Source organism: Melanerpes formicivorus, unplaced genomic scaffold, assembly GCF_026170545.1.
Source record: "Melanerpes formicivorus ecotype bairdi unplaced genomic scaffold, bMelFor1.0.p_v2 SCAF_9, whole genome shotgun sequence".
NCBI classification, from domain to species: domain Eukaryota; kingdom Metazoa; phylum Chordata; class Aves; order Piciformes; family Picidae; genus Melanerpes; species Melanerpes formicivorus.
The window spans coordinates 23,124,714-23,268,892 of record NW_027142361.1 but is presented as its reverse complement, the minus strand read 5'-3'; the positions used below and the strand labels follow the sequence as shown (position 1 = coordinate 23,268,892).

The 144,179-nt window shown below is 44.9% G+C and overlaps 1 protein-coding gene across 2 annotated transcripts; it reads left to right on the top strand.

Annotated features, from left to right (window-relative positions):
• Positions 1 to 53,613: 53,613 nt before the first annotated feature.
• On the top strand, positions 53,614 to 131,124 carry TFAP2D (transcription factor AP-2 delta). 2 transcript variants are annotated; one of them, XM_068142893.1, is made up of 8 exons: positions 53,614 to 53,653; positions 54,559 to 55,056; positions 58,653 to 58,713; positions 82,703 to 82,868; positions 88,591 to 88,709; positions 101,043 to 101,184; positions 110,096 to 110,209; positions 130,781 to 131,124. In XM_068142893.1, exons 1-8 carry the CDS (start codon positions 53,615 to 53,617, stop codon positions 130,998 to 131,000), a joined length of 1,359 nt encoding a protein of 452 aa, XP_067998994.1. In that variant the 5' UTR covers position 53,614; the 3' UTR covers positions 131,001 to 131,124. The 2 variants fall into 2 exon arrangements, with proteins under 2 accessions (XP_067998994.1, XP_067998993.1); XM_068142892.1 differs by lacking the exon at positions 53,614 to 53,653 and having other exon boundaries at positions 54,511 to 55,056.
• The last annotated feature ends 13,055 nt before the right edge of the window (positions 131,125 to 144,179 follow it).

Genomic DNA, 144,179 nt, shown 5'->3' with positions numbered 1-144,179 from the left:
AGACATCCTTGGAGTCAGCAGAGCAGTGATTCTGTAGAAAGGATTATTCACGTGGTTAAAACAAAGCAGAAGTGCGTGCTGAAGTGTGGTCATGATTTTTTGTTTTTCAGACTGGGAACTGTACTCCAAGTTTACTTGAGTTTTATTCGAGTCACAAAATTCCTGCTGAGTTCTGAGGGACTAGAACTTGGCTCACTGAAGTTGCTGTACCATTTCCTCATGGATACAAAGAGAATAGTAAATATCAGCCTGGGCTATGCAAATGCTGATGGCAAGAGTGACTCAAGCTATTATGAAACAACCATTACTCTATATTTTAAGTGTTTAAAACCTCTATGTCTGATTGGGTCTACTCATCTTCTAAAAACTATGGAGAGAGAGATTTTTCTCAAAAGAATATTTTATCACAACAGTTTTAGAATCACCTCCTTAAAACATCTCATGTTCCACAGACTGCAAAGACAACTTAAATGGCAAACCAAAATGGAAACTTGTTTTATAGGTGATTGAAGTTAGGTTGAGAGACTGAGAGACCTGGGGCTGTTTAGAATAGAATAAAATAGAATTAAGCAGGTTGGAAAAGACCTCAGAGATCATCAAGTCCAACCTATCAGCCAACACTATGTAATAAACTAAACCATGGCACCAAGCACCCCGTCAAGTCTCTTCCTAAACACCTCCAGGGATGGTGACTCCACCACCTCCCTGGGCAGCACATTCCAATGGCCAATCTCTCTTCCTATGGAGAACTTCTTCCTAACATCCAGCCTAAACCTCCCCTGGCCCAGCTTGGGGCTGTGTCCTCTTGTTCTGGTGCTGGTGGCCTGGGAGAAGAGACCAACCCCCACCTGTCTACAACCTCCCTTCAGGTAGTTGTAGACAGCAAGAAGGTCTCCCTTGAGCCTCCTCTTCTCCAGGCTAAGCAATCCCAGCTCCCTCAGCCTCTCCTCATAGGGCTTGTGTTCCAAACCCCTCACCAATTTTGTTGCCCTTCTCTGGACACCTTCTAGCAACTCAACATCTTTCCTAAACTGAGAGGCCCAGAACTGGACACAGGACTTAAGGTGTGGCCAAACCAGTGGTGAGTACAGGGGCAGAATGACCTCCCTGCTCCTGCTGGCCACACTGTTCCTGATCCAGGCCAGGATGCCATTGGCCTTCTTGGCCACCTGGGCACACTGCTGGCTCAAAGTCTTGAGAAGAAAAGGCTGAGACGGGACCTCATCAGCATCTATACATATGTGAGGGGTGAGTGTCGAGGGGTGGGTGTCAAGTGGAGTGTGCCAAGCTCTTTTCAGTGGTGCACAGTAATAAGACAAGGAACAATGGATACAAACTTGAACATAGGAGATTTCACCTCAACATGAGGAGAAACTTCTTTACAATGAGGGTGACAGAGCACTGGAACAGGCTGCCCAGAGAAGTTGTGTAGTCTCCTCTGGAGCCTTTCAAAACCCACATGGATGCATTCCTGTGCAGACTACCATAGGTGATCCTGAATTGGCAGGGGGGTTGGACTTGATGATCTCTGGAGGACTCTTCCAACCATGAATGTGATTCTGTCATATAAATGCCGCCCACTGAATATAAGTTATGTCATGTTTCTTATTGTTAATTAAAAAATAAAAATACAAAAGCTTGCTATAATTAACAAGAAAGCATTCGCCAATAAAGTTGAATTCGATACATGTCAAGGGTGAGTTCTGGGCCAACCACTAGAAGAGTGAGAGAGGCTCTTTATTAACCCCTCTCCATTCATACAAGGGAAAGAGAAATTGACTAAAGGATAGAGAGCTATAGTCGGGGAAAGAAAACTAAAACTACTTTGTGGTCATTTGAGGCTGTGCCTTTAAGAAAGGGACAGTGCTGGGACACTCTGGCTGAATGTTTTGGTGAAGACAATGAAAACATCAATATTCTAAATTAATTTCATTGGTAGATTGGTAGAATGCAGTTTTAAGTTTTAGCGCAGCTGGAATTTTTTCTCAGTTTGCTCCTTTCCTTCTCCCTTCCAGCTTGCCTGCTTCTGGGCTCCTTGCCAGAGCAACCTTGAACAGATAAGCAACTAATTCGCATGAGGCCTACTAAGATTTTGCTTTCTTAATATCTGCCTTTTTCTCTCTTTCTAACCCTCTTTGGGAAAAAGGGTGGTAGGGGGAGAGAAGGGGGTACGGGGGGGAATCCTCCTCTGTCCGGAGGAGGGAATTTTGTTCCTGTATTCTTGGTTTTTACTTTGCTGTATATTTTCTGTATATATATTGTAAATACTGTATATTGTGTACATATCTTGCATTTTCATAGTTTCATAGTTTCATAGTTTCATTCAGGGTTGGAAGGGACCACAAGGATCATCTAGTTCCAACCCCCCTGCCATGGGCAGGGACACCCCACACTAGATCAGGCTGGACAGAGCCTCATCCAGCCTGGTCTTAAACACCCCCAGGGACGGGGCCTCGACCACCTCCCTGGACAACCCATTCCAGGGTTTCACCACTCTCATGGTGAAGAACCTCCTCCTCACATCCAGCCTGAATCTCCCCACCTCCAGCTTCATTCCATTCCCCCTAGTCCTATCACTACCTGATATCCTGAGAAGTCCTTCCCCAGCCTTCCTGTAGGCCCCTTTCAGATACTGGAAGGCCACAATTAGGTCACCTCGGAGCCTTCTCTTCTGCAGACTGAACAGCCCCAACTCCTTCAGTCTGTCCTCATAGGAGAGGTGCTCCAGCCCTCTGATCATCCTTGTGGCCCTTCTCTGGACACGTTCCAGCACCTCCACATCCCTCTTGTAATAGGGGCTCCAGAACTGGACACAGTACTCCAGGTGGGGTCTCACCAGGGCTGAGTAGAGGGGGAGGATCACCTCCCTTGACCTGCTGGCCACACTTCTCCTGATGCAGCCCAGGATCTGATTGGCTTTGCGGGCTGCAAGTGCACACTGAGAGCTCATGTTGAGCTTTTTGTCCACCAGCACCCCCAAGTCTCTCTCCTCAGGGCTACTCTCCAGCCAGTCCCTGCCCAGCCTGTATTTGTGCCTGGGATTGCCTCGACCCAGATGCAGGACCCTGCACTTGCTCTTATTGAACTTCATGAGGTTGGCCTGTGCCCACCTCTCCAGCCTGTCAAGGTCCCTCTGGATGGCCTCCCTTCCCTCCAGCGTGTCTGCTGCACCACACAGCTTGGTGTCATCAGCAAACTTGCTGAGGGTGCACTCAATGCCACTGTCCATGTCCCCCACAAAGATGTTGAATAAGACAGGTCCCAGGACTGATCCCTGAGGGACTCCGCTTGTCACTGGCCTCCACTGGGACATGGACCCATTGACAGCCACTCTTTGGGCGCGGCCATCAAGCCAGTTCCTTATCCATCTAGTGGTCCACCCATCAAACCCATGTGTCACCAGTTTGGAGACCAGGATGTGGTGTGGGACAGTGTCGAAGGCTTTGCTCAGGTCCAGGTAAACGACATCAGTTGCTCGCCCCTCATCTATTAATTTTGTCACCTGCTCATAGAAGGCCACCAGGTTGGTCAGGCAGGATTTGCCCTTGGCAAAGCCATGCTGACTGTTCCCAATCACCTCTTCACTATTCTTTTGAGCGAGTAGTGACTCCAGGAGGATCTGTTCCATGATCTTTCCAGGCACAGAGGTGAGACTGACTGGCCTGTAGTTCCCTGGTTCCTCCTTCTTGCCCTTTTTGAAGATGGGGGCAATGTTTCCCCTTTTCCAGTCTGTGGGGACTTCACCAGACTGCCAGGACTTTTGAAATATAATAGAGAGGGGTTTAGCAACCTCATCTGCCAGTTCTCTCAGTACCCGTGGGTGTAACCCGTCGGGTCCCATGGACTTGAACACTTTCAGGTTCTTCAGATGATCACGAACCTGATCTGCACTTACAATGGGCAGTTCTTCCTCCCCGTCCCTGGCTTTGACTTCCATAACATCAGGAGTGTGGCTAGAGGCCCTTGCAGTGAAGACTGAGGTAAAGAAGTTATTAAGTACCTCAGCCTTTTCCTCATCACATGTGACCATGTCACCATTTTCCTTTCTGAGGGGGCCCACACCTTCCCTAGTCTTCCTCTTCCCATTAATATACCTGCAGAAGTTCTTAGTATTCCCTTTAATCTCCCTGGCTAGATTCAATTCAAACTCTGCTTTGGCTTTCCTAACCAGGACTCTTGCTGCTCAGGCAGCTTCCTTGTATTCCCCCTGTTCTACCTGTCCTTCCCTCCACTTCCTGTAGAGTTTCCTTTTAAGTAATAGTGTGTCCAGTAGCTCCTTGCCCATCCAGGCAGGCCTCCTAGCATTCTTACCTGCTTTTCTCTTTGTTGGTACACAGAGCTCCTGGACACAGAGGAGGTGGTCCTTGAATACTGACCAGCTGTCCTGGGTCCCTCTTCCCTCCAGGGCTTTGTCCCACGACACTTTGGCTAGCAGATCCCTGAAGCGATCAAAATCTGCATGCCTAAAGTCTAGGGTCGTGAGCTTGGAATACTTCCTCCTGATTGCCCTGAGGATGTTAAATTCAACTGCTTCATGGTCACTGCAGCCAAGGCCGTCTATGAGCCTCACATTGCTTACCAGCCCTTCCCTGTTGGTGAGAACAAGGTCCAGCATAGCACCATTTCTTGTTGGTTCCTCCACCATTTGGAGGAGAAGTTGTCTTCTATGCAGTCCAGGAACATCCTGGATTGCTGGTGCCTTGCTGTGTTGTCCCTCCAGCAGATATCCGGGTGGTTGAAATCACCCATGAGGACCAGGGCTTGTGACCCAGATAAGAAACCTCACAGGGTCATCGTCATAGGAGACTCCCTACTGAGGGGAACAGAGGGCCCAATATGCAGACCAGACCAATTTCATAGAGCGGTCAGCTGCCTCCCTGGTGCCCAAGTAAAAGACGTTGTAGATAGAATTCCCAACCTCGTGAGTCCTTCGGACTACTACCCACTTCTGGTCTTTCAGGTGGGCAGTGACGATGTAACAATGAGAGGCTCACAATCTATTAAAAAAGACTTCAGAACCTTAGGGCAAATGCTAAAGGGATCAGGAGCTCAAGTCGTGTTCTCTGCCATCCCTCTAACGTCAGCAATGGATGAGGACACACTGAGGAAGGGCCAACAGATCAATTCATGGCTCAGGGGCTGGTGCCATCGACAGGGCTTTGGGTTCCACAATCATGGACTGGTTTTCAAGGCACCTGAGCTGAAAACAACTCATGGGACACACTTGTCCCAGAGGGGGATAAGAATCCTGGGGCAGGAATTGGCAGGGCTCATTGATAGGGCTTTAAACTAGATTTGAAGGGGGAAGGGGTTAATAGTCTCCTGCTGGCTGCTGACAAACAGAGGGGCAGCTCACCAGCAGTAGAGAGAAGGAGAGCTGGTAAGGGCTCTCAACTTGCTACCCTGAGGCAAGCCACGAATGATCCACCAGGACATTCTGTGGAAACCGAGGGGATTTGGCACAAGAGGAGGACAGGGCCAGCCCAGCTGAAGTGCTTCTATGCGAATGCACGCAGCTTGGGCAACAAACAGGATGAGTTAAGGGCCACTGTGCTGCTGGGATGCCACGACATAGTGGCTGTTACTGAAACTTGGTGGGATGAATCCCATGACTGGGATGTAGGGATAGATGGGTATAAACTCTTTAGGAAGGATAGGCAGGGAAGGAGAGGAGGAGGTGTTGCCCTCTATGTCAATAGCCAGTTGGAATCAGTGGAGCTCCAACTGGGGAGGGATGATAAGCTAGTTGAGAGTGTATGGGTCAAAATTAAAGGCAGGACAGGGGAAGAAGATATTACTGTGGGGGTCTCCTACAGGCCACCTGACCAGCAGATCCAAGCAGATGAGGCCCTCCATAGGCAAATAGAAGCAGCTTCCAGGTCACAAGCCCTGGTCCTCATGGGTGATTTCAACCACCCGGATACCTGCTGGAGGGACAACACAGCAAGGCACCAGCAATCCAGGATGTTCCTGGACTGCATAGAAGACAACTTCCTCCTCCAAATGGTGGAGGAACCAACAAGAAATGGTGCTATGCTGGACCTTGTTCTCACCAACAGGGAAGGGCTGGTAAGCAATGTGAGGCTCATAGATGGCCTTGGCTGCAGTGACCATGAAGCAGTTGAATTTAACATCCTCAGGGCAATCAGGAGGAAGTATTCCAAGCTTACAACCCTAGACTTTAGGCGTGCAGATTTTGATCGCTTCAGGGATCTGCTAGCCAAAGTGTCGTGGGACAAAGCCCTGGAGGGAAGAGGGACCCAGGACAGCTGGTCAGTATTCAAGGACCACCTCCTCTGTGTCCAGGAGCTCTGTGTACCAACAAAGAGAAAAGCAGGTAAGAATGCTAGGAGGCCTGCCTGGATGGGCAAGGAGCTACTGGACACACTATTACTTAAAAGGAAACTCTACAGGAAGTGGAGGGAAGGACAGGTAGAACAGGGGGAATACAAGGAAGCTGCCCGAGCAGCAAGAGTCCTGGTTAGGAAAGCCAAAGCAGAGTTTGAATTGAATCTAGCCAGGGAGATTAAAGGGAATACTAAGAACTTCTACAGGTATATTAATGGGAAGAAGAAGACTAGGGAAGGTGTGGGCCCCCTCAGAAAGGAAAATGGTGACATGGTCACATGTGATGAGGAAAAGGCTGAGGTACTTAATAACTTCTTTACCTCAGTCTTCACTGCAAGGGCCTCTAGCCACACTCCTGATGTTATGGAAGTCAAAGCCAGGGACGGGGAGGAAGAACTGCCCATTGTAAGTGCAGATCAGGTTCGTGATCATCTGAAGAACCTGAAAGTGTTCAAGTCCATGGGACCCGACGGATTACATCCACGGGTACTGAGAGAACTGGCAGATGAGGTTGCTAAACCCCTCTCTATTATATTTCAAAAGTCCTGGCAGTCTGGTGAAGTCCCCACAGACTGGAAAAGGGGAAACATTGCCCCCATCTTCAAAAAGGGCAAGAAGGAGGAACCAGGGAACTACAGGCCAGTCAGTCTCACCTCTGTGCCTGGAAAGATCATGGAACAGATCCTCCTGGAGTCACTACTCGCTCAAAAGAATAGTGAAGAGGTGATTGGGAACAGTCAGCATGGCTTTGCCAAGGGCAAATCCTGCCTGACCAACCTGGTGGCCTTCTATGAGCAGGTGACAAAATTAATAGATGAGGGGCGAGCAACTGATGTCGTTTACCTGGACCTGAGCAAAGCCTTCGACACTGTCCCGCACCACATCCTGGTCTCCAAACTGGTGACACATGGGTTTGATGGGTGGACCACTAGATGGATAAGGAATTGGCTTGATGGCCGCACCTAAAGAGTGGCTGTCAATGGCTCCATGTCCCAGTGGAGGCCAGTGACAAGCGGAGTCCCTCAGGGATCAGTCCTGGGACCTGTCTTATTCAACATCTTTGTGGGGGACATGGACAGTGGCATTGAGTGCACCCTCAGCAAGTTTGCTGATGACACCAAGCTGTGTGGTGCAGCAGACATGCTGGAGGGAAGGGAGGCCATCCAGAGGGACCTTGACAGGCTGGAGAGGTGGGCACAGGCCAACCTCATGAAGTTCAATAAGAGCAAGTGCAGGGTCCTGCATCTGGGTCGAGGCAATCCCAGGCACAAATACAGGCTGGGCAGGGACTGGCTGGAGAGTAGCCCTGAGGAGAGAGACTTGGGGGTGCTGGTGGACAAAAAGCTCAACATGAGCTCTCAGTGTGCACTTGCAGCCCGCAAAGCCAATCAGATCCTGGGCTGCATCAGGAGAAGTGTGGCTAGCAGGTCGAGGGAGGTGATCCTCCCCCTCTACTCAGCCCTGGTGAGACCCCACCTGGAGTACTGTGTCCAGTTCTGGAGCCCCTATTACAAGAGGGATGTGGAGGTGCTGGAACGTGTCCAGAGAAGGGCCACAAGGATGATCAGAGGGCTGGAGCACCTCTCCTATGAGGACAGACTGAAGGAGTTGGGGCTGTTCAGTCTGCAGAAGAGAAGGCTCCGAGGTGACCTAATTGTGGCCTTCCAGTATCTGAAAGGGGCCTACAGGAAGGCTGGGGAAGGACTTCTCAGGATATCAGGTAGTGATAGGACTAGGGGGAATGGAATGAAGCTGGAGGTGGGGAGATTCAGGCTAGATGTGAGGAGGAGGTTCTTCACCATGAGAGTGGTGAAACCCTGGAATGGGTTGTCCAGGGAGGTGGTCGAGGCCCCGTCCCTGGGGGTGTTTAAGACCAGGCTGGATGAGGCTCTGGCCAGCCTGATCTAGTGTGGGGTGTCCCTGCCCATGGCAGGGGGGTTGGAACTAGATGATCCTTGTGGTCCCTTCCAACCCTGAATGAAACTATGAAACTATGAAACTATGACCTGGAAGCTGCTTCTATTTGCCTATGGAGGGCCTCATCTGCTTGGATCTGCTGGTCAGGTGGCCTGTAGGAGACCCCCACAGTAATATCTTCTTCCCCTTTTTTCCACATTGCTTGTAAAATATAGCATTCCTTCCGCTTCTCCAGCTGAGTTAGCTGTGGGGTTTTTTTTCCCTTTGTGGGGGAGAGAAAGCTGGGCCTTCTCTCTCAACCCACCACATACTTTAATGACAATAATAATAGTAAAATAAAATATATATAAATATATCCCAAACCAATATTGAACCAAACCACCCTGAAGGAATTCACATCACTGTCATCACCGATGCTGTGGGCGGGCACTGGGGAAGTCACAGACTGCACTCAGAGGCAGAAGGAAACTAGATTCAGGCTCCATTTTGCCTCTTTTTCTACAACAATAAACAACTACAACAAAAAGTAGGAACTATATAAACAATTTTTCAGCATCTGGGAAGCACTGTTTCCCTTCCTGGGAACACAGCTCCCTGATGTTCTCCTCCAGCATAGACCGTCAGGGAAGATCTCTGTGATGGTAATAGCATAAACTATGATGGATCTAGCTCAACTCATGTTTCTTTTGTTTATCTAACAGAAATAAGAGCAGAAACTATTTTTCTTAGACATAAAAGTGTTTTGATTATTTTGTATTGAAAGCATTGCTTTATTTATTATTACATCAATACGACACTGAAAATTATTCTCCTTCCAAAGAGGATGGTTTAGAGAAGATGATGAGGGTATTTTGGTATTGAATGACATAGTTGCTTTGATAAGACATTTCTAAATCAAGGCTGTTTGAGCAGCAAATGTTTTAATATTATTTTTGAGTCATCTGCCTCCATTAGGGTTGCTAATTAAGAAGTGATACTGATGTGAGATATGCAAATAACAAAATAACCCCAAATATAGTGCGTTTTATAAAAGGAATGTTTGGCAAACAAAAATAACAAATAACGCCAGACTCTATTTAATCTCAGTCTTGTCTGATTGTCAACACATTGTCTGCTGTAAACAGTATTTGTGAAGAATTTTGAACCCTCTGCAGATCATCTACCCTGAATCTGAAGATGCTGCTGGTTGTGTGAAAGCATTTGTTGCATAGCTTGAATTAACTAATTTATTTTCATTGCCCATTGTCAATCTTCCAGTAACTGCTTTTAGCTATTCACTGTTGCAGTTTGTCATTAATAATGGAAATCTGCTGCCACTTACTCTAATATCATGTGAAAGTGTTCTAATGAATTGAACAAGACTAAAATTAGGTAATTAAATATTGTTAGGATTCTAAAAGAAATTACATTTCTCAGTAGACAAAAGTATTCTCTTGGCTTAAAGGATAAAAAAAATCTTGTTGCTCTGTGTAGCTCAGGTATAATTTTCTATTAAATTCTATGTAGTTTCTGAAAACTTACAAAATCATTATCAATATTTACCACAAAGGACAGTGTTATCATGAAATTAATAATTCAGGCAAGATCCATTACAGTCCCATGCAGTGCTACAGGCTGGGGTCAGAGTGGTTGGAGAGCAGCCAGGCAGAGAGGGACCTGGGGGTGCTGGTTGATGGTAGGCTGAACATGAGCCTGCAGTGTGCCCAGGCGGCCAAGAGGGCCAATGGCATCCTGGCCTGCATCAGGAACAGTGTGGCCAGCAGGAGCAGGGAGGTCATTCTGCCACTGTACACTGCACTGGTTAGGCCACACCTTGAGTCCTGTGTCCAGTTCTTGGCCCCTCAGTTTAGGAAAGATGTTGACTTGCTGGAACATGTCCAGAGAAGGTCAACAAAATTGGTGAGGGGTTTGGAACACAAGCCCTATGAGGAGAGGCTGAGGGAGCTGGGATTGCTTAGCCTGGAGAAGAGGAGGCTCAGGGGAGACCTTCTTGCTGTCTACAACTACCTGAAGGGAGGTTGTAGCCAGGTGGGGGTTGGTCTCTTCTCCCAGGCCACCAGCACCAGAACAAGAGGACACAGTCCCAAGCTGGGCCAGGGGAGGTTTAGGCTGGATGTTAGGAAGAAATTCTTCACAGAGAAAGTGATTTGCCATTGGAATGGGCTGCCCAGGGTGGTGGTGGAGTCACCATCCCTGGAGGTGTTTAGGAAGAGACTTGACGGGGTGCTTGGTGCCATGGTTTAGTTGATTAGGTGGTGTTGGATGATGGGTTGGACGCAATGATCTTGAAGGTCTCTTCCAACCTGGTTTACTCTGTTCTCTTCTTCTATTCTATTCCTATGCTGACCACAGATACATGAAAGTACAAGCAAAGCGAATCACCAAGGAACAGAGGATGGAACAAAGCTTTCCAAATCAGTCTGCATATGATACATTGTGGTGAAGGATGAAGGTTCAGCTCACTTTTGGTTTTAGGCTTTGCTCATGGCTCTGAAATGTGGTACTTGGGCTGTGACTGACAGGTCTGGTGTCTGTAAGATGCAGCAAGAGCCTTGGAAATTATGAGGGATGGAGAAGATAAATGAGGATTCAGATGGGTGAAAGAGGACAGAAAGGAGGAGGCAAGTGACAGGTTTTGTAGAAAAGGCTCTAGAACTGATTGTTAGCAGGAGAAAAAAAGAGGGGGAAAGAGACAAGAAGGGAAGATCTTAGAAGCAATTGTAATCTGGTGGATCACAATAATCTGAATTTGTTTGTTTGGTTGGGTTTTTTTTAGCCTTTATAAGGTCTTCTCTAATTTGTTTTCTTCCTTTTTTTCTTTTAAATGTGCTTTCTTCCCTCTTTATCATGACTTGGCTCCACTGCAGTATTTCTTATGAGTGAATCCAGTGCAAGAAAACAAATCAATGGGTTTTGCTTTGTGGTCCTCAGTCTTTTTGCAATCAATCTCTGCAAAAATCTAGCTGGCTTTCTTTCTGTCCCTTCCCTGTCTTATACACAACTTAGTTTTATATTTCTCTAATATATTATCCTTTAGAAAAGTTGCTTTATTGCCATGCTCTGCAGTAGTGTTAACTTGACCCAGACACAGTGACTCACCTTCCATTTACTCACTTTGTTACTTCTGCTTCAGAAAATCCTCACAAATTTCTTCACAGGTCAGGTCTACTTGTTTATCATTCTTTAACTTTCCATCTTTTACTGATCTTTAAAAATCCAACTGTGATGCGGGTGCTTGGGTTAACAACTGTGAATCAATGCCAGAGTTTTAAGGAGAAAATGGAACAAAAGGCATGGGCATTTTCACATTTGCTATTTTGGCAAATGAAATTACAGAAACAGAATCAAAATACTGGTTAAGAACAGGTAAAACATATTGCATCACATCAACAATTTTCCTCTGCACCAAAATCAGAGCAGAACAAGAGACCCTTTACAATGCTTAAACACAATTTAGAGACTAACAAAAAAACACCTGAGTCCATTTTTGTCCCAAAACAGATAAAGGAATGTCTGTAAGGCTGTAGTTCAAAACACCTGGTTCAGGTGCCTAGCATCAGCTAAGGTGTCTGGAACAATCAGGTAAAAGTTATCATAGGTTACTGAAGAGCACAGGTTTCTGCTATCACCAACATTTGTACACTTCAGGTTGGATAGCAAACTGCCTTTCTACACCAACTATCTTCCAGAGATCACTTTGTTCTGTTTCAAATGAAACTAGCAGAAGGCAGGAACAAAGCACACAAAAGAAAGTTCATTATACAGCCTGCAGTTAGACTGAGAGCCTCCTTACCAAAGGGTGCTACACATGGTTAAGTCTTTAACATTGGTTTGCAGGAAAATGGGACACATTCATAGATTGCTGAACACATCAAAAACATGTCTGGCTTCAGAGTTCTGAAGCTACAGATGGTTAGAGGCTGGGAAAGAAGCTGGAGGAAATATGTTTGCCCTGTTTTTATGGCTCTTCCCTGGGCATCTGCTTTTCGACAGCTGTCAGAGAGAGCATGCTGAGATAGATGGTGAGATTAAGTCAAATCTCTCTTATGTTCTTATGATCTTAGTGGAACTCAGACAAAATCATCTGACTGTGAATTAGCTGAGCACTGCCTGCACTACTGAAGGATGGAATAGCACTCATGGGGGTACTTTAGTCTTCTCTGATATAGACATCTGCATCTGCCCTCAAAGGAAAGAGACATATTCAGGCTTGATTCATTTGACCTACTTGAACACTCTAGTTTTGGTGAGATCATTTACAGCTTTGTGGTACCTCCACTGACCACAAAAAGAGGAGCCCAAGGTGAGTAGCTTAGAGGTAGACCTTTATATTTCAGACATCAGTATTACATTAGATTTGTTCTGTCTGGATTGTCTTCCCAATGATTTTGAGGTATTTGAGTCATATCTTGAGAGAAAGAAAAATAACTGCCAGACAAATGAATCACTGATACCCCCATTTCAAAAAGCCATGATTCAACCCACAGATGAGACATGCAATAAAATGAGACAACACTTGCATTTAACAGGTATATAGACAGATTTAAATGCGCATCAATGTTATGGTGTAAGGACTTCTTCCATGATGATCAACATTATGATGGAAAAAGCAAGTAGAAGCAGTGTTAGATTAACATGTTCTACATTGGTCTAACTCCAAGAGTGACAATGGTCATGGTTTCAGACATTGTTTCATAGTTTCATAGTTTCATAGTTTCATTCAGGGTTGGAAGGGACCACAAGGATCATCTAGTTCCAACCCCCCTGCCATGAGCAGGGACACCCCACACTAGATCAGGCTGGACAGAGCCTCATCCAGCCTGGTCTTAAACACCCCCAGGGACGGGGCCTCGACCACCTCCCTGGACAACACATTCCAGGGTTTCACCACTCTCATGGTGAAGAACCGCCTCCTCACATCTAGCCTGAATCTCCCCACCTCCAGCTTCATTCCATTCCCCCTAGTCCTATCACTACCTGATATCCTGAGAAGTCCTTCCCCAGCCTTCCTGTAGGCCCCTTTCAGATACTGGAAGGCCACAATTAGGTCACCTCGGAGCCTTCTCTTCTGCAGACTGAACAGCCCCAACTCCTTCAGTCTGTCCTCATAGGAGAGGTGCTCCAGCCCTCTGATCATCCTTGTGGCCCTTCTCTGGACACGTTCCAGCACCTCCACATCCCTCTTGTAATAGGGGCTCCAGAACTGGACACAGTACTCCAGGTGGGGTCTCACCAGGGCTGAGTAGAGGGGGAGGATCACCTCCCTTGACCTGCTGGCCACACTTCTCCTGATGCAGCCCAGGATCTGATTGGCTTTGCGGGCTGCAAGTGCACACTGAGAGCTCACGTTGAGCTTTTTGTCCACCAGCACCCCCAAGTCTCTCTCCTCAGGGCTACTCTCCAGCCAGTCCCTGCCCAGCCTGTATTTGTGCCTGGGATTGCCTCGACCCAGATGCAGGACCCTGCACTTGCTCTTATTGAACTTCATGAGGTTGGCCTGTGCCCACCTCTCCAGCCTGTCAAGGTCTCTCTGGATGGCCTCCCTTCCCTCCAGCGTGTCTGCTGCACCACACAGCTTGGTGTCATCAGCAAACTTGCTGAGGGTGCACTCAATGCCACTGTCCATGTCCCCCACAAAGATGTTGAATAAGACAGGTCCCAGGACTGATCCCTGAGGGACTCCGCTTGTCACTGGCCTCCACTGGGACATGGACCCATTGACAGCCACTCTTTGGGCGCGGCCATCAAGCCAGTTCCTTATCCATCTAGTGGTCCACCCATCAAACCCATGTGTCACCAGTTTGGAGACCAGGATGTGGTGTGGGACAGTGTCGAAGGCTTTGCTCAGGTCCAGGTAAACGACATCAGTTGCTCGCCCCTCATCTATTAATTTTGTCACCTGCTCATAGAAGGCCACCAGGTTGGTCAGGCAGGATTTGCCCTTGGCAAAGCCATGCTGACTGTTCCCAATCACCTCTTCACTATTCTTTTGAGCGAGTAGTGACTCCAGGAGGATCTGTTCCATGATCTTTCCAGGCACAGAGGTGAGACTGACTGGCCTGTAGTTCCCTGGTTCCTCCTTCTTGCCCTTTTTGAAGATGGGGGCAATGTTTCCCCTTTTCCAGTCTGTGGGGACTTCACCAGACTGCCAGGACTTTTGAAATATAATAGAGAGGGGTTTAGCAACCTCATCTGCCAGTTCTCTCAGTACCCGTGGGTGTATCCCGTCGGGTCCCATGGACTTGAACACTTTCAGGTTCTTTAGATGATCACGAACCTGATCTGCACTTACAATGGGCAGTTCTTCCTCCCCGTCCCTGGCTTTGACTTCCATAACATCAGGAGTGTGGCTAGAGGCCCTTGCAGTGAAGACTGAGGTAAAGAAGTTATTAAGTACCTCAGCCTTTTCCTCATCACATGTGACCATGTCACCATTTTCCTTTCTGAGGGGGCCCACACCTTCCCTAGTCTTCTTCTTCCCATTAATATACCTGTAAAAGTTCTTAGTATTCCCTTTAATCTCCCTGGCTAGATTCAACTCAAACTCTGCTTTGGCTTTCCTAACCAGGACTCTTGCTGCTCGGGCAGCTTCCTTGTATTCCCCCTGTTCTACCTGTCCTTCCCTCCACTTCCTGTAGAGTTTCCTTTTAAGTAATAGTGTGTCCAGTAGCTCCTTGCCCATCCAGGCAGGCCTCCTAGCATTCTTACCTGCTTTTCTCTTTGTTGGTACACAGAGCTCCTGGACACAGAGGAGGTGGTCCTTGAATACTGACCAGCTGTCCTGGGTCCCTCTTCCCTCCAGGGCTTTGTCCCACGACACTTTGGCTAGCAGATCCCTGAAGCGATCAAAATCTGCATGCCTAAAGTCTAGGGTCGTGAGCTTGGAATACTTCCTCCTGATTGCCCTGAGGATGTTAAATTCAACTGCTTCATGGTCACTGCAGCCAAGGCCGTCTATGAGCCTCACATTGCTTACCAGCCCTTCCCTGTTGGTGAGAACAAGGTCCAGCATAGCACCATTTCTTGTTGGTTCCTCCACCATTTGGAGGAGGAAGTTGTCTTCTATGCAGTCCAGGAACATCCTGGATTGCTGGTGCCTTGCTGTGTTGTCCCTCCAGCAGATATCCGGGTGGTTGAAATCACCCATGAGGACCAGGGCTTGTGACCTGGAAGCTGCTTCTATTTGCCTATGGAGGGCCTCATCTGCTTGGATCTGCTGGTCAGGTGGCCTGTAGGAGACCCCCACAGTAATATCTTCTTCCCCTGTCCTGCCTTTAATTTTGACCCATACACTCTCAACTAGCTCATCATCCCTCCCCAGTTGGAGCTCCACTGATTCCAACTGGCTATTGACATAGAGGGCAACACCTCCTCCTCTCCTTCCCTGTCTATCCTTCCTAAAGAGTTTATACCCATCTATCCCTACATCCCAGTCATGGGATTCATCCCACCAAGTTTCAGTAACAGCCACTATGTCGTGGCATCCCAGCAGCACAGTGGCCCTTAACTCATCCTGTTTGTTGCCCAAGCTGCGCGCATTCGCATAGAAGCACTTCAGCTGGGCTGGCCCTGTCCTCCTCTTGTGCCAAATCCCCTCGGTTTCCACAGAATGTCCTGGTGGATCATTCGTGGCTTGCCTCAGGGTAGCAAGTTGAGAGCCCTTACCAGCTCTCCTTCTCTCTACTGCTGGTGAGCTGCCCCTCTGTTTGTCAGCAGCCAGCAGGAGACTATTAACCCCTTCCCCCTTCAAATCTAGTTTAAAGCCCTATCAATGAGCCCTGCCAATTCCTGCCCCAGGATTCTTATCCCACTCTGGGATTGTCAAAGAAGTGTAATATGACTGATGTGCTGCAATGTGTTGTCTCCTATCATTCAGCTATAGGGAATAAATGAGATACAACACATCAGGACCAGTACAAATCAGTAAGCTTGGATCCAAAAGAAAGCAAACATCTCAGTCTTCATATGTCCCTAACTTTCCCTGAAAAATGGCCCCTAAATATGTGCCTTGAGAAGAATGAAAGATAGAACAAAATTAGGTGGTACTCCCCTTGAGTATTATCACATCCTTCAGCAATTTGTGGCCTCTAAACTTCTTGACTTAATAGAATAGAATAGAATAGAATAGAATAGAATAGAATAGAATAGAATAGAATAGAATAGAGCAGGTTGGAAAATACTTTCAAGATCGAGTCAAACCCATCACCCAACAACATCTAAACAACTAAACCATGGCACCAAGCACCCCATCCAGTCTCTTCCTAAACACCTCCAGTGATGGTGACTCCACCACCTCCCTGGGCAGCCCATTCCAATGGCCAATCTCTCTGTCTGTGAAGAATTTCTTCCTAACATCCAGCCTAAACCTCCCCTGGTGCAGCTTGAGACTGTGTCTTCTTGTTCTGGTTCTGTATGCTAGGGAGAAGAAACTAGCCTCCACCTGGCTACAACCTCTCTTCAGGTAGTTGTAGACAGCAAGAAGGTCTCCCTTGAACCTCCTCTTCTCCAGGCTAAGCAACCCCGGTTCCTTAAGCCTCTCCTCACAGGACTCGTGCTCCGAACCCCTCACCAGCTTTGTTGTCTTATCCACAAATTAGGAAACCCCTATAGAGTGCTCCTCTTTGAATTTTTCAGCCTTTCATTGGATCTGTAACAATGTTTAACATCCAACTGACGTTGGATACTTAATAGAGGTGGTTAGATTCCCCTTCTATAGGTGGAGAAAGGAGTTCTAGATTGCAGCTCAATACTGCATAAAACACAACTGCAGGCATCAGTCACCTTTGGACTTACTTTCTATTAGCTCTAGAAGTCCTCAGCTGTTCTTTTGGCTTAAAGGATAATAAATCTTGTTGCTGTATGCAGCTCAGATATTATGTTCTATTAAATTCTATGTAGCTTCTGAAAATTTATGAAATCATACAAAATCATTACAAAATGTTTATATTTAACAAAGGGCTGTGTTATCATAGCTGCACCAGGGGAGGTTTAGGCTGGATGTTAGGAAGAAGTTATTCACAGAAAGAATGATTGGCCATTGGAATGTGCTGCCCAGGGAGGTGGTGGAGTCACCATCACTGGAGGTGTTAAGGAAGAGACTGGATGGGGTGCTTGGTGACATGGTTTAGTTGTTTAGATGGTGCTGGGTGACAGGTTGGACTCGATGATCCTCAAGGTCTCTTCCAACCTTAGCAATACTGTGAAAGTTCCCTTCCAACCTGGTTAATTCAATTCAATTCTATTCTATTCTATCATGAAATTATCCTTTCAGGTCAGATTTCACTATAGTCCTATGCTGGCCACAGGTATATGGAAGTAAAAGCAGGAACAGAGGATGGAACAAAACTTTCCAAATCAGTCTGTAAGCTAAGCAACTCACTGTGTGTTGATGCCTTCCCATTAATGACTTATCCTGAGTTCCCAATTTAGGCATCAGGAATTCCCATATCAAAAAAATAAAGTCTGTAAAAGAAATTTGCTGTACACATATCTTTAATGCCAAGGAGTGGTAATTTCTACTGGTTCATCTAGCAATTATTCACAACTACATTTAACACATCAAATTTCACCTTGTTAAAAATATTAATCAATCAATCAATCAATAGAAGACTCCACCAATCTATCTTGGAGTTTCAGTCAAGTTGTTACCAAGTTGAAGAAACCAACTTCCTATGAAACATTTTCATGACAAAACACTTTTCATTTCTCATGTTGCATAAATGAAACAATAGAGAGTCTGAATTTAGAAACAATACATCTAAACAAGGTGTAGAAGTCATGGCTTAGGCTCAAAACCAACAACTGAATTTTTGTTACAGGGAGATAAGAACACAAAAGGGAAATAAGGAAATGGTGATTGTGGTGAAGAGGTTATTAAATTTATGAATATGAAATATGAATTATTAAAAATATTATTTTTATTAATTATCAAACTATTAATAACCGATGAATCACCAACTTATATACATGTTCTAGTGCACGTTCGTGAAATACATTCCACAAGTGGCTTAGTGTTATGATTATAACTTAATTGAACTAGTTACAGACTAATGAAGGGTGCAGTTCCGCCGCTTGGCCACTAGATGGAGACTCGGCGGGACGCGGGCGGCTTCTGGCTATACACAGCAATATTACAATCTTTCTATGCGTTAGCGCTTACTCTGCTAGACGGGAATACTTTGAACTGAGTGCTAGTGGATGGAAAGCACGTGGAAGATATTCGATTCCCTTCAGACAACAGGGATCGGTCCTGGTCAGGGTCGGCCCGTGGGATCGGCCCTCAAAAGTCGGCTCGCACGGCATGGCGGGATGACGGTGGCCGGTAGGCGGGCTCGAACGAAGCGGCAGCAGGCAAAGCTACGGGGGTCAGCCCACCCACGGCGGTCCTCGGGCTGATGCAATCAGCCTCAGGGAGAGAATGCGGCTGCGTTAGGCAGCGGATTCTCGTTTACTGAGCTTAAAGGAGCAACGGGACTCTCGGAGTGGTCCCGGGTTCGGTGCAGTATAGGCACGAACAATGCTTTAGTCTTCCCTGAGGTTCACAGGGCTCAGAGCGGCACTCAGCGGCTCCTCAGAGCAGCACTCGGCGGCTTCTCTCCCGCTACGGTGGGGCTAGGCATACGTGGACTCGGTATCGATCAAGTCCCTTCTCCCCGGCAACTGGGCAGATCTTACCCTTGGGGGTTGGTCCAGTCCTCCGGTGGCACGGTGGGCTCTCCCGGTCGGTACGACTGGCTGTGGCGACGCTGGATCCCTCAGAAACAGCGAAGGTCCTCCCTCTGGGCTTCTCACCATGCAGGGGCTTTCAGTATGCGTGCATGTATAACAGAAGCTAACAACAATAAGCTCAATGGCAAAGGCTGTAGCTCGAGAGTTACTCTCTCGAGCAAGCACAGAGACAAAGTGAATGATGGGGCCACTTGTTTACCAACTGGGGTGATACTTATAGATTCTTCGAGGCTGGGCTTGACCAATGGGCACTCTCATTAACAACTGGCTTCAGCCTATAGAAAGCATGAAGCTAGAATTATGCCCATACTTGGTGTCAGCACGAGCACTGCATGTGCTGGCTGCATGCTGGCCTGGCTAATGCCTTGGCTTTTGTCTTCCTCCTGGAGGAGGGGGAACTTGCCCACATGCTGGGACAAGATTCAGTATCTGGGCATAATGTGCCTTCACCACAGTGATATTTCAGGAGAAACAAATCCTCAAAACATAACTGCCACTCTTAACTGTGGGGCTCCTGAGGAGCAGTGGCAATGATTAAGGCATTTCACCATAAACCTGGGCTACAACATGAATGCTTCCTCCAGCTTCATGCCAAAGGCAGGTTCACCCAGCTGTCATATGTCACCCAGCCTGAAATTGGGGGAGCCAAGCAATCCTGGTGCTGGCCATGCTGCTAGAGATACTAGGCTGTCCTGACAATGCTAGCCCTATATATATATATATTTTACAGAAATGCATGTATATATATATATATATATTAGTGTGTGTGTATGCATGTGTATATATATATTATAACCAGAGAAACTCATGATACTCTGGAAGTACTTGATATGGACTGACAGACATTATAAATATAAATATATATATATATATTAGAAATAACCAGAGAAATTCATGATACCCTGGAAGTAAAGCACTTGATATGGACTGACAGACATTAGAAATATATATATAAAAATATATATGTAAATATATATATCTTATAGAAATGACCAGAAAAACTCATGATACTCTGGAAGTAAAAGCACAATCCATCACCTGAGCCATGCCATTTAAGCAGCCTCATGCATTAAACATAATGGAAGGGAGTAGTACAGCTCCAGTTCAATATGTGACTTGCGAGCTATCACAGGACTTCTGACTCAGTATTACTAAGAAATGTTCACTGACTGTCACTGCAAAGGTATGTGAGGGAGACTCTCTAAGGACCAATTAATGGGAATGGAAGAAAATTCTGGTAGATTGGGTGCCAGTGGGAGGAAAGTGAGTGGAGAATGGTGAAGAATAATGTATGTCTGCAATTTACTTATTAGCCCTACTGAAAAAAAGAAAACAACAACAAAAAAAAAAGCAACTCATGCCAAATTAAATAACAAAAGATTTAAGCAGCTTTTGTAAATACCATTTTAATTATTTAAGCTGAATGTGAATAGGAAGCTGCTTCAGTGGGGATTTTTTTAAGGGACACTGTTGCTAATCAACTCAACAGCCCAATTTTATGTCAGAAAACCACAGTGTTCTGCCACAGAGGAAGCCTGCTGCAGCAGTTCCTTAAAGCTTGTATCCTTTAATCACAGCTAAAATAATGGCATCTTAAGTCTGGCAAGCTCATGTAGAGATTTATTATTTTCCTGGTTCCCTTTCTGTTCATTTGTTTGTTTCTCCACTTGTGTATCCGTTTCTTTCATCTGAGGATCACCAGCCACAACACAAAGGCTCATTAATTAAGCCTCACAGTGCCCCACGAGAAGCAAGACTCTGAGGATAAAGTTCATCCTGTGCTTCACTGCTGTAGTTCAGTTTGATGGCAAAATGTGCTTTGTGATTAATTATTACACAAATGCAGTTGGTGCTGTACATTTCCCCTCCTGTTTCCATTTACATGGTTGGCATTGCACCTCTTAAAGACTCATAGCCAGGTTGCTCTAAATCTTTGGCTGATGTGTTCTTTTTAACACAAAAAGAGGTGTTTTTTTATTTGAGCTTCTCTATTTTCAGGAAATTTATGTAGCTAGCTTCATTCTGGCTGAGGAAGATAAATAATTGTAACACAGACAAAGACCTTGCTTTTGAGAATGACAGGCTGGACAGATGGGCAGAGTCCAATGGCATGAGATTTAACACATCTAAGTGCCGGGTTCTACACATTGGCCACAACAACCCCATGTAGTGCTGGGGTCAGAGTGGCTGGAGAGAGGCCAGGCAGAGAGGGACTGGTTGATAGTAAGCTGAACATGAGCCAGCAGTGTGCCCAGGTGGCCAAGAAGGCCAATAGCATCCTGGCCTGCATCAGGAATAGTGTAGCCAGCAGGAGCAGGGAGGTCATTCTGCCACTGTACACTGCACTGGTTAGGCCACACCTTGAGTACTGTGTCCAGTTCTGGGCTCCTCAGTTTAAGAAGGACATTGAAACACTTGAACATGTCCAGAGAAGGGCAACAAGGCTGGTGAGAGGCCTTGAACACAAGCCCTATGAGGAGAGGCTGAGGGAGCTGGGATTGTTTAGCCTGGAGAAGAGGAGGCTCAGGGGTGACCTCATTGCCCTCTACAACTACCTGAAGGGTGGTTGTAGCCAGGAAGGGGTTGGTCTCTTCTCCCAGGCAACCAGCACCAGAACAAGGGGACACAGTCTCAAGCTGCACCAGGGGAGGTTTAGACTCGAGGTGAGGAGAAAGTTCTTCACCGAGCGAGTTGTTCGTCATTGGATTGGCTGCCCAGGGAGGTGGTGGAGTCACCGTCCCTGGAGGCTTTCAAGAGGGGATTGGACGTGGCACTTGGTGCCATGGTCTAGTCATGAGGTCTGTGTTGATAGGTTGGACTCGATGATCCTCGAGGTCTCTTCCAACCTTAGTTATACTGTGATACCCAAGCCTGAACAGGTGCCTAAGGTAAATGAGAAGCAGAACACAGCCATTCATTCACAGTAGTGTAAAACTCAAGACTGTATGGAGCAGGCCAGGTGGAAGCATTTCTAGTTCCTTTAACTACCAAAAAATATCTTCTAGAAAAAAAAAAAATCAAGCATGTGGCCCTGATGGTGTCCAAGATAACTCTTGTTGGTCATTTACAACTTAATTCAACTGGCTGATAATAAAAACACAAAACATCTGCTTTTTGGCACAGAAGTTTCCAAACATCACTAAAGATCACATCTGTGGAAATGTGACCAGTCAAATTATTTCCTTTGGGATATTTGCTTGAGGGATGATGATCTGAAGAAATGCTGAAGGGGTATGACTCACATATCAATATTCATTGAAACATAAGAGCAGTATAAGTTCCTCTTGGGGCAGCCAAAGTTTATAGATAAGCTGTTTATGGACTAAGATGAGCCACCACGCATAAAAAGCCCGTGATGATTTGTGGTCATTGTAAGATGAGCTTCTCCAACAAGGTAGAGGAATTGGATAAGCAAGGGGGAGGTGTGGAAAGACCACAATTATGTGTGGCCACTTTTCTCTCAGAAACATCAATAAGCACTAGGATGTGCCTTCTACTTGGACAGTTAGACATCTGGGCTTTTTTGAGAGCATTTTTACATACATAAGTGCAAAAACACATACAAAGACCTTTGGAAAATAATCCAGAAAAAGGTTTACATAGAATCATAGAATTTGGAAGGGATATCTAGAGATCATCAAGTCCAACCCCCTGCCAAAGCAGGATCACCTAGGGCAGGCCATACAGGAACACATACAGGCAGATTTTGAAAGGCTCCAGAAAACAGGCTCCACAGCCTCTCTGGGCAGCCTCTATCACCCTCACTGTAAAGAAGTTTCTCCTCATGTTGAGGTGGAGATTCCTGTGTTCCAGCATATACCTGTTGTCGCTTGCCCTATTACTGGGTACCACTGAAAAGAGGCTGGCAGCTTCATCTTGACACCCATCCCTCAGATATATATAGACATTAATAAGATCCCCTCTGAGCCTTCTCTTTTCAAGACTAAGCAGTCCAAGTTCTCTCAGTCATTCTTCACAGGAGAGATGTTCAAGTCCCCAGATCATCCTTGTAGCTCTCTGTTGAACTCTCTCCAGTAGATCCCTGCCTCTCTTGAACTGGGGAGCCCAAAACTGGATACAGTATTCCAGATGTGATCTTACTAGGGCAGAGTAGAGAGGGAGGATAACCTCCCACTGGAGGTGTTTAGGAAGAGACTGGATGGGGTACTTGGTGCCATGGTTTAGTTTATTAGATGGTGTTGGGTGATAGATTGGACTTGATGATCTCGAATGTCTTTTCCAACCCAGTCAATTCTATTCTATTCTCCCTAGACCTGCTGGACACATCTTCAAAGATCTCCTCCACCCATACCTTCATTAAAGCCTTCATCTATTCAGTGAAGTATACCCTGTTGGTTTCGTATTCAGACTAAGAGGGCAGAAAAGGTAAGGTTGGTTTTCTTTCTAAGATAACACCTGTATGGGAAAAGGCACAACAGTGGCAATGTCTTGTTTAATTTCTTAACTCTGAAGGATTAAATCCAGCTGACTGCTTCACTTATTCTTGCCTGAAATCCATATGTCAGGTACATGGATTGTCTGTGCCTGGAGATATCATACACTCTGTCCTTTCAGACTCCAGATACATAGGATACCTGATCGTGGCACAGGATGTCCCTGCCTCAGAGTCACCTCTTTGCTGCAAGCACATCATGTCTTTCCTTATTTCTCCAGCTCCTGGGGAGAGAAATTTCTTTACTTTATTACAGATGCAGCATAACCGTGTGATATGTGCACTCTTTGTGGGCATACTGCAGTGCCAGCAAGTTGGTGAGCAGGACTACCAGAACCTGAAAATCCAAAAAGGCAACAATAGAGAGCAAGAAACGCAATGAGACTGATTGTTGCATTACAAAAATGAGGTTGCTCAAAGCCTCTTCAGATCTGGCCTTGAACAATTCTGGGGATAGGACATCCACAACTTCTCCAGGCAGTCTATTCCAGTGCCTTCACCTCACAGTGAAGGACTTCTTCCCTACATCTTATCTAAATATACCTTCTTTCAGTTTAAAGCCACTGCCTTATCACTATATGTCCTTGTAAACTTCCTCCAGCTTTCTTGGAGCCCCTCTTCAGCTACTGGAAGGCTGCTATAAGGTCTCCCCAGAGCTTTTTCTCCTCCAAGCTGAACAACTCCAACTCTAGCAGCCTAACAGCCTTCACAGCAGAGGTGTTCTAGCTGTCTGATCATTTTTGTGGCTGCCTCTGGGCTCGCTCCAAGAGGTCCACATCCTGCTTATGTTGGGAGCTGAAATTTTTAAGAGAGGAACAGAGAGTGAGAATCACTTCCCTGGACCTACAGACCACATTTCTTTGGATGCATCTCAGGATATGGTTGGATTTCTGGGCTTGAAACACACATTGCCAGATCATGAGGGAATGAGGGGTTAAATGCCCCCCCCCCCCCCGCTGGCCTGTAGCTAGTGCATCTCAGGTGCTGGCAGGCATAGGGGGAGCTGGAGAAAGTCATCAGAGCCTGAATTTCATTCAGATTCAGGGACCAGAGGAACATATAGCTTCTGTGAAACCTTTCCTTTTATCTGTGCCTATGGTGCTATGGGGTCGTGATGCGCTTTCACAATGGGGGATGACCATGAACACCCATTTTTAGAGGGGGCCATTGCGGTGCACAACACCCTCCAGTTAACATGGAAAACAAATTCCCCTGTCTGGGTGGATCAATGGCCCCTACCATTGGAAAAGCTTTGCGCACTCCAAGAACTAGTCACAGAGCAATTGGGGAAAGGGCATATTGCACCCTCCACGAGTCCATGGAACTCTCCTATTTTTGTCATCAAAAAACAAACAGGCAAGTGGCGCTTACTCCATGATCTCAGAAAGATTAATGACATTATGGAAGATATGGGGAGCCTTCAACCAGGGCTACCCTCACCCACAATGATACCACAATATTGGCATTTAACTGTTATTGACCTGAAAGATTGCTTCTTTAGCATTCCTTTACATCCAAATGATGTTCCTAAATTTGCTTTTTCAGTTCCAAACATCAACATGCAACAACCTTTGCAGAGATATCATTGGGTTGTGCTTCCACAAGGAATGAAAGATAGTCCTACAATTTGTCAGTGGTATGTAGCAAAAATTCACAGTCCTGTTCAAGAGGCATTTCCTGATGTTCTGATATATCATTACATGGATGACATTCTAGTGGCAGCACAAAGCCCCGAGCTCATGGAGAAAGCTGTAGCCCTTACTGTATCTACTGTGACTAAAGTGGGTTTTTGTGTAGCATCTGAGAAAATTCAGAATGTACCACCTTGGAAATATTTAGGATGGAGAATTCGGACCCAAACAATTGTTCCACAGTCTTTACAAATCAATGTACATGTGAAAACACTTCATGATGTTCCTTCATCTTTTAAATTGCTTGCTAATTGGTGACTTTCTCTCTGGATTTGTAGTTTTCTTAGAATAATTGTGTATGCTTTTACTGCTTTATTATTTTTGCTACTTTTTCTATCTTGTTTATTGTAATGCCTATAGAGTTTGATTAATTGCTTTGTCAAGGGGATTCTTGTTATATAACAGAAGGGGGAAATGAAGGGTTAAATCTTGGAGAGCCGAGCTCCAAGCACTGCTGGACTGATAAGAAGGAGACAGTGTTGGCCTTGATGGTTTGTGAACTATGGGAACACGGTGCAGCAGTGCTGTTGGAGAGTGTAAGACTTCAGGCATATAGCAGATTGATGTAACAGAGTCCCTGGTTCCTGTTGTAAACTGCTTTTGCACTGTATTAGCTTTATATAGAAGGATTTTGTATAATAAAGTGGACACCTGGCCTGCATCAGGCTGCGTCCCATCTCTTAATTGGAGCAAGGGAATATGATCATGACTTCAAAGGTCTTTTCCAACCTGGTTGATTCTGTAGGTCTGTATGAAGGATGGGTATTCACTTATCACAATGTCCCTTTCTCAGGGATTCTTTCTGTAGAGAAGTGGGAATGAGATTTCCAAGTCAGCTGGAACTATTTTTTTCCCTCTGCATTTACCACCATGAAACATAGCCACAATGAAGAAGATGCAGTCTTGTCCTGTCTGTTCTTTATGAACTTTATCTTGTGATTCATAAGAAGTGATTCTTACTTTCCAACCTGCCCCTCTTCCTGAAGGCTTCCTGGTCAGAGTTGATATCTGATAAGGGAATGCATTTTCCAGATATGCTTTATTGCTTTGTTCCCCCTTTCCTTCCTTATTTCTGAAAAGAAGCAGTCAGGGGGAAGAAATGGTCTGTAAATTAGAATAGAATAAACTTTATTAGAATAAACCAAACCAGGTTGGAAGAGACCCTCAAGATCATCGTGTCCAACCCATCAACCAATCCAGCCCACCCAAACAGCTAACCCATGGCACCAAGCACCCCAATGAGGCACAAAAGCAGAGATTTATTGAATGGTGAGAGCAGACTCAAAGGGCCTCCAGATGAAAATAGTGTAATTAGCACAGTGTCATCTGGCCAAACAGCTCCTCCTCCTCCACCACCACCATTTTTTAACCCATCCCAGAACCTGGGGCAAGACCCTCACCACGCAAGATACCACCCAAAAGAGCTCAGCCCCAGTAAGGAGACTCAGTCAGCACCCACAGATGATACTGGAGAAGTTACCAATCGTTGCCCTACCTAACCGGGGGGCCACCAGGCCCCCCAGCCTTTGTTGTCACCATCACCCAGTGTGCACCATGGGCACTCACCAGCGATGAGAGGAGGATCCTTCTGCCCAGATGGGCTCAGCTTGGGGCTTCTGTCTTTTCTGGGGGGGGTTAAAAAGAGAAGTGGGTGGGGAGGGCCAAGTGGCCACACCTGGGGTGGGAGGAAACTCTAACAGAGCCCAGGTGCTCTGGGATTTGAGGGGAAAAAGGGGGAAAATGGGGTGGGTGAGGGCCTTTTAGGGTGTCAGGTAATGATAGGACTGGGGTGTGAGAGACTAAAAGTTTGTCTGTGTTGGTGTGACTCAAAGATAAAATCACTTGCTGCTTGCCCAGACAATAGCTGACATGTGTTGGGCAGAGCCACTAGAACGACTCTTGGAAGGTGCAAAGATAACATTGCTCACTGGGCCACAGCTGGCCTGACAACAATGGACCCAGGCTACCTTCGGGAATATGCATGAGACAAGATAATCTCCACCCATCAAGTACCCTGGGAAGGGTGACACAATGGATTCACCACCTGTTTCCTGATGTGTAATGAGTGTGGGGGCTTGTCTGGATGGAGACCGAGGAGGTGGAGTGCCCCCCTCCACCCCCCATCTAGACCTCTTGCCCAAACACACAGAAACGCACAGAAAGATTTCCGGGGGAATGATACCTGGATATTTACCTAAGGATGATTTCCTGGCTCCTGAATTCCTGAGGGACAATACTTGGACACATACCTAAGGACTAAAAAACTGTATAAAAGACTGGAGCCACTACTGGCTACTGAAGAAGAAAAACGGAGAAGAAAAATGTGGGGGACTGTGTCCTCTGGACTGGATGATTAAGAGAAGAAAAGCACAGGAGATGAAGGAAAACACAGGAGACGGACCATGCCGCTGAGAAGGAAAAAAAGAGGCCGTGGAGCTGCCCAGAGGACCACATCTCTTCTCCAGCCAAAGCCTCAGCACCCTTTCTACAAACCCAGGCTGCCCAGAGGACCACATCTCTTCTCCAGCCAGAGCCTCAGCACCGTTCCTGTACCAACTCAACATCTCCTGCAGCACCTTTCCTCCACAGACTCAAACTGTCTTGGGGGGGGTGAGGGGTGTGGTAATACAATTCCTTTCCTCTTCTTTCTCTCTTCTCTCTCTCCCTCTCTATTTTCTCCCTCTCCCCTTCTTATGTCCACTTTATTTATGCAATAAATAGTCTAGCTGTTGATATTTTGGCCTCGTTTGTGCCTCTAATTTCACAACATGGGAATATTTAAAAGAACTGTGTCTCTGGACCAAGACATGGGGGAATGGAAAAAAAACTATAAATGGGTAGATTCAGATTGGATATTAGGAAGAAATGAGGGTGGTGAGACACTGGAATGGTTTGCCCAGGGAGGTGGTAGAAGCCTCATCCCTGGGAGGATTTTAAGGCCAGGCTGGATGTGGCTCTGGGCAACCTGATGTAGTTTGAGGGATCCCTGCCCATGGCAGGGTGGTTGGAACTGGATGATCCTTGAGGTTCCCTCCAACCCCAACCATTCTATGATTCTATGATTCTAAAACAATTTTGCAGTTTAGGCTGGATGTTAGGAAGAAATTCTTCGCAGAAAGAGAAATTGGCCTTTGGAATGTGCTGCCCAGGGAGGTGGTGGAGTCATCATCCCTGGAAGTGTTTAAAATAAGACTGGATGAAGCATTTATTGCCATGGTTTAGTTATGAGATGTTGTTGGGTGATAGGTTGGACTTGATGATCTGGGAGGTCTTTTCCAACATGGTTAATTCTGTGACTCTGTGAAACTAACCATCAAACAAAATGTAGAATTTTTGGCCAAAGTGTGAGTGGCTGGATGGGACAAGATGATGACACATTGTATGTATTTGGTATAGGTAAGAGAGTGCTAAGTATTACAAATATTGTATAAGTGACATCCTATCCATGCTGAATGCCACCTGTAAGCTGATGGAGGACCATGAGGGAGAAACAGACAAGACACCACAGGAAAGGGCATCTTTAAGATAATGGACTGAAATGTGGGCACCCACATTTCTATAAGATTGAGTTTGCATCAAAGAAATAAGTCCTTTAAGAAAATTAGGAGCTTTACACATCTAAATCTAATAGTTAATGGATTTAATCAAATAATAAATCCTCCAAATATTCCAGGAGGAGGGAACAAAAAGGTAGGAATGAACTGGAGAAAGAAATTTCATTACACAGACTCTCCTAAGCAGGTATGCATGATATATGAGTATCAACACCAGTGTCCATTGACATGAATTTCATGTCTTTGTGATGCTTTAAGCTTGAGCAAGAATGTTTAAAACCAGATATGAGGTGTTGGTTTCAAAGATTAGGGTTTCACAGTCTTTTGAGACTAAAACTGTCAAGGGGATTTCGACCTTTATATATGCCTTTTAGATCCCTCCAAAGCTTTAAGCTTGTGGTTCTTCATATAATGGACAGATTGTAATCCATTATTTTTCACCTAATTAGAAGTGCTTTGTTTTCAGATTATGAATCCTTGTTAATGAATATGACCTGAGGCTTAACAAGGGCTTGAAGCTCAAAATCCAGTGCCTATGCTGCTGTTAAGGTAAAGGAAACCTCCATTATCAGCCAACATAGCTCCTAAGACAATAAACATGGTTACCTTTAAATAGCAAATTAAATCAGTGTTCTTTGGATCCAGCCTGCCTAATTTTAAGCCCCTAAACAAGATAATTGATGCAACATGCTCATTAAACTCTCTACCTGTGACCATTTGAGGCTGTGCCTTTAAGAAAGGGACAGTGCTGGGACACTCTGGCTGAATACTTTGTAAACAAAGACAGGTCTAAATGAATTTCATTTGTAGATTGGTAGAACGCAGCTTTAAGTTTTTAGTGCAGCTGGATTTTTTCTCAGTTTGTTTGTTCGTTCCTTCCTTTCCCTCTCCCTTCCAGCTTGCCTGCGTCTGGGCACCTAGCCAGAGCGACCTTGCATAAGATAAGCACTAATCCTGCAATTAATTTGCATGAGGCCTACGAAAATCATTTTCCTTAATAACCGTCTTTTCTCTCTCTAACCCTTTTTGGGAAAAAAGGGAGGTAGGGGGAGAGAGCGGGGTACGGGGGGGGGGAACCCTCCTCTGTCCGGAGGAGGGGATTTCGTTCCTGTATTTCTTTTTTTTCCTTGCTGTATATTTCTGTATATATATTGTAAATACTGTATATATTGTGTATATCAAACCTGCCTCTTCACTTTGCTTGTAAATATAGCATTCCTTGGCTTCTCCAACTGAGTTAGCTGTGGTGGTTTTTTTTTTCCTCTTTGTGGGGGAGGGAAAGCTAGGCCTTCTCTCTCAACCCACTACACCACCATCAATGAAAAGATGATGAAATTCCTAAAGGGGATTCAAGGGATCCTAAAATTGGTGCCCAAAGTGAAAAGGGAAAAAATCCTTCTGAATGCATCTGTCCATTTCCTTTGACTGGAATCTAGATAGCTATTTAAGGATAACTGATATTAGCTTACACTGGTTTAGTTGCCTTTTGTGTCATGAGATAGAACCATAGTTGTAATGCTCAAGTGAGCCACAGTATCTGATTGACAACCAATTGTTCTCTTTTTCATGTGTGTGTCTACTGTGTCATGCTCCTGAAGAGGCTCTGAAACCTTTTTCAACAAGAAGAGACAATTCAACAAATGAAAAATAAGCCTTATAGAGATCTCTAGATATCAATTTGATCCTGGAGTAAATCAGTTCTCAGTAACGTGATAAGTGTTGTCACTAACATTTATTCAGAGCCTCTGAAAAACCTGTTCTCATTAAAGATGTCCCTGTTTACTGCAGGGGATTGGACTAGATGGCCTTTAAAGGTCCCTTGGAACCCAAAGCTTTCTATGATTCTGTGACTATTCCATCTGTAATCCATGCTAGCTGTAGTATTCAGATAAAGATTTGTTCTAAGACATCACCCCATGAGCATATCCAAAATTACCTGGCCAGTATCAGGAACAGTGTGGCCAGCAGGAGCAGGGAAGTCATTCTGCCCTGTACTCAGCACTGGTTAGGCCATCGCTTGAGTACTGTGTCCAATTCTGGGCCCCTCAATTTAGGAAAGAGAGGCTGAGGGAGCTGGGGTTGCTTAGCCTGGAGAAGAGGAGGCTCAGGGGAGACCTTCTTGCTGTCTACAACTACCTGAAGGGAGGTTGTAGCCAGGTGGGGCTTGGTCTCTTCTCCCAGGCAACCAGCAACAGAACAAGAGGACACAGTCTCAAGCTGCACCAGGGGAGGTTTAGGCTGGATATTAGAAGTTCTTAATAGAAAGAGTGATTGCCCATTGGAATGTGCTGCCCAGGGAGGTGGTGCAGTCACCATCACTAGAAGTGCTTAAAAAGAGACTGGATGAGGCACTTGGTGCCATGGTTTAGTTGATGAGATGGTGTTGGGTGATAGGTCAGACTTGATGATCTCAAAAGTCTTTTCCAACCTGGTTAATTCTGCATTCTGTAGTCTGTAAAATTTCCCAAACCCTCCCTGAGTTATTATATTTCTAAATAAAAACTACTACCTTTTACCCTTCCCCCAGCCAAAATTCTGGTTTCAGAGCATCCCTTTTTTTTTTTTAATCCTTTTTTTCTTTTTTTTTTTCCTCTTGTTTTTTTTTTCTTGTGCCTCCAAAAAAGATTGAGGCTAAATCTCCAACAGAATGGTGATGAGCTCAATATTAAACCCCAGATCAAATCCTCACCTGGAGTAAGTTGGTGTAATTCTATTGAAGTCACTGGTGCTCTGCGGCCTGAGTCAAATTCAAAGCCTTTGGGAATCTTTTCATTGACTTCCCAGGGCTTTGGCACAGCTAAAGATCTGATCCTTCAAAAGAGAATTGACAAGACAAACAAGGTTGGCAGTTGTGGGAAATGTGGGAGGGTTTTCTTGCTATGGGAGCTATGGTCAAATACCTGTCAGAAAATTTAGTCCCAGTTCAAAAGTGAGACTAGTCCAACACACACACAAAAAACAACAACAAGAAGTATGAATCATAGAATCACTCAGGGTTGGAAGGGACCATAAGCATCATCTAGTTCCAACCCCCCTGCCGTGGGCAGGGACACCCCACACTAGATCAGGCTGGCCAGCCTCATCCAGCCTGGTCTTAAACACCTCCAGGGATGGTGCCTCAACTATCTCCCCAGACAACCCATTCCAGGGCTTCACCACTCTCATGGTGAAGAACTTCCTCCTCACATCCAGTCTGAATCTCCCCACCTCCAGCTTCATTCCATTCCCCCTAGTCCTATCACTACCTGAGATCCTGAGAAGTCCCTCCCCAGCCTTCTTGTAGGCCCCCTTCAGATACTGGAAGGCCACAATAAGGTCACCTCGGAGCCTTCTTTTCTCCAGACTGAACAGCCCCAAGTCTTTCAGTCTGTCCTCATAGGAGAGGTGCTCCAGCCCTCTGATTATCCTCGTGGCCCTTCTCTGGACACGGTCCAGCATGTCCATATCCCTCTGGAAGCACAAGCAAACAAACACAAAACACTCTTCTAAGAAATATCTAAGCTTTGTCTCCTCGCTTTGCATGGCCACGCTCCTCTCGCCGCCTTCACCCCATCCCGCTGAAACACAAATGTGTTTACAATGTTACGTGTTCCACACAACATGTTTGCTGCTCAGCAATCTGCTTGATTCCCTTAGAAAAAAAAATAAAAAAAGAGGTGCAGCTTTGTGACAAACAATCGTTAAACCTCACAACAACCTTGTGCAGACAAACGAAACTGGCATGGGTAGTACCAGTTGGTTGACACGTTTGTTTTGACATCATAAAAAGAAAAAGCATTACAGATTGGTTTTTTTTCTTTTGTGTTTTGTATAAAACTCTTCCTTTTTTTGTGGTGGTGGTGGTGGTGTGGGGTTTGTTGTTGGGTTGGTTTTTTTTTCCCTCCTCCCCCTCCTCCCCCCCCCCCCCCCAGAAACAATAATATGTTCCTGCAAATGCTGCAAAAGATCAAAAGCTGTTCAGATCATATTTACAGTACTAAAAGCACAATGAGTGCCCCTGTAAATGACATGTAAATTACTAAGGGAAGATTCAACTTCAGTCATCTTTGCAGATTAATTGAAGGACCTTAATTCCACTCTAGCTTAGAAATCTGATTATTCTACTGCTTGTAAGAAATCAGCTTTAATCCTCTGTTAAATGCTATTCAACAGGTTCTTTCTGCATGGGATATGTAAATGAATCTTCCTTTACAATATCTTTTAAAATTCAGTTTCTTTCCACAGGACATTCTCAGAAATAATTTAGATCATGGCTATCAAACCACTACCTCTCCTTTTGGAGAAAAAAAAAATAATCAGGCTCCACGTCTTAGCATTATGATACCTCCATTGACCTGCTCTTTATTTCTACCGATGGGTGCAAGATAAGAATGGGGCACCCTGATAATAATGGCAGTTGAAAACACAAGGATTATCTTCCTTCACTTTTAAATCCCTAAATCCCTGAAGAAGTCATGACCACAGAAAATTGAACACTTGAACATTCTTTCCTTATCACTTTGCGTTATTCTTGTATTCCTGGGGTAATTCTATGTTACACCAACATGCTTCTAAATTAGATTTTGCCTTTTGAGCACCTAGCAGTACAGTAGGTCCCAGTTCCTGATTAAAGATATCCTTATCACAGGCAAATGATAATGTCATTTTCTGTTCATGAAGACAACTAAGTGCTAAAAATCACAGGCTGGCTGAGCCACATGTCTAGTGGGTGTAAAATCAACACATGTCCTTTGGGAGTTGTGCAGATTTACACTAATGGTATATCTGGTATCCCAGGTTAGAATGCTGTTATTTAAGAGAAATGTCCTAGATATCCACTTATGGAAAAAAAAAAAAAAACACATTTAAAATACAACTCCACAGACCATGTGGCATTTAAACATTTGTTCCTCACATTTCTGATCCAAACTTTCTCTCTCCTGGTATCTGAAAGAAAGAAAATTCAGCCCTGGATTAGGCCATCAAACCATGCAAAACTGCAAAGGAGGGGAAAGTTCACTTCTCATTCATCTGAAGAGGTTTAATTCACACCTGAAACAGATTTATGCCACTTAATATCAAGTAGGTAATGACAAGGGAGGAGTGTTCTGGCAAAGAAATTCCAGCTGCCTAGAAAATCAGAGACAAGGAATATGGGACCAAAGGTGGAGAAGAGCTGACAAGGACTTCTAAAGTAAAGCCTTTTTGAGTAGAGGAAAGAAAAGGAAATGCTTTTTTCCATACAGTAAGGATGTTAGTTTTGTGGTAGGAAATTCAAAGCCCCAGATGTAGTTTTAATCATCATTTGGGTTTGGGTTTGTTTCCACCCTCTTGTTCCTCTCCCATCCCTTCTGAACAGTCTGTCTCCATTGATGGCCACATTCCAGTCACGGGATTAATCCTACCAAATTTCAGTAATGGCAACCAGGTCATAGCTTCCTAGCAGCACAGTTGTTTGTGACTCCTCTTTGCTGCCCACACTGCATACATTGGTGTAGAAACATTTCAGCTGAGCTGTTGGCTGTGTCACCTTCTTAGAGGAACATCCCTGAATTCCTTTAAAGCATTTAACTGGTGTTTCCCTTTTGGCTCCTGTAATCTCAAAAGCCACTGACTCATCTCTGTAAGACTTGAAGTGTGCAGCAGTGTAGCCTGCATATCCAAGAGAAACAGACTGAGGGCTCTCACTAGCACTCCATCCTTCTAACTTTGGTGTGTCATCCCACAATTTGGCATGGGCGAGCTTGATAGTATCACTCCATCCTTTCAAATATAGTTTAAATTACCATACCTACTGGGGCAGCATATAATTCCCCAGTGTAGAGCAGCCAGGTCCAAACCTTTCATTAGAATCATAGAACTATTAGGGTTGGAAGGGACCTCGAGGATCATCTAGTTCCAACCCCTCATTTCACCTTTTCAAGCAATGGAGTGTCTTTGTTTGCTAGTCACAGTAGCAGACTCATGCTCTTCATATGGGCATACAGGCAGGCCATGGCACAGCAAACTCTGCCAGAACAAGTTGAAATGGGGCAAGTCTTGAAGCAAGCTATGATGAATCAAGTTTTCCTCCTGCTGGTTACACTTTTTCATTTTTTGTGGGGTGTTGTGGTTTGTTTGGGGGTGTTTTTGGTTCCCCAAAAGATGCAGAACTTTCACTTTTTGTATTTTGAGTGACCTCAAGTTCAAATCAAGGTTCCCATTCCCTCAAGCAAGGTTCAGTCACACCACAAGACTCATTCTTCACCCCAAGGATCTAAGATTGCAAACAGGTAAGATAAAAAGAAGAAATGGATATACTGCAAATGCAAGATATGGGGAATGTAGCAATCACCTGGTACGTGATTTGTCCAAGGTGACACAGAAAGTCAGTAGCAGAGGCAAAGAATGGTCTCCTGCACAGCCCAAAACCTATACCAACCCCCACCCCAATCATCCACTGTCCTCTAATCACATGCAGTGTCTTCCATGTCATATACTGCAACACACATCACAGTGACTCAGAAAATTCTTCCCTTGGTCTGTCAAGCATAAACTTATAAAGTGTTCCTGTAACATGGTTCTAACAGCTTTCAGAGCATTAAAGAGTCTGCCTGCTAAGGATGTGGGAAGGTCACAATACCAGGAGCTGCTACTGAAAGGGCAGATAATTTCACTGATATTTCATCACTTGAGGTCTTTTTCATTTGCTATAGTCACAATAAGGCTGCAGCAGGACCATCAGGACAAAGTGGAGATACCTTTATAAGGTTTAAGCTGTAACAGTCCACCACAGAATCACAGAAACATTCAGGTTGGAAAATACCCTCAGGATCACCAAGTCCAACCATTAATCCTACTCTACAAGGTTCACCCCTAAACCATATTCCCAAGCACCACATCCAAATGACCGTTAAACACATCCAGGGGTGGTAACTCAACCACCTCCCTGCGCAGCACATTCCAATGCCGGACCACTCTTGCTGGAAAAAAATGTTTCCTAATGCCCAGTCTAAACCTACCCAGTGGTAGCTTGAGGCCATCCCCTCCTGTTCTATCACTAATTACCTGTGAGAAGAGACCAGCACCAGCCTCTCTACAATGTCCTCTCAGGTAGTTGTAGAGGGCAATGAGGTCTCCCCTCAACCTCCTCTCTTTCAAACTAACCATCCCCAGCTCCTTCAGTCTCTCTTCATCAGATTTCTTCTCCAGCCCCTTCCCAGTGTCGTTGCCTTCCTCTGCACTGGCTCCACCACCTGCACATCTCTATTTATTGAGATGCCCCAAACTGAACACAATACTCAAGGTGTGGCCTCACCAGAGCTGAGTACAAGGGGACAATCACCTCCCTATTCCTGCTTTCATTAGTCACAAAAACACCCAATTTCATATAACAGTGCCTTCCTACACACCAATTGTCCTCCCCATTGTGAAGTTCACAGTAAGGTATTTCTGTACCTGTCTTTAGATTTATGGCCTCTGATTCTTAACTTAGTTGAAGACAAATTCTTCTGGACCCTTGCCAAAACCAGTGTTATTTTTAGCTACTACACTAAGAGAGGAATTACAAAGGAGCTGCATACCTGTCATATAGGGAAACTGGCTAAAAGTAATGATGGCTTTAAACAAAGCCACTATCTCCTGTGTCCCAAGGCCTGTGTGAACTACTAAGTTATTCTATTTCCCTAAGAGGATGGCTCCTTACCCCTCAGTGATCATTATCAGGAGTAAGCAACAGGCTGTGGGAAGGAATGTCATGCTTTAATTCATGCTGGTTTGTTTTGTTTCATTTTAATAGAATAGAATAGAATAGAATAGAATAGAATAGAATAGAATAGAATAGAATAGAATAGAATAGACCAGATTGGAAGAGATCTTCAAGATCATCACGTCCAACCTATCATCCAACACCACCTAATCAACTAACCCATGCAACCAAGCACCCTGTCAAGTCTCCTCCTGAACACCTCCAGTGATGGCGATTCCACCACCTCCCCGGGCAGCCCATTCCAGTGGGCAATCACTCTCTCTGTGTAAAACTTCCTCCTGACTTCCAGCCTGAACCTCCCCTGGCGCAGCCTGAGACTGTGTCCTCTTGTTCTGGTGCTGGCTGCCTGGGAGAAAAGACCAACCTCTGCCTGTCTACAACCCCCCTTTGATATTTTTATGCCATCAGACAGCAGCCAGCTTGGGTGTGGTGTGGTTGGGGTTTTTTTTTTCCTTCTTCTGTTTTTTTCTTTTTTAAACTTCTTCCCTCTGGACAAGGAGGATATTAATATTATCCCTGTAACAAGCAGCAGAAGGAATAAAACATCTAGGTAAATAGTGCAAGTGAGATTAAAACTCTCCAGCTTTCTGATGTACCCCTGTGACATAGTGTTTCTAGTGAATTAAACCAAATGTACAAGTATTTAACGACTAATCCTTTTAAGTATTTTAATGCCCCAATGAAGATTTCTTATAGGGAGAGGCAAAGCATATGTGATTTCCGTTAGAGTCTGCCTGCAGGCAGAGGATTGAGCAGATTGGCTTTTTTTTTCCCCTTCTTTTTTGGTGTTTTTTTGAACTTACACACACATACCTCTTTAACCCTCCCTTTTTTTTTTTTTAATTAATTAATATTTCTCTTCTTTTGTTGTTTTTGGCGGGCGGTGGGTGCGGGGTGCTGAACGGACAGCTCCTGCCGGCGGGGCCGATGGGGGGCACTGGGAAGGGAGGGGGGTGTCGGGGGGGGGAGGGGCGTTGCGTCTGCACCACAGCCTGCTGCTGGTTGCAGGGAAGAAGAGGGATACTAAGCAGGCTTTCTTCCTAACCTAGCTCAGGGGGGCTCTTTGAAGACAATAAAGAAGAGTAACTTTTCATTTTAGAAACCCATCCTGCAGGGCAGCAGGTCATAAACTGGGGATAACGTTCCATGTGTCTGTCTAAATACACATATATGTGAAAAACACACACACCTATGTGTTTATATATATTCAGGCTACATACAAGGAAGAAATTGCCTACAATGAGGGTGATTAAACACTGGAGCAGGTTGCCCCAAAAGATTGTAGATGTCCCATCTCTGGAAATGCAGAGCCGCATCCAACCTGACCTAGTTGAAAGTGTCCCTGCTTATTGCAGAGGGGTTGAACTGAGTGACCTTGGAAGGTTGTTTCCAACCCAAATATTTTATAGTTCTATTATACACAGCTTCCTTTTATGTTACAGAACTTCCTAGCCATAGGGAATAATATTTTCTCTTCTATTAATAGCCAGGCCAGTGTCATGCACTTCAGGGAGAAAAATCAATGCTCATCCCTATAAACAAAATTGATCCTCCTCCTTAAACTTAAAGTTAATTTAGGGTCAGGGTTAAGGTTACATGGAAAGTGAACGCTCCTATTTCCAGCTGAGGGAAATAACATCCTCTTCCTACACACTTTTGATGCAAAACAGCCAAAATGGTAATATAGGGGAATATGAGTGCAGGCACAAAGTCTGCACTATGAAGTTGCTTATGTGCAGGCAGACGAGATTGCTAAGAATATCTCAGCACTTCCCATTGATATGATGAGGAACTGCAAGTGCAAAAGGAGCGTGTTTCTATATTTCAAGCTAGTAGACCAGAGGTTCAGCTGATGTAAATGGGAAAAGAATCAATTATTTTAATATTGTTAATTTGTCTAAAATTAAGATATAAAATAGATGTGAAAATTATCATAGTATCTCTCTCTGTCTCTATCATCTACACATAAAAGTGCATAATACATCTCTATGATGTGTATATACGTGATACCTGCTTATAGAGAGGAAGACACAGGATCTTTATTGTCACCACATCTTTATTGTCTTTATAATCACCACAGATTTTTTGTTTCATTAAGAAAACAGAGAACTGTACTTGAGCATTGCTAGAAATACCAGTATGGAGTCTCTATGATAAATAATGTATTCACCTGACCATCATTTAATACATGGCCTACGTGCCTTAGTCCTAAACCATGCAAATCAAAACTATCCTAGTCTTTGCTAACCCAAATACCAGTTTCTGGTTTGATCCTGAATTACTATTGCTTATTGGTGCTAGATGCAATTTCTTGCCTTTTTATTTTTAGCTCTAAACTCAGAAACAGTTAAGCATTTTCTCCAGCTAAGCACTTTGCTGAATGGGGTCAGTAAGCTACAGCCTATTGTCTTTAAACTACAGAAAACCTTGTACTTCAACTGCAGTCATTTTATTGTACAATCAAAAGTTGTTGATTGTCCATGTTTCATTCACTGGTCTGCAAATAATCATTTCAGAGCAGCCAGGCTATATGAATCAAGGGAAATTACTGCTGAAATCACACTGTGGAAGTCACAGTTTAGAAACTGAATAATTAGAGCGTCAACAGTACAAGCACACAGCATGTACATCTATATAAAGGGTATTACTGTACAGGAAGGAATTAGGAAGGAAAGAATTCAGAAGGAATTTGGAAGGAAGGAATCCAGAAGGAGGGAAGGAATTAGGAAGGAAAGAATTCAGAAGGAGGGAAGGAAGGAATCAGGAATGAAGGAATTTAGAAGGAAGGTATTCACAAGGAAGAAATTCACAGGGAAAGAAAGAAGGAATCTCTAGAAATGTTTTTTCAGCTTTCAGACCATCCAAATAACTTTTTAACATATTGTTTAAGGCATTTTCTAGGTGAATGTTGCAGCACTCTCTTTTTCCCTTTTATTCTCATACTTTAGGTACAATACAAATCCAAACACTTGTTTAAGATATTTTCCTCAGCAATTTGCATTCCAAGGAAAGAATTGCATTAACTTAAGATGATCTTTGGATGAGGTCCCTCATACAAGAGACTACTAGTCTTTTTTACTGCCTGACCCCTCCACCTTAACTAGCGTGCTTAGGCCCATAGAGGTCACAGAGACAACTGGCTTATACAGGGATTACTGACATTAGTTGTGGCTGCAAAATGGAACTCATAGTGAGCTCCATCAGCACATTCATTATCAACCCTCTAGTAGCTATTGTCACGCTGTGAATGATGTCTACTCTATCAGAGATATCATTCCAGAATCAGATCTTGCAGATAAGAGCTCTTCCCTAGAAAGAAAGAAGAAAAGAAAAAAAAAAAGGAGAAAAGGCAAAAAAATCTTTCTGCCAAATGAATTTTAATGCCCAATTTTAAGGTAGCAGAAATCCCAAAATCTCTTGATTTTATGCATGAGCTATTATGATCAATTGGGAAATTAAAATATGTTTTTAAAGCATAAATACCTATTCCCTCAGTGGAATCTCATGTCTCTGAAGTAGCTGGCTTCAGTTTTGGGGATATATTTTATGCATTTTAATAGCAAATGCCTGAATACTGAACCAATAAAAAATATATAGCAGTTTCTTTGCACCTACCCAGGATTCTTGGGTCAATAGAAGTCCCATTTTAAATATGTTAACAAATATATGTGTTCAGTGAAAATTATATATTACTAAACCTAAATACAGATTTATTCAAGTTATTAAAAGCAACTCCAGACTCTTGAGGAAAGAATCCCTTTAAAATATTAATATTATTACACCTAATTTTAAAGTGTTAAGGCTACAAATTAAGTGTAAGAGGTAAAAAAAAATCCATGAAAATGTAAACATGCAGGTGGGGGGAAAATGGAAGAAGCCATCAATACATGACTCACAAGCTGAGGACAAAGATGTCATCCTTACCTTTGAATTTACTCTTTTAAGTTTGTGACACAACCTTAATACTGTTTAAACAGATAGTAGAGCGCAGTATTTAATTAGGTAAGGAAACCCACTCACTATTACTGCCAGTACATAAGTGTATGAGCACAGTGGAATGCACTCAATAATCCAAAGAACCTGACACTCTATTATTTATTGGAATGTCTGCACTAATTATGGATGTTTCTAATATAAGGTACATCTTTAATACATCACAGTCTACAGATGTTTTCATTCTCCACTACCAGAGAGAAGTTTAATGATAAGATATTGCCTCGTAGATTGAAAGGCATCCAGAAAATAAGAGGGATAAAATCACCTTAGCCAGTTTGTGATCAGGAGAATTTCTAAAGTCTTAATTAATCTGGTTACATGTGGAGAGTTTGGTTTAAATTTGCCTGGAGGAGGGGCTGAGACTGACAAGAGAAAAATAAACCCTTTTAATTAGATGCACCAGTTAACTGTAAGAGTTTCAGTTTCATAGAAGCTTAGAATCATAGCATCATAGAATGCTTTGGGCTGGAAGGCATCTTTCGAATTTTCATCACCAGTGCGACAGGATAGTGTCATAGTATCATAGTATCATTCAGGGTTGGAAGGGACCACAAGGATCATCTAGTTCCAACCGCCCTGCCATGGGCAGGGACACCCCACACTAGATCTGGCTGGACAGAGCCTCGTCCAGCCTGGTCTTAAACACCTCCAGGGACGGGGCCTCGACCACCTCCCTGGACAACCCATTCCAGGGTCCCACCACTCTCATGGTGAAGAACCTCCTCCTCACATCTAGCCTGAATCTCCCCACCTCCAGCTTCATTCCATTCCCCCTAGTCCTATCACTACCTGAGATCCTGAGAAGTCCCTCCCCAGCCTTCCTGTAGGCCCCCTTCAGATACTGGAAGGCCACAATTAGGTCACCTCGGAGCCTTCTCTTCTGCAGACTGAACAGCCCCAACTCCTTCAGTCTGTCCTCATAGGAGAGGTGCTCCAGCCCTCTGATCATCCTTGTGGCCCTTCTCTGGACACTCTCCAGCACCTCCACATCCCTCTTGTAATAGGGGCTCCAGAACTGGACACAGTACTCCAGGTGGGGTCTCACCAGGGCTGAGTAGAGGGGGAGGATCACTTCCCTCGACCTACTAGCCACACTTCTCCTGATGCAGCCCAGGATCTGATTGGCTTTGCAGGCTGCAAGTGCACACTGAGAGCTCATGTTGAGCTTTTTGTCCACCAGCACCCCCAAGTCTCTCTCCTCAGGGCTGCTTTCCAGCCAGTCCCTGCCCAGCCTGTATTTGTGCCTGGGATTGCCTTGACCCAGATGCAGGACCCTGCACTTGCTCTTATTGAACTTCATGAGGTTGGCTTGTGCCCACCTCTCCAGCCTGTCAAGGTCCCTCTGGATGGCCTCCCTTCCCTCCAGCGTGTCTGCTGCACCACACAGCTTGGTGTCATCAGCAAACTTGCTGAGGGTGCACTCAATGCCACTGTCCATGCCACCCACAAAGATGTTGAACAAGACAGGCCCCAGGACTGATCCCTGAGGGACTCCGCTTGTCACTGGCCTCCACTGGGACATGGACCCATTGACAGCCACTCTTTGGGCGCGGCCATCAAGCCAATTCCTTATCCATCTAGTGGTCCACCCATCAAACCCATGTGTCACCAGTTTGGAGACCAGGATGTGGTGCGGGACAGTGTTGAAGGCTTTGCTCAGGTCCAGGTAAATGACATCAGTTGCTCTCCCCTCATCTGTTAATTTTGTCACCTGCTCATAGAAGGCCACCAGGTTGGTCAGGCAGGATTTGCCCTTGGCAAAGCCATGCTGACTGTTCCCAATCACCTCTTCACTATTCTTCTGAGCCAGTAGTGACTCCAGGAGGATCTGTTCCATGATCTTTCCAGGCACAGAGGTGAGACTGACTGGCCTGTAGTTCCCTGGTTCCTCCTTCTTACCCTTTTTGAAAATGGGGGCAATGTTTCCCCTTTTCCAGTCTGTGGGGACTTCCCCAGACTGCCATGACTTTTGAAATATAATAGAGAGGGGTTTAGCAACCTCATCTGCCAGTTCTCTCAGTACCCATGGGTGTATCCCGTCGGGTTCCATGGACTTGAACACTTTCAGGTTCTTCAGGTGATCACGAACCTGATCTGCACTTACAATGGGCAGTTCTTCCTCCCCGTCCCTGGCATTGTCTTCCATAACATCAGGAGTGTGGCTAGAGGCCCTTGCAGTGAAGACTGAGTGTGAGAGTCTAATAAGTTTGTCTCTCTCTATGTGAGTCAACAAAGATAAAGTGATAGCAGAGCCACTGGAAAGAAGGTGGAAAGAATCCTGTCCACCAATCCTGGATGCAAATCAGCTTGTGATTGCATCGTGATAACACGGGACTACAACAGTGGACCCAAGGACCCAGCCATCACGCTTTCTGGGCAGGGTGGTTTCCGCCCATCAAGTACCTTGGGCAGGGTGATACGATGGTTTCCACCACCTGTGTAAAGGAATGTGGGAGGACTTGTCTGGATGGAGATGGGGTAGACGGAGATTCCCCCCTCGCCTCCATCCAAAAATCTTGCCCACATACACAGCAATACACAGAAAGATTTCCGGGGGAACAGATACCTGGATTATTTCCTTGCCTCTGGAATACCTGACATACCAACACCTGCCTGAGGACTAAAAAACTGTATAAAAGACTTGAGCAACTACTGGTTTGTAGAGAGAAACAGAGGAGAGAAACAGAGGAGAAAAACGGGGAGAAAAACGGAGATTAAGGAAAACACAGGAGACGGGCCAGGCCGCTGAGAAGAGAAAGCCGGGACGATGCTGCTCCGGAGAAAAGAAGCTGCCTGGAGGACCACAGCTCCAGCCGAATCCTCAGCACTGTTCCTGTATCAACCCAACATCTCCCCAGAGGACCCCAGCTGTTCTCCAGCAAAAGCCTCACCACGGTTTCTCTACAAACCCAACATCTCCTGCAGCACCTTTCCTCCACAGACTTTAACTGTCTTGGGGGGGATGAGGGGTGTGGTAATATAATTCCTTTCCTCTTCTCTCTCTCGTCCCTCTCTCCCTCTCTCTTTTCTCCCTCTCCTTTCTTATGTCCACTTTATGTAATAAATAGTCTAGCTGTTGATACTTTGGCCTCGTTTGTGCCTTTAATTTCACAACACGGGAATATTTAAAAGAACTGTGTCTCCGGACCGAGACATCTAATGTCTCTGGACCGTGACACTGAGGTAAAGAAGTTATTAAGTACCTCAGCCTTTTCCTCATCACTTGTGACCATGTCACCATTTTCCTTTCTGAGGGGGCCCACACCTTCCCTAGTCGTCTTCTTCCCATTAAGAACTTCCCAGAAGTTCTTAGTGTTCCCTTTAATCTCCCTGGCTAGATTCAATTCGAACTCTGCTTTGGCTTTCCTAATCAGGACTCTTGCTGCTCGAGCAGCTTCCTTATATACCCCCTGTTCTAGCTGTCCTTCTCTCCACTTCCTGTAGAGTTTCCTTTTAAGTAATAGTGTGTCCAGTAACTCCTTGCTCATCCAGGCAGGCCTCCTAGCATTCTTACCTGCTTTTCTCTTTGTTGGTACACAGAGCTCCTGGACACAGAGGAGGTGGTCCTTGAATACTGACCAGCTGTCCTGGGTCCCTCTTCCCTCCAGGGCTTTGTCCCACGACACTTTGGCTAGCAGATCCCTGAAGCAATCAAAATCTGCACACCTAAAGTCTAGGGTCGTAAGCCTGGAATACTTCCTCCTGATTGCCCTGAGGATATTAAATTCAACTGCTTCATGGTCACTGCAGCCAAGGCCGTCTCTGAGCCTCACATTGCTTACCAGCCCTTCCCTGTGGGTGAGAACAAGGTCCAGCATAGCACCATTTCTTGTTGGTTCCTCTACCATTTGGAGGAGGAAGTTGTCTTCTATGCAGTCCAGGAACATCCTGGATTGCTGGTGCCTCGCTGTGTTGTCCCTCCAGCAGATGTCCGAGTGGTTGAAATCACCCATGAGGACCAGGGCTTGTGACCTGGAAGCCGCTTCTATTTGCCTATGGAGGGCCTCATCTGCTTGGATCTGCTGGTCAGGTGGCCTGTAGGAGACCCCCACAGTAATATCTCCTTCCCCTGTCCTGCCTTTAATTTTTACCCATACACTCTCAACCAGCTCATCATCCCTCCCCAGTTGGAGCTCCACTGATTCCAACTGGCTATTGACATAGAGGGCAACACCTCCTCCTCTCCTTCCCTGCCTATCCTTCCTAAAGAGTTTATACCCATCTTTCCCTACATTCCAGTCAGGGGATTCATCCCACCTATCCCATAGGATAGGATAGGATAGGATAGGATAGGATAGGATAGGATAGGATAGGATAGGATAGGATAGGATAGGATAGACCAGACCAGACCAGACCAGGTTGGAAGAGACCTCTTTGTCCTGAGCAGCAAAATATAAGGTGTTGATAACATTCCCCACTGAACTTTGACAGCCTGATGCAAAATCCCTATCATATACGGATTCATTTCCTGTTGCTTTGGTTGAGTATGGATATTATGCCACATCAATGTGCAGGAATATCCCATACAGATTCCTCTCATGCTTTCTGTAGAAGTAGGCCTCATGACTTTGAGGGCTGTTTTTAAAACTTCGAGTGAAAGTGTCTTAACAAATTTTGTTGACACCAGCCTATTTTCCAGTAAAGTATGGACTTCACAGTGTGCAGACCCAAATGGAAAGGCCAGAGAAGACGTCTCTTAATTCTGAATTTTTCCACTGTTCCATTCTGGTCCTGAGAAGCATCCCTGATGAAAACCATAAGAATTTCTGTATATTATTAGCTCTAAAAGGACTAGGTTCAAATGCCCATATCACAAGTGGAGCAAGAATTTGAACCAGAATTCCTGTTAAATTTCAAGCCACATTTTAAGGCTTTTCACCATTGTGTGGTTTCCAGAACCAAGTTTCCTCTTGCTCTACTGCTAAATTGCTAACCTCATGCCATTTCATGAGCAGAGGTGGCTGTGGCTGTGTTTCCTTTAAACAGTTTCCCAGTGTGGCATTAACAGTGGCAATACCACTAGAGATCAGCATCAATATTGTTAGAGAGATCCTAGGTGAAGGGGTTAGAAAGTATGGTCAGAGCAGAAAAATACATGATCACAATTAGAGAGAAAAATTCTTATCACAGAGAAAGATTCTTTAAATGAGAATTTCTGGCTTCTTCCCTGATAGAAGCTTGAGAGCATAAAATGCTGATGAGATATCTGTGACTGCTTCCTTTTCCAAAATTCAAACGCATCAGTCGCTTACAAGCAAAGAAGAATTGACTGATGTGCTAGTGATGTGAAAGAAGGCAAGGCTTTCACATAGAGGAGTAACTAGAGCCTAGCTAGGTCTATGTTTATAGCCAAACATCCCCTCTCAGAATGGCAAAGCACACAGAATATGAGAAAGATGACAAATCATTAGATAGGAAAAAGAGATTGCTGAAGGATTCTCCAAAATTATTGTGATTAGGTTGTCCACAGCAGAAAAATGCCTTCAGACAGTGATAGAATCCTAAAAGGATTTAAAGACAAAAAAGGTAACCTATGTGAGTAAGACAGATCAAATAAAGGGAAAAAAGAAGAGAGATCTAGGAGGATCATCTGCTGAAGGGAAGTAAGTGTAAAATGTGTGAGAGGAGCCAAATTAAAGAATACTATAACTGCACAAGAGAGCAAGATTAATAAAGAACTAGAACATTCTTCAAGTGCAGAAGAGGTCAATGGGAAATGAAAATGGCCTCTAAGAAATTACATGAGCAATTGACAGAGGTAGCTTTTGCTTTTAAAGGAAAACTAGAAGGGAGGGAGGGAGGTTTTTCATTGTCTCAGTGTTTGCAGAACTGGAGCGAGGACAGCTGCCACAGTCGTCATGTTACCCCCCTAAGGGATGAGGTAGAGATGCTGAAAGAAATTAGGAATATGGCAGTAAAAGGCACTGGCAAAACCACAATGTTGTGTGAAGATTGAAAGGGGGGAAATTCCAAAAGGGGGAGAGTGGAAGCAGCCTGTTTTTCTTGATGCAGGTGACTAAAGGAGAGAGAAAAGGCGGGTAGACAGCTTGAAAACACAACAGTGATGATGGAAATGCATGCCTTAAAGCAGGAGTGTGTGAAAGACCAAGATACACCAGAGGCTATTGTCAAGGAGGACCAGGTGGAGAGGCCTCCACGGAGCAGGTACAGCCCTAGGAGCCATGTAAGAAGGGGCCCTCGGCAGGATCTCCACTCCTATATAAGCCTAAGCCAAGAGAAGCTGCTCTCTTAGTGTCTGGCTGGAGAGCAAAGACAGATGGGATGGGGCACTGAGTAGCTCAGGAAGCTGTGGGGAAACAGTCAGGAGAGGGAGAAATGAGATGGCTGCAAGATCAGTTGAGAGGATAAATGTAAGATTTAACACATCCAAGTGCCGGGTTCTGCACATTGGCCACAACAACCCCATGCAGTGCTACAGGCTGGGGTCAGAGTGGCTGGAGAGCAGCCAGGCAGAGAGGGACCTGGGGGTGCTGGTCGATGGTAGGCTGAACATGAGCCTGCAGTGTGCCCAGGCAGCCAGGAGGGCCAATGGCATCCTGGCCTGCAGCAGGAACAGTGTGGCCAGCAGGAGCAGGGAGGTCATTCTGCCTCTGTACACTGCACTGGTTAGGCCGCACCTCGAGTACTGTGTCCAGTTCTGGGCCCCTCAGTTTAGGAAGGATGTTGACTTGCTGGAACGAGTCCAGAGAAGGGCAACGAAGTTAGTGAGGGGTTTGGAACACAAGCCCTATGAGGAAAGACTGAGGGAGCTGGGATTGCTTAGCCTGGAGAAGAGGAGACTCAGGGGTGACCTTATCACTCTCTACAACTACCTGAAGGGAGGTTGTAGACAGGCGGATGATGGTCTCTTCTCCCAGGCAGCCAGTACCAGAACAAGAGGACACAGTCTCAGGCTGTGCCAGGGGAGGTTTAGGTTAGATGTTAGGAAGAAGTTCTATACAGAAAGAGTGATTGCCCATTGGAATGGGCTGCCCAAGGAGGTGGTGGAGTCGCCGTCATTGGAGGTTTTCAGGAGGAGACTTGATGGGGTGCTTGGTGCCATGGGTTAGTTTAGATGGTGTTGGATTGGTTGATGGGTTGGACGCGATGATCTTGAAGGTCTCTTCCAACCTGGTTTGGTTTATTCTAAATAAAGGTTTATTCTAAGTAAGGAGCAGCTCCATGGAAGAACTAAACCTATGGTTGGAGGACGATGTGGTTGAAGGAAGCAGGGAAGTCACATCATCCAGACCCTTATCACAAGAAATAACACAACAGGGACATGGACTGTGCAGCTGACAGTTCCTTTTAATCAGAAATAGGTAACAGCCAGCAGGAAAGAGAGAGAGTAAGGAGAATGAGGATAGGGAATGTGAACCAGAAAAAGAAGGGCAAGATGACAGGTAGCCAATGAATCACCCTTACCAAATGTCCAAAAAGTCACATTTCAATGCAGCCACTACAAACTCTGCCCTCTTCATCCTTGTACAGACTGTCATGAATGGCATTCACATCAAGTGAGCATACATCTGGGTTTTTGCAAGGCAATATTGATCAATATTGACTCTTTTGTGGTTATTTCACCTCTGCTTTTTGCATTTACTGAGTGACGCCAGGTACTTGGGTTGAAATATAGCTTCCTTGAGTCTTCCTGAAAGGCTCAGAAAGCAGGAAGTCTTGCTGCCATCAAAGAAATGACTGGAGACACCAGTTATCCCCTTTAATTTTTGACTAATATATTCACAGCATTTTAATTGCTTGCAAATGCATTTTCTCTGTCCCATTATGTTGCCTTTCGGCTGCTGTGGTGAGGCAGAATACAAATTTGAAGAAGGAGGAAACACGGTGGTGGGTTTTGAAGAGGTTAGCTATGTTCAGAGGAATGGGGAAAGGGCAGGTCTTTGCTGGACATCTCTCATCTTGTAGTTTGAAGAACCTTCTTCCAAAGCTCCCCCATGCTCATTGGTCACAGATACAGTCCGTGAACTCCAGCGTCAAATCTTATTTTACCCTCCTTGGAAGAGGAGAGTAACTTGAGGATGCAGTCTCAATCTGTGCCAGGGGAGTTTTAGGCTGGATGTTAGGAGGAAGTTCTTCATAGAAAGAGTGATTTGCCATTGGAATGGGCTGCCCAGGGAGGTGGTAGAGTCACCATCACTGGAGGTGTTTAGGAAGAGACTGAATGAGGTGCTTGGTGCAATGGTTTAGTTGATGAGATGGTGTTGGGTGATAGGTTGGACTCGATGATCTCAAAGATCTCTTCCAACCTGGTTAATTCTATTCTATTCTATTGTACTCTCCAAATAATGATGCTTGGGGGGTGGGGGTGGGGAGAGGGAAGAGGGGGGAAATAAAATATTGTTTAAAAAACAAAAAATCTCACTGTGATCTCTTTCTGTTTCCCCCTGAGAGTGCACAGGATTTATTTATTTACCAGACAGGGGTTGTCTTCCTCTGTTTGGATGACTGGTAAGGTCAGCATACAGACAGCCTGGCCTCAGAATGAAGGTGGGTGGTCTGTGTCTACATGTAAGGGAATGCAATCAACTCCCTCGCTCCAACCTGCAATGGTCTGGGCCTCACCCATGGTTTTCCCTCTGTGCAGAGTTCAAGGAAAGGAGATGAGGTGGTGATACTCATCACTCAGGGGGTCCATATTCAGATTCACCTCCTCTGCCAGCTAAGACAGAGATGCTCAATGGACTAGGGGAGCAGAAGGAGTAAAGGATTTTCAAAGGGGAAGGGGGTGGAGAAGAGTAGGAGACAAGGGATGGACAACAATAGGTCTATAAACAATGGGCAGAACCTAGCAATACACAAAAACAACCTGGGGCTGCTTTGGTTTTAGGTCAACTGACTGTCCCCAAAGCTCACAGCCCCCAAACTGCAGGAACTACAGAGGACAAAGGAGATGGAAAAGAATATTAAGCAAAAAGCCTTTGCTCAATGCTGAAGGAGGACTTCTCTTTGGGTCCTTCACAGAAAAGGTTATCAGAGTATGAACCCTGATGCAGGAATGTCCTGACACTGCTAAGCCCAATTGCATTGGATGGCCTGAATTCCAATCTGGTCTCATTCAGAGACAAGAAACAGTAGAAAAAGTCATCAGAAGTTTAGGTCCAGCAAAGAACAAGTTTTGGTGACTCTCAGTGGAAGAGAAGGCTCTTAATTAGGAAATCAAATAAACGATTATTGGGTAATTGAGCAAAATGCAGGAATTAAAATAGGAAGAAAAAAGTAAAGGAAAATTTGTGATTTCAGGCTCCTAGATGCTGGAAAACATTTGTAACACAACCATGACTTGAGGGAGCTCTGTGAGCCCAGGGAGCTGCTCTCACACAGCAGCCAGACGTCAAGACCAGACTCTGTCCCTGCAGCAACACCAGCCAGTTTGCACACTTCAGTGAGCTACCAGTGAAACCGAGATGATCCCAAAGAGGGAGCTTTTGTTTCCTTGCTTTTTAACCCCCCACCTCCACTCCTGCCAATCAGATGTTTTCAGACTTTTTAAAACAAACAAACAAACAAAAGGAGATAAAAAATAAAATTTGTAAGAAGCTTAGAAGCAGAAGAAAACTTTAAGCAGGGGATAAACAACACACCCAGCCAGAATGAAACTCAACACAAAGTCTGCCTGCTCTGACCATTAGCTCCTGGTGTTGTTTGGAATATCAGAAAGCTTCCAATTATCTTTCCTGAAAGATTTTCTTTGGGAGCAGTTAATAAGTGCTTGCAGTTTGACTAGAGTTATTAATTGGATTAAGGAGCACAAATGGTCTATATGATTTTTGGAGGGTCTGTAAGCAAAGCTAACAGATGGAACTGACCAGTAATGTGCATCTGGCAAGCAGAGTTTCTTATAAACTTTCCTCCAAACAAAACCATTTTGGTGGCTTTGTTGTTGTTTGAAGCAAAGTTGCGCTCTGAGCTGGCTGGTATTGTGGCTGTGTGTTTGTCTGGATGAGTGGGAAGGGGGGCATGGAGGGGGAAGGGGTCGGACCAGGGAGAGAGATATGTCTCTTGCAGTGAGGTGCTCTCTTAGCAGCTCGGGAAGCAAGTTGGGAAGGCATCAGCCTTTGCACTGTGTTTGTCCTCCACCACACTCAGAGGGGCTGGGCAGTGGAGTGATAACCGTACCATGGTAGCCACAGGCTTCAAATAAAGGAAATCTGAGCCCAAATTCTTTCCCCACCTCTCCTACACCTGCACCTTTCTGACAATAGATAGATAGATAGATAGATAAATACATAAAACCAGTTGGGCAATACTCTATGGAGTGGAGGTGGTGGGAAGCGCTGCCTCCCTGCAGAGCCCTAAATCGGGGCAGAGGCTGGGCTGGGCTGCCCTCCGCGTTCCTTTGCCTGGGTCGTGTCCCCTTTTGGTCTTGCCTTCCTGGCCGAGGAAAACATTCCCCTCCCCCCCCCCAGTAACGACCCAGGCAGGACTAAAGTTACGCTGCGCAAGTAGCCGGCTGGAGGAAATCTGCTGCGCTGAGGGGTGCGGTGATCTGGCTGTGTGGGAAGGGGGCTGCCTTCCTCCACGAAGGAAAGGGACATTACTCCTTCCGTCAGCAGGGTGTGCCCAAGGTGCTTGAACTTTTTTTTGTTGTTAGGTCTAAGCCGTCCTGCTCAAGGCTTGTGTGACTGCTCACCCTGCACTCGCTAGGCTCTAACGGGGCGTTGGAAAGAGCAGAGCTTGCCCATTTTTATGTATCCTCCTATTCTCTCAACTACTAGGACCCAGAGGAGTGCAAACAAAATCTGAACTTGAAGGAATTTACTCAAAATGTATATTTGGGAAAAATCTTTTTACTTCATTAACAACATTACAAGTGTAGGAAATGTAAATTAAAACAAACTATTGCCTCCTTTCTTCTTGCCTGCCTGCCTGCCTGCCTGCTTTCCTTCTTGCCTTCCTGCCTTCCTGCATTCCTGCTGCCTGTCTGCCTTCCTGTTTGCCTGCCTTCCTTCCCGCCTTCCTTTCTGCCTGCCTGCCTGCCTTCCTTTCTTCCTTCCTGATGGATGCCTTCCTTCCTTCCTTCCTGCCTTCCTGCCTTTCTGCCTTCCACCTGCCTTCCCGCCTTCCTTTCTGCCTGCCTTCCCGCCTCCCTTCCTTTGCTTCCCTTCCTTTTCCTCCCTTCCTTTTCCTCCCTTCCTCTCCATTTTCCTCTCTTCCTCCTCATTTTCCTCCCACCTCTCTTTCCTCGGTAGGAAAGGCGGGGCAAAGGGCTCAGGAGTGAGCCCTGCTCTGCCGAGCCCGGATTCGCCAGCAGTACTCCGGAAAGGGCCGAGGTGTTTGGTGCTGACCCCTCTGCACGCCTGGATAAACGCACTTTCCCATTTCAGACAATGCATTTCAATTCCAGTCGTGTGCCTTTGTCCATTTGTAGAAAGAAAAGAGGGCTGAATGACAGCTCCTGTTAGCCTGCATGAACAGGTACCAATAAACCCTCCCAAAACCCAGACCTTGAAAAAAAACAACAGAGGAAAGGCAGGGAGAGCCACATGCCTATTTGCCTGCGGCTTATTATTAAGACACCTTCGCATCTTAAACGCTTAAAAGCAACCCAAATTAAATGGCAATTAAAAGCAAGTTACACCCTCTCCTATCTCCAGGCTTATCATTTGTGGAAGCTAGCCATCAGCCTAGCCACCCCGCCGGGAAATGCCATTTGGGCTGGCATCCTCTCGAAGGGTGTACGACACCCCCCACACCCCGCCCCGAGCCCGCCTGGCAGCGGGCAGCCCCCACCCCGGGCGCTGCCGGTGCGGTGCCCACAGTCACTTCGGGTGCTGGAGAGTCACTACCTGGGGGCAGAGGCAGAGGGACAAGGCGGGGGGGGGGGGGGGGGGGGGGGGGGGGGGGATGGAGGGGGGGGGGGTGCTGAGCAGGCAGAGAGGACTTATTCCCCAAGTGGCAGTTCCTCGGACCCGTGTCACTAAATAAATAAATAACGCCTCCCTTCAGCTTTGCAACCCAGGGCTGCGCAGTCCCCGTGCATTCCCATCACTAAAATATATCGGCACTTCCAAATGTCGACGGGAAAACAGCTATCAGTGGTCTTTACCTCATACGTTCCCTTCCCTAGTTCTCTTTCTCCTGTCTAGCCGGACGTAATTCCGTAGATCTATATGTATTTTATGTAGAATTCCATATAATATGTCACTGCAGTGATACTTTGTGGTTTCACCCTAGTTTTATGCTGGAAAATGCTATTTAAAGAAGCCTGCGAGATAACATATTAGGAAGCTTTAAAAGCAGGTTGTAGTGTGGGGTGGACTTAAATTCGATGTAAATGCAAGAGTAAAAAAATAAAAAATTACAAACCCAAAACAAACCACAGAGTTTTCATTTAGAAAAAAAAAAAAAAAAGAAATACAGTGAAACAGACACACATACAAATGTGCAATCTTAGATGCTGGTCAGTATTTAAAAGCATTATAATCAACAGGAAGGAGCACTTACCTATTGAAAAGGATGGTTTAATAATATAGATTAATATATATTAGCTTTATGTCTTCCCAATAAAATGTACACAAAATACCCCCTTCGATCAGATTAGCTCCCATGTTAGCCTGGGTAAGAAAAAGCATTCTAAAGAGTGGAGGAAAAAATGTATAAAAATGTTGAAAGAACCTACAGTTCCTTATTAGGCGAAGATACAATATTTATTCCTTGTCTCCTGGGATGAAGCTCCTCTATCTATTGTCCTCCCAGTTCTCAGTGCTGATGCTTAATTTTCAAAACTTCTATATTACCAAGGGACCTACGACATCAGCCAAAGAAATACCCAGCAAGTACAAAATCTGATCCAGGGAGCAGCTTTTGTGCAGAGGGAAAATTTTGTTCCTACAGGTTTTTAAGGAGGTGCATGGAAAAGCGAGCAATCTGATCTATGCAGATCCATTGCAAATTCTCTCTGTCTGTAGAGATTTTTTCCTAAAAAAAAAAAAAAAAATATTTGGGGAAATACATGAACTTTGGATTTTTCCTTTTTATTTTTTTTACCTTTTTTTTCTTTTTTTTTTTCTTTTTTTTTTTAAATATTGGAGAGGAGAAATTTTTATCCACTAGGTTTTTATTTGGTTTTTGTTTGGGTTTGGTGTTTTGGGGTGTGTGGGTTTTTTTTTCTTTCTTTCTGTCTTTTTTTTTTTAAGCTTTTTTTTTTTTTTTCCTTCCCCCTCTCCCGGAGAACCAAAAAATGTCAACTACCTTTCCTGGTCTCGTCCACGATGCAGAGGTATTTTGTGTGTGTGAGTGAGCGTGTATGTGTGTGTGTGCGGGTGTGTGGATGTATGTGTGTACATCTGTGTGTGTGGATGTGCCTGTGCGGTTGTTTCCATTTTTTTTTAAATCCATATTGGACCGTTACGTTTAATTATAATCTTGCTATAGAGATAACTTAAAGAAGTATAGAGAGAAAATTCGTTATGACATCTGTCGCCAGAAAGGGCAACTCATTACCACGTTAAAACCGTTGCCAGAACGAAAATCAGAATAATACCCCTAATAATATAATGAAGTGGAGGAAAATCACCAGCAGCTCGCCAGGAATGGGGAGTTCTCACTAAAAAGCAAGACTCCCCTTTTCTTTCGAAACGCGGGGAAAAGGAGGGAGGGGGGAGGAATTTTGGATCTGATTCGTTATTTTTAAAAGAAAGAAAAATAGGGGTTCAAAAAAAAAAAAGAGAGAGGGAGAGAAGGGAAGGAAGAAAGGAAGGCAAGCAGGCGGCAAAGCTTTCTCAATGTGTAACGCTGTAACATAGGGACGGGAGTTGTGTGTATTGTCGTTAGTTTCCTCTGATGACTTTTTTGTGTGTGTCAGCCCCAGATATTACAGCTGTGATCAGGAGGTGAATGGATGGACAGATAGAAAGATAGATAGTTTTTTATTTCAGTGCGTGGATTTCTTTCGCTTGACGGTATTAAGGGCAGGCTAGGCTGTTTATGATTTTTTGAACAGACCTTTATGGCACCAGCCCAAGGTAGGAAAGGATCTTTTGTTGTTGGGGTTGCCGCTCGGAGGTTTAGACCTTTCTGCAGGGGGAGAAGCTATGCAGGACAGCGTGCTCGGCAGAAGCGCACCCGGGGCGTTCAATGACAAACCTCCAGTTTTGGGGTCTTCTTTTCACTTCTTCCTTTCAGATACGTCATGACGGATCAAACAGTTACCGTTTGATGCAGCTTGGATGCCTGGAGTCTGTGGCCAACTCGACCGTCGCCTATTCCTCCTCATCTCCTCTCACTTATTCTACCACGGGCACCGAGTTCGCTTCCCCGTACTTCTCCACTAACCACCAGTACACCCCACTGCACCATCAGTCCTTCCACTACGAGTTCCAACACAGCCACCCGGCAGTCAACCCCGACGCTTACTCCTTGAACTCTCTCCATCACTCCCAGCAATACTACCAGCAGATCCACCATGGGGAACCCACTGATTTTATCAACCTGCACAATGCGCGGGCGCTCAAGTCCTCTTGCTTGGACGAGCAGAGGAGAGAGCTGGGGTGCTTAGATGCTTACCGCCGCCACGACCTGTCTCTTATGAGCCATGGATCCCAATATGGGATGCATCCAGATCAAAGACTCCTGCCAGGACCAAGCCTCGGGCTTGCAGCCTCGGGAGCAGACGATTTGCAGGTAAATAGCATACGATTTCCTTTGGAGGCACCTACTTCTCCCCTCCCCCTGCCCTGGTTCCCCCCTCCCCCTCCCCATTTTTCTCTGCTTAGAACAGCTCATACAAAGGAGGAAAGATTCACCCAAAATCTGATTCACAGCCTGACCCCTCTAGAAGAGTAACAATAAAAATTGGGGCGGGGAGGGGGGGGAACCAAAAAGAAAGAAAGAAAAAAAATGCCAGTAGGTTTTCTTGGCCAAACAACAACAAAACAACCCTAAACTCACGCCCGACCTCCCCGCGTGGGTTGTGCCTCTGTGTTGACTGAGACGGTGGGACTCATCCGGGGAGCTTGGGGTGCGTGTGTGCCTGTGAGAGGTCCGTGTGTTTGTGGACCAGCCCTTGCGAAAGTAGCACAGAAACCAAACCCAGCCCATCTTCTTGGGTTTTGTCCTAAACTTTTCCTTTCTCTCGGCGGAAGGAACCGCTTGAGCAACTTGCACCGACAAGACAGGAAAATGTGTTAACGATGGGGTAGGAAAGGAGAAAAAAAAGCAGGGCAGGCAGACCTTTCGTTGAAGTCCGAAGCATGAGGCAGGAGAGAAACAAACGGGAGAAAACGTTCGTCAAAAATATTCAGTATGACAAATATCCCCCGAAATAGCCTATCTAGGTGTTAATAGGTAGAGATAAAGCTGAATTAATCTGTGTGTCTAATCATCCATCTATTCCCTCCTAACCGGCATCCTGACCCATTAAAACAAACAAACGAACGAAAAAATCTAAATATCAAAACCTCAGCTTTTTCCACTCAGAAATCCTTTCACCTCGGGTAAATCAAGCCGATTGCTTAAACGAAATTTGTTTCGAAAACTGCAAACTATGCCCTCTTGTATCTCACACCCATTTCGGAAAGTCCCCCAAATCAAAAGTAAACCTTCCTTTTCCCGAGGAGCCAGGGGACGAAAAGCTACCCCACCAGCGGGGACTGGCAAACAAGACCGTATTTACTGTACTTACTTTCCCCCCAAATCTCGCTCCCAGTCATAACAAAGCTCACTACGTTGGTCCTTCTAAAAAGACGGAATGGTCAAAAGCTTGGGGGAAAAAAAAAACAAAGTTTGCCAAGCTGAGGAGGTTTATATATTCTTCCTTCAAAAAATCCCCCAAACAAAACAAACCCATAACCGCAGAAATTCACTCTTTCCCTTTTTTTTTCTTTCTGTTTTTTTTTAAGGAGAAAAATAATCCTACGACCCAACAACAAAGATTGTTATCATTTATATCTCCGAGGAGGATGAAACTCTTAACTATTTAAACCTAGCTTTCTCCATTAAAATTCACTATATCATTTTATCTTCTCTGGCCATTTTTTTTAGTGGGGTTGTTGCTTGTTTTGCTTACATTTTCACAAGGATCTCCTTATGTTACCGCCCTCAAAAAAAAAAAAAAATCTGCCATTCACTGCTCAGCCCAACTAAAACCTATTTACTCCTTTTTTATAACCACGTCTGCTGCTGATTTTTTTGTATCTGTACAAATTTTTTTTCTTTGGCAGGCACAAATCCTAGTATTTTTCAAAAGAGGGGATTAGGGACGTTTGCAAGACACCAGACAATGCCTAAATCCCGGGCAAAAAAGCACCATAGTTTATCCAATTTTCGACTTAGTGCCATTCAACTGGTCATTTATGCAATGTCATCCGACCAAACAACATGTTTCCCTTAAAAAAAAAAAAAAAAAAAAAAGAAAAGGAAGGGGGGGTGGGGTGTGTAATGGGTTGGGGCAAGCCTAAACCACCACAGGGGGAAAGGCTGGTTAAACTGCTAGGGGAATAGTCTCTTTCTATTTATTCAAAGAAGAGAAAAACCAAACGTTTTTCATTTGGAAAATATTCATTTTTCGATCAGATTTTTTTATTCGAAATGGAAAGACTTAGGTCTTTGTACCTGTTCCTTTCTTTATTTTTCCCTCCTCCCTCTTTTCCCGAACAGAAGAGGGAGTGTGCTGAGGTATCGAAAAGGCTGAGTGGTGAGAAGTCGAAAATATTCATATTTGTCGTTATGATTTAGATGCTTCGAACAAACTTGGGAGCTTTGTAAATGTCACTTTGGGCTCAGAAGGAAGCGTTTTGGTGGCGAACAGAAACAGGGCTGCTCACAAATACTTTTAACCCAAAATCGTAGTCTAACCAGTCTTGCCCTTTCTCCTTAGTCTTTCTTTTTAAAACGTTCATCAGCATATGCCTCATTTCAAATGCAACAAATGTAAATATACTTTTCCCTGCACAGAATTTTAAGTGAATGTCCAATAGTTTCGAGAGCGGTTCAAGTCAGCCTAACAGATGCAAACAGTCTTGGAGCTGGAGTGGCATCTTTCAGTGCCCTAAAAAGATTTTCCATGGGCAACAAAGAAAACTGTCACACCTTTTCCCATCACCGCTTTAATTTATGCTCAGTCGCCAAGTTTTTTTCATATTGATTTCATAATCACTTTAAGGCAGAACACTTAAAATAAAAAAGAGCCTTGAAAAGGAAGGTCTTACAGGGCCAGCGCCAATATGGTGAAAGTGGGGGAGAGAGCCAGGACTGTAGAGGTTGTTTTGTAAAGTGGGGTTTTTATTATGCACCGACTCTCTCCGCATTTACTTAACTCTTCACGGGCTGTTGAGTAGGTTAACACCCTTAAAGGCCTCTTTCATGTCCAATACCTCGTTTGTTTGTAGAGAAAAATGCGTCTTTAACACATTTCCACTGGGCAAAGATTTAGATTTGGTTTGTTGTGTTGGTTTTGTTTCTGATTTTTTTTTTTACCCTAACATAAGGAAAAACCCAAAGAAAACCCAACCCTTTTATCACTCCAATAACAATATTTATCAAGGAAGGTGAAGATCCCCAAATAATCAGCCTTGTAACAGGAGAATAATGAAGTGAGATCTATTCGGATGTGCACCAAAAGCCCTAGACAGGTTTTTGGATGGTTCTTCACCCCAGGCTCACACATGGGTGCCTATGTGTGTGCGCGCACAGATGCATATTCATCCCCACCTATGTGAGGACACACGCATTGTTACCATACCCTTACGGCTCTGTGTATCCGGCAAAGCCCAATAGCTCTCGCTTGCTGTTTGCGCTCTTTGTCTACTTCTGTGTACACTTCGTAAATCGGTGTAGACTCCTCAGGAAACACATATATGAATTTAACTGTCTGTGTATATATATAAACATAAGCTAAACATACGAAAATACTATGTGAAAGTGCATTTTTTTTCCCCTTTTTACGCGCAAATGTAGAGTGCGAACACACTTCACTTAAGAGTACTTCTTTTATCTCTCGATCCTGCCACCTAACTGCCGATCTAACCCCCCAGTTCAGGATAAACTCGAATTTAAATAGCAATTAAAGTGATAATTACACTTCATTTCATGGGGTAAGGGCAGACTGCGCGGTCGCGAGCTGATTTGGCCAAAGCACTGGAGTTCGATGACAGTAATTGTGGTTTTGCCTGTTCACTTTAACTATTATTTCCGTGTGACAAAGAAAAAGCTGTGTGATCTCTCTGGATTTCTGTATCTGATTTCTTTCTTTCCTTTTATTTCCCTCCTCGTTACTTAAGAGCTCAGTGGAGGCCCAGTGTGGACTTGTACTGAACGGGCAAGGAGGTGTGATAAGAAGAGGTAAGAGGTTACAAATCCTTGGGTCTATCAGTTTATTTAAGACATAAACTCTTCTCCACTTCACTCTTTCCCTCCCCTGCTGTTTAGCGTAGTTTGAGTTTACTGTCAAAACAGTGATAATTTGACATTAGACAGAAGTAGGTGCAAACTAGCTTAGAGCTCTTCACATTTCACAGTCCATTTGCACTTTACAAATGATCTGTTCCTCGGTAGCTCTCGGATAATTCTGCTGAATCCAGAGCTTTCTTGAGTGATTTTATCATTCCCCGTTTAACCGAACTGATCCCTGGTAGTTTGTGAAACGTGTTCCCTGGCTGTTAAATCGGCAGTTTGATCTCGTGTGGGGAAAAGGAAAGAGGGGTTTTGGAAATGTGGTTTCAGTAGCGCTACAGACCAGTGTGGAACTCACTTTTGAGTGTCACTTCATTTGATAACCATCTGTCAATGTAAATGCCTAACGTCAAAGTTAGAGGAAAGGTTTGGAACTCTTATTGCATATGCATTTCTTCAACATTTGCCAACTCTGAGTGTTCTGGGGAGTTCGTTATTACCGTCATTTCCCCTGCAGAGAACCAAAAGTTGCTGAAAGACTTAATGTAGGAGCACAATTCTTAAAAGTTTAACCCCCTTCCCGGTATAAAACGAATAATGCAGCCGGAGAGAGGACATTTAGAGACTCAACCTCCTGGAATGAGCACTTCTTGTCCCGTTATTGCCTTTATTTATTCATTATATCCACCGTGAAAAACACATAATCAGGAGGTTGTTTAGGCCATGTGGCAGAGAGCTTATTTTAGCCACTACCGAGACTACCCGACTGCAATGAGTAGAGTCAGGGAGTAGTACTACTCTCTGCGGTTATATCCACACAAGTGGAGGTTATGTGGTGTTCTCTCTCCACACCAACTCAGACCAGGCTTTGTTCGGGTGTTCCGCAGGGCAGCCGGAGACGAAACCGGGGCTGAGGGCCTGGGGCAGGGCCCGGAACCCGAAGGCGGGGCTGGGGGCCGGGGGCCGGGCGCCGGGCCCGGAGCCGAAGCTGGGGCTAAGGAACAGAGGCCGGACCTGTGGCCGGTGCACGGTGGAGCAGGGCCAGGCAGCGGCGGCGCGGTGGTGCTGAAGGGACAGCTCCGCTTGACCTCCCCTCTCCGCTCCGCCCCTCCCTTCCTCCCTGCAGCGGGCGGCCCCGGCCCCTCCCTGGGCACCGCTGGCGGGATGCTGTGGGGAGGGCTGGCAGTTCGCCGGGCCTGTAGACTCCTGCCCAAGTCGTGCTGTCGGTGCCTGGCTAGGTCCTCGTCTCTCGGATTTCAGAGGATTCTAATTATCCCTGGGAAGAGGGGTAATTCTTTCGGGTTTGATCCGGGAGCTGACCTCCGAGAAGCAGAGATCATTAGCTGCAACAGAGAAAGACAGAGTTCTCATCAGCTGGGGTCTGTGTCTGTAGCGTTCGACTGTGGTTCTCATTTCCCAGTTGAAGGGCGGCTCAAATCTCAGCTCAGCTCAACTCTAGTTTATTCAGCTCTCCAGCCCCTGTTAAGGAGATTCCAATTACCTGCACAGACGATTGTAACCAAGTCTCTCTCTTCCTCCCTCTCTCGCTCCTTTCTTTTTTAAAGCGATCAAATTATTCAAGGATTTAAAGATGGATAGTAAAGGCAGTCCAGCATGAAAACGCAAGGTTTTCTCTACCCTGATCTAAGTGCTGAGCTACTGCTGCACTGCTCTATGTCTCTTGGCATATTCAGGGGAAATATCAAAGGCGAGCATATAAGTTTCAAATGTATATTAAAAATACATAATAAATATTTTGTCCGACTTCACAAAAAGCGATAGGTGTTAGCAGTAATCAAAACATCCTGCACCTAAGCGTTATACAGTATCCCATATAAATAAATCACACTTCTTTTCTAGTAATACATCAATAAGAATATATTAACTAGAGAACGGCTTCCCTAATATTTTAAACATCGCATGTCAGGTTTCTTTTTTTTTTTTTTTTGGCATTAATATATACATTCTTCAGTAGTTTATATGCATTAACAGGAAAGGGGGAAGGAAGGAAGGAAGGAAGGAAGGAAGGAAGGAAGGAAGGAAGGAAGGAAGGAAGGAAGGAAGGAAGGAAGGAAGGAAGGAAGGAAGGAAGGAAGGAAGGAAGGAAGGAAGGAAGGAAGGAAGGAAGGAAGGAAGGAAGGAAGGAAGGAAGGAAGGAAGGAAATTAAGAAAGAAAGAACAGAATAAAAGAAAAGGAAAAGTTCCCATATACTTTCCCAGAAGAAGACCTCATCCTGCACAAAATAACCCCCCAAAAACCAAAACCAAAACCACACAAACCCAAAACCAAACAAAAAATCACCACCAACAACCAAAAAAGCAGCCTATAAAAAAGTGCCATGGTTTGCAGTCTTGGTATTAATACTGAGAGGAATGACAAACATTACAAGCATGGCTCTTCCCTACTTCCATCTCTGTCTGCCATTGCACATATCAGCTGCCTTCTGGATTGTTTAGTGCAATGATTTCGTGTTTGCTTTTAATGAGGCTCGGAAAGTAAAAGATTTTTGCAAGGCTTAGGTGCTGGCGAGCTAATTACTAGCTAGAGAAAATATTTGCCACCGATTCCAGGGCAGAGATCCCCATGCTATCACTTTCAGTTAATGGTGTGCAGGATTTAGCCCGGAGCTTCCCTGCTCTAATAATCAGAACCAATAATCTTTACTTTTCCTACTGCTCGTGTATCGATAGCTTCTCTAGCCTCAGGCAGCGGCTTTGATATGTTAATATTTCTGAGTACCAAATTCTGCAGAGATCATATTAATGTTGTACATACAGAGTGGAGCTTTGCCTTAAAGTTGAACATTCAGATCGCTCGTTTCAAAAGAAATCACTTGAAGAAATGAAGATTCTATTTACAGGAGTTGTCTGTGTTTTTTAATCATTAAAAAAATCCCTCACCTCTTATACTTTCCTATTAATCGTCCCAGTCTTTTATTACACACCATTCCCTTTTAATTCCTCTCTAGGTTGTCGTTTTAAAAGCAGAATAATCTGATTCCTGTTTGATTCCTCTCTCTTTTTCTTTTTTTTTTTTTTTTTTTTTTAATGTAAGCTTCTTTATAAAAATGCCCTCCAAGCCCCCTTTCCACACCCATCTCTTCCCCATCCCTCGGACATGTAGAGTATGCAGGCTTAGTGTCCTCACCTCCATATATTTAGATTAAAAAAACAACACGGTGACATTTGGCCTGCATCGTTTTATGAAATTGAGATGGCAAACTCCAAAAAAAGCTCTTGTTTCGCTTTGTGATCATCTATCGTTCCTGCCCCAGGCTAATTTCAGAAGCTTAAATACTGCTATTGCCTCTGGGCCATGAAGAGAGAAGGGCCAACCTATCGGCAATAGCTCTTTTTCGATTGCCCTTGGCAACATAAAATACAAACTACTTTGAATCAAAACATTTTTGGGGAATTAATCTGATCTGAACTCTGCACGTTTTAAGAGATCTTGAGTTTGTCAAATCGCTTAGAGGTGACTGACATCCGAATGCATTAGTGCCTAGCTAGGAACAACCCTCAGATCTTATTTGATTAGGAAAAAGAAAAAAAAAAAAAAAAAGAAAAGGAAGAAAAAGAATAAGAACATTAGAAAGAAAGGAACACCCTCTTAATAGCTCAAGCATCAGTCACCCTAAAGTCTATCAATAAAATAGGGGCAAAGACTCTCCCCTTTCTAGCCTCTACCTTTTATGTGCTTAGTCGTGATATCGTCTTTCCTTTGAAAGGCACTCGTTGATTCTTGATCCTCTCCTCCATTCTAATTTTTGACACTCAAAACTGCCGCCTAATGACTCACTTATTAAGGAAAAGACCTTCGGCAAAAGGTTGGAGGAAGCGAGTGGTGGCAAGGACTGAGGGCTTCTCTCCCCAGGAGAATATTCTCCCTTGTTATTTTGTGTACAATTGAAGAAGGGAAAAAGGGTGCTGGCGTGTTACCCCCTCCTCTTCGTCTCATCCAGGCATCCTGGGATGATGCAGGAATGATCTAATGGAAGATGCCCCTGCTTCCTGCAGGGGGGTTGGACTAGATGACCTTTGGAGGTCCCTTCCAACCCAAATCATTCTATGATTCTATGAATGGGCAGAGAGGAAATCCCTCTCCACCTTGTTCTCCCCTGTTCTGGCAAATTGCCTGAGTTACCTGATCATCTCCCAACCCCTGGCTTAAGTCCTCCCATCACCCAAAGCCCAGCTGCGTCCCGCCTCAGGGGCAGGCAAAGCCGGGCAGGGCAGATTTCCCTGCCCGCTTGGCAGCTCCGGGCGATGAAGATGATCCTGGACAGGGCTGAACCGTCTCCCCGTGCCCAGCCTGGAACCCACTGAGGGCAAGGCAGATCCCTTCCTTGTCTTCTCTTTGTTGTCCTCTTCCTTCCCTTTTCCTGGCTCTTCTGAACCTTACAAGAGCCTCGGGACTCTTCTAATAGCCCATCATTGTGTTCAGATCTTAATGCACTGTCATTAGCACTATTGTATTTTTCACCGCTTTTCTATTCCAAGGGCCAATTTAAATCGCATTAAAATCCTAAATAGCTGGCTTAATTAGTGGCTCTTGCGGCTCCATCTGAGATAATCTCTAACCGACTAAAACCAAACCAGTCGGCGACTTTCAGCTCCCCGGAAGTTTCAGGCTCGGGAACGGGACGGGGCGGGATTTAGCAGTGGGTTGGCTATGTCCGGATGCCGAGCCCTTCGCGGGGCCGGGAAGGGAGTGCAGTCGGTTCCCCGTGTTCCTTGTACCCGCAAGACCTTTGGCAGAGGTTTGGGTAAGAGATGTGAGGTTGCAGTTCGGTGCTTTGTTTGTTTGAGGTTTTGTTTTGTTTTCGGGGAGTGTATTTGTTTGTTTGTTTTCCCTACTGATCTGCAAAGGGGGATTTTCTGGCTGTCTATGGAGGGGCAATGAAAAGCCCCTCAGTAGGAATCCACCTGCTTTGGGGATCTGTGCTAGTCTCCTCTCCTGATGGGACAGAGGTGATGCATCCTATGTTTTCTCTCTTCCTTTGCTCCGTTCTGAGCTGTGGGCTGTCGTGATCCACAGTATCTCAGTGGAGTCACACACACACGAGATGTGCAATATGCAGTCCAGTCCATGGCATGCTGCAAACTCAGGCACACACTCAGGCAAGAGTACAGAAGTACAACACAAATGGACACACAAGACTCATAAACTGTCTGTTACCCCCAGCATCAACATCATTCACTCTGCCTCATGCAGAGCCCACTCTTCAGACACCACAGGCAGAGCCTCAAACACCACACCCTCACAAACCCTTCCCACATTCTCTCACACACAACCGACACTGTACACAACCTGCCCAAGCCTTCATCCTCCTGCAGCCTTACAGTAACCAGCACAGGTTCATGCACATTGTTCAACAACGGACAGTGATTTCTCCAACTGCTGCCACAGAGAGGGTCCAGAGAGATATGGAAAAGTGATGATGAGTTCTTATGACTTGTGGATAGGAAAGAGAAGTGAAGTAGATCTCTTTTATGTTTGGCTTTGGTTTGTATCCTATCCTTCACCACAGGAGCTGTAAGACTTCTCCTAGATTGGTGCTGACACATATTGCTGGTGTAAGGTTGGTCCTGGGTACCTGAGATTTAACATCACCTTTCACGGTGATACAAATTCTATAGTTAAGTTCCTGTAACAATTTTCCCTACTTTATCATTCTGTTTTCCATCATAATACCTTGCTTCTCCTATTATATATATTTTTTTATTTATAATTTTTAGCATTGTAGTTTATTAGTTTTTAGCATTGTACAAACTTAAAACTCATAGCAGTCTTAATAGCCTTAAAACCTGTGTGTAGCTAAGAGGCTGGTTTTAAAAACTGCTGACAATTCCAGCAGTTCTACTGAATCTAATGATTATTTTTTAAGGCAGAACAAAATGTTTTCTGCATGCTGACATGTCCTTTCCATAGCATCAGTGTTATAGTGATGTACAGAAGTGTTTCTGTGCATGGAAGGAGCTGCTTTACCAGTCATTAGTTACATGATGCAAAGTTTGTTCATTTAAGGGAAACTAAAAGAATAAGTGGGGGGAGAAGGGGAATGAGCTCTGTACATACTATTTTTTCTGACAAATGTAGGTGAGTTTTAGAATTACATCTGTTTAGTTCCTGAGATTCATGAGTGGGTGATGAGAGGATAATTTGTAGAACATTTTAAATTGCTTATAGACCTTTGGGAATTGAACATGGGATTAAATAGTACTGATAAACACTATACAGTTAGCTGCTTACTTAGGTTTGTGTGGTGGGTTGGAAGGGGTAAGGCTGAGAAGCCTCCTCCCTTCCCCCTTGTAAGGTAAAAGGGAAAAAAAATTGAAGGGAAAGGAAAAAAGAAAACCTCACAAGCTGAATTAGCAAAGCAGTGGAGCTATATTTACAAAGCGATGTAGGGTTTGCAGGGGATTATTTACAAATTTACAATATCTACAATATATACAAAGATATACAACAGAGTAACACAGAAATGAGAGTAATCCCTCTCGGCAGAGAGGGGTCCCCCACCTCCGCTCTCCCCTCTCTCCCCCCCTTTCCCCAGAATGGGATAGAAAGAGAAAGGAAAGAGAGGAAAAAAAAGTTAGAAGCAGTTCGTGTTAATTGGAAAGGAGTTAATATACAGGCCTGGTATCTTATCGGCCTCAAGGCCGAAGCCTTGGCAGAAAGCCCAGGACAGAAAGCTGTTGTCTGAAGAAGAGGCGGAAGCAAGACTGAAGATAAGGTGCTGGAGAAACTCAGTATAGTCCCAGCTCATAAAGTGCTTCCTCCCACTCGTCCAATGAAATTAGTTTAGACTATTCCTTCCGTTTACCAACTTCCGTCCACCATATTCCCTTTCTTAAGGGGGCAACGTCAACCGGCCACAGTCCACCCCTTCTAAACAATTTCATTGGCTGCTCATAGTCCATTCCGGCTATGCTCAGATGTAGATGATTCAAAAGTCCAAGAAAATCAGAAAATGAGAAAAATGGAAAACAGTTCATTTCTTCACTGATGAAGCGAAGAAAAGGGAAACAGGGATTCTCAGGGTCTCTTAGTTGACTCAGGGCTCTCAGGGATCTCAGGGTTCGTGCACCGTAGATTCCTTGTGTGGTGAAGAGGTTATTAAATTTATGAATATGAAATATGAATTATGAAAAATATTATTTTATTAATTATCAAACTATTAATAACCGATGAATCACCAACTTATATACATGTTCTAGTGCACGTTCGTGAAATACATTCCACAACTGGCTTAGTGTTATGATTATAACGTAATTGAACTATCTATAAACCCTTTCTATATTTATATAACGAAGGGTGCAGTTCCGCCGCTTGGCCACTAGATGGAGACTCGGCGGGACGCGGGCGGCTTCTGGCTATACACAGCAATATTACAATCTTTCTATGCGTCAGCGCTTACTCTGCTAGACGCGGATACTTTGAACTGAGTGCTAGTGGGTGGAAAGCACGTGGACAATATTCAATTCCCTTCAGACAACAGGGATCGGTCCTGGACAGGGTCGATCCGTGGGGTCGGCCCTCTAAAGTCGGCTCGCACGGCAGGGCGGGACGACGGTGGCCGGTAGGTGGGCTCGAACGACGGAAGCAGGCGAAGCTACGGGGGTCGGCCCAACCACGGCGGTTCTCGGGGCTGATGCAAACAGCCTCAGGGGGAGAATGCGGCTGCGTTAGGCGGCGGATTCTCTTTAATGAGGTTAAAGGAGCAACAGGACTCTCGTAGTGGTCCCGGGTCCGGTGCAATACACGCACGAACAATGCTCTGGTTTTCCCTGGAATTCACAGGGCTTAGAGCGGCACTCGGCGGCTCTGAGAGAGCGGCACTCGGTATTGATCAAGTCCCTTCTCCCCGGCAACTGGGCAGATCTTACCCGCGGGGGCTGGTCCAGTCCTCCGGTGGCACGATGGGCTCTTCCGATCGGCACGACTGGTTGTAGCAATGCTGAGCTCCTCAGGCTCAGCGAAGGTCCTCCCTCTGGGCTTCTTCAACAATGCAGAGGCTTCCAGTATGCGTGCATGTATAACAGAAGCTAACAACAGTAAGCTCAATGGCAAAGGCTGCAGCTCGAGAGTTACTCTCTCGAGCAAGCACAGAGACAAAGTAAATGAGGGGGCAACGTGTTCACCATCTGGGTGATACTTATAGATTCCTCGAGGCTGGGCTTGACCAATGGGCATTCTCATAAGCAACTGGCTTCAGCCTATAGAAAGCGTGAAGCTAGAATTATGCCCATACTTGGTGTAAGCACAAGCGCTGCATGCGCTGGGTGCGTGCAAGCCTGGCTAATGCCTTGGCTTTTGTCTCCCTCCTAGAGGGAGGGGGAACTTGCCCACATGCTGGGACAAGATTCAGTATTGGGGCATAATGTGCCTTCACCACATTACCACCCCCTTGCCCATGGGCATGTATAAGCCTCGAGTATGGATTACCCTTAACAAGGTTTATCCCATATAGGTTAAACTATATCATACCTGTTTGGTAGAATACATTTTCAAATATAGTGACTTACAATACCTTAGCACTATATGAACAGTATACAAACTTTAAACTGTACTCTTAACAGAGCGTGCTGCCTTAGCAGTGTGGAACAACTGTTTGCTCCGAAACCAGTATTGGTACTCTCAATTATCTCCCACCACCCCCTTGACTGAGTGATGGGGTTTGATTCCCATATGACACTGGAGCTATCAAAGTGTCTATGGAGTTTGTCAATTTCCCACCCCCTTGATAGGATGGGCTCTGTCAACATGACAGGACTTCCTCAGTATTGAAATGAGGAATAATCTATTTCCACTGCTTCTTTTATCAATTTAGTGAGTACCGTTTTTGCTACTTTCTTTCTCATCCTTGGTTCCAAGCCAAATACAACTTCCTCGGGACATTCCATTTTGAGGAGTACCCAACACCATGGATCTAGTGAGTCAGGTGAATCTCGTGAATTAGAGTATTCCCTGTCACTCTGCATGTTTTCTTTCCCTCTACTGGGGTTGCAGGAACCTCGTGAGTGTTGTTTTCCAGTGCAGTATTTATGTCTGCCTGGGTTGGTGGAAGAGGATGCTTGAGAGCGTTGTTCTTCCCTTCTCTGGCCATGCAGTATCGCTCTATGGCTGGCAGTATATACCTTTTGCCGGTGTCCCTCCTTGCTGGGTCTGTGGTCCCTTCTGGAACTCTCCCTTTCGGAGGTCATTTCCTGGAGCTTAGCTTTCAGGATGCTGCGGGGTTCAGCCTTATTGGCTTCTACAGCAACTTCGCTCTTCCACAGTTTGCGGTGATGCTGTGGGCTAGACTCACATCCAGAATCTGAGTCTGATGTGGTGCTCCGTGTGTCTCTGGGATCGCAGTAAGCTCTCTTGCTGGGATGCTGTGCAAGCTGTTGTCGACTCAGCTTGGCTACCTTATTGCAGGAGCTTCTGTTTCCCTGGTTATCCCTTGGTCTGCCATGCTGTGGGAAACTCGGTCCGCTGCTGGCTTTGGAGTCATCTAGTGATGCTAAGTTGAATCTCACCTTCTTCTTGGGGATTCGTTGCTGATTGAAGCTGGTGGCTTCATTGTCATCATCCGGTGATGTGGGGCCTGGCTTGGCTTGCTGCACCGGTGCTGTAGCTGCTGACCTGTCTGGTGTGGGTGAGCTAACATTGCTCATGTGCTGATGCTGAGCAGTTGCTGAATCAAAATCAGCTAGCTTCTGCCTGTCAGCTGGAACAGACAGAATAGGAGAGCCTGGCTCTCGTGGGTCATGTGCCCTGGCTACTTCATAGGTAGCATGTGATTGCCATTGAGACTTGAAAACAGACATGGTCTCTTTTATGTGCAGCTCAAATAAATCATGAAGTCTCTGGCTTTGCGCCTCTGACCTTGCCAGTTCCCTTTCCAATTGGGAAACCTTTTTGTCAAAGAATTTAATTTCCTCCTGCATCTGTATAATACAAGATGCCATCAGGACAGCGTGTTCGCTGCTGGGTTCGCTTAGCTTTGCGAAAATGCCATCTATATTTTTACAATTTAATTTTGCCCATTCCAAGTCTGGGGCTGTAATTTTGTATCCCAAGTTATGGAAATATTTCACAGCTGTGCACCCTGCTCGCTGCGCCATATTGTGGTGAAGAGGTTATTAAATTTATGAATATGAAATATGAATTATGAAAAATATTATTTTATTAATTATCAAACTATTAATAACCGATGAATCACCAACTTATATACATGTTCTAGTGCACGTTCGTGAAATACATTCCACAACTGGCTTAGTGTTATGATTATAACGTAATTGAACTATCTATAAACCCTTTCTATATTTATATAACGAAGGGTGCAGTTCCGCCGCTTGGCCACTAGATGGAGACTCGGCGGGACGCGGGCGGCTTCTGGCTATACACAGCAATATTACAATCTTTCTATGCGTCAGCGCTTACTCTGCTAGACGCGGATACTTTGAACTGAGTGCTAGTGGGTGGAAAGCACGTGGACAATATTCAATTCCCTTCAGACAACAGGGATCGGTCCTGGACAGGGTCGATCCGTGGGGTCGGCCCTCTAAAGTCGGCTCGCACGGCAGGGCGGGACGACGGTGGCCGGTAGGTGGGCTCGAACGACGGAAGCAGGCGAAGCTACGGGGGTCGGCCCAACCACGGCGGTTCTCGGGACTGATGCAAACAGCCTCAGGGGGAGAATGCGGCTGCGTTAGGCGGCGGATTCTCTTTAATGAGGTTAAAGGAGCAACAGGACTCTCGTAGTGGTCCCGGGTCCGGTGCAATACACGCACGAACAATGCTCTGGTTTTCCCTGGAATTCACAGGGCTTAGAGCGGCACTCGGCGGCTCTGAGAGAGCGGCACTCGGTATTGATCAAGTCCCTTCTCCCCGGCAACTGGGCAGATCTTACCCGCGGGGGTTGGTCCAGTCCTCCGGTGGCACGATGGGCTCTTCCGATCGGCACGACTGGTTGTAGCAATGCTGAGCTCCTCAGGCTCAGCGAAGGTCCTCCCTCTGGGCTTCTTCAACAATGCAGAGGCTTCCAGTATGCGTGCATGTATAACAGAAGCTAACAACAGTAAGCTCAATGGCAAAGGCTGCAGCTCGAGAGTTACTCTCTCGAGCAAGCACAGAGACAAAGTAAATGAGGGGGCAACGTGTTCACCAGCTGGGTGATACTTATAGATTCCTCGAGGCTGGGCTTGACCAATGGGCATTCTCATAAGCAACTGGCTTCAGCCTATAGAAAGCGTGAAGCTAGAATTATGCCCATACTTGGTGTAAGCACAAGCGCTGCATGCGCTGGGTGCGTGCAAGCCTGGCTAATGCCTTGGCTTTTGTCTCCCTCCTAGAGGGAGGGGGAACTTGCCCACATGCTGGGACAAGATTCAGTATTGGGGCATAATGTGCCTTCACCACACCTTGTTGATTCTTCCTCTGGACGCGATGTAGCTGTACAGCAGTTCAAAATTAACCTCTTTCAGCTAAAGTTAAATTTCTTTGTGGAATACACTGAATTTCACCATTCTCTTGCATTACCCAATAAGTGTGACCCGGACCTTCAGCTGAAACCACCCCTCGGACAGGTTTAGCCTCTCCTGAGGGTGAAAATACCCAAACAGTTTTACCTAACAGGTTCTTTTCTCTAACAACAGGAACTCTATCACCCTCTACTTTCTGTAGCAAATCTGAATGTGCAGGTCCAGCTCGGTTCACTGAACCTCTACTATTTACCAGCCAGGTTGCTTGTGCTAAATGTTTTTCCCAGTTTTTCAAAGATCCACCCCCCATGGCTTTGAGAGTGGTCTTCAACAAACCATTGTAGCGTTCAATCTTCCCTGAAGCTGGTGCATAGTAGGGAATGTGGAATATCCACTCAATACCGTGCTCTTTTGCCCAGCTCTTTACAAGGTTGTTCTTGAAATGAGTTCCGTTGTCTGACTCAATCCTCTCTGGAGTTCCGTGTCTCCACAGGATTTGTTTCTCCAGACCGAGAATGGTGTTGCGTGCAGTTGCATGTGGAACTGGATAAGTTTCCAACCATCCAGTGTTTGCCTCTACCATAGTAAGCACGTATTGCTTACCAGAACGAGAACGTGGTAGAGTGATGTAGTCAATCTGCCAAGCTTCACCATACTTGTACTTGGACCATCTGTCACCATACCACAAGGGCTTAAGTCGTTTTGCCTGCTTAATAGCAGCACAAATGTCACAGTCATGGATGACTTGCGTGATAGCATCCATGGAAATGTCTATGGATCTGTCACGAGCCCATTGGTATGTTGCATCTCTGCCTTGATGTCCTGACGAATCATGAGCCCACCGAGCTAAGAATATCTCACCTCGGTGTTTCCAATCGAGATCAAGATTAGAGTCCATGTCTACTTGAGAAACTCTTGCAGCTAGATCTGCCTGATGGTTGTGTTGCTGTTCCTCAGTAGCTTTGCTCTTAGGAATGTGAGCATCGATGTGTCTCACTTTCACTGGAATTCTCTCGATTCGATCAGCAATGTCCTGCCACAGGTTGGCTGCCCAAATGGGTTTTCCTTTCCTCTGCCAACCACTCTTCTTCCAGTTCTTTAGCCAACCCCATAGAGCATTGGCTACCATCCATGAGTCGGTGTAGAGATAAAGCTTTGGCCATCTCTCACGTTCAGCTACGTCGAGAGCTAGCTGGACAGCTTTTACCTCTGCGAATTGACTGGATTCTCCTTCTCCATCTTTCGCCTCTGCAACTCGGCGTGTTGGACTCCACACTGCAGACTTCCACCTTCGCTTGTTTCCAACAAGACGACAGGAACCGTCTGTGAACAAAGCATATTTCTTTTCATCATCAGAAAGGTCATTGTAAGGAGGAGCTTCCTCAGCACGAGTTACTTTCTCCTCTGGAGGTTTGGCACAGTTGGTACCTTCAGGCCAACTTGAGATCACCTCCACTAGACCAGGTCTTTCAAGATTTCCCATTCGAGCTCTCTGTGTTATCAGAGCCATCCACTTAGACCAGGTTGAGTCTGTGGCATGATGTGGTGTGGATCCTTTGCCTTTGAACATCCAATTCAAAACTGGTAATCTGGGAGCTAAGAGAAGTTGTGATTCAGTTCCAATCACTTCAGAAGATGCTTTTACTCCTTCATAGGCAGCTAAGATTTCTTTCTCTGTTGGAGTATAATTAGCCTCTGAACCTCTGTATCCTCGACTCCAGAAACCAAGAGGTCGTCCACGTGTCTCACCTGGAGCTTTTTGCCACAAGCACCACGTTGGACCATTGTCACTTGCAGCCGTGTACAAAATGTTCTTAATGTCTGGACCATCTCGGACAGGTCCCAGACCCATTGCTTGAATTACTTCTTGCTTTATCTGGTCAAAGGCTGCTTGTTGTTCAGGTCCCCAGTGGAAATGGTTTCTCTTTCGAGTTACATCATACAGAGGTTTCACAATCTGACTGTATCCAGGAATGTGCAGTCTCCAGAATCCCACTATCCCCAAGAAACGTAGGGTCTCGTGCTTGTTTGTGGGACTTGCCATGGTAGAGACTCTATTTACCACATCCACTGGAATGTGTCGGCGTCCATCTTGCCACCGCACTCCCAGAAACTGAATCTCTGTGGTAGGTCCTTTCACCTTGTCTCGTTTGATGGCAAAACCTGCATTCAGAAGAATGTCAATGATTTTGTTACCTTTCTCAAAGACTTCCTCAGCTGTTTTGCCCCAGACGATGATATCATCGATGAACTGGATGTGTTCTGGAGCACCGCCTTTCTCCAGAGCATCGTGGATCACTGCATGACAGATGCTTGAGCTGTGGATCCAGCCCATTGGCAGCCTGTTGAAAGTGTACTGGATTCCTCTCCAGGTGAAAGCAAACTGAGGCCTGCATTCCTCTGCTATGGGAATAGAGAAAAATGCATTAGCAATGTCTATGGTAGCATACCATTTGGCCTCTTTGGATTCCAGCTCATACTGTAGTTCCATCATGTCTGGTACTGCTGCACTCATAGGTGGTGTTACTTCATTCAGGGCTCGGTAGTCTACTGTCAGACGCCAGTCTCCATTCTGCTTCCGGACAGGCCACACTGGACTGTTGAAAGGTGAATGAGTTTTGCTGACGACTTTCTGACTTTCCAACTGACGAATCAGATTCTGAATGGGCAACAAAGAGTCACGGTTGGTTCTGTATTGTCTGTGGTGCACAGTCTGAGAAGCAACCGGCAATTTAATGTCCTGTATCTTATGTTGTCCCACAACTGCAGATTCATCAGAAAGTTCAGGTCTAGCAGACAGCTTCAATTTTTGTCCATCAATTTCTACTGAAGCTACTCCAAAAGCCCATTTGTAACCTCTAGGGTCTTTGAAACGCCCTTCTCTCAGAAAATCAATTCCCAAAATACAAGGTGCGTCAGGTCCGGTCACAACTGTATGCTTCCTCCATTGTTTACCAGTTAGACTTATATTAACCTCTACCTTACTTAACTCTTGAGATCCACCAGTGACTCCCAGAATAGTTATAGACTCTGATCCCTGATAATTTGATGGTATTATGGTGCACTGAGCTCCTGTGTCAACCAAGGCCCTGTACTTCCGAAATTGTGAAGTGCCAGGCCACTGGATGTACACATCCCAATAGATTCTATTATCTCTGTTATCCCTCTCCTCCCCCTGGCGGGAGGCAGGGCACCCCTAGTTATGGGGAACATGCGCACATGTGCATTGCACATATTGTGCAGGGTTATAACTTTGCGTGTTATAACTGGAGCCACTGTTGGAGCCATAAGAGTCGTTCTGGGGAACTGTGGAAGTAACAGCTACCCTTCTGGTATTGCTACCTCGGGTTCTGCCACTTTGCAATTCCCTCAGTCTTCTGAAAAGATTAGAAGTTGGTTGGCCATCCCAGCGGTTCATGTTCTCACCAAACTGATCACGCAGAGTCATCCAAATAGTTCTACGTGATTGCCTTGGTGGTCTATTTTGGAATGATCTGTTTTGGAATGTCCTGTTTTGGAATGACCTCCTTGGAGGACGTGTATTCCTCACAGTTGAAACTTGTACCCACCTGGAGGAAGAATTGAAATTATCCTTCTGTGCCAATTGGTATATGGAATCTTTTAGATCCTTCATGCAATTTTCAATTTTTCCAGACAGAGTTTCAATGGCTGAAACCAAAGAACCACGTGTCATGCTATCCTCCAATTGTCTCATTTGATCACTGAATTGGCCAACCGTAGGAGAAGCTCCACCATAACTTCTTGACACAATTCTGCTTGCCAGAATGTTTGCATAATTGGAAGGAGCAAGTTTGATAATCTTTTTAGCAAGACCAATACCCACAGGAATGTCATCAGGATTCAGAGTTTCATGTTCACCATAGAGTAGCTCTCTAACAGCAAATTCTCTCAAGCGCTTAATTCCCTCATCTATGGTAGTCCAGGGTTTAGGATTCCATGGAAGGTCATCTCGGGAAGGGTATCTCAGGGCAACCGCTATTAAAAGGCGTATCCACAGATTAACCTTACCGAGAGCTTCGCCTAGATGTCTATCCATTCCATTGTCCCTTGAGAGAGTTCCTAACTGAGCTGCTGACTTGTCTCCAACTGTTAGAGCTGAAGCACCTGTATCATAACACCTACTAAGCCAAGCTAGAACTGGCTCCTTATCTGCCCTGGTGAAATCTTTACGGACATTACGCAATTCCTCCCTTGGCGAAGAACAGTCCGTAATGTCATCTTCATCTTCATCTCCCTGAATTCTTTGCCCATAAAATCCTGCTGTCATTCTCCTAAGGATCTCTTTAAGCTGAGAACCACCTTTGCCAGCTGCTTTCCTAGCTTCATCTCTATCCTGCTTTGATCTCACTAGGTTAGCTAGATCTTTAAAACAAACCTTCTCTTCCTCCTGAGCAGGATCTTTTAGAGTAGAGGGCCCCTCACCAGGATCAGTCTCCTCCTCTTCTTCTCCATCTTTGCCCTTTCCAGCTCTAGTCTTTAAAGGAGCCACCTTAACTGGAGCTGTGTTTGAATTTACAGCCACCTTAATGGAAGCTGACAGGTCCTGAGATAAATCAGCTGCTGGGGCAGTGACTTCCGGTCCCACCAAGGGAGTGGGTGGAAGTGACGTTGCTCCATTAATGGCCGACGGAGAAGAAGAAGAAGGAGAAGGAGTGGGAGAAGGAGTAGGCGCCATGTTGATACCAGCCGATGCCCTTGGCTGCTTGCTAGAATCAGCAAAGTCATTTAGAGCTGCTTTACCAATTAACTTTTTAGCCTTCTTTTTAACTGACACGGGTTCCGCACAGTCCTCATCACTAGATGACTCTGGGACTGATCGAGAGCCACGGCGTTTTCTTTTTGATCTAGTTTTAATAACAAAACACGCCCTGGACACCTTTTTCTCCCGACGCCAGGAATACAGAGAATACACATTAGTTATCACCAGCAGCAGAATTATACACACCAAATAAATCACCTTTGGATCCCAGGCATCACCTAAAGTTACTGTCTCCTCAGGCGGAATCTTAAAACTCTTTATCTCAATTGGGAGAGTGGTGGAGGTAACATTCCTGTATCTCACTGGCCATAATAAATTAATACATTTTCCATACCATAATTTAACTTTATATATAACCCACATATACATTGTCCGCACCAAATATTTACCCAGGTAATCCAAAATCAAACCCAAACAATATCTGTAAACCAGAGCCCCAAAAATTGAAAAGAACAATCGCTCCACAAACCACAGTACCTTCATGTTTGCTAATTCAGCTGGAAAAACACTAAATCAATCAAGTAATAAGTTAAACTAATTATCTGCCGCACGTTGGGTACGCCAATAAAAAAAAATGTGGTGGGTTGGAAGGGGTAAGGCTGAGAAGCCTCCTCCCTTCCCCCTTGTAAGGTAAAAGGGAAAAAAAATTGAAGGGAAAGGAAAAAAAAAAACCTCACAAGCTGAATTAGCAAAGCAGTGGAGCTATATTTACAAAGCGATGTAGGGTTTGCAGGGGATTATTTACAAATTTACAATATCTACAATATATACAAAGATATACAACAGAGTAACACAGAAATGAGAGTAATCCCTCTCGGCAGAGAGGGGTCCCCCACCTCCGCTCTCCCCTCTCTCCCCCCCTTTCCCCAGAATGGGATAGAAAGAGAAAGGAAAGAGAGGAAAAAAAAGTTAGAAGCAGTTCGTGTTAATTGGAAAGGAGTTAATATACAGGCCTGGTATCTTATCGGCCTCAAGGCCGAAGCCTTGGCAGAAAGCCCAGGACAGAAAGCTGTTGCCTGAAGAAGAGGCGGAAGCAAGACTGAAGATAAGGTGCTGGAGAAACTCAGTATAGTCCCAGCTCATAAAGTGCTTCCTCCCACTCGTCCAATGAAATTAGTTTAGACTATTCCTTCCGTTTACCAACTTCCGTCCACCATATTCCCTTTCTTAAGGGGGCAACGTCAACCGGCCACAGTCCACCCAAGGGAGGAGGCTTCTCAGCCTTACCCCTTCCAACCCACCACAGTTTGCTACTTGCCAGAGGGGGTAAAAAAAAGACAATCAACCAACCAACCAGAAACCAAAACAAAAACACCTGAGGAGAAGTAGATTTTCATGTCTTCATTTTGCAATGTACTGTAAGCTTGCCTGAATTTCAGAACAGAGCAGAAAACGCACTGTAAGCTGGAGACTCCCACCAACAGCACCTGTAGATATAAATAATAAACTAATAAAAAGCATAGCATGTGATTAATATTTTATACTAGATTAATCTGCAGGCACTCAGGCGTACTTGTACTTAATAATGTACAGAAGCACACAAACATGCAAACCCAAAAGAAGAAGTACTTTTGCACTGTGCTGCTGTCACCGGAATATTATGATGTTGCCTTCCATAACTGCCTGATATTTATGGGTGACTACCTTGGTGAAAGGGACTACCTTGCCTGAATGAATATAGAATGCACAAAATATTGCAGCTGTTACAATTAACAAGTAGGCAGTGGCCTTGCAGAGTGTATCTGCAGAAAATTATAGACACACATATGAAAAAAATTGTTGGGATTTAAGTGCTAAAACCATCCAGTGACATTAAAGGGTATTTCTTTAATTCCTAATAATGCAATGACATCACTTATAAAGAGCATATAATGTGTGAGAATATGGATTTTGTCAATGAAAATATGCACAAATATTTAACTCTGAGGGCATCAGGGAGACTTAGATTTCAGCAGATGCCCAAGCACATCACTAAATCAGAATACATCATCACACTCCAGCCACCCCATTGTCCTCTGTGTCTATACAAAAGGAAAGCTACAATCAAAACAGACCAAGCTCTTTTTGCCATCATGTGTTATTGGGATTTTCATTGTGTTGACAAGACTGGTGGGTTGCAGTAAGGCTCTGTCATTCTCCTTGCTGTCATCTACACAACCCATCATCAGCTTATGTTGGCATTTTGCACTGACTTGTGCTATTTGATGGGGAGAGAGGAATAAGGAAGGGAAAATACTCTCCCAATGTTTGCTGTGACTTCGCTTTGCAGTATTACACAGCCTAACTTTGGTTTCTCTTCAGCTTGGGAAACAAAGCAAAAGCACAGTTTGCACAAAGGACTATGCTGTGCTTGGTATGAACCAGCCAGCTAGAGTGAAAAGGATTGGGCCCTAAAAGTATGACAGAGAATAAGACAGAGAAAATGATCATAGTCTTTTGTTATTCCTCTCCCTCAGACCACTTGGCAATAATCAGGGAATACATTGAAAGGAACCTTGAAGACTGAAAGAGGTAGAACTAGATTCACCCCTCCTGCCATGATCAGGGCCGTCTTCAACTGGATCAGTTTATATATAATTTTCTGAGGTGATTTGCAAGCTGAGGCTGTTTGGTACATGACAGTACATGGTTGTGGGTCTTTCACCAAAATATGTACTACTGCACAAAGCATATCTCCTCCTCACACATCTTTTTACTTTTGAACAATTATATTTGTTGAGATCAACATGAAGATGATAGATAGTATCTGAAGGGGGCCTACAGGAAGGCTGGGGAAGGACTTCTCAGGATCTCAGGTAGTGATAGGACTAGGGGGAATGGAATGAAGCTGGAGGTGGGGTGATTCAGGCTAGATGTGAGGAGGAGGTTCTTCACCGTGAGAGTGGTGAGACCCTGGAATGGGTTGTCCAGGGAGGTGGTCGAGGCCCCGTCCCTGGAGGTGTTTAAGACCAGGCTGAACGAGGCTCTGTCCAGCCTGATCTAGTGTGGGGTGTCCCTGCCCATGGCAGGGGGCTTGGAACTAGATGATCCTTGTGGTCCCTTCCAACCCTGAATGATACTATGATACTATGATACTATGAGATCATAGGATAAAATTCTGTCATGACGAAAGAGGAAGTAATTGAATAGAATTGGATGAAAGAGGAGCTCTGAAGAGGGGTTTGTGTGCCTGAAAGCATCCATTCTTCCTTTCTTTCTTTCCCCTCCCCCCATAATCTATCACTTTCAATATAAAAATATACTCCCCCTTCACCTGAATCTTGTCTTGCTTGTACTTTACACATCTGTGGCTGTAAGAGCACAACTATCACCATTTACAGTCACCTCTAACTCCGTATCTTATGGCATCAGATGATGTCAGACTAGACCACATAATCACTGTTTTCAACATTCACAGGCCCATTTCAGGTGGTACTTGGAGCACAGAATTGCTGAGGCAATCTGCTGGATGATCCTACCGGTCATCTCACCACCTGCCTGCTCTCATATTCTTTTTCCTAGCGTTGCTGTGGGACCAATGGCCACAGTTGGTAAATAGGGGGCAATGGCCACAGATTTCCCTTCTTTATGTAAGCTTGTGGGCACTTTGCCACAGCAGTGTGGAGCTCTTCATCTAATGATTTGATGGGGCTAGGAAGAAATTCTTCACCATAAGGGTGGTGAGACATTGGAACAGGCTGCCTGGGGAGGTGGCGAAGCCTCATCCCTGGAGGGTTTTAAGGCCAGGCTGGATGTGGCTGTGAACAACTTGATGTAGTGTGAGGTGTCCCTGCCCATGGCAGGGGGGTTGGAACTGGATGATTCTTGAGCTCCCTTCCAACCCTAACAATTCTATGATTCTAAGTATCAGAAACCAGTCTGTTAAGTTTTCTAAAGCAAATAAAAGTTGTTAAGAGGAATAGAGATCTTCAGGCTGTTCAGATAGACTCATGAAATACATTATTTCTATTCCATTTTTGAGGGCATTTTCTTTTCCTTCTTCAACTGGTGTCTGTGAGCATCCCACCTCTCAAATACTCTGTTATGACAAGGGCAGCACAACAGTTAACAAGGACTGACTTTTTCAATAACACCTACAGTGTCATCGGTTTAATGGGAAAGAAAAACCAGTTGTTGCCACTGTTGTTTGGTGCAGCTTAAAACACACCTTGCCCTCTCCCCACTGAGTTGCACTTCTTTGCAGAATAATTTGTCCACTCTAATGCATGACCAGAATATGAGGCAAGAAATACAACAAAAGATTTGTGCTTGGCAAGAAACCTAATTCTTCATCTCCTTTCAGCAGCCCTCCCTTTGTTCATTGCCGTGCCTGTTCCTGTTTACCACCTAGTGTAAAGGCCAGAACTTCATCGATCTCCTCTCCAAGGTGGTGTTTTTGGTAGTAGATCTATGCACACAGTTTGTGACAAAGGCATAGCTTCATCTAGAAAGCACCACACCACTCTCTCGTGCTGTGTCAATGAATAATTAATATAGAGAAATAATTTGACTTAGACTTGTTGTTCTCTCTTACTTTTAACCCATACTTGGCCTACCTGGAATTGCTTTGTTTAAGATCATGTTGCATAGCTGTAATATTTTTAAACACTTTAGACTGTAAAAAACCCCCAAACTTCTACTTAATAGTGATAAGAAGTGCTCCAGCAACTTCTGGTTAGGGTTGGGGCAGCTTCAGGTTAACAGGCTTTAGGGTTAAAGGAACAATTATTTATCTGGAATAAATGGTGCTTAAGGCAAAAAGATAAACTTTAATATTACACTCATTTCAGTACCATCTCCCTTGTTATAAAGTTGACAGAATTACTGAAGTAAATAAATATGTGGACACTGCTACTCTTTTCTTGACACATATGTATGTACAGGTGTGTATATGTTTGGCAGGAGATGCCAAACAAACAAATCTACTCAGTGTTAACCCTCTTCCCAAATGTACCTGACAGAGCAGAAGTTTGAAAACATTGACTGAAAATATTTACAGATTTCTGTGCAGTGCTGCCTCAGATATGAAAAGCAAAACAAAAAAACAAGCAACCCAAACATCAACACAACAACAAAAAATTTCCCCAAAACATGTCAGACACGAGGCACCAGATTTCTGTATTTGAGCTTATGAGCTCATGAATTGTGGCTTTGAGCTGTGCAAAAACGTGCATGCATGCCTTGATGCTTGGTGATGCAAAATTTGTCTCCATATTCTGTCTGAGAAGTGGACACTAAGATCTACCCTGTGGTATAATTAGAGAAGTCATTAAATATCCTGTTGTATGGAGTCAGGATCTCACCCGTCTGGGATTTATACCAAGAGATGTTATATTTTTGGCTTTGCTGTCAGCACAAATGTTTAAATATACCTTCAAGAGCTGCAATATTTGGAAAGAATTTCTGTTAGCCTTATGTAAGCAAGCAGTAGTCTGCCTCTAATGAAGTTTCATCCTTCAGCTCTATTTCTCTCTGCTGAAACTGGACCAAATATAGTCACCTTAATTTTAAGAGTGGAAGAAAAATAAAGGTGTCAGGATCTTGTCTAAAGTCAGCTGCTATTATTCTATTCTATTCTATTCTATTCTATTCTATTCTATTCTATTCTATTCTATTCTATTCTATTCTATTCTACTCCACTCCACTCCACTCCACTTGACTTCTATTTCTATTTCTATTTCTATTTCTATTTCTATTTCTATTTCTATTTCTATTTCTATTTCTATTTCTATTTCTTTCTATTCCATTCATAAGCTAGGTTAAAACCTGAGTTTTAAGCATAACAGAGTTCATACAGTGCAGAAAGATTAAGGTGCTCACAGGAAAGCAGAAATTGTCATGGTATTTTAAAAAATATATTATTTTTCCTCTAAACATGAATGATAAGCACAAATCCATTCTACTGTAAGAGGGTCTTTATCTCATTGTCCTCACAGAAACCATCTGAACTCCTCCTAGGAGTGTACTGAATGATATGATAGCTGATATCACTGTCATATGCAGCTCATCCTTTTTTCTCATCTTTCCCCCAGTGAAGAATTGTGCATGCAGTAGTAAGATTTAATTCTTCCACTGATTTTTGTATTGTACTTAGGTTGGAGAAGGCAGGTCAAGAAAAAAAAAAAAGAGTATTTTGCATTTGGTGATAAAATATGTGATAGTCCTTAAGGTTTTATTTATCTTTCCCATAGAAGTTTGTACTACCCTCTTCTATCTGTTGCAGAGAAAGTTTTCTTTCTTGTTGTGTTGCCTATTAACTTTAAGTTAAAAAGAAAAAGATTTTGTCTGAGGAGTTTTATTGACCACAGTCTTCATTGAAAGGTTTGGTGATCATTCAGCAGTTTTAGACCCAAGCCGAGTAATTGCCACTTCCAAGAAAGAAACAGTTTGAGAACTAACCTCAGATAAACTGATGTAGCTCAATAGATTCAGTCATTAACATGAACTGGATGTTAGGAAGAAGTTCTTCATAGAGAGAGTGATTGCCCTTTGGAATGGGCTGCCTGGGAAGGTGGTGGAGTCACCATCATTGGAGGTGTTTAGGAGGAGACTTGATGGAGTGCTTTGTGCCTTGGTTTAGTTGATTAGGTGATAGGTTGGACTCGATGATCTTGAAGGTCTCTTCCAAACTGGTCTGGTCTATTCTATTCTATTCTATTCTATTCTATTCTATTCTATTCTATTCTAACTTTAAAAGTAGTATATGAGAGTTCAAAGCTTTAGAAAACCATTGTGGCTGTAAATGACTGCAAATCTACAGTGCTGTTGCATCTTTCTTGTCCTGAACACTGAGAGGCAAAGTTAACATTTCTCATTATGAACAATGCCTTAAACTTTTTTTTTCCTAACTGCATTTTTTAAAGCTAGCAGTGATACCTGAATCTGATTCAGTCTTATGCTGTTTATGATACCAGATACAAGACTCAGCAGACTGACAGTATGCAATTTTTCCTCGGTATGAAATCAAATGAGGTCATCAGCCCTTCAGCCCTACGAGGAGAGGCTGAAGGAGCTGGGATTGTTTAGCCTGGAGAAGAGGAGGCTCAGGGGAGACCTTATTGCTGTCTACAACTACCTGAAGGGAGGTTGTAGCCAGGAGGAGGTTGGTGTCTTCTCCCAGGCAACCAGCACCAGAACAAGAGGACACAGTCTCAAGCTGTGCCAGGGCAAGTTTAGGCTCGAGGTGAGGATAAAGTTCTTCACAGAGAGAGTTGTTAGCCACTGGAATGTGCTGCCCAGGGAGGTGGAGTCACCGTCCCTGGAGGTGTTCAAGAGAAGATTGGATGTGGCACTTGGTGCCATGGTTTAGTAGTCATGAGGTGTTGGGTGACAGGTTACATGTGATGATCTTTGAGGTCTTTTTCAACCTTGTTGATTCTATGATTCTATCATCATAACCTAATTTGACTGTAACATTAATAAAATCCATTAGTTTTGTTTTCCCAGAATGGAACTTTAATCCATTCATCTTTCTCAAAGCAAAAAGGCAATGCACTATTTAAAAGCAAAAAGAAAACCACACCCCCCTCCCCCCCACACTCCCAAATACTCAAAAATAAACCCCTAAACCCCAAACCAAACAAAACCAGCGCTGTCAAAACCAATCACAATTAAACTGTAGTTAAACTGTAGAACTGTCTCTTCATGAATTTGTCAAAACATGGAATATGACATTTCCCCTGCTCCAACATTTCTTTTGTTTCATAGGTGGCACCTGCGTTGTTAACCCCACCGACCTCTTCTGCTCTGTTCCTGGCCGCTTATCTCTCCTCAGCTCCACTTCGAAGTACAAAGTGACCATTGCAGAGGTGAAGAGGCGCCTTTCACCACCAGAATGCCTCAATGCTTCCCTCTTAGGAGGTATTTTGAGAAGGTAAGTTGATGTGGTAATATGAATTATGAATTATGAAACTATTGTTTTTATTAAGTATCAAACTATTAATAACCGATGAATCACCAACTTATATACATGTTCTAGTGCATGTTCGTGAAATACATTCCCGAAGTGGCTTAGTGTTATGATTAGAACTTAATTGAACTATCTATAGACCATCTATATTTATATAACAAAGAGTGCAGTTCCACCGCTTGGCCACTAGATGGAGACTCGGTGGGACGCGGGCGGCTTCTGGCTATACACAGCAATATTATAATCTTTCTATGCGTCAGCGCTTACTCTGCTAGACGCGGATACTTTGAACTGAGTGCTAGTGGATGGAAAACACGTGGAAGATATTCAATCCCCTTCAGACAACAGGGATCGCTCCTGATCGAGGTCGGCCCATGGGGTCGGCCCTCAGAGTCGGCTCGCACGGCAGGGCGGGGCGACAGTTGCCGGTAGGTGGGCTTGGATGACGTGGCAGCAGGCAAAGCTACGGGGTCGGCCCAACCACGGCGATTCTCGGGGCTGATGCAAACAGCCTCAGGGAGAGAATGCGGCTGCGTTAGGCAGCGGATTCTCGTTTACTGAGCTTAAAGGAGCAGCGGGACTCGTGGAGTGGTCCTGGGTTCAGTGCAGTATAGGCACGAACAATGCTTTAGTCTTCCCTGAGGTTCACAGGGCTCAGAGCGGCACACAGCAGCTCCTCTCCTGCTACGGCGGGGCTAGGCATACGTGGACTCGGTATCAATCAAGTCCCTTCTCCCCGGCTACTGGGCAGATCTTACCCTCGGGGGTTGGTCACAGTATCACAGTATCACAGTATCACTTAGGTTGGAAAGGACCTCGAGGATCATCGAGTCCAACCTATCAACACAGACCCCATGACTAGACCATGGCACCAAGTGCCACGTCCAATCTCCCCTTGAACGCCTCCAGGGTCGATGACTCAACCACCTCCCTGGGCAACCCGTTCCAATGATGAATTACTCGCTTGGTGAAGAACTTCCTCCTCACCTCGAGTCTAAACCTCCCCTGCCGCAGCTTGAGACTGTGTCCTCTTGTTCTGGTGCTGGTTGCCTGGGAGAAGAGACCAACCCCTTCCTGGCTACAACCACCTTTCAGGTAGTTGTAGAGGGCAATGAGGTCACCCCTGAGCCTCCTCTTCTCCAGGCTAAACAATCCCAGCTCCCTCAGCCTCTCCTCATAGGGCTTGTGTTCAAGGCCTCTCACCAGCCTTGTTGCCCTTCTCTGGACACGCTCAAGTGTTTCGATGTCCTTCTTAAACTGAGGGGCCCAGAACTGGACACAGTACTCAAGGTGCGGCCTAACCAAAGCAGAGTACAGGGGCACTATGACCTCCCTGCTCCTGCTGGCCACACTATTCCTAATGCAGGCCAGGATGCTATTGGCCCTCCTGGCCACCTGGGCACACTGCTGGCTCATATTCAGGTGGCTGTCGATCAGCACACCCAGGTCCCTCTCTGTTTGGGAGCTCTCCAGCCACTCCGACCCCAGCCTATAGCTCTGCATGGGATTGCCGTAGCCAAAGTGCAGCACTCGACACTTGGACTTGTTGAATGCCATCCCATTGGACTCTTCCCATCTGTCCAGTCGGTCGAGGTCCCTCTGCAGAGCCTTTCTACCCTCTAACTGACTAACATCTGCCCCTAACTTTGTGTCATCTGCAAACTTGCTGATGACTGACTCTACCCCTTCATCCAGATGAATATGTTGAAGAGGACAGGGCCCAGCACTAATCCCTGGGGGACACCACTAGTGACTGGCTGCCAGCTGGATGTGGCACCGTTCACTACCACTCTCTGGGCCCGGCCCTCCAGCCAGTTCCTAACCCAGCACAGAGTGTAATGGTCCAATCCATGGGCTGACAGCTTAGTCAGCAGTTTGCTGTGGGGGACGGTGTCAAAGGCCTTGCTGAAGTCCAGGTAGACCACATCCACAGGCCTCCCCACATCCACCAGACGGGTCACCTGATCATAGAAAGAGATCAGGTTGGAGAGGCAGGATCTGCCCTTCCTAAATCCATGTTGGCTGGACCTGAGCCCTTGGCCATCCTTCAGGTGCGCAGTTATTGCCGGCAGGATAATCTGCTCCATCACTTTCCCTGGCACTGAGGTCAGGCTGACTGGCCTGTAGTTTCCAGGTTCCTCCATCCGACCCTTCTTGTGGATGGGGACCACGTTGGCCAGTTTCCAGTCATCTGGGACCTCACCTGTGAGCCAGGACTGGAAGAAAATGATGGAGAGTGGCCTAGCTATGTGGAGAGTGGTCCAGTCCTCCAGTGGCACGGTGGGCTCTCCCGGTGGGTATGACTGGCTGTAACGACGCTGGGCTCCTCAGAAACAGCGAAGGTCCTCCCTCTGGGCTTCTCACAATGCAGAGGCTTTCAGTATGCGTGCATGTATAACAGAAGCTATCAACAATAAGCTCAATGACAGAGGCTGCAGCTCGAGAGTTGTTCTCTCGAGCAAGCACAGAGACAAAGTGAATGATGGGGCAACTTGTTTACCAATTGGGGTGATACTTATAGATTCCTCGAGGCTGGGCTTGACCAATGGGCACTCTCATAAACAACTGGCTTCAGCCTATAGAAAGCGTGAAGCTAGAATTATGCCCATACTTGGTGTTTGCACGAGCACTGCATTCGCTGGCTGCATGCTGGCCTGGCTAATGCCTTGGCTTTTGTCTTCCTCCTGAAGGAGGGGGAACTTGTGCACATGCTGGGGCAAGATTCAGTATCTGGGCATAATGTGCCTTCACCACAGTTGAAGGTGAGAATAACAAGTCCTAGACAGTGCTGTCATTTCTGTTATTTTCTACAAGTGAATTTTGTTCTCTCTTTCTTCACTTTTTAGGTGGTCCCAGTTTGGGAATGCAGAAGGAGATGGATTGGGAGGGAACTTTATTTCTAGGGAAATTTCCAACAGATGAAAAAAATAAGATTGTCTTGAGGGTGACAGAACACTGGAACAGGCTGCCCAGGAGGGTTGTGCAGTCTCCCTCTCTGGAGATATTCAAGACCCACCTGGATGAGTTCCTGTGTGAGCTGGTGTAGGTGATCCTGCTTTGGCAGGGAGGGTTGGACTAGATGATCTCTCGAGGTCCCTTCCAGCCCCTGACATTCTGTGATTCTGTAATTCTGTGACATTTTTCACAGAACATTTACATTTTTCAGTGAACAGAGTTCTCTCTATTTTTTTTTGCCCTTTCAATTCAGTTACTTGTACAGGATGGATAAAGGTTGCTTTGCTTTGTTTTGAATGAAAAACAAAAACCAAGACTCTTAATGCCTGCAAAATTTCACCAGAGAAACAAATCTGACTTTTTGTTGAGAAACTGTTCCATAGTTAATTGTTTTATCAAGTGTAATTACAGTTATCACTCAAAAAAACAACCAACCAAAAAAAACATGGGCGTGTAGGGATGCCTTTTTATTTCTTTCTCCTTTGCATGTCTTTTGAGTAGAGAAAAGATAGAATACGCTGGGTTTGGTTTTGTCACTATGAGATACTGGAGGAGAAGTGAGTAAATCAGCACAGTTTTGCCTCTGAGCCTCCACTGACCAGAGTAGAGACTTGCAGAGAGCAATGGCAGAGGAAGAAAGTGACTGTGCAGACCGTGCCTCACACTGCAAGTGGAAAACAAGGCGGCGACTCTAACTCAGCCAGTCATATGTAAGTCACCGTGTCCCTGAGGCATCAGCTTAGATGGCATAAGCTACTTGAAGGCCTTTTGATCAAAACTAGGTGGAAAGTCATAGGCTGTTTCACCGTCGTCACCAAAAGCCACACTCATTCTCATACAAAAAGTCATTTTAACCGACCTGCAATGTCCTAAGATAAAGAACCAGAGAATGGTAGAGGGTGCAAGGGACCTCGGGACATCATTTAGACTAACCCCACTGCAAAAATAGGGTCACCTAGCACAGTCTGAAAAGGATTGCATCCAGGCAGATTTTTAAGGTCTCCAGAGAAGGCAACCCCACAACCTTTCTAGTATGTAGCAGCCCAAAAGTTACTCTTGCAAAATAAGTATGATAGGTCACAAAACTGTTTCAGTGACGCAAGTTCCACCTGCCTCTGTAGGCACTGAAAACCAAACCCTGCATCCACACATGTTTTCCTCTGTTACCTTGCTTCACCTTCAGCTAGTAGTCAGAGACATACCCACATTAGGTCTTCATACCATAGGCTTCATCCATACCAGTACAAGCTAGTAAGAATGAAAAGACATCAGCCCTAATGTGAGGACTTATTTCTCTTTTCTGCTAAAATGCTAGAAGGAACATGCGTAAATGAAGCAATGTGTAAATTAATAGAATTGGTCAGGCTATACCTGGAGGTGTCACAATTGGAGAACAAGCTCAAGCACTCTGTAGAGATGTGGCAAAACCAAACCTTGTTCCTTGTTTGCCTGACACCTGGAAGGGTTGGATTTGCATTCTGTCAGCAGTAATCATCTAGGTATTTCACCAGCTAGTTTTGCTGCAGAATTAAGGGTCCTCAGAAGACCTTTACTGATACACAACGCAGTCAAACAGTGGTATTTCAAGTTTAGTTCCTTCCTCTGCCTGAAGGAACTTGAACCTGCACCTCAAAATATCTAGTAAAGCATACTTGCTTACTACTCAGTTATTGGTTATTCTGAAAACAAAATAAAACAAAACAAACCCTACAAAATAAAAATGAAAGCTCCTCAGTCTTATTTGGAGATAATGAAATATTTGCTGCAAAAGTGTAACTGTAGTGATGACTGTTATCTAATGACCAGGTCATTCATTTGGGATGGGAGAGATCAGGGTTCTAGTCACTGTTCTATCCAGCATTTAAGCATTTTAACATTAGCTATTAGCCAGCTGGCTGCTGCCCTTTTCTAAAAGACACAGGTTAAAATTCCCTCAGGCTGAGGGAGAAATTGAACTGCATAAGAGGGTGTATCTCAAATGTTTCAAACACTGAGGTACTGCAGAAAGGCAGGTGTGGGATGCACCAGGAACCATTTTGATAAGCAAACAGATGTAGGCATTTGGGATAGTGGGATAGATAACCAATGACTATCTGGGCTTTTAGCTTCAGCATTTCCTACTGCCTTATCCTTATTCCTTGTAAGTACTGGGTTTAGTAGACTACATTTCTGATTACCCAGGTTTCTACATAAATTGTAGCAGGATAACTGGAGGTGGATTCCACATAGGCATCTACATTTGAGTAGCCATCTGGTTTCCTTTTATAGTTAGGTGAGAGAGATGGGCAAAGTCTTGTCATTCTAGACATCTGTTTAATGTCATTATAGAAGGGCATTTTTCTCTCTAGGTTGTTTTGGGAGGTTGGGGTGGCTAAATCAGATATAAGCAATTGCACTGTCAATAGTCATATTCAGTCTTTGCAATCTCAGGATCTGTGTCTAAATCAGGACCAGGGGTTCCACTAGGTGGAAAGCTGGCTGAAGATCTGACACCCCTGTGACAAGCATTAAAATGTCTCCATTTGTCAAAGGACCAATGTGAAAGACTCACACAGTGCAAGGAGGATGTTAAGAATACAGCTCAGAATGATTTTCCATTGATGTCATTAGTGCAGGCACTACCCCACACATTTGTCCATAAGGTGTGTACAATTTCTATACTTACATTAACACAGGAAAGAAAGTGCAAAATAAAGACAAGTTTCTCTCTCCTACTGTTCTGTCATGATAGAGCTAAATCCAAGAATGGAGGACGCTGCTTGCGAGAAAAATTAGACAGACTGGGACTGAATTTGCCTGCAGGAAGAAGAAAAGCAGCAAATGTCACACTCTTGACTTCCTTGGTAGAAGGTAGGGTTTATAATATTGCAATATAATATGAAAAATTCCAATGTTTCCTTGCATGCAACATGTTTCAGCCACAGTGTTAACCGTCATAATCTGCACAACAAGGGGAGAAATGGCTTGCCTAAAGCCACAGACAGAACAAAAGGCAAATTGGAGGTTCACTCTGAGATGCCTTGGTTCCCAGCAACTGGTTTAGTCCTGCAGTTTTCTGAGCATTGATCTGTGCTTTCTGTGCTGGGATCTGACTTACAAATTGATGATCCAAGTGTTCTTGTGAGAGAGATGAATGTCTTATACCAACTCTATAAGTAGGTTTGTTTATCCTGCCTTTTTTTTTTTAACTTGTGAATTTCCTGGAGCTGATCCAAAAAATGTGATTTATCTTTTCTCCCATGAGAAGGCATAATATTTAGACAAGATTTTTTCCCCCACATAAATGAATTAAATCTGTTTCAGATAAACTCTAGGCGGGCCCAGGAGATACTTTCCTGGCCTTTACTTGTTGTTTAAATATCATTCACCAAATACTACCTGGCTTTTCAAACCTTCAGCTGGGAGATGCAGGTTCAAACCCCTCAGGCAAAGGGAAAAAAACTCTACCTGAATCTCTTCTATTCTGGGTGACTCTACTAAGTACTCAGTTTGCTGTCTGGCTGTGAATAGCAGCTCCGGGAATTTCAGATCCCTATTTCTTGATGTTGAGAGCACTCAGCTCATCCTAAAGGTCAACAATTTCTAGGATCATAACCTGACAGGCCCACATAGATCTCGGCAAGTAGGCTGAGGTCTCAGCACGTATTACCACAGAAGCACAGAATTATACAAAGGTTGAGCCTGGAATGGACCTCTGGTGATCTTCTAGTCCAACCATCCTGCTCAAAGCAAGGTCAATTAGAAGAGGTTGATCAGGACCTTATCTAGCCCAGTTTTTCATATCTCAAAGGATGGATAAATAGTGCATAATACACAACAGAAGATGTTTTTCAGCACCTAAAAGGAAAGACTAAGGTTCTCAAGGGCTACTGAGTACACAGAACTATAATGGGTCTGCTCTGAAATACAAGTGTCCATAACACACTTGTTTGTAATAAAGAGAAAGCCATAACAGAGTCAAAGACTTAGAAATGAGAATTTTCTCCCTCATGCATCTTGGGTCTTATCAGGGAAGACTAAACAGAGCCATATAGCCAGCTACTCATTCCTCAGAAGACAGTGAGAGGAAGCCCTTTTTCAGCTGCTGGCCTGGGACTGATGGCCAAGTGCTTTTACTATAAGTCAGAATTAGGTTCCTCTTTTCCCTAGAGATGGAGATGTGTTTTCCTCCCTGCCCTTTACCCAAAGCCTATGCTATTGCTTTTGTTCTCAAATTGTCTTACTGTGAGTCCTGAAGATGTACACTGAGGATAGTGAGCTCACTTTGACAGAGACTTGTTTATCTGGATGTGCTAATCACAAACTTTACCTACCAGGATTTTGGGGGAAAATTTCATCATGTGTGTTAACATTCCAATAGAAGAAAACCACTAAGCTCTTTTTTACCTGTGCAATAAAAGTTTGGTTAAATTTAGTGGTGCTTCCTTGGTCAAACTTGGCAGTGCTTATTGAATTCTTTGTGGCATAAGTTGTCCTCCCTTTGTACATGCAGATATGACTTTCAAAGGGTACTAACTTGTAGCATGGTTTATGCAAGGAAAAACATCCTTCAGTGTCTTCTGCTGCTGGAGGAAGTGGAAATTGAAAGATACAGCTTTATTCTAGATTTTGCAGGAGAAGAAAACATGGAGAAAACAGCATATTTTTTTTCCTATGTGATGTCAATAGACAAATTGACATCATGATTCATTAGTCTTATTAAATCCTTAACTATCAGGTGCACTGTGTGGACTTCTCATAAAGACTTAGGGTTATGTCACTCTTGATTATTTTAGATGTTTCTAAGTTTGTCATTACTAAAGATCTTCACAGACTTCAGTGTATCAAAGCTTGTAACATCTCTGTAAGGTAGGAATTAGTTCAGCCTCTTGAATATCTGTTTGATGTAAGAAAAGGCAAAAATAATTAGGAAGAAGTTCTTCATAGAAAGAGTGATTTGCCATTGGAATGGGCTGCCCAGGGAGGTGGTGGAGTCACCATCACTGGAGGTGTTTAGGAAGAGACTGGACGGGGAGCTCGGTGCCATGGTTTAGTTGATTAGGTGGTGTTGGGTGATAGGTTAGACTCGATTATCTCAAAGGTCTTTTCCAACCTGGTTAATTCTATCCTATCCTATCCTATCCTATCCTATCCTATCCTATCCTATCCTATCCTATCCTATCCTATCCTATCCTATCCTATCCTAAAATTACTTTTGTCATGACAGGTGTATTGACTAAATGTGTCCCAAAAGTCTCTGGCAAGAGTGGGATTCTTCTTCCTCTAAACTAGACTAAAGTAATTTAGGTTTGGGGGTTATTGCTAAGATCAACAGAGGAACTGCAGTGAATTTCTAGGCTCTGGTGATCATGTGAAGGTCCAGACATAATGAAAATTATTCTGTGGCCCCTTGTTTTCTGTATCCTTACTTTTAGGTCTCAACATGGCTGCTGGGTGTTTACTGCTGTTCTTATTTTGGCTGAGGCACATCTTTAGTGTCTTTGGTAGGGACACTTGGGCCCCAAAGTAGGGACTGTTTGACAGATCAGTTCTGTTCTTTGTGTTGTCATCCACATAAATCAGTGTAGTGGGTGGAAAGACAAACTGGGAGAATTAATTCAGCACTACAAGACTCTTCAGGCAAGTATGGGACAGTGTCTTCGTGCAGCCTGTAAGTGAGGGATGCCCTCTAGTGCCTAGATCAGATGAAGGGAAAGGTCATTTTTCTTACCAGCTCTAAAAGGAAAATGCCTACATCTTAGGTAATACAATAAAGGCTCCTCCATAAAATACTAGTATTGCCAAGGCTAAGCCTCACTGCTGGCTCAAAGGAGTCAAAAGCCTCCCCAGTGGGAACAGAAAGAAAAGGATGTAAGAAGGCAGGGAGATGTCTGTCTTCTGTTTGGACAGGTCACTTAGAGACATAACATAAATGTGATCGCAGATGCAGGTAAAAGCAATGCATGAATGGTTTTTAAACCATCAGGTGTTTTGGAAAAAAAAGGACAGAAGAAGCACTTACAAAAAAATCTGGAATTTGTTTGTTATTTTTGGTCAACCCTACTTAAACTCTAAGTTTCCCAGATGCAGAATTGACAGCATTCATCTGTTGTGGTTTGGGGACCAAAACTCTTGAGAAAAATAGGTCAGCAGTTACTTTTTTCACACTGCTATCAACTGTCACACTTCTCTCCCACTAGCCTTTGTTTAAATATCCTTCCACTCTTTCCTCCTCCTTTCTCACCCTACAAATAGAAAGAACTTTCCTTCCACCTCCCTCCTGTCCCTCCTCCCTCTTGGTAGCGTTTCTGCTGGGTAGAGCATCCGGAGGAGGCAAAGGTGAGGAGAGAGTAGGAGGTTCAGATGCCATGTGTCCCTCTCCTGGGACAAAGCTTCTGCCTTCACTCCACTGTGGTGAAGATAACCTCTTCACCACATCCACATAGGAGCATCTCTCACTCTTTCTAGACCCAGGGGACATGCATACTGCTCCTTGCACCTGCCCACAGAAGTCTGTCAAGGTACATGGCTGGTATCTCCACTGAGGTTTTTCTAAGCTGGCTCTGACAATTCAGCTGCAGCAACTGTCCTTTCTCATCATGCAAACCTCTCTGGTCAGTTGTGAAATTATATAGGAGAGGCAGCACAGCAAAGCCATGTGCTGGATTTAAGGAGCAAGAGTAAATGACTCTCAACACCCATTCTTTGTCTCAGCAGGAGGAAGCAGCTCAGGATATTGCACACAGGGAAATTTGATTTTAGATTGCCACAAGGCAACTGTCTATAAAAGCCAGGGATTTTGAATCATAGAATCATTCAGGCTGGAAAACATCCTCAGGATCATCAAGTCCATCCACTGACCCTATTCTACAAGGTTCACCTCTAAACCATAACCCCAAGCACCACATCCAAACAACCTTTAAACACATCCAGGGTTGGTGACTCCACCACCTCCCTGGGCAGCACATTCCAATGCCTGACCACTCTTGCCATGAATAAATGTTTCCTAATGTCCAGTCTAAACCTACCTAGTGGCAGATTGAGGCCATTCCCTCTTGTTCTGTCACTAATGATCACTAATTTAGGGGCTTCTGCCTTTAGCAGAACTGCTCCTTGACATAAACAACAACTAGGCAGAAGAAGGTAAATCTAAGGTAAAAGAGTTCAGTTCATCCATATTTCCAACATTTCCACATTCTCCCTTAGAATAAATGTTTGTCCAAATTCTCATATAGGAAAAGAAAACATTTTGTATGAACTACTTCCCCCCACCACCACCCAAGCAGACTTATCTCCTACTCTATGGTACTAGAAGGGACCTCTATTCATTGAGATTAAGAAGCAGCAATGTGCACAGAAGTGTATCACAATTAATTTCTAAATCACAGAATCACAGAATCATAGAATTATTAGGGTTGGAAGGGACCTCAAGGATCATTTAGTTCCAACCCCCCTGCCATGGGCAGGGACACCTCACACTAGATCAGGTTGCTCAGAGGCACATCCAGCCTGGGATCTCAGCTTATTATTTGGTCTAGTTTCAAAATTGCATTGTTTGTCAACAGTGAGAGAAGAGAAATCTTCTGCAGAGGGTTTTCATGTCCAGATTTGTATTTTCATTTAGAATTCGGCATTTTAATTCAGAATGCCTACTCCTTTTATCAAATGGAAGTGTGTGCTCATATGAAGGCATAGTTCTAGTATGCATTTATAGTATATATCAGCTTTCCATTTCCAGGAGGAATATATTTTTAAATCTATTTAAAACATTTTCCAATTAATTATTTCCCAATAGGTACATCCAAATCTACATTTTTAGCAATCCATATCCACAACCAGATAAGTAATTTTTATTAATCTCTCTTTTTTGCTCATAATTTTATATTTTCACATACCATTAGCAATCAATCACAATACTGGCTCCAGGTAAAAGGTACAGGCTTTTGAGTTCTGGGCTCCTCAGTTTAAGAAGGACATTGAGATACTTGAATGTGTCCAGATGTAATGGGTTGGGGCAGACCCTCTCCCCACCATGTGCAGAAATAATGACTCAAACAGGGTCACCAAAAGGGGTGGCCCTTTACATCAGAAAGGCACTAGATGCCATTGAGATGGAGATTAGGGGCTGAAAAGAGTCCTCTCAGACAAGAGTCTGGGGGCGACAAGCTAGAGTCGGAGGTGAAACCAGCAGCCCAGCTGAAGTGCATGTACACTAATGCACGAAGCATGGGTAACAAACAGGAGGAGCTGGAAGCCTTGATGCAGCAGGAAAATTATGATATAGTTGCCATCACAGAGACGTGGTGGGACGACTCACACGACTGGAGCGCTGCAATTGACGGTTACAAGCTCTTCAGGAGAGACAGGCGAGGAAGAAGGGGTGGAGGGGTGGCCCTTTACATCAGGAAGGCACTAGATGCCATTGAGATGGAGACTAGGGACGATCGGGTTGAATGCTTGTGGATAAGAATTAGAGGGAAGACCAGCAGGGCAGACACCCTGGTTGGAGTCTGTTATAGACCACCCAACCAGGAGGAAGATGTTGACGAAGCATTCTATAGGCAGCTTAGGGCTGTCTCAAGATCTCCGGACCTTGTTCTCATGGGCGACTTCAACCTGCCTGACATCTGCTGGGAACTCAACACGGCAGAGAGGAGACAGTCTAGAAGGTTTTTAGAATGCATGGAGGACAGCTTCTTATCCCAGATGCTGCGAGAGCCTACCAGGGGCAAGGCTATGCTTGACCTCCTCTTCACCAACAGGGAAGGACTGGTGGGCGATGTGGTGGTTGGAGGGTGTTTGGGGTCCAGTGACCATGAGATAATCGAATTCTCGGTTTTTGGTCAAGCCAAGAGGGGCGGCAAGAAGACCTCCACTCTGGACTTCCGGAGGGCAGACTTTGGGTTACTCAAGGAACTAATTCAGAGGGTTCCTTGGGATAAAGCCCTTAAAAACAAAGGGGTCCAGGAGAGCTGGACCTACTTCAATGAAGAATTGTTGAAGGCTCAGGGACAGGCTGTGCCAATGTGCCAGAAGATGAGCCGCCGGGGCAGACGGCCAGCCTGGATGGTTCATGAACTTTTAATGGAACTGAGGGAAAAAAAGAGGGTGTATCACCTTTGGAAGCGAGGGGAGGCAACCCACAGAATGTTTAAGGATGTTGCTAGGTCTTGTAGGAAGAGAATTAGGGAGGCAAAAGCACACTTGGAGCTTAAACTGGCCTCTACTGTGAAGGACAACAAAAAGTCCTTCTATAAATACATTAATAGTAAGAGGAAGGGGAAGAAAAACCTCCACTCCTTGGTGGATACGGAGGGGAACATTGTAACCAAGGATAAGGAAAAGGCAGAGATACTTAACACCTTCTTTGCCTCAATTTTTACTAGAAGGGCAGAACGTCTTCCTGACAGCTGGCCTGCAGAGCTAGCAGAAGGAGCCAGGGAGCTGCACAGCTTCCCTATGTTCCATGAGGCGGTGGTTGGAGCTCTCCTTAGCAGCATGGATCCCCACAAGTCCATGGGACCAGATGGGATTCATCCTAGGGTGCTGAGAGAGCTGGCAGATGAGCTGGCCAAGCCACTCTCCATAATTTTCCAGCAGTCCTGGCTCACTGGCGAGGTCCCAGAGGACTGGAAGCTGGCCAACGTGGTGCCCATCCATAAGAAGGGCCGGTTGGATGAGCCAGGGAATTACAGGCCTGTCAGCCTGACCTCAGTGCCAGGCAAGATCATGGAACAGGTCATCCTGAGTTCAATAACACAACACTTACAGGATGGCCAAGGGATCAGGCCTAGCCAGCATGGATTTAGGAAGGGCAGGTCCTGCCTGACCAACCTGATCTCCTTCTATGATCAGGTGACCCGCCTGGTGGATGTGGGGAGGCCTGTTGATGTAGTCTACCTGGACCTCAGCAAGGCCTTTGACACCGTCCCCCATAGCAAACTGCTGGCCAAGCTGTCAGCCCATGGCTTGGACGGGAGCACACTGCGATGGGTTAGGAACTGGCTGGAGGGCCGAGCCCAGAGAGTGGTGGTGAATGGTGCCACATCCAGCTGGCAGCCAGTCACTAGTGGTGTGCCCCAAGGGTCAGTGCTGGGCCCTGTGCTCTTTAACATCTTTATTGATGATCTGGATGAGGGCATTGAGTCCATCATCAGTAAATTTGCTGACGACACCAAGCTGGGGGCAAGAGTTGATCTGCTGGAGGGTAGAGAGGCTCTGCAGAGGGACCTCGACAGGCTGGACAGATGGGCAGAATCCAACGGCATGAGATTTAACACATCCAAATGCCGGGTTCTGCACATTGGCCACAACAACCCCATGCAGTGCTACAGGCTGGGGTCAGAGTGGCTAGAGAGCAGCCAGGCAGAGAGGGACCTGGGGGTGATGGTTGATGGTAGGCTGAACATGAGCCTGCAGTGTGCCCAGGCAGCCAAGAGGGCCAATGGCATTCTGGCCTGCATCAAGAACAGTGTGGCCAGCAGGAGCAGGGAGGTCATTCTGCCCCTGTACACTGCACTGGTTAGGCCACACCTCGAGTACTGTGTCCAGTTCTGGGCCCCTCAGTTTAGGAAGGATGTTGACTTGCTGGAACGAGTCCAGAGAAGAGCAACAAAGTTGGTGAGGGGTTTGGAACACAAGCCCTATGAGGAGAGGCTGAGGGAGCTGGGGCTGCTTAGCCTGGAGAAGAGGAGACTCAGGGGTGACCTTATCACTCTCTACAACTACCTGAAGGGAGGTTGTAGACAGGCAGATGATGGTCTCTTCTCCCAGGCACCCAGTACCAGAACAAGAGGACACAGCTTCAGGCTGCGCCAGGGGAGGTTCAGGTTGGATGTTAGGAAGAAGTTCTATACAGAAAGAGTGATTGCGCTATGGAATGGGTTGCCCGGGGAGGTGGTGGAGTCGCCGTCATTGAAGGTGTTCAGAAGGAGACTTGATGGGGTGCTTGGTGCCATGGGTTAGCTGTTTGGGTGGGTTGGATTGGTTGATGGGTTGGACACGATGATCTTGAAGGTCTCTTCCAACCTGGTTTGGTTTATTCTAATAAAGGTTTATTCTAACAGATTGCAAAAGTGATAGAAAGTTTAAATAGAGAACAGTGAATGCGTGCAGAAAGCTAGGAACACAGTGACAAGAAGAACCCCAAAACAGACCCAGAAAGATTCCATCCCCACCTGAGGGTGCACCCAAACCCCCCAGGGCTCCTCCTTCCCCCCCCCCCCCCACTACTAGGCTAGTCTCAGCTGGCCAGATCTGAGACTGCCCATCCCCCCCGTGGCCTTGGGCCTAGCCAGGCCCATGGCCGGGAGATCTCTCCCCCAGTTACCGGGCGGCAGAGAGGAAAGGAAAGAGGAAGTGCTAGACTCTGCACTGGATCTTACAGCGGTGCAAAGAATTGTGGTAGGAAATACTACATAATTTCCTGTGTCCACCCCTCTGGGCTGGATTTCTGGACACAGGAAGTAAACATTGCAGGGGGCACCCAGCTCAAACTGCAACACCAGAGAAGGGCAACAAGGCTGGAGAGAGCTCTCCAGCACAAGCCCTATGAGGAGAGGCTGAGGGAGCTGGGATTGTTTAGCCTGGAGAAAAGGAGTCTCAGGGGAGACCTTATTGCTCTCTACAACTCCCTGAAGGGAGGCTGTAGACAGGTGGGGGTTGGTCTCTTCTCCCAGGCAACAGAACAAGAGGACATAGTGTCAAGCTGCGCCTGGGGAAGTTTAGGCTTGAGGTGAGGAGAAAGTTCTTCCCAGAAAGAGTAATTGGCCATTGGAATGTGCTGCCCAGGGAGGTGGTGGAGTCCCCATCCCTGGAGGTGTTCAAAAAAGGATTGGATGTGGCACTTGAAGCCATGGTTTAGTTGTCCTGAGGTGTTAGGTATTAGGTAATAGGTTGGACTTGATGATCTCTGAGAGTTTTTCCAACCTGGTTGATTCTGTAATTCTGTTTTAGAATTTATACCATTTTCTCAGGTCATCAAACCAGTTTGGTATAATTTTCTCAGTTCTAGCACATGATCTGCACCATCTTCATAAAGATAAGTTTGAATGGTGAACTATTTTTGCATTCTCTTTGCATTTTGGTGGGGTGTTTTTTGGACATTAAGTGAAAACATGCAAATCTCAGTCATTATGCTGTTGTCTTTGTTAGATAAACACCTGCATTCCATCACATAAGGTTTTTCTCTTTTGGAGAATCCAAGGCTTTTCCAATGGCTAATTTTTTAAGTTATTTGGTGTCTGCAGTCCTTGTATTGTTTCTTGAGTCTGACTGGAATCAGGACAGAACTGTCCGGAGCATGGCAGTTCCACTACATGACAGCTTCAAAGGGTTTGGCTTTCATCTTCTTTCCATGATGGCATAAAAATCAAACCTCTCAAGTGCTTTAAAGGAATTCAGTTGAAAAGCAAAACCTGGTGCTCTTCCACAGTTGATTTGCTTTGTAAGGCTTTATTTAAGGAAGAGTAAAAGCATAGCTGAAACAGAAATTTTCAAACACCTATACAGAAATGTAGAAGCTATGGCTTAAGTTTACACCTTTTCTCATCCATGAGGAGCATCTCATCCATGAGGAACAGCTGAGGGAACTGGGATTGTTTGGTCTTGAGAAGAAGAGGGGAGACCTCATTGCTCTCTATAACTACCTGAAAGATGATTGCAGTGAGGTGGGGGTTGGTGTCTTCTCCCTAGTATCAGGTGATCGAATGAAAAGAAATGGCCTGAAATTGTGCCAGGGGAGGTTTAGGATGGAGATTAGGAAAAAAATTCTTTACTGAAAGAATGGTCAGGCATTGGAACAGGCTGCCCAGGAAGGAGGTTGAGTCACCATCCCTGGAGCTGTTGAAGACATGTGGAAGTGACACTTAAGGACTTGGTTTAATGGCCATGATGGTGCTAGGTCAGTGGTTTGGCTTGATGACCTTAGAGGTCTTTTCTAACCAAAGCAATCCTGTGATTCTCTTCTATAAATCTGGGATAGATGATTTAACCACAAAACTGTCAGATATATGCTTGTTCATTCTGACTCAGTGTTAACATACCACTGAAATCCATTTTCATTTCACTGAAAATTATTTTACTCTTCCAGAAGCTGTAGGATAAGTGGAAACCCCTTAAACATGTGGTTTGGTTGGTGAGAAAAGCTGTGGTATCTCCACAGTTGGAAGTATTCTAAATTAGGCTTGAAATGTCTGTGAATAATCTAATCTAAGGCCATGATTTCAACAGAAGGTGATCTCCTGAGTTTTCCCTTCTAATACAGACTTTTCTATAATTCCTCTGATCCACTTTTGCCTTCTATTTTAGTATGGGATGATACATGCTTCAGTTAATCTCCATTGACTTGAAAGTATCAGATGCCAATACCTTGAGTCAGGGGAATTCCACTGCACAAAGGGAAGTGTTACAGGTCCTACATCCCTCCTGTTACCTGGAGGACCAGCCTAACCTCCAAAGACCCAGGGTCCAATCCTACCTCCCATAATGGCAATCAAATACACAACTGAAACTTAATCAAATAGAATAAACCCTCCACAACACCCTAACCCCTAAACTATTCTGGAACACATCTTTCAGTCACTCATGCAGATGTGCTTCACCATACATTTCTGGTAGGTGACCTATTTGTATCTGAGGAGATGACAGCAAGTGTCATCTGGGAGCACCTGTTTTCCATCAAGGAAAGACAAACTTCAACACAGATATTCACACTCCAGGCAGCTGTGGTTTTGATCAGATAAATCCCACCCCAAGGTTGTCAGAGACCCAGCACACAGGTCAGAGTGTTCAGTAAACCCTAAAATGTATTCCCTAGGTTCTCCAAGCTAGAGTAGGAAGGTAGGCTCTTCCAGAGGTGTTTGGCACCCATCATGGAATTCAGTTATAGTAGTGGGGTAGAGAGGTGCTCAGTGTCTGCCTCTGTTACAAACTTCTCATAAAGCCTGTGTTCCCCCTTGTCGTAGGGTTGAGGGAAAGGCCAGGCCCTTCCCCCCCCCCCCCCCACTGTGAGCAGAGGGAAAGAAAGGTGAAAGGGAAAAAAAAAAACCTCACTGCCGGATTAGCAAAGGAGTGGGTGCTGTATATTTACAAAGCAGTTTAGGGAAAAATGCAGGTCTATGTACAGAATTTACAGTATTTACAATATATACAGAAATATACAACAAAGTCACACAGAAATGAGGGTTCCCTCCTCTGCTGAGGGGGGGTTCCCCACCTCTGCTCCCCCTTCTCTCCCCCTTTTCCCAGAGAGGGTTACAAAGAGAGAAAAAGAGAAAATTAATTAAAAGCGGTTATGTGTTAGAATGTTAGGCAGTGTCTTATCTGCAAGGTCAAGCCTGGCCGAAAGCCTAGAAAACTGCGAGCTGCAAAGGGAGAAAAGCAAGACTGAGGAAAAGTGCAGGAATGCCCAGGATTCTCTGCTGCACTCCCAGTTCAAAAGGTGCTTCCCCCCCAATCTACCAATGACATTAGTTTAGATCCGTCTTTCGTTTACAAACATCCAAACACAATATTCCCTTTCTTAAGGGGACAGCCTCAAACGGTCACACCCCTTTGCCTTGATTTCCTCATCTATAAAACAGCAACTGTGATCTTCATTGTCAGCACTTTCTGTTTTGTCTGGTCAGATTTGATTGCAATCTTTTGGAATCTTTTTTGTGCTCTGCTTTGGGGTCTGCTCAACTTCAATGTGGGCTACTTTTATTCTGCCTGCTGGCTTAATCCCTAAGCAAGTATGCTAAAATGTGTGTTATGCACACAGCATAAGAAGGTTCTTTATTCATCATTTAGAGCTCCAGAAGTGAAGCACCAAAGGCTGAATCTCAGCTGTTCAGAGGGGCTTATTCCTACCTTCCACTGATCTCCACGCCTTAAATATCAGTGATGAACTGAACTTACAAAACTTGAGCAGGTGCCCTATACTCACTGGTGTCAAGGGAGGGAGCTAAACCCGTGTCTTGGCTAGTATTTTCACATGAGAGGAACAGCCTTTCTATCTTCTGGCTGGCACCATCTGATGACTAACCATGAGCAGATCAAAAGGGTTGTAATCTGTAACTGAGATTGGGAATGAATGTCTACAAAAGTGATTTTTGTTGTTGTTGTTGTATTTTTTGTGCTTTTTAAGAATGGAAGAAATTCTGTAATCATCATCATCATAATAACAACCCTAAAACCTAACTGAGCCATTTTGTTTGCCCACAGGGGAAGCATTACATTTGGCCAGAGATTTCGGCTACACCTGTGAAACAGAGTTCCCTGCCAAGGCAGTAGGAGAGCACATTGCCAGACAGCACATGGAACAGAAAGAGCAGACAGCAAGGAAAAAGATGATCCTAGCAACAAAGTAAGAAGGGAGGGGGAACTAAAAATGAAATCTGTCTGTCGTGTCTCCATTTTGGATCTGGGGGCTAGGGGAAGGGGGGAATGGGAGTATGGAGCTGGGATTGCAGGGACTGCTATCACAACAGCACTCACTGGCAGCAAGTGAGAGCAATTCTCCTTAGAGATGCTGTAAGAGGAGCTTTATTTACTGCAATGAGGTTTTAGTGGCAGTGCCTGTGGTTAAGGAGCACATACATGTCAGGTGGTTTGGTTTAAATAAGAGGAGGGGATATTATTGCATGGTAAGTTCTGTAGGATAGGGACTGACTTTGTCTCCTGTTTGTGTGAGCAGGAGAGCTAAGCTTCTACCAAAGTACTAGTTACTGTGGGATAATTATCATGTCTGTTGAGGGAGAGCTGGTTTGCAGAGGGACAGATCCTCCCTGGATGGAAACTGCAAGAGTTCCCCTGAAGTCAAAGGCACTGGAACAATGTACACCAGCAGGGAAGCTTTGCTAAAGCCATTAAAGACACACGGAGACACCTCACTGCTCTAAACAAGCCACACACCTCCCTGGAGCAGTAACATCGTGTTAGGATAACACTTCATCTAGGTTAATTAGCTTTAATGAGGGAAAAATTAGCCTTCCTGAGCCATAGAAAACAGGAATAAATAGTCTGCGTGGAACAACACAGAGCTACACTCAGTATGTGGTATGCCTGCATGGGGTAAGCCCTGAAGACACTAACGCTCTTCCTGTGCTTTCTGCAGTGTTACATAGTGAGGCCAGAGGAGAGCTGAGGCCAGAAACCTGAACTCTCAAACTGCCAACCTAATGTCTGGGAATCATTCAGACCAGAATATACCTAACAGAGAGGAATTACCCCATAGCAGGGGAGAAGACTGACCAGAAGCAGGATTAGTCTCTGTTTCCCAGTGTCCTTTTTCTTTGTCTATTTGTGAGGAACAGGATTCCTGGCCTTGGTGTCCCTCTTCTATCCAGAACTTTTTGCCCTGAAGGTGACCCAGAGATAACATATATTGAAACACCTGGGCTTGTCAAAGCCCTGGAACAGGCTGCCCAGGGAAGTGCTGGGGTCACCATCCCTGCAGGGATTGAAACACCACATACATGTGATGCTGAAGGACATGGTTTAGTAGTGAACTTGGTAATGTTGCAGTAATGGTTGGACTCAATGGTCTTAAAGGTCTTTTCCAGCCTAAACGATTCTAAAAGTCTATTTCAGGCTTGTGAACCCTGTGACTATAGCCTGTGTTCATTCCCTGGGGGAATATGCAGAGCACCATGTGGCTCAAAGTGCCTTTGCTGGCTGTGAAGGTGATGAAAGATCTCACACATCATGCTCCTAAGTTCTTTGCAGATTGAAAGAAACCATGTAAGTGGAATATGATCTTACTCTTACCTATATCCACATTTTTTTTAAGGGCCCAAGGGGTTTCAGACATGAGAATAATCCAGGTAGCAAGAAGCAGCTTCTCTCTGCAAGTTGTGTCTCCCCATCACTGTGTAGCCCATTAAAAATCTGTATCAACTGTGTAAAAGTTGATAGTACTGGCGGGCAGCACAAGCTAAACCAGAGTTAAGACTGAAAATTGTTTCAGATGGAGGATTTGCCACCTCTCAAATGTAATTATATCAGTCTTCCCCCTTGTTTTTTTCTGGCTCTAAGGAGAGATCATATTACCATGGGTTGTAATAATCAGTGGGGAACTGTTACACTCTGCCTCCAAAGGTGATCCCACTAAGGGACACAGAGTCTCACTACCCTTTCTCACCATGCCCTACCTTCTTTCTCACCCTTATTTTCTACTGAGATGTGGAATCATAGCCAAGCCTCATCACTGGAAATAGTCAAGGTCAGGTTGTATGGGGCTCTCAGAAACCTGATGTAGCTAGAGATGTCTCTGGGGATTGGACTCTAAAACGTCCCTTTCAACCCAAACCATTCTGTGATTCCACAGTTCTATGATTACTCATAACCTACACAAACTTTGGGCTTGTAGGTTGCTATCCTGCACTTTTAAGATAAAAAATGAGGTGTTTTTTTTTTCCCCTTCCATGAGTTAAAATCAGCTATAAATAGTTCAGAGAGGTCTGCTGATAACACAAAGGTAGGCCATGTCCTACTGCAGTGGTTGGTTGCAACAAGGACAGCTGGGTCAGTGTGTGTGCTGCTACTGCCCTCTCCTGCTTGGAAGGAGAACAGTGATTCACAGACCAGTCCTGTCCAGGTGCTACTGGAGACACAGGTCCATGGCATTGTAATGCTAGCAATGGTAATTCCCAGCCATTCTTCCATGTGCCTGGTAACAGGTACCCTAGTAATTTGTCAGGAGTTTCAATTATTCACTAGGCATCACAAAGCTCTAGGTTTAGAATTTCAGCACTGTCTCATCCTCCCTGACTCATGTGCTTTAGAGATATGACATGGTAAGAAGCAGTGGATTGTTAGGCTGCTGCCACAAACACCACCAAAATTCCAGAGTGGTAAACACAATCATGGCCAACGTTGCCTAGAGAAAGAACGGACTGGGGTGCTCTTGCCTCTGTGTGCTGCCACTATGAACTTTGGGACATAGCCAGAAGCCCATAGAATTGTGCCTTTGACTGGACTGGAGAGATCTTCCACATGTGAGGTCTTGAGGAAAAACAAGGGTAAGGAACAATATTTTTTTCAAAAGTTACTAGTATATAGGTTAAGTTCCATTCTGAATTCAGACATCCAGTTTCATCAGTTGCCCAGATGTGGGTATCTACTGCCATTTGAGATGAACTGGGTTATCCACCTTGGTTAGCTCCATAAACACTCTGTTTTCTTTTTGTTGCTCTCTTAGATCTGCCCCTTATTACAAATGTCTTTGGTTCTGCATATCTTTGTGTGGGTAATGAAACAGAGCTCTTAATGACTGCAAAGCCCTTAGCATTTCCAGAATTCAGTAGGAGCTCCCAGTGCTAAGAGCATCTATAGCTTGCAATGAGGCAATCCACCCACCCTAAGTAGTTCAGCTGTCATACACAGATCTGTGGATTGCATGTTAACAAAAGATGGTTACTTTAGATATCAGTAACCCTCTTTAACCCATGGAAACACTGAGCTCTTTACTGTCCTGCTCAGCCCTACCTGGTCTGAGGATGTTGATAGTAATACAGTGAATGAAATCAGGAACTTTTTCTATCATGGAACTAACTCTATTAACTATGCTGAACTGCTTGATCTTCCAAGCTACCTCTTGGAAAGAATCTTCCACATTTGCTGAGGGAGGACCTGCCTAGGACAGTAGTAGTCAATGCAAGAAGATAGTGTTATGGCCTGTTCTGACAATTTGATGGTCTAGACAATGAAGACTCACCTGACAATTATCATGGCAAGAAGAGATAATTTGGCTATGTAGCCAGTATATAACTCTAGTCAGTCTGGAGAAGAGAAGACTCCAAGGAGACCTTATTGTGGCCTTCCAGTATCTGAAGGGGGCCTACAAGAATGCTGGGGAGGGACTTTTTAGGGTGTCAAGTGGTGATAGGACTAGGGGGAATGGAGAAAAACTAAAAGTGGGTAGATTCAGATTGGATGTTAGGAAGAAGTTCTTCCCCATGAGGGTGGTGAGACACTGGCACAGGTTGCCCAGGGAGGTGGTGGAAGACTCATCCCTGGAGGTTTTTAAGGCCAGGCTGGATGTGGCTGTGAGCAACCTGCTGTAGTGTGAGGTGTCCCTGCCCATGGTGGGGGGGGTTGGAACTGGATGATCCTTGAGGTCCCTTCCAACCCTAACAATTTTATGATCCTATGACACAAGTGACTGCAAGGACAGGATGGGAGTGAAACTTTTGTTAAGGGGTTAAAGGATAAGAGAGGGGCAAACAACTGGGAGCTTTTATAAAGAGATTAAAGGATAAGAAAGGGGAAAACAGTGGGAGAAGTCCGACTCCTATGATTCTCTCTCTCTACTCACTGCATTTGAATGACTAGAATATTGTGCGGGTACTCCAGAGTGAGATGCTTGTCTTAGTTCTGGCCAAAGAGTGGCCTGTTAAGCCTAGAGACTTCAGAATTACTTCAGGACATGTCTATGCAACATCCACAGAAATGGGGAAGAAAAAAAAAACCCAAACCAAAAGACAAGAAAAGCCTGGATATGAGTTAAGATAGTCTTTAAATCATGGGTTAATTAACCTTGCAGAGGTGTGAGAGACTCTGAAGGACCCTAAATGGCTTTACAGTAGGGGATAGGACCTGATCATCTAGGATGGCCACCGAACTTCTGACGGCTGTGTCAATAATTTCACTTGAAGAAGAGAAACACTGCCCTATGGGAAACAGCATCACAGTATTGCCAAGGTTGGAAGAGACCTCGAGGATCATCGAGTCCAACCTATCAACACAGACCCATGACTAGACCATGGCACCAAGTGCCACATCCAATCTCCTCTTGAACGCCTCCAGGGATGGTGACTCCACCACCTCCCCGGGCAGCCCGTTCCAATGACTAATGACTCTCTCGGTGAAGAACTTTCTCCTCACCTCGAGGCTAAACTTCCCCTGGCGCAGCTTGAGACTGTGTCCCCTTGTTCTGGTGCTGGTTGCCTGGGAGAAGAGACCAACCCCTTCCTGGCTACAACCACCTTTCAGGTAGTTGTAGAGGGCAATGAGGTCACCCCTGAGCCTCCTCTTCTCCAGGCTAAACAATCCCAGCTCCCTCAGCCTCTCCTCATAGGGCTTGTGCTCAAGGCCTCTCACCAGCCTTGTTGCCCTTCTCTGAACACGTTCAAGTGTCTCAATGTCCTTCTTAAACTGAGGGGCCCAGAACTGGACACAGTATTCAAGGTGCGGCCTAACCAAAGCAGAGTACAGGGGCACAATGACCTCCCTGCTCCTGCTGGCCACACTATTCCTAATACAGGCCAGGATGCCATTGTCCTTCTTGGCCACCTGGGCACACTGCTGGCTCATGTTTAGGTGGCTGTCGATCAGTACCCCCAGGCCCCTCTCCGTTTGGCAGCTCTCCAGCCACTCTGACCCCAGCCTGTAGCTCTGCATGGGGTTGCCGTGGCCAAAGTGCAGCACCCGGCACTTGGACTTGTTGAATGACATCCCATTGGACTCCGCCCATCTGTCTAGTCAGTCGAGGTCCCTCTGCAGAGCCTTTCCACCCTCTAACTGACTAACATCTGCCCCTAACTTGGTGTCATCTGCAAATTTGCTGATGACTGACTCAATCCCCTCATCCAGATCATCAATGAAGATGTTAAAGAGGATGGGGCCCAGCACTGATCCCTGGGGGACGCCACTGGTGACTGGCCGCCAGCTGGATGTGGCACTATTCACCACCAAACATCGCAGAATGACACAACACGAGGTCTTCTGCATGAGACAGAGGGACATCTACACATACACTGACATGGACAAAAATAGAACAGAGTGGATAACAATTTTGTTGTCAGGTTTCTTATGGCCAGTACAGGATAATCAACATCTGGCTTATGACACTATCTGCTTAATTTATTAGTTTTCTGAAAGGCAGCTCTGAGACTGGATGAACAGGGCCTGCTGAACACCTCCCTAGTATGTGATCTTTAGAGCCTTGGCTAGTCTGCCACATTTTTAATATACCAAACTCATGGGCAGATATTTCCCCTACTCTTGCACTTACTACAAAGAATTTGTTTTGGCCACTGCTAAGAATAAGATCATGAACTGGATGGATTCTTGTTCTGATCCAGTAAAGAATCTTTTACCTTTTCCTAGACATATACTGAAACAGCTGACCATCTATCACAAATCATTAGAAGCCTTGCTTGCATGACTTTCCAGGACTTTCTTTAATAACCTGCAGCCCCTAAGACAGCATAATCATCTTTCCTTGTTTATTCAAAGTCATAGTCCAACTCAACAAATAACTGTCATCCTCTCTCCCTATTACTACCTCAGGTGATGCTTTATTGGTAGTGGAGGCTCTGAGATCTGCCTAGAAAGCCCCTTGAAAAAAATAAGTAGGTTACTGCCTTTTACAGATTTTCATGTATAAGAAAATTCTTTTTTTTTCATTTCTTTCAATCTGCCAACATTCAGTAAAGACTTTTGACATGTGAAGATAGAAGGGAACTTAATTGCACACTTGGTTCTGACACTTTCCTTCGTCAAAATGGAAGAACTTTTAAGATGAACTTTTTCAACAGGTAGAAAGTAGAGGTTGGAGAGAGGAGAGAAGAGCTGTGATGACAGGACCGACTGGGGATAGTAGATTGTTTAGAAGCCAAAATGACTGACTGTTTTCAGTTGTTGAAAGGAACTGCTTTTCCTCTAAGGACCTGATTCATTAAAACTGTATGCAGCATTTACATACATTTCTGCTGAATACCTCTTTGCCTGAAAGGCTAAGACAACCCTGTCTTTTCAAGCAGCCGGTGTCTAGGCCCATACAGATGACAAGCATTTACAGAAATCAGGCTTGGATAAAGTCCAGCAGCACAGCAGGAAATAGTTTCCTGCATCTTCTTTCCTCTTAGTTAAGAGGGAGTCTATGCCTACAACTTGCAGAGAACAGTGATAGGGGAAAAACAGGTTAGTATCATTTCTTTGCTTGTAACACAGCAATGAAGGACAGTCTAAAGAATAGGCAGCTGAGTTTACTCACATATTTTCTATTATGTCCTTGCCCCAAAGGATAAGAGTTGCAAGGTGACAATGAAAAACTCAAACTTTATCTAGGACCAGACTTGCAAAGAGCCTTCTAACAGAAATTGTGGACACAGAGATGCTGCTCAGTATTAGAAACAGGACTCAGACACAGAGATTGCATCTGTGTTAACAAAGTGAACCATGCACACTTTGCATTATTAGAATGCTTCCTTGAACTCTCCCAAATATAATCTAAGCACACTCTGGGAGACAGCACACACCAGGGCCCATTCTCAGGAAGAGACCTTGTTTTGAAGGCTAGAGGAGTATAGCTATAGGAACCTTATCAGATGCTGACAATTTGCAAGAGGGTATGAGACTAACATTGCCACTATACTGGAGGACACTGCTTTCTACTTCACATGTAGTCACTGTGACCTGCATTAGGTCATTCCAGCCAAATGCCCTGATCATCTGGTGGGCATCAAGTTACCCAGGGAGGTGGTAGAAGCCCCAGTCAGGTAGTGATAGGACTGGGGGAATGGAGCAAAACTAGAAGTGGGTAGATTCAGATTGGATGATAGAAAGAAGTTCTTCCCCATGAGGTGGTGAGACACTGGAACAGGTTGCCCAGGGAGGTGGTAGAAGCCTCATCCCTGGAAGTTTATAAGGTCAGGCTGGATGGGGCTCTGAGCAACCTGATTTAGTGTGAGGTGTCTGGCCTCATGGCTGGGGGAGGGGAGGTTGGAACTGGATGATCTTTGAGGTCCCTTCCAACCCTGACAGTTCTGTGATTCTGTGATCATGCTCTCCTGACTCCAGATTAGGTGTCTACATTTCCAATATAGTCAGTGGGGAATTTGGAGAAGTTCTAAGAGAGACATTTCACTCTTTTTAATTAACTGTATCATAAATCAATTGAAAGGAAGTGGTGTCTGTGTTCATCCATAGTCCAGATAGTATTCTTCAGAGAATACACACTAAACAAACTGGCTTAGTTTCTTTTTTAAAAAGTACATTTGTGGAATATTCCTGGAGTATTTTATAAACTGATCCAATACAATAGTATCACTGGCATGAAAAAGGCCTTCTTTTCAGATATTTCCTAGTCCCATATAGCATCTTAGAACCATTAAGGTTGGAAAAGACCTCAAGGGTCACTGAGACCAACTGTTAACCTAACACTGCTAAACCATGTCTCTAAGTGCCATTCCAGGTAATATTTTTAACCTCCAGGTACCCCAGGGGATACTTTTACACCCCAGGTGCTGAGGCATCCCAAGAAGCCTGAGGGAAGGCCTGAGAGAGAGAGAAGACAGCAAGACCATCCATGTTTTCCAAAGAAGCTGGGCCACTACGCTCGTGGGAGACAAGGCAGTACAGAGCCTGAGCTCCCACTGCAAAGTGATGAACTGCAGTCCCAGGTCCTACCTACCAAAAAGTCTGTGTTGCCCAGGAGATCATCACTAAGAAAAAGTGACCATGATGTGATTTGTCTCATTTACCTGTTTGTTGTGCAGGCACTGACAGCTGAGTCACTGAGCTGCTCCTGCAGTCATCGTAAAGAGGCACTGTTAAGATGCAAGTCTTCTGGATTGCTGTAGATGTCTACTTTAGGTTGTCTGACAGAGCAGAAATTTAAATGTGAATGTTTCAATAACAAATTTAAGAATTGCTGCTAGAATGAATTCTTACTCTGTAGGACAGACCTGTAGGAGAGGTCTCAGCAGAGTCCTTCTGCCCCAGACTCTACAAGGAAGCAGAATATGGACACAAATGGAAACTAGGAGAGCAAAAGTCACATCTCCTACTACCCCATTTGACTTCAGAGTTGGAAGTCAAGAAGGCAAGACCAAAATGGCCAGAACTTTTACTTGCAGATAAAGCAGTGCATACAAGCAAATGTACAAGTGGTGGTGTATTTGCAGAGTGTTCAGGCATGTTCTAACACATTTTCATTAACCATGATCCTAATGTAGGTAAGCTATGACAGAAACAATACTATCAGTCTGGGTCTGGTTCAGGAGAGAAATCACATTTTAAATTGTCAGTGTTGAGATGGCCCCAAAGAAGAACTATTCTTGTTCAAGAGATCGTGCATGTTGCCAGCTCTGAGAATTAGGAACAGGGAAGCAAGAAGGGATTCATTTTGCTTTTGATTTCTTTACCAATGCATCAGCCAAGCATTTCTGTTATGAATGAGGTCACTCAGAATGAAGTGACAGTCTTATGGGAATCAGCTTTACAGAAAGGATTACACCTGTCTCATTTAAGGATTTCCACTTTCCTTTTAGACAAATATGTAAAGAATTCCAAGACCTTCTAAGTCAAGACAGATCACCCCTCGGATCCTCCAGACCGACTCCAATATTAGACCTCGACATCCAGAGACATTTAACACATTTCAGGTATGATTTTGAAAGGAACAATTGACTAAACCAAATAATTTTGATCAAGAATACATATGATGTTGTAATGGTATTAGTTTTTTTACCTAGAAGACTATAACATTCATAATCCCTCTGTTATCTATACCTGTTAAAAACAAGTTTACCCAGTAATGTAGTTCAGGACAATTGCACTCATACTGCTTCTAGGACCATAGTCTCAGTTTGAGTAGGCAGTTTTCTACACCTGCTGGCAAAATGTTCCCATCTGGCCAGAATGTTATCCTACTGTAGATGTGAACCAAATCACAGGCTAACCAATGAAATGGATGGTCCAGAAATGTAGAAACTCAAGTTCAGAGCCAAAATGACAACACAGATGAATCAAAGTAGCAATAAAAAGAGGAACATTTAGCCTGCCTCTTGCCAACTAATTAAATAGTTCCAAAGCCGTATGCTACTGAGAGCATTTGACATCCTCTTACCATGACCATTAACTCTTTGGCTCCCAAAGAACATCAGCCTCAAGGTATACTATTACTGGAACAGTGTTACTGCACTAATTCCTGAACAACACCCTGGAAAGGTCTGAAAGAATGCAAGGTGGCTCAGGCTGAGAAGCCAGATACTGTTAATATATTTGGACTCACTTCCTGGGCCTATGGCCTAGTAATATTCAATTTACTGGAGCAAACAGCCTAATAAGCTGTTATGAAGACAATGACAATGTACATGTACACTAAGTCCAAACTTCATTAGAATTTTATCCAAGATGTGGATAAAAGCATACAGACAATTTGGGACCAGAAAGATTTATTAGCCCAGGAGTTGCTATGCAACTTCACATTTTTGCTTTAGGCTATGTGCTAAATATAGTCAAGAGTGAGATGGGGACTTCCAGTGGGATACTTTGAAATAGTGGGGCCATTTAAGATATTTATCAAAGTGTGGTGAAATATCCTAGATGTTCTCCTGACTTTGCTCAGACCACAGAGGGGAATACATGACTAGCTGAGGCTACAGGTTCTTTTTTTTTTTTCATTTCTTTTTTTTTTTTTTTTTTTCCCTAGCCATGAGCTGATACTTGAAAAAAAAATCAACATGTAAAGAATTGTTTCAAAGTTGTTTGCAGACCATAATGCCAAGCAGGTTCATTAGGCCTATAAAGCCTTAGAGTGATGTTCCATATTCTGCAGCAGAGCCAGACGAAGCTGCTTTTCATTCATTGGCTGGACAACTCTTGTGCTTCAACTTTCCAACACAGGATCACAGAATCATAGAATCCACCAGGTTGGAAAAGACCTCAGAGATCATCAAGTCCAACCTATTACCTAATACCTAACACCTCAGGGCAACTAAACCATGGCTTCAAGTGCCACAAACAATCCTTTTTTGAACACCTCCAGGGATGGAGACTCCACCACTTCCCTGGGCAGCACATTCCAATGGCCAATTACTCTTTCTGTGAAGAACATCTTTTAGTTGTGAAGCAGCCAGGGGGTGTTTAGTCCTTCAGACATTGAAGAGAATCCAAAAAAAACCACCATCCCACTTCTTCCATCTATCTTGTTGGAGGGTGAGGAAAGGCAGAGATAATGTCTGCTCCATAAATGCACACATTCCTGTTTATCTTTGCACATACCTGTGTGCATGCAACGTGTAGATGAAACCCATTTCCATTCTCACACAGTGATGTTGGTGCCCTTACACATGCCACCTGTGTCTGTGGCTGCTTTCCCTTATACACACACAATCCAAAACACTTAACTATACGTACACACCAAGGGAGACATACTTATTTGTACAGGATACTCATATAGGGCTTGTGAAAGAATAGATAATTCCCTATTACATGCACACAAAATAAATGTGATAAAAGGCAGCTAATCCCCAAGGATTCCTGTGTTTAAAGAAGAAATAGCAGTCAGGATAAAATGCTGAAGGCTTCAGCTACAAAAGCTGTTGTCTGGTACAACTCCCATCCTTCTTTCTCTGCTGCACTTCAGTAGGTTGGAGTACAAAGCTTCTATAGGCAGCTCCTGGATAATTCAGTATTTTCTTTCACACCTGCTGTAGGCATTAAGTGCTGAACTGAAGATGAGCACCTAGAAGAGCACAGGTCTTGATCCTACACAGATACTTCCCCAGTCTTAAATCAGCCAGCCTTCTCCGATTGTGCATGGGGAATGATGAGCACTGCCAGACTCAAGAGGCTGAACTGAGGCCATATTCCTTTTCCATCTATTGTAGAGAAGCTGAGGACAGATCCAGCTTCTGACCCAGGCTTCTAACTCTACTCATCTACATGTAGGTACCTCTATTTCAGTCAGGTATATATCTTCTTCTGTAATCTCTGGGGATCTCACAGATTTCACAGAATGTTAGGTGTTGGGAGTGACCTCAAAAGATCATCTAGTCCAACCCCCTGCCACAGCAGGATCACCTAGAGTAGGCCACACAGGAACATATCCAAGCAGGTTTTGAATGTCTCCAGAGGAGGAGACTCCACAACCACTCTGAGCAGACCGTTCCACTTTTTTGTCACACTTACAGTGAAAAAGTTTTTTTTCCTCTGTATAGCCTGTGAAATCTGCATTACCATTAAGCAGGTCTAGCATAGTGTACATACACTAACATACATTACCATGAGGGTAAGTGGAGCACTGGAACAGGTTGCCCAGGGAGGTGGTTGGGGCCTCATCCCTGGAAGTATTCAAGGTGAGGCTTGACAGAACTCTCTCTGGGCAACCTGAACTAGTGGAGGACACCTCTGCTTACTACAAAGGGCTTGGACTAGATGACCTTTGGAGGTCCCTTCCGACCCAGACCATTCTATGATTCTGTGACTTGAATTTCTCTCTAAACTCTGTTGATTAAACAGTACCTGAAGGGAGGTTGTAGCCAGGTGAGGGTTGGTCTCTTCTCCCAGGCAACCAGCACCAGAACAAGAGGACACCATCTCAAGCTGTGCCAGGAGAGGTTTAGCTTGAGGCGAAGAGAAAGTTCTTCCCAGAAAGAGTAATTTGCCATTGGAATGGGCTGTCCAGGGAGGTGGTGGACTCACCATCCCTGGAGGTGTTCAAAAAGGGATTGGATGTGGCACTTGAAGCCATGGTTTAGTTGTCCTGAGGTGTTAGGTATTAGGTAATAGGTTGGACTTGATGATCTCTGAGGTCGTTTCCAACCTTATTGATTCTATGATTCTATGGTCTAGATCTCCAACTGAATGAGAGCTTAGCCAATCAGTACACAGTAGACATTTATATTGTAAATAAAGCTAAAAATAGCTAAATCTAGTGAAGGCAAAAAATCATTTTTCCCATCCCCTAAATTTGACAGCCTTCACAGCTAGGTCATTTGAACCCCTCCTTCACTACTTGTCTTCCTTAAGATTAAATGGCACAGAAGGCTCTTAAGCCTGCCTCAGATGCCAGAGAAGATGTGAGAATGCAATTCAACACATTTTCCAGGAGAACTGACTATTTTCTGAGTCAAGTTTTCAACACAGATTGCTGCCACTTGGTTTCTTTGTCTTTCACTGAGAGATAATCCTGGAACTGAACCAACCTCTGTCACAGGAAATTTGCACCTGATCTGTTGGAGATGAGAAAAGAGGAAGGCGTTCTTTGTACCCCAACATACAGAGAAGATCTTTGTAACCCAGGAGCAATAGGCTCACTGCTGTCTCAGTCACAGCACATTCTCCTTGCTGGTCACAGGCATAAATAGCTGCTTGTCATTATACATCAGTCAGAAATTACTGAATAAAAAAATATTGAAAACATCTGCCTTGCTTAGAGCACATGCCTAAAGCACAAAGAATTTGAATACTCAAAGTAGAGTGGCCTCCACATCCCTGATCATAGGTCCCACCTTAGATCACATGCCCAAAAGAGCATCTTGTCCTTACTTATTGCAGTGAAATGAACACAATCTATCATGTATCTGTACTTCTTAGATCATAGAATTGTTAGGGTTGGAAGGGACCTCAATGATCATCCAGTTCCAACTCATCTGCCATGGGCTATAGACGACGGAGATTGGAGTCAATACAGCTGACCAATATGACTGAGTATTGTTCCTTTATTCTTCCAGTATTGCAGGCCTATGGTGCAAGTATAGCACAGTAAAGTAAAGCATAGAAGAAGGGAAAGGAAAGGCAGAAGTGTGTAGCAAGGGAACTTCTACAACTTATATAAACTCAGAGTGCCTTGTTGGCATAGCTTCATTGGTTCCCTATGAGTGACCACACATTGCACTATTATAGACTATTGGTCCAACTACTAATGACACGCGAGGTTTGTTGATGCAGGTGCATGTCCTGTTGTCCCAAGATAACTTTCTGTGTTTATAGCTACCAGCGTGTCGAGGGTTTGAGAGGAAGGCCCAGCCTTCTTCCCCCCACAAAGTGAAGGGAAAAAAAATAACCACAGCTAGCCACAGCCAGTGGAGTAAAAGGAATGCTATATTTACAAGCAGTTTTAGGGAATGCAGGGTATATATACACAATTTACAGTATTTACAATATATACACAGCAAAGTAATACAGGAACAAAACTCCCCCCCCCGTTTCTGGAGGAGGGTTCCCCCCCGTACCCCCTTCTCTCCCCTTTTTCCCCAAAGGGGGTTAGAAAGAGAGAAAAAGAGCAATTGTTAGTAGAAGCAGTTATAAATTAGTAGGCCACGCTTATCTGTCCAAGGTCAGTCTGGCAGAGAGCCTTAGAAGCGGACAAGCTGGAAAGGGAGGGAAGAGCGAACTGAGGAAAGTCTCAGCAGCGCTCAAAACTTAAAGTTGTGTTCTACCAATCTACCAATTAAATTTGTTTAGACCTGTCTTTTGTTTACAAAACATTCAGCCACAGTGTTCCAGCAGTGTCCCTTTCTTAAAGGCAGAGCCTCAAACGGTCACACAGCATCCTGTTTTAGTTACATGCTGCAGGCACAGCACTGTTTTGCTACACTGCTAGCTGGCTCTGCATTTATGCTGAGCATGGCCTACCACCATGTCAGGCTCTAGGCCTGCACTGCCAGATTGCTCACACTGCTCATCGCTGGCATTACCACAATGGGCAGGGACATCTCACACTAGATCAGGTTGCTCAGAGCCACATCCAGCCTGGCCTTAAATACCTCCAGGGATGAGGCTTCCACCACCTCCCTAGGCAACCTGTTCCAATGTCTCAGCACCCTCATGGGGAAGAACTTCTTCCTAACATCCAGTCTGAATCTACCTATTTCTAGGTTTTATTTTCCATTCCCTCCTAGTCCTATCACTACCTGACCCCCTAAAAAGTCCCTCCCCAGCTTTCTTGTAGGCCCCCTTAAGATACTGGAAGGCCACAATAAGGTGTCCTGGGAGCCTTCTCTTCTCCAGACTGAATAACCCCAACTCGCTCAGTCTATCCTCATAGGAGAGGTGCTCCAGCCCTCTAATCATCCTCGAGATAAAGAACTTTGCAGCTGTATGGCAGAGATGGATTTGACCTTCATGCCATAGTCATTGTTATATACTCTGATGACGTCTACAACAGTCAGAGTCTAAAACTGAGCTATCTGAATAGCTGGTTCTGATTATACACAGGAAATTAATGTTATTTATGACTGAAATAGCCAGGAGCTGTCAGTGTTAAATAAGTAGGTCTTGCAGGGCAGATACAATTCTGAAGCAGTGATTCCATACAACCATTACAAAATTCAATAGGAAACTTTCACTTTCATTTCTGTCTGTATTCCAGAACTGTGGACTTTCTCACAATAAATTCTCTGTCTCTGTGCTGTATAAATCTCTAGATTGCAACAGAGCCAAAAACATTACATCTGGCAAGGACAAGCCATAGTCTTGCACTGGAATCTCTGACAAGGTTTTGTGAAGGGTTTAGCATGGCTATAGCAGGTTTTACAACTATTATCTAATAGAAGCTGATTTTTGATGGTGGGAAATCTCATAGTTTCATATGGATCTAATATAACAAGAACAGGTTCAGAAAATCTGAGCCAGCAGTGAGTTCAGGTGGCCAAGAAGGCCAATGGCATCCTGGCCTGCATCAAGAATAGTGTGGCCAGCAGGAGCATGGAAGTCATTCTGCCCCTGTACTCAGCACTGGTTGGGACACATCTGGAATCCTGAATCCAGTTCTGGGCTCCTCAATTTAAGGACACTGAGACACTTGAATGTGTCCAGAGAAGGGCAATGAGGCTGGGGAGAGGTCTTGAGCACAAGCCTTATGAGGAGAGGCTGAGGGAGCTGGGGTTGCTTAGCCTGGAGAAAAGGAGGCTCAGGGAAGACCTTATTGCTCTCTACAACTACCTGAAAGGTGGTTGTAGCCAGGAAGGGGTTGGTCTCTTCTCCCAGGCAACCAGCACCAGAACAAGAGGACACAGTCTCAAGCTGTGCCAGGGGAAGTTCAGGCTCGAGGTGAGGAGAAAGTTCTTCCTAGAAAGAGTGATTGGCCATTGGAATGTGCTGCCCAAGGAGGTGGTGGACTCACCATCCCTGGAGGTGTTCAAAAAGGGATTGGATGTGGCACTTGGAGCCATGGTTTAGTTGTCATGAGGTGTTAGGTATGAGGTTGAACTTGATGATTTCTGAGATCTGATTGGTTCTATGATTCTAAATCATAACCAAAGTAGCAAAGAAACCACAAGTGAAAGGGTGATATTTTATGCATTTGTGTATATGCTTATGTCATATGAGGTCAGAAAGCCAAAGACATTCTTTATGACTAGAAAAAAATCAGAGGAATCACACAAATGTCTATTATTAGAATAAATTCTAAGATAATTAAAGACTTTTTGAAGAACTATAATGTCTGATAGATACAGCAGAATCCAGACTCTACTTAAGTTTTAATGGATTTTTTTCTTTAGGAATGAGATACTCAACAGCTGGTAAGTGTAGGATTATGTCTTCCATTTGTGCTGTTACTTGCTCAACATTAATAACTAAGACCAGGGTTCACAGACTGGCACAGGTCAGATCGAAGCAGTGTTTTCCATTCCTGCTGATTTAAACCTTCAAGCTCACACTTCTCTCTGAAGCTTTTCCACTGAGCCCAAACTCACCAAGATCTATAAACATGTGTCCAACATAAAACACAGGATAGTTCCCATGAAGGGATCAGAATTGCTGGGTTTGCTCAAACTCCAAGATTCATACAAAGCATAAAACAGGGGAAATCAGTGAGCCTGAAAATTGCTGAGTTTTGCACAGCTTTGCCAGATATGCAAAAATCAGAGGCTCTTCTACACCCCTGGTACAACCATAGTTGTGCAACTGCTTTCTGAGATGTCCAGCTGACATGAATACAAAAAAGAGTCGGTCCTAAATGAAGAATGACTTCCAAATATTGTTTGACCCTTGCATTCATAGCAGCAACTACTGTCACTACCTGAGCCAGGGCAGTCTAATGTTTGCTTTATTCAACAATTTCTCCCTTTTCAGTACATTTTAGAACAGAATAGAATAGGACCTCCAAGATCATCGTGTCCAACCCATCATCCAACACCATCTTATCAACTAAACCATGGCACCAAGCAGCCCATCAAGTCTCCTCCTAAACACCCCCAATGATGGCAACTCCACCACCTCCCCAGGCAGCACATTCCAATGGGCAATCACTCTCTCTATGAAGAATTTCTTCCTAACATCCAGTCTAAACCTCCCCTGGCGCAGCTTGAGACTGTGTCTTGGAGTGTCTTACTACAAAGAAGATGTATTGATATTAGTAAATGAAAGTGGTGCCAGGGCACAGGCATGTGTTGACTGCTTTCCTTTTCTTTGACTGCATTGCTTTGACTGGGGGTTTGTTGCCTGGTCTAACTATCGCTGCCCTAAACTATTCCTGGGTACACTGGTACATAGATCATAGAATGGTCTGGGTTGGAAGGGGCCTTTAAGGATCACCTAGTCCGACCCTCCTGCAGTGAGCAGGGACATCTTCAGCTTCATCAGGTTGTTCAGGGCCATGTCTAACCCGATCTGGAATGTTTCCATGGATGGGATATCTACCACCTCTCTGAGCAACCTATGCTAGTGTTTCAGGAAAAAATGTCTTCCTTCTATCTAGTCTGAATCTCCCCTCTTTTAGTTTAAAACCACTACAGCTTGTCCTGTCACAACAGCAGTCTAAAAATCAGAATTTCAAATGTCCAAAATGCTAAATTAGTACTTTTGTTAATTTTTAGACCCCAACTCTCTCCCATTGATTGGAAAGAATATGTATTTACTTCTCTCTTCCATTACACTCTTATTTCTGAGCTTCCCACAGATTCAGCCACGAATCTGAAAGCCATGTTGACCTGTGTCTTCTTGTCTTTGACTTCATAATCCATCCTTGCATCAAAATAACTTTGATTTTTTTTGTGTGTTAATTTTTTTTTCCTAAATTTTTGGCACAAGTCTTATTTTTAGTTCCCCAACTTCTCCTGAAAAATAAAGTTACCAGAAAAACCCACCAAAAATGACCCACATTCTGTGTTCAGGAGGCAAAAAAAAAAACCACAGGACACAAAAAAAAAACTTACAAAGACTTGCTCAGATTACACTCAAGAGATCTGCGTCTATTTTTTGGCTTGCACATGCAAACTCCCTGACCTCATTAGCCAGCCTCTTAGTCTCACTTTCTTCACTTGTAAAATTTGGTATAGACATGCCTTCTGCATCTGCTTTTGAAACACTTGTGCCTGTAAGAATCTAAAGTGTTTGGAAATTTCAGATATCCTTACTAATATTGCCCATCATACAGGGAAAGGTGAATCCCCAGCAGTTACAGAAGTTGGATTTGATCCTTTAACTTCAAGGTTACATTTCATCAAGATGCAAAATCGCATCCAGATCATCTATTTCATATATAAAAGATAAAGACAGCAAAACAGCAAATGGAAAGCTACTTCCTTGCAAGTGACGTTTCTTTCAGTGCAGAAGCCTTATAAAACCAGACACCCCCCCAAAAAAATAATAGGCTCAGAATGCTAAAGCTGGATAATGAAAGCAATCAGCATCCTCACAAATTATTCTGTGTATTGCCTAGCCATCATGCTGATATGAAACACCCTTCCCATGAAAAATGTTTGAGACAAGTTTTGTCGTTTAGCTAGTCTCTGAGCCTGGAGCTGTCAACCTCCTGCAAGTGCCTGGCATCACACTGACAAGGTGACACGAAAAGTGACAGGCAAGAAACCAGCAGCTCAGACTTTGGGAGCAGTGGGAAAGGAACATCGTTCTTCCTGAAGGGGAAGAGGGAGCAATGAAGTAGGTTTTGAAGCTCAACGTGTTTCTTAAACTGTGACAAAGAGCCAAGCCCCAAAGCCTTACTGGTGGGTTGCCTTTACAGATATGCTTACCTCCTTTATATTTCTCTCTCTCTTTTTTTTTTTTATGATTCTTTGTTTATCAAAAAGTAGAGCAGCTTCTGTCATAATTACAGTCATCTTGATTAGCAGCAGCAGCCTTCTGTTTGGATGAACGGACTGGAAACAGCCTGGTGCACAATGAAGTCTGTGGTGAAATACCTCTGGTGCCCTCTAGAGTTCCCCTGATTTCCATCGCCTTTCTCAATCTGGCTTTTAGGTTCAGCTAAGTGAGAGGGACAATACTTGTTCTGAGTGCTGAGGTACTAGAAATCGACAAATTGTTCTCTTTTTTCCCCCCCTTCTTATTCTTTTCTTCTTGATTTTTCTTGGTTCTTCATTTACCAGAGTTATTAGATTTGTCTGGAAAAATCTGGAATTCTTCCATCTATCCCTTTCCCAGGGATTCCCTCTTTGGTATTTCCACAACAAAGGTCGAATTGCTTTCTCCAGCTCTGTTGATGACCAAAATACTTCTAGAAAGGATCATTTTGGAATTTCTAATATGGCTAATTTTTTTTTTTAATCACGAGTCTTATGATACCATATTCTCTTAAAGTCACAATTTATGGACTCAAGACAACAGATAGGAATCTGTTTTCTGTACCTGAACAAGCAAGTTTCATGATTACCAAAGAAAGAAACAAAATATATTCATCAAATATGGGGGGAGAAAAAACAAACTTGTGAGGATTGATTCATTTTTTCCACTTTTGCATTTCTACAGTCCTGCTCTGGCAGGGGTTTTGGACTGGATGACCTCTGGAGGTCTCTTCCAACCCCTAACATCCTGTGATTTTCCCAAAAAAGGGATGTCATCCTCTCATTTCCAAAATACTAGGTTAAAAAAAAAAAAATCTATGTTTTCACTTGTCATCAGCATGCTTTTAATGCTTACTTCTTAGTCTTTGTCTTTCAAGAAGGACAATGAGGCTTCTCAGCTATACTACCTGACTCGCTGGGGAAAGTCAACACATGATAGCAAGTTAGAAGAATCTCATTCATTTCTCTGCCTTCCCATAGAGCGTAACTGTGACCATTAGCTGAGCTGAAGGAGAACCAGGAGGAGCTAATGACTATGTGAGGGATATGCTGATTCTTTTTCAAAAGTCTCTAATCATTTTGGATTCATGGTCTCACTGCTGTATTTGGCTCCACGAGTGAGGCCAAACTTTATATCTGCAGTTAGCCACATGTATGTACATCTTTTTTTCCTCAGTCAAAACCAGCAAGGCACAGGGTTATCTACTGGTTGTTTTTTTCTGGAGGGTATAATGTCCTGAAATTGTGCCAGAGGAGGTTTAGGTTTATGAAAAGAGTGATCAGGAATTTGAACAGACTGTCTGGGGAGGTGGTGGAGTCACCATCCCTGGAGATGTTCAAGAAATGTGTGGACACTTCAGGACATGGTTTAATGGCCATGGTGGTATTAGGTCAATGGTCTTTTCCAACCAAAACAATTCTGTGAAACACTTGTTTGCAAACATCTAAAAGCTTTTGTGTCCTGTGCACCAGAGTGCCATGGCTTAATCATTGTTCTATAGCACAGAAAGAGAATGGACTAGAATAGAGTTAACCAGGTTGGAAAAGACCTTTGAGATTGAGTCCAACATATCATCCAACACTATCTAATCAACTAAACCATGGCACCAAGTGCCCCATCCAGTGTCTTCCTAAATGTCTCCAGTGATGGTGACTCCACCGCCTCCCTGGACAGCCCATTCCAATGGCCAATGCTCCATAGTCACAGTCTTGGATGCTTCAAATAGTTTCATGGACAATGCTCCCAGTGTGGAAAATCAGTCCCAAGGTCTGAAATATAGAGAGTTGAAACAGAATATGCTGAAACAGACTATTTTTGGAAATATGGAGCATCAGCTCTGGCCCACTTTTCTTACTTTCCCCATTGCTTTTACACATCATAAAAGATGGTCCATCTGGCTCAGGAAAAAAAAAATGTGCTTAGCATACTTGTTTGGTTATGAGCAGAAAACAAGTATGAGGGCCTGCTTTTCAGGGTAACTTTTGCATGTACTGTTTGCCACTCTACTCCTATAAAGGCTACTCATCCTTGTAATATATACCGACCATGTTCCAATGTTTTCCTTGACTATTAGTCTAACTTGTATCAGGATTAGGCTTACTGATCTTTTGAAGTTATCACAATTTAATACTCTGTGTAACCTTCACAGGACTTTTTAGGGTGTTGGGTAGTGATAGGACTGAAGGGAATGGAGCAAAACTAGAAATGGGTAGATTCAGATTGGATGTTAGGAAGTAGTTCTTTACCATGATGGTGGTGAGACACTGGAACAGGTTGCCTAGGGAGGTGGTAGAAGCCCCATCCCTGGAGGTGGCTCTGAGCAACCTGATCCACTGTGAGGTGTCCATGCCCATGGTGGAGGGGCTGGAACTAGGTGATGTCTGAGATCCCTTCCAACCCTGACAATTCTGTGATTCAAAATCAATACAGACACCTCTAACTTAGGATATTACTTGTATCACTGAAGAGATTGAGATATTTTCCCATTCTCTTTACAACCATCAGAAGTCTAAACAGATCTTCTTGCCATCTGCCATATATTGTTATATTTGGATAACATTAAGTTGTTTTCACATCCAGAGTTCTGAGAAAGGCCAACCAGTGAGTTCAAGCTTGATTTTTCTTTACCATTTTTATTTTACAGTATTTATTTTAAACATGGGTGTCAACATTCAGTGCAGATGGCCTTTCCCCCCACACACACATTGAGAAGGAATCTGTTTCTTTTGCTGTATCATAGTATCATTCAGGGTTGGAAGGGACCACAAGGATCATCTAGTTCCAACCCCCCTGCCATGGGCAGGGACACCCCACACTAGATCAGGCTGGACAGAGCCTCGTCCAGCCTGCTCTTAAACACCCCCAGGGACGGGGCCTCGACCACCTCCCTGGACAACCCATTCCAGGGTTTCACCACTCTCATGGTGAAGAACCTCCTCCTCACATCCAGCCTGAATCTCCCCACCTCCAGCTTCATTCCGTTGTTGAGTCTCACCAACCTGGGGTATGGAGGAATCCTTGAGGTAGTTGCCAAACTGGAATCCAAGCCTTCAGGCACAGTTGGATCTTTTTACTTTTAAGTAAGGCCATCTTTAAAACATGAGCAGATGTAATTGCATCATAGCACTGGGCAGAACTGCAGGCAGGTCTGGATGTTCTTAAGCATAAGGGTTTCACAGTATCACAGTATCACAGTATCACTTAGGTTGGAAAGGACCTCGAGGATCGAGTCCAACCTGACACCGCAGACCCCATGACTAGACCATGGCACCAAGTGCCACGTCCAATCTCCCCTTGAACGTCTCCAGGGTCGATGACTCAACCACCTCCCTGGGCAACCCATTCCAATGCCGAATGACTCGCTCGGTGAAGAACTTCCTCCTCACCTCGAGTCTGAACCTCCCTTGGCGCAGCTTGAGACTGTGTCCCCTTGTTCTGGTGCTGGTTGCCTGGGAGAAGAGGCCAACTCCCTCCTGGCTACAACCACCCTTCAGGTAGTTGTAGAGGGCAATAAGGTCACCCCTGAGCCTCCTCTTCTCCAGGCTAAACAATCCCAGCTCCCTCAGCCTCTCCTCATAGGGCTTGTGTTCAAGGCCTCTCACCAGCCTTGTTGCCCTTCTCTGGACACGCTCAAGTGTCTCAATGTCCTTCTTAAACTGAGGAGCCCAGAACTGGACACAGTACTCAAGGTGCGGCCTAACCAGAGCAGAGTACAGGGGCACTATGACCTCCCTGCTCCTGCTGGCCACACTATTCCTAATGCAGGCCAGAATGCTATTGGCCCTCCTGGCCACCTGAGCACACTGCTGGCTCATATTCAGGTGGCTGTCGATCAGCACACCCAGGTCCCTCTCTGTCTGGGAGCTCTCCAGCCACTCCGACCCCAGCCTATACCTCTGCATGGGATTGCCATAGCCAAAGTGCAGCACTCGGCACTTGGACTTGTTGAAAGCCATCCCATTGGACTCTGCCCATCTTTCCAGTCGGTCGAGGTCCCTCTGCAGAGCCTTTCTACCCTCTAATTGACTAACATCTGCCCCTAACTTTGTGTCATCTGCAAACTTGCTGATGACTGACTCTACCCCTTCATCCAGATCATCAACGAATATGTTGAAGAGGACAGGGCCCAGCACTGATCCCTGGGGGACACCACTGGTGACTGGCCTCCAGCTGGATGCGGCACCGTTCACGACCACTCTCTGGGCCCGGCCCTCCAGCCAGTTCCTAACCCAGCACAGAGTGTAGTGGTCCAATCCAATACAATATATTTGTTTACAATATATTGGCCTGATAGGCATCACCTTCCTTCTGCAGCTCTCCATGCACAATACCAAAATCAGAGACTTTTGCCTTGCCTTTTAGAACAATAAAGTTGCTCATTCACAAGAGTTGCAATATAAAGTTGAGAAGACCCAGAAGACTCCATTGTGACACCACCATGTTTGATTTTAGTCTTTTCAACTCAAGGGAAAGAATTACAATGGAAGAAATTAATTTCATAGGTGTGGAGAGTCCTGAAAGTGAGCCAACTTCAGTGGGAGCTCAGTCAGCCTGAAAAAACAGGCAACTAAATTTGACTTTCAGGAAACACATTTGGTTGCTTTGCCATTAATCTTCTGTCTGTCATGTCTGATTTAAATGTAAAATCAGATTTTTCTCCCCAACTTGAAACTTACTTTCATCAGCAAAGGGAAATTATCCTACATTCTCAGATATTTTTTAGACTTCATCTGGCAGAGAACTAAAGTACACCAAAATTAGAGCAAGGGGAATTACTGATAAAAATATAAGATAAAGTAAAGTATAATATCTCTCGGCCTTTTTAAGCTCATTACATAAAGGAAGGCTCAAAAAAAAACCAAAACTACACCCTCACAGGAGCTTGTCAAGGAGAACTGGTCAGAACTTTTCTGTAAAGCAGTTTCTCTCAGGGAGCTTCATGGGAAAATTAATAGGCTCAGCATATCCCCATATGTGGAGAAGAATATATCCATCAGGAACTGAAAGCAGGGTTGCCATGAAACTCTGCAATGCTATTTCACTTTAAAAGGGTTGACTTTTTTTATAAGAAATTTAATTCCATCTTGGGAAGTGTGCTGGGTGTGAGGCAGCCCCCTTCCCCACCCCTGGCAACAGTAAACACTCAGACAAATGGATTGCAAAAGTGATGGAAAGTTTAAACAGAAAGCAGTGAACATTTACAGAAAGCCAAAAGCACAGTGACAAAGAAAAATCCCAAAACAGACCCAGAGAGATCCCATCCCCACCTGAGGGTACACCCAAAACCCTCAGGGCTCCTTCTTCCTCCCCCACTGCTAGGCTAGTCTCAGCTGGCCAGGTCTGAGACTGCCCATCCCCCCATGGCCTTGGGCCTAGCCAGGAGGCATCTCCCCCAGTTACCGGCTGATGGAGGAAGAAGAAAAGAGGAGGTGCTAGACTCCGCACTGGATCTTATAGTGGTGCAAAGGATTGTGGTAGGAAATGCTACATAATTTCCTGTGTCCACCTCTCTGGGCTGGACTTCTGGACACAGGAAGTAAACATTGCAGGGGGGCACCCAGCTCAAACTGCAACAGGAAGAAAAAAAGTCTTATATTTGATGATGTAAGAGGCTGAACTGTGAAGGAGGTAGACCCCTAACTCACCCCACAAAATCCTGGTCTGATGAAAACCAGTTTTCAGAACAGATGTTCAAGTTTCCGGGCAAGATAAAAATATCCCTATCAATATAAGCTGGATGTCTAAGCTTCCCATGCAGTCAGTGAAGATCAAGGGCAATATGTAGCTGAGTCATAGCATGTAGAATCTTTTTAGATGACATTAGATATGCCATCAGTCAACTGCTGCTTTAAGAGAGTGCTGGTTTCCTATAAGCCTTCTGCATTACCTGTTCACCTGACACAGATATCTTGTTACTACAGAGCATCTCAAACAGCACCATACACATTTTTATTCAGCTTTATAGAGCCCTCAGTGTAGCCAGAAGAATGGCATACCTCGCTGTAAAGGAGAGATGTTCTTTGCATGTGCTAAATCATCCTTCAAACTTTATTGAATAAAGCCCCAGGGTTCAATTCAGTTGCCTAAATACTGACATCTAGTGCCCTGTCAGATACACAGGAGTAACCTTCCTGGCATTAAAACACCTAAGAGCAAGGCAGACTTAAGTTTCATAGTTTCATAGTTTCATTCAGGGTTGGAAGGGACCACAAGGATCATCTAGTTCCAACCCCCCTGCCATGGGCAGGGACACCCCACACTAGATCAGGCTGGCCAGAGCCTCATCCAGCCTGCTCTTAAACACCTCCAGGGACGGGGCCTCGACCACCTCCCTGGACAACCCATTCCAGGGTTTCACCACTCTCATGGTGAAGAACCTCCTCCTCACATCCAGCCTGGATCTCCCCACCTCCAGCTTCATTCCATTCCCCCTAGTCCTATCACTACCTGATATCCTGAGAAGTCCTTCCCCAGCCTTCCTGTAGGCCCCCTTCAGATACTGGAAGGCCACAATTAGGTCTCCTCGGAGCCTTCTCTTCTGCAGACTGAACAGCCCCAACTCCTTCAGTCTGTCCTCATAGGAGAGGTGCTCCAGCCCTCTGATCATCCTCGTGGCCCTTCTCTGGGCACGCTCCAGCACCTCCACATCCCTCTTGTAATAGGGGCTCCAGAACTGGACACAGTACTCCAGGTGGGGTCTCACCAGGGCTGAGTAGAGGGGGAGGATCACCTCCCTCGACCTGCTAGCCACACTTCTCCTGATGCAGCCCAGGATCTGATTGGCTTTGCGGGCTGCAAGTGCACACTGAGAGCTCATGTTGAGCTTTTTGTCCACCAGCACCCCCAAGTCTCTCTCCTCAGGGCTACTCTCCAGCCAGTCCCTGCCCAGCCTGTATTTGTGCCTGGGATTGCCTCGACCCAGATGCAGGACCCTGCACTTGCTCTTATTGAACTTCATGAGGTTGGCCTGTGCCCACCTCTCCAGCCTGTCAAGGTCCCTCTGGATGGCCTCCCTTCCCTCCAGCGTGTCTGCTGCACCACACAGCTTGGTGTCATCAGCAAACTTGCTGAGGGTGCACTCAATGCCACTGTCCATGTCCCCCACAAAGATGTTGAATAAGACAGGTCCCAGGACTGATCCCTGAGGGACTCCACTTGTCACTGGCCTCCACTGGGACATGGAGCCATTGACAGCCACTCTTTGGGTGCGGCCATCAAGCCAGTTCCTTATCCATCTAGTGGTCCACCCATCAAACCCATGTGTCACCAGTTTGGAGACCAGGATGTGGTGTGGGACAGTGTCGAAGGCTTTGCTCAGGTCCAGGTAAATGACATCAGTTGCTCGCCCCTCATCTATTAATTTTGTCACCTGCTCATAGAAGGCCACCAGGTTGGTCAGGCAGGATTTGCCCTAAGTCCTATATCACATCTAGCAAATCTGTGCAGATATTTCAGATCACAGACTCATAGAATTGTTTTGGTTGGAAGAGACACTCAAGATCATCAAGTGCAATCATTAACCCTCAACTGCCAGATCACCATTAAACCATGTCACTCAGCATCTCAGTTTAGGAAAGATGTTGAGTTGCTGGAACATGACCAGAGAAGGGGAACAAAGATGGGGAGGGGTCTCGAGCACAGCCTTACAAGGAGAGGGTGAGAGAGCTGGAGTTGCTTAGCCTGGAGAAGAGTGGGCTCAGGGGAGACCTTATTGCTGTCTACAACTACCTGAAGGGAGGTTGTAGCCAGGTGGGGGTTGGTCTCTTCTCCCAGGCAACCAGCACCAGAACAAGAGGACACAGTCTCAGGCTGTGCCAAGGGAGGTTTAGGCTGGAGGTAAGGAGAAAGTTCTTCCCAGAAAGTGTAATTGGCCATTGGAATGTGCTGCCCAGGGAGGTGGTGGAGTCACCATCACTGGAAGTGTTTCAAAAGAGACTGGACAAGGCACTTAGTGCCATGGTTTAGTTGATTAGATGGTGTTGGATGATAGGTTGGACTCAATGATCTCAAAGCTCTTTTCCAACCTGGTCAATTCTGTATTTCTCTATGAAGGGTGGGTATTCACTTGTCACAATGGGATCTCAGGGATTCTTTCTGCACTATGAAACATAACCACCATGGAGAAGATGCACTCTTATCCTGTCTGTTCTTTATGAAACTTGTCTTGTGATTCACAAGAAGTGATTTTCACTTTTCAACCTGCCCCTCTTCCTGAAGGCTTCCTGGTCAGAGTTGATTGATAAGGGAATGCATTTTCCAGATATGCTTTATTGCTTTTTTCCTCCTTTCCTTCCTTATTTCTGAAAGGAAGCAGTCAGGGGGAAGAAATGGTCTGTAAATGAGGCACAAAACCAGAGATTTATTGAATGATGAGAGCAGACTCAAAGGGCCTCCAGGTAAAAATAGTGTAATTAGCGCAATATCATCTGGCTAAACAGCTCCTGCTCCACCACCACCATTTTTTAACTCATCCCAGAGCCTGGGGCAAGACCCTCACCAGCCAAGACACCACCCAGAGGAGCTCAACCCCAGTAAGGAGGCCCAGTCAGCACCCATGGATGGTAATGGAATAATCATCAATTCTGGTCCTAACGACTGGGGGGCCACCAGGCCCCCCAGCCTTTGTTGTCATCATCATCACCACCACCATCATGCAGTGTGCACCATGAGCACTCACCAGAGATGAGAGGAGGATCCCTCAACCCAGATGAGCTCAGCTTGGGACTTCTGCCTTTCCTGGTGGGGATTAAAAAGGGAAGTGGGTGGGAAGGGCCAAGTGGCCACACCTGGGGTGGGAGGAGACCCCAACAGAGCCCAGGTGCTCTGGGATTTGAAGGGAAAGAGGGGGATAATTGGGTGGGTGAGGGACTTCTAGGGTGTCAGGTAATATGACTAGGGGGGATGGAAAAGAAGATAGAAATGGGTAGATTCAGATTGGATATTAGGAAGAAATTCTTCACTGTGAGGGTGGTGAGACACTGGGACAGATTGCCCAGGGAGGTGGTAGAAACTTCTTCCCTAGAGGTTTTTAAGGCCAGGCTGGATGTGGCTCTGAGCAACCTGATCTAGTGTGAGGGGTCCCTGCCCATGGCAAGGGGATTGGAACTGGATGATCCTTGAGGTGCTTTCCAACCCTAATAATTCTGTAATTCTATGATCTAGATGTTACCAAAAGTCCAAACTTCAAGAGCCCAAACTTCAAAAGTCATGTGATATTATTAATTGATGTCTGCAAAACAGTCCTTGTAAATATTTAATTATCATTTTCCTCTCATTACTAATTGGGGATAAACATCAATTCCTGCTTTGAAAAGTGTCTGGAGACTGATGGATAAACATACTAAAAGCAAGTTATTTGATAATAGCCTTTGGGAGACCTTTTTTAAAAGACTGGGCCACTCCCAATCTGAAATGAAGAGATGTTTCCAAACTGAGCTCTCATTTTGGTTAGGACTCCCATAATTTCTTAGCAAATGCAGTTCTTACGAGAAGCAGCTGAGGGGTTGCTTAGTCTGGAGAAAAATAAGCTGAGGAGAGACCTTACTGCTCCCTACTGCTCTTGGGGAAGAGGAGGCTCGGGGGAGACCTGATTGCCCTCTACAACTACCTGAAGGGAGGTTGTAGCCAGGTGGGGGTTGGTCTCTTCTCCCAGGCAACTCTTACTGCTCCCTACTGTTCTTCACCATGAGAGTGGTGAAACCCTGGAATGTGTTGTCCAGGGAGGTGGTCGAGGCCCCGTCCCTGGGGGTGTTTAAGAGCAGGCTGGATGAGGCTCTGTCCAGCCTGATCTAGTGTGGGGTGTCCCTGCCCATGGCAGGGGGGTTGGAACTAGATGATCCTTGTGGTCCCTTCCAACCCTGAATGAAACTATGAAACTATGAAACTATGAAACTATAACTCCCTGAAAGGAGGTTGTACTAAGGTGGGGTTTAGTCTCTTCTCCCAACTAACCAGTGATAGAACAAGAGAAAATAGCCTCGAGTTGCACCAGTGGAGATTTAGGTTGAATATTAAGAAAAGTTTCTGAAAGGGCTGTCAAGCCCTGGAACAGGCTGCCCAGGGAAGTGATGGTGTCACTATCCCTGAAGGGATTTAAAAGCCATGTAGAAGTGATACCTTGAATACTGTGTTCAGTTCTGGGCCCCTCAATTTAAGAAGGACATTCAGACTCTTGAACGTGTCCAGAGAAGGACAATGAGGCTGGGGAGAGGTCTTGAGCACAAGCCCTATAAGGAGAGGCTGAGGGAGCTGGGGTTGTTTATCCTGGGGAAGAGGAGGCTCGGGGGAGACCTGATTGCCCTCTACAACTACCTGAAGGGAGGTTGTAGCCAGGTGGGGGTTGGTCTCTTCTCCCAGGCAACCAGCACCAGAACAAGAGGACACAGTCTCAAGCTGCACCAGGGGAGGTTTAGGCTTGAGGTGAGGAGCAAGTTCTTCACAGAGTGAGTTGTTAGCCATTGGAGTGGGCTGCCCAGGGAGGTGGTAGAGTCACTGTCCCTGGAGGTGTTCAAGAGGGAATTGGATGTGGCACTTGGTGCCATGGTTTAGTAGTCATGAGGTCTTGAGTGACAGGTTGGACTTGATGATCTTTGAGGTCTTTTCCAACCTTATTGATTCTATGGTTTAGTAGTGACCTGGCCATGCTAGCTTAACAGTTGCACTTCACATTCTTAAAGGTCTCTTACAAAGAAAATTATTCTTCTGATTCTATCTATAAGAATGTATAAGCTACACAGAACTGGTTTTATTTACCTGAGAAAGAGGGAATCAAACCTCCTGGGACAGGAAAAGTAGCAATGCTGGAAAGCCCAGGGCATGGATCCTCTCTTGGCCCCTCTGAAGTCAACACCACCATTTCATCCTGCATCAGCCAAGGATCTGTCCCACGGTGTTTCAGAACCCAAGCTCCCACCAAAACAAACCTTTGAAGCTGTACGGAGTCTGCTTTTCAGCTCTACTCTTTTCTTTTCCGTTTCTCCCATAGGTAATAAATAGTTTAGGGAGCAAATCTTGAATTTCACCCTAGCAAAACGAGCGTGCTGCAAACTCTTCGATGTGTGTGACTGCAGTGATATTTATGTTCGCCTGTCTTTTTCTTTCCCCTTTTTTTTTTTTGGTGTTCTTTCTTTCTCTCTTTCTTTCTCTCTTTCTTTCTCTCTTTCTTTCTCTCTTTCTTTCCCCTGTCTCCTTCCTATTTGTAGTTTGATCACTCATGGTTTTGGAACTCCTGCAATATGTGCTGCCCTAAGCACTTTCCAAACTGTTCTCAGTGAAATGCTGAACTACTTGGAAAAGCACACGCCGCACAAAAGCGGAGGAGTGGCGGAATCCAGCCAAGGACACGCCAACTCGGAGAAAGCCCCCCTGCGGAAAACTTCAGAGGCTGCTGTGAAAGAGGGCAAAACAGAAAAGACAGACTAGCTACATCAAACAGAATCTATTTCAAGAGAGTTCTTGCTGCTGATATTTTTTTTAACATATATATATATCATTGAGGGCAATTTATCTCTGGTGGACCAAAATCCGCCCCCCCTAAAAAACACACACACACAAAAAAAAGGGGGGGGGGGGAGGGTAGGGGGGAAAGGGGGGGGGGGGGAAAGGAGGGGGGAAAAAAAGAAAATAAAAAAGAGAAAGATTAAAACAGAGAAAAAGTGAGAGTGAGAAAGTATTCAACCCTAAGAACAGCAATGTACAGTAATTGTGTGATGAAATTGTCACTTTTTTAACATTTCTGTTGCTCTAAACTACATTTTTCATGCACGTAGTATTTGATTGTTCTGAATGATACACTAACACTGTTTTTTTATAAGCACTTCTGGACTTGGCTGAGGTGGCACATGGAATCTGAAGCACTTTTCCTTTCTGGCAGCAGTCAGGGCCAGTGCATCAGTTGTGGGACATGGAGTTCCAGCATCCTGACTTTGTTTTCATGCTGGAAAGATGGAAAGAAGGGCTTCCTCTGCTCCACTGGAAATGCCTGATCTACTCACCACTGGGAAAACAATATGGAAACCTGGCAAAAGAGGAATTCTTAGGTCATGGAACAACTGAACCGTTCAGTGTTGGGTGCTGCTCATCCCCGCGTGGGAATGTACAATAAGGCTGCACTGGAATGAGGCCAGAACCTGTTGGGAATCTGCCCTGACCATTCAAGCAGCAGTCACGGTGTCTCTTGTGAAAAGAGCATGGCAGGCTAAAGTAAAACAAAAACAAAACAAACAAAAAAAAAAGCCCAACCTTTTACAATTTCAATAAGAGCCCTGATCTGATCCCTCTGTGAACTTCAGATTAAATGACAGCATGGGCTTCTGTCCTTAATCACAGTATCACAGTATAACTAAGGTTGGAAGAGACCTCGAGGATCATTGAGTCCAACCTGTCGCCACAGATCTCATGACTAGACCATGGCACCAAGTGCCACATCCAATCTCCTCTTGAACACCTCCAGGGATGGTGACTCCACCACCTCCCTGGGCAGCCCATTCCAATGACTAATGACTCTCTCGGTGAAGAACTTTCTCCTCAACTCGAGCCTAAACTTCCCCTGGCACAGCTTGAGACTGTGTCCTCTTGTTCTGGTGCTGGTTGCCTGGGAGAAGAGACCAACCCCCACCTGGCTACAACCACCTTTCAGGTAGTTGTAGAGGGCAATGCGGTCACCCCTGAGCCTCCTCTTCTCCAGTCTAAATAATCCCAGCTCCCTCAGCCTCTCCCTCATAGGGCTTGTGCTCAAGGCCTCTCACCAGCATCGTTGCCCTTATGTAGAAATTCTTTGATGCTCATGAATACCTAATTACTGAGCAGTGATTTCTTGATTTTTCTCTTAATCATGCCACATGGGCAAAGTTCTCACCTAGTCCCTGCAGAGGCACCGATTTACAGCAGCAAAGGATCCAGGACACTTGTTAGGCAAATGAGGGAAACTTGCTGAATGATAGTACATGGGTTCTTAGGTATTGTTTGATTAAATTTAGATGCCTTTCAGTACATACTAGTGTATAGCAAACTGCTATGGATTACATAGCTACATTAAAACATAATACAAGAACTCATTTCAGCAGGAAAATGAATCTTCTCAGCCCCTGGTCCCACAACATTGCAGTTTGCCATCCTGTTGAGGATATTGCCCTCATGCTGAAAAAACAATACACTAGGAACTAATGAGTTTATTTGCTTGCATGAGGAAATCTGCCTGGAAAGATGCCATTCTGTGATTTTGCCCAGATTTGTCCTTGTTCACAGCAGATATATAACTTAGATACCTACATCTAAGCATCCCCTATGCATTGAGGGAAACAGGTGCTTCTTCATGGGACTCCATCTCCTTAACACTTAAAGATCAGCTAAGTGCCTAGCAAAAGCTGAACTTCATTGAATGATATTTTTTTCACTCCAGCACCTCTACAGAGGTGCTAAAAATCAAATGAATGATCCTCAAAGATGTCCTCAATAGAAACATTGTGGAACTGCTCTAGAGCACTAAATACTTGACTGTGAAAGTACCTATTATTTTCACAATAAAAAGTGAAAACTCATTGTGCTTTTCTATTGCCCAGATAGAGGAAGAGAAAAAGAAAGGAAGGCAATAATTAAAAGTTTGACTCTGTCAAACAGATTTGCCACATGAAAACTTATTATAGAGCAATTCAATTGATGCCCTTTGCTTCAAGATGTGGATTAATTGAAATTAGGTTTTGATGGTGGGAAAGAAGTTTTTCAAATCCTTTTTTTGTTTTCTTCACTAAAAGATCAGCCTTCTGGAGAAGGGGGAATGACTGGCCAGGTAGATTGTTCCATGAAATTGCTAATAAAGCAGCATTTTATTCCCATCAAGTACAAATGCTTGATGTTGGAAATAATATGTCTACAGCATTCTTGGAAATGTTACCTATTCAGTATATAATTTATTTAAATATTTGCACCTTCTGTCTTTTCACATAATCACTATGTGCTGCAGACAAATAATTTTCAACCTGGGTTACCCTTTAACCTCTTAACAGTAATAAACCTGAGCACCCTTGAAGCCCCAGAACTTCCAGGGTTTGATTTACCGACCCCTACAGTTTTTTTGTACGGATCAATACAGACCTGCTTCAAGTTTATTGAACTACCATCTGTCCTTACCATCAAGAGGTTACATGCATTTACATCCCCATCTTTCTGGTTTTTCCTTTAGTACCTTAGAACATTTGAAAAGAAAAAGAAAAAAATTCCTTTTAAGAGGTAGCTGTGAGATTTGTTGACATTCACAGGCTTTCTGTCATTTATTTCTATCTGTACTTTAAAGTTTTATTCAGAGAATAAACAATTATTCCTGTCTTTTCTACTGAACTAGCTATCAGAGCAGTTTTGTGACACCTCCCCAAAAAAATGCTTTTGATTTTGAAAATTGGGACTTTCAGTGTGGCTTTAAGCACTTAATTTTTAAGCATGTAATTCACTGGCATGCCTGCTAAAAGTCTCAGCCTAAGTTCTCCTTCACTTACACCTGGACAATGTTCCCACGTTGCTTTTTTTTTAATTTTCTTAGTCTCCATGGAAGTGTTGCCATCTCAAAAGAGGTTCATTAACTGATCAGCCTGAAGGAAGGGCATGGTTTGAAGTTAGTGGGTGCTCACTGGTAGAAAATTTTGGTATATTTGGACCTTTTCGACTTTGAAAATTATCTGAAGAAGAAGAAGGAAAAAAAAGTTCTTCCTTTGACAGATCATGGAATTGTTTATTCTATTCAGGTCAAGATCATCAAAAGGGTACAGAAAAGTGTTCAAACTTCCATGATCAGGATGAAAGAATCATTATGATTTGCAAAACTCTGCAAATAGATTCACAGCTCAAATGCTTTCTATTTGGATCCTGTTGTACTTCAGCCCCTTGATCAGCTTTGTGTGCGTTACACCTTTCCCACCACAAATCTCAAAACACTTTAAGGTGATCTCTGAACATACTTCTCATACTGAGCCCTAACACATTTGACTCACAAAGACTTGCTGCTGATGATACTTGGATCTGTTAGCAAATTTCTCTTGAAGTAAGCACACTGATTAACCATATGCCTTTCTTTCTAGAGCAAGGTAGTACTCACTGTGAGTACAAACTGCTCATGCGGTGACTAAAATTAGAAGGTAAGTCTCTGGCAGTGCTAGGAGTGACATTTTTGTCTCCCTCCTCTGCCCAAAGATTTGGATCTCTGTTCACACAGTCCTCCATTATTATCATTCCATGGCAGAGATGTGTAAAGGGAGAGTCTTATGCAGATTATGAGGACCGGAACAGCACTTGTATGGCCTGTAAAGGGGAGTGAACCACAAACAGTGATGACCCTGCCACCTACAACTGAAGACTCTCAAGAATTTTTTCCTTCATGCTGCCATCCTAAACTCTAACTCCTTCTAGATGTCATTCTGTTGCCTTGGAGAACTAGCACAAGGGGTGAATTTGGACCTTTAATTTACTTCTCTTTTAAAGATAAACTCTAGCATTCATTGAGAAAAGACTTCAGCTCTCCAAATCATCAAGGAATTTGCTCTTTGAAGCTTCTCTTTAACTTCTCCTAAAAACAAAAATAATCTGCTACAAAGCAGGCACAATGTATAGTCCTTCCAAATCCTGGACCTCTGTGTAAATATTTCCCCAGCTCATCTCTTCCTTTGAACATGACTCAGTGGCACAGCTGTGGCTCACAATTTTGCAGCAAAGCTCAAGGAGAGCTGCTTTATTGTCCTAAGAGCTAATTTCTCTAACTGCATTTTTGTTTGTTTGTCCCTTTGTTTCCTAACACCAACAAGGACTTTTGGTCTCAGATGTCTTAGGTATTCAAAAGGGCTACCGATGAATTCCAAGGTCATTTGACTTCTGTTTATCCTTTGGAGAGAGAGTTCTGCTGCTCTAATTCTTCATCTTTCAGGACAAGAGAAAAAAAGCATTAAGAGAAGACATAAGCCTGCAACACAAGGAAGAATCAATCAACATAATTATACAGGAACTGTATTTATAAAAACATCCTCAGCCTCTGCCCTCGTTACAGGCTCAACAAGACTTCAAGTCCACCTGTGTGGGGAATGGGGGAGGAAGAGAAAAAAATAATTTTTCTTTGCCAGGTGAAGATTATTTGGAGAGGTCTGATTTTTTTTTCTCATTAATTTATTTATTGTTGCTCTTTTCTTTATTTTGTACAATTAATTCTGTTCTGTACAGCAGCTGTTGTGATTGTATTTAAATGTGAGTGCACACTTGGTCACTAACAAGCAATGTCCCATTTATTGGTTTGGGGGTTTGGTTTGGTTTGTTGCCTTTTTGTTGGTTGGTTTGTTTGTTTGTTTTCTTTTCCTTCCACTTTATTTAACTTTAATTTATAATTCAGTGGTGAAAAACATGATCTTTTATATTTCTATTTCCTATACAAGCTACCTGTTTTACATGAGTCTATGAAGATAATGACCACATTTGAGCAAACATTTCACGGCAATAAAATCTATGTTGATTTAACCCTGATTTGTCTGGTGCTTGGAAATAATTTCCATCTCTGTATGAATAAAGACAATCAACTATGGATAGGAACCAGATCTGTGCCATTACAGAACCTAGGGCTTCCTTCCAAGAGATAAGACATACAAAGCATAGGAACAATAATAATGATATCCCTGCATTTCTGTTAGAAAACCAGCTTATACAAAGATCTAAGGTGGGATTTATCCCACCTAATTTTAGCTATATGAAAGTATCTCATCTAGAATCTGTCCACAAGATTTAATGCTTGCTGAATTCCAAGAAAGCAAAGCAATTTGTGGTCTCTTAAAGCAGGAATCTAGGCTAGTTAGGATGATTTACATTATATTTACTACAAGGGAAAAGTAGTAGGAATCCTAGTTCATATCCATTGGCAGTGGAAGCAAGATAGAACACTTAGTAACCCTGGATGCTTAATATTTACCTGGCCAGACTAAATTGAGATGTGTGCCCTCAGAAGTGCCTTGCCTGTGATTGCATAGAAAGGTTGGGACAATGCTGTCAATCAAATCCCCACCTCCACACTCTCAAACTAATTATTTAATCTTCTCTCTGGCAGCTTACTTTCCAAGTCCTACTTTAGTCAAGGGTCTGGGTTACTTGCCAACGTTCCCATTCCTGATTTTGACTCCTGTGTTATGGCACAAGGTTTGACTCTTCTCAGGAAGAAACAATGAAAGTCTTCAGATGTGCATAACATCCTCTTTCAAGTGGATGAGAAGATCAACATGAGCCACCAGTGTGCACTTGCAGCCCAGAAAGCAAATCACATCCTGGGTTGCATCAAGAGAAGCACAGCCAGCAGGTTGAGGGAGGTGATTCTTCCATGCTACTCCACTCTGGTGAGATCCCACCTCCATCCGGTGAGTCCCACTGCATCCAGTTCTGGAGCGCCTACTGCAGGAAGGATCTGGGCGTGCTAGAGTGTGGTGAAGGCACATTATGCCCAGATACTGAATCTTGTCCCAGCATGTGGACAAGTTCCCCCTCCTCCAGGAGGAAGACAAAAGCCAAGGCATTAGCCAGGCCAGCATGCAGCCAGCACATGCAGTGCTCGTGCTGACACCAAGTATGGGCATAATTCTAGCTTCACGCTTTCTATAGGCTGAAGCCAGTTGTTTATGAGAGTGCCCATTGGTCAAGCCCAGCCTCGAGGAATCTATAAGTATCACCCTAATTGGTGAACAAGTGCCCCCTCATTTACTTTGTCTCTGTGCTTACTCGAGGGAGTAACTCTCGAGCTGCAGCCTTGCCATTGAGCTTATTGTTGATAGCTTCTGTTATACATGCACCCATACTGGAAGCCGCTGCATCGTGAAGAAGCCCAGAGGGAGGACCTTCGCTGTTTCTGAGGAATCCAGTGTCGCTACAGCCAGTCGTACCGACCGGAAGAGCCCACTGTGCCACCGGAGGACTGGACCAACCCCCGAGGGTAAGATCTGCCCAGTTGCCAGGGAGAAGGGACTTGATCGATACCAAGTCCACGTATGCCTAGCCCCGCCGTAGGGGGAGAGGAGCCGCTGAGTGCCGCTCTGAGCCCTGTGAACCTCAGGGAAGACTAAAGCATTGTTCGTGCTTCTCGAGGTATGTTCAAGGAAGCTGTTAGATTATGTAGGAATAAAATTAGGGAGGCTAAGGCCCAGCTGGAACTGAAGCTGGCCACCTCAGTCAAAGACAATAAAAAGCATTTTTATAAATATATTAATAAGAAGAAGAAGGGCAGGAAGAACCTGAACTCCCTAGTGGACCTGGAGGGGAACACAGTTACTGAGGATGAGGATAAAGCTGAGGTCCTGAACACCTTCTTTGCCTCAATGTTTAACAGCAAGGCAGGAGTTCAGGACGAGTGGTCTCCGGAGCTGGGCGTTGGGGTCGGGGAGCAGAGTAATACCCTGGAAATCCATGAGGAGTTAGTTCGGGACCTGCTGAGCCACTTGGATATCCACAAGTCCATGGGACCAGATGGGATCCATCCTAGGGTGCTGAGAGAGCTGGCGGATGTGCTAGCTAGGCCACTCTCCATCATTTTCCTCCAGTCCTGGCTCACCGGTGAGGTCCCAGATGACTGGAAACTGGCCAACGTGGTCCCCATCCACAAGAAGGGTCGGATGGAGGAACCTGGAAACTACAGGCCAGTCAGCCTGACCTCAGTGCCAGGGAAAGTGATGGAGCAGATTATCCTGCCGGCAATAACTGCGCACCTGAAGGATGGCCAAGGGCTCAGGTCCAGCCAACATGGATTCAGGAAGGGCAGATCCTGCCTCTCCAACCTGATCTCTTTCTATGATCAGGTGACCCGCCTGGTGGATGTGGGGAGGCCTGTGGATGTGGTCTACCTAGACTTCAGCAAGGCCTTTGACACCGTCCCCCACAGCAAACTGCTGACTAAGCTGTCAGCCCATGGATTGGACCATTACACTCTGTGCTGGGTTAGGAACTGGCTGGAGGGCCGGGCCCAGAGAGTGGTCGTGAACGGTGCCACATCCAGCTGGAGGCCAGTCACCAGTGGTGTCCCCCAGGGATCAGTGCTGGGCCCTGTCCTCTTCAACATATTCGTTGATGATCTGGATGAAGGGGTAGAGTCAGTCATCAGCAAGTTTGCAGATGACACAAAGTTAGGGGCAGATGTTAGTCAGTTAGAGGGTAGAAAGGCTCTGCAGAGGGACCTCGACCGACTAGACAGATGGGCAGAGTCCAATGGGATGGCTTTCAACAAGTCCAAGTGCCGAGTGCTGCACTTTGGCTACGGCAATCCCATGCAGAGCTATAGGCTGGGGTCGGAGTGGCTGGAGAGCTCCCAAACAGAGAGGGACCTGGGGGTGCTGATCGACAGCCACCTGAATATGAGCCAGCAGTGTGCCCAGGTGGCCAGGAGGGCCAATAGCATACTGGCCTGCATTAGGAATAGTGTGGCCAGCAGGAGCAGGGAGGTCATAGTGCCCCTGTACTCTGCTCTGGTTAGGCCACACCTTGAGTACTGTGTCCAGTTCTGGGCCCCTCAGTTTAAGAAGGACATTGAAACACTTGAGTGTGTCCAGAGAAGGGCAACAAGGCTGGTGAGAGGCCTTGAACACAAGCCCTATGAGGAGAGGCTGAGGGAGCTGGGATTGTTTAGCCTGGAGAAGAGGAGGCTCAGGGGTGACCTCATTGCCCTCTACAACTACCTGAAAGGTGGTTGTAGCCAGGAGGGGGTTGGCCTCTTCTCCCAGGCAACCAGCACCGGAACAAGGGGACACAGTCTCAAGCTGCGCCAGGGGAGGTTCAGACTCGAGGTGAGGAGGAAGTTCTTCACCGAGCGAGTCATTCGGCATTGGAACCGGTTGCCCAGGGAGGTGGTTGAGTCATCGACCCTGGAGGCGTTCAAGGGGAGATTGGACGTGGCACTTGGTGCCATGGTCTAGTCATGGGGTCTGTGTTGATAGGTTGGACTCGATGATCCTCGAGGTCCTTTCCAACCTAAGTGATACTGTGATACTGTGATACTGCACCGAACCCGGGACCACTCCGAGAGTCCCGCTGATCCTTTAAGCTCAGTAAACGAGAATCCGCTGCCTAACGCAGCCGCATTCTCTCCCTGAGGCTGTTTGCATCAGCCCCGAGAATCGCCGTGGTTGGGCCGACCCCCGTAGCTTTGCCTGCTGCCGCGTTGTCCGAGCCCACCTACCGGCCACCGTCGTCCCACCCTGCCGTACGAGCCGACTTTTGAGGGCCGATCCCACGGGCCGACCCTGACCAGGACCGATCCCTGTTGTCTGGAGGGAATCGAATATCTTCCACGTGCTTTCCATCCACTAGCACTCAGTTCAAAGTATCCGCATCTAGCAGAGTAAGCGCTGATGCATAGAAAGATTGTAATATTGCTGTGTATAGCCAGGAGCCACCCGCGTCCCGCCGAGTCGCCATCTAGTGGCCAAGCGGCAGAACTGCATCCTTCATTATATAAATATAGAGATAGTCTGTAACTAGTTCAATTAAGTTATAATCATAACACTAAGCCACTTGTGGAATGTATTTCACGAACGTGCACTAGAACATGTATATAAGTTGGTGATTCATTGGTTATTAATAGTTTGATAATTAATATAAATATTTTCATAATTCATATTTCATATTCATAAATTTAATAACCACTTCACCACATAGAGCATTTCCAGAGAAGGGCCAAAAGGATCATTAGAGGGCTGGAGTTCCTCTCCTATGAATACAGACTGAGAGAGTTGGGACTATTCAGTCTGGAGAAGAGAAGGCTCCCAGGAGACCTAATTGTGGCCTTCTAGTATCTTAAGGGGGCTACAAGAAAGCTGGGGAGGGACTTTTTAGGGTGTCAGGGAGTGATAGGACTAGGGGGAATGGAGGAAAACTAGAAATTAATAGATTCAGATTGGATGTTAGGAAGAAATTCTTCCCCATGAGGGTGGTGAGACACTGGAACAGGTTGCCCGTGGAGGTGGCGGAAGCCTCATCCCTGGAGGTTTTTAAGGCCACGCTGGATGTGGCTGTGAGCAACCTGATGTAGTGTGAGATGTCCCTGCCCATGGCAGGTCGGTTGGGACTAGGTGATCCTTGAGGTCCCTTCCAACCCTAACAATTCTATGATTCCATGATTCTATGACTTGAAGCAACTCTAGTTTAGATGTTTGGCCAAACTTTCTAAAACAAGAGTTTTAAACCCCAAGACCCCCAAACAACCAAAAAGTAGTGGTTTTAAACAAAATTTCCTGTTTGGGAATGTGACCGTTTGAGGCTGTCCCCTTAAGAAAGGGAATATGGTAGTCAGATGTTGGTAAATGAAAAGAAGGATCTAAACTAATTTCATTGGTAGATTGGGAGGAAGCACCTTCTGAACTGGGAGTGCAGCAGAGTTTCCTGGGAATTCCTGCACTTTTGTCTTTAGTCTTTCTTCCGCTCCTCCTTTGGGCAGCAGCTCTCTGTTCTGGGCTTTCGGCCAAGGCTTGACCTTGAAACTGATAAACTGCAAGGCCTGCATTAACTGCTTTCCAATTAACACATAACTGCTTCTAACTTTTTCCTCTTTTCTCTCTTTTCTAACCTGCTCTGGGGAAAGGGGGAGAGAGGGGGGAGCGGAGGTGGGGAACCCCCTCAGCAGAGGGGGGAACTCTCATTTCTGTGCTACTTTGTTGTATATTTCTGTATATACTGTAAATATTGAAAATTTGTATATATTTCCCTGCGTTTCCCTGCTTTGTAAATATACAGCACCCATTGCTTTGCTAATTCAGCTGTGAGTTTTTTTTCCTTTCCCTTCAATTTTTTTTCCTTCCCTTTACTTTACACGGGGGAGGGAGGAGGCTTTTTGGCCTTACCCTTCCAACCCTACGACTTTTTTTTTTTCTTGGCTTACCCAACGTGCGGCAGATAATTAGCTTAATTTATTACTTGATTGATTTAGTGTTTTCTAGCTGAATTAGCAAACATGAAGGTGTTGTGGTTTGTAGAGCAATTATTCTTTTCAATTTTGGGGCCTCTGGTTTACAGATATTGTTTGGGTTTGATTTTGGATTACCTGGGTAAATATTTGGTGCAGAAAATTTATCTGTGGGTTATGTATAGAGTTAGATTATGGTATGGAAAATGTATTGATTTATTATGGCCAGCGAGATACAGAAATGTTACCTCCACCACTCTCCCAATTGAGATAAAGGGTTTTAAGATTCCGCCGGAGGAGAGAGTAACTTTAGGTGATGGCTGGGATCCAAAGGTGATTTATTTGGTGTCTGTGATCGTGCTCTTGGTGATAATTATCGTGTATCTGCTGATTTTTTTGCAGCGAGAGAGACAGGCATCCAGACCGTGTTTTGTTATTAAAACTAGATCAAAAAGAAAACGCAGTGGCTCTGGATCAATCCCAGAGACATCTAGTGATGAGGAGTGTGGAGAATCTGTGTCAGTTAAAAAGAGGGCTAAAAAGTTAATAGGTAAAGCAGCTCTAAATGACTTTGCTGCTGATTCTGGCAAGACGCCAAGGGTGGCGGCTGTTATCAACATGGCGCCTACTCCTTCTCCTCCTCCTTCTTCTCCGTCGGCCATTAACGGAGCAACGTCATTTCCGCCCACTCTCTCGGTGGGACCGGAAGTCACTGCCCCAGCAGCTGATTTATCTCAGGACCTGTCAGCTTCTATTAAGGTGGCTGTAAATTCAAACACAGCTCCAGTTGAGGTGTCTGTTTTAAAGACTAGAAGTGGAAAGGCCAAAGCTGATGGAGAAGAAGAGCGGGAGACTGATCCTGGTGAGGGGCCCTCTACTCTAAGAAATCCTGCTGAGGAGGAAGAGAAGATTTGTTTTAAAGATCTAGCTGACCTAGTGAGAACAAAGCAGGATAGAGATGAAGCTAGGAAAGGAGCTGGCAAAGGTGGTTCTCAGCTTAAAGAGATCCTTGAGAAAATGACAGCAGGATTATTAGAACAAAAAGTTCAGGGAGAAGAGAAGAAGAGGAAGATGATATTTTAGTATGTTCTTCACTGCATGAGGAATTGCAAAATGTCCATAAAGATTTCACCAGGGCAGATAAGGAGCCAGTTCTAGCTTGGCTTAGTAGGTGTTATGATACAGGTGCTCCAGCTCTAACAGTTGGAGACAAGTCAGCAGCTCAGTTAGGAACTCTCTCAAGGGATAATGGAATAGATAGACATCTAGGCAGGGTTCTCGGTAAGGTTAATCTGTGGATACGCCTTTTAATGGCGGTTGCCCTGAGATACCCTTCCCGAGATGATCTTCCATGGAATCCTAAACCCTGGACTACCATAGATGAGGGAATAAAGCGCTTGAGAGAATTTTCTGTTAGAGAGAGACTATATGGTGAACATGAAACTCTGAATCCTGATGATATTCCTGTGGGTATTGGTCTTGCTAAAAAGATCATCAAACTTCCTCCTTGTAATTATGCAAACATTCTGGCAAGCAGAATTGTGGCAAGAAATTATGGTGGAGCTTCTCCTACGGTTGGCCAATTCAGTGATCAAATGAGACAATTGGAGGATAGCATGACACGTGTTTTTTTGTTTTCAGACATTGAAACTCTGTCTGGAAAGATTGAGAGTTGTATGAAGGATCTGAAAGATTCCATATACCAATTGGCACAAAGGAATAATTTCAATTCTTCCTCCAGGTGGATACAAGTTTCATCTGTGAGGAATACACGTCCTCCAAGTAGGTCATTCCAAAACAGATCAAATCAAAACAGACCACCAAGGCAGTCACGTAGAACTATTTGGATAACTCTGCGTGATCAGTTTGGTGAGAACATGAACCGCTGGGATGGCCAACCAACTTCTAATCTTTTCAGGAGACTGAGGGAATTGCAAAGTGGCAGAACCCGAGGTAGCAATACCAGAAGGGTAGCTGTTACTTCCACAGTTCCCCAGAACAACTCTAGTAGATCCAACAGTGGCTCCGGTTATAACATGCAAAGTTATAACACTGCACACTGTGCGCAATGCACATGTGGGCATGTTCCCCATAACTAGGGGTGCCCTGCCTCCCGCCAGGGGGAGGATAGGGATAACAGACATAATAGAATCCATTGGGGTGTGTACATCCAGTGGCCTGGCACTTCGCAATTTCGGAAGTACAGGGCCTTGGTTGACACAGGAGCTCAGTGCACCATAATGCCATCAAATTATCAGGGGTCAGAGTCTATAACTATTCTGGGAGTCACTGTTGGATATCAAGAGTTAAGTAAGGTGGAGGTTAATATAAGTTTAACTGGTAAACAATGGAGGAAGCATACAGTTGTGACCGGACCTGACGCACCTTGTATTTTGGGAATTGATTTTTTGAGAGAAGGGCATTTCAAAGACCCTAGAGGTTACAAATGGGCTTTTGGAGTAGCTTCTGTAGAAATTGATGGACAAAAATTGAAGCTGTCTGCTAGACCTGAGCTTTCTGATGAATCTGCAGTTGTGGGACAACATAAGATACAGGACATTAAATTGCCGGCTGCTTATCAGACTGTGCATCACAGCCAATGCAGAACCAACCGTGACTCTTTGTTGCCCATTCAGAATCTGATTCGTCAGTTGGAGAGTCAGAAAGTCATCAGCAAAACTCATTCACCTTTCAACAGTCCAGTG

Coding starts and splice junctions, on each gene's coding strand:
- TFAP2D (XM_068142892.1), top strand. CDS start 54,511: ATGACAAACCTCCAGTTTTGGGGTCTTCTTTTCACTTCTTCCTTTCAG. Junction 82,869..88,590: donor TTAGGAGGTATTTTGAGAAG/GTAAGTTGATGT, acceptor CTGTCATGATAG/AGCTAAATCCAAGAATGGAG. Junction 88,710..101,042: donor CTTGACTTCCTTGGTAGAAG/GTAGGGTTTATA, acceptor GTTTGCCCACAG/GGGAAGCATTACATTTGGCC.